Raw genomic sequence first — 119370 nt, 5'->3', positions numbered from 1 at the left:
ACTTGAGGGCCCTTCTCACCTAAATGACTTCACGCAGGTACCTGTCTAGGTGAGGCATGCAATCCAGACTTTGGAAGCCTTGTGGATGGAAATACTCTTTGCTTTAAGGTAAGAGTTCATAAATCACCAGGAATGGACTCAGTTCTATTCCCTCAATACCATCGACATCTCACAGCTCTCTTTGAGGCTGCACGCGAAAATGCGGCCAGGCTTGGAGTGAATCAGAGTGCGGGTTCTGGTAACATGCAAGGACATGGGACTTGGACTCCATCAGAAATTCTGGGTTCCAGCCCAAGCCTCTGATTTTGGCAACCTGCCCATCCCTCTAGCCTCAGTTCCCTCATCTGCAAAGTGGGGGTAATCACACGCACTTTTCCCAGGGGCAGCCATGGGGAATCAAATGAGATAACAGGGGTGAAAGCAGCCCTTTGTGAACTGCCCTTCATTGAGCAAACAAAGGTGCTATTGCCAGCAGGCCACCTTTGCCCTTGGCTGTGAACAACCAAAGGAGAAAAGCAAGATGCACCTGGGTGCTCCTGGGTACTGATAAACAGCAAAAGCCAGGGCAAGAGACATGGTGATCAATGCAGGACCGATGGGGCCCGGTCATTCCAGAGTTTCTTGCCACCCACTTGGGTGGATATCACTCAGAAGTTCACCAGCAAATCGCAGGGAAGGTCTACCTTGTTCCTTCCGTTCAAAACTCAGCCTCATTCTAGGCAACTGGCTCTGGCTCCTCTCTGCCTAAATGGCATGAACCAGGGATCGGCCTCCTTGGGCTCTCCCACTAGACCTGCCCACAAAGAAGGAACCTCTAAAATCCATGCTGGGGCAATGTCTCCTCTCTCCCAAAGTCCCACTGGGCTCCAGGGGAAATCACAACTGCCCATTTCCCCTGTCTGAAGATGTGATTTCGTACCTCTACGGACATTTTCATCCTTCTCTCCTGGAAGCAGCCTCCCCAGCCACCAGAGCACCTCAGACAGTCCCCCTGCGCAGACCCTGATGGGGAGATGGTACCCAAGCCACGTCCCACAGACCCACGCACACCCGATCCCTGACACACCCCACCTCCACTCTGACTCACGGCTGGTAACATAAATAAAACCCAACAAGTAAATAAAAGGTGAAAGTCAGAACCCAAAATAGACTCCCCACAATAAACCTCCCTCCCATCCACCCCCCACCCAGGCCAGCGAATGCCAAACACAAAGCCCTTGCCTTTTTGAGTCCCAAACCCCAGAAGGATGCCCATCACACCCTCCTTTCCCTCTTCTCTCTTCTCCTTATCAATCTTCCATGACCCCGCCCCCACGCCCCCTCCCAAGCCCCAGTCCCTAAATCTCAGCTTCCTGAGCGCTGCTGAAGCCATCAGTGCATTCTGAGGACAGGGGATGGTAGGAGAACTGGCAGCTTGATGGCAGATAATCACCAAAAACAATAGGCCACTGTCTCTCCATTCCCAGCTTGGGTCACTCACTCTGCGCCAAGAAGATCCTTTCAGAGCCGGCAAAGTTGAGGCCTGCCCTCATTTGCTCATTACTGTGAGCAGGAGTGGGAGCCACTGGGCAGAGATAACAGGAGCTGGGGACAGGCGGTAATTTAGCAAATTCTTGGGCACAACCGGCTATTGTTACAGGTAAACAGGAGCCAGGGACTGACCCAAGCAGGGAGGCCCAGAGCTGGAGGAGAGTGGGGGAGTGTGGAGAGAGATCACACTGTCCCAGCCCCCTGGCCTCCGGTCACCCCATCACAGAGTAACCCCTCCTCTGACTTTCTCCTTTTCCCTCTCCCCTAGAGCAGGGGCCTGGGCCAGCGCCCCCTGGAGGGCCCAAGACACTGGGGAGCAGTGGGACAGCAGTAAAATGTTTTAGGAGTTTGAATGCCAGAAAAGCAGCCTCTCCTCGGATCCAGCCCTCAGAAGGGTTGTTTCCAGGCAAGCTAGTCCCCTTCTCATAAATCCCTTCATGGGCAAAGCAGGTTCCTGTCTTCCACACAAAGCGGGGAGCTCACAGACCAAAAGGGGAGGGGAGGAGAGGGGGACTCGGTGATGCTTTGCTATTGGTTTGGAACGGTGGTGGTGGGGAGTCAAATACTAGAGTCCAGAGAAGCCACGGGGTGGGTCTCTGCAACCCTGACTCACCCAGTCTGGGCTAGGGGAGGGACCTAGCCCCACCCCAAGCTGCTCCGGGAGGCACCAAGATTAGTAGGTACGGGGAGGGGCTGGGGGATGTTAGCATCTCACCGCAGGCCTGGGAGTCTTCTCCTCTCCCCACCACCCCCGACTCTAGTGACAAAGTTTCGGAGCTTGGTAGTCCTTCTACTCAGAAAACTCCTTCCTTCCTTCCTTCCTTCCTTAAGAACCCCATCCAACTGTCCTCTGGGGAGAGTCCTGACCCCCTCTCCTCCGGCGGCCTCCCTCTCCCAAAGGACCCCCGACGCCCGGAGGGCCACTCACTGTTTTGGAGTCGAGCTCGTGCCGCGACTGCGCCAGCACTTTATCCACCCCCGCCTGGTCCATGAAAGTGACGAAGCCGAAACCCCTGCGCGCGGTAGTGAGGGAGAGGCAGATGGTTACAAGGCAGTGAGTGGCGGTGGAGGGGGGCGAGCCGGGAGCAGAAGGAGGGGGTGAGGGGCTCACCTGGATCTCTTGGTCAGAGGGTCCCGCATCACCAGACACTCCTTCACCTCCCCGAACTGGCCGAAGTATTCGCGCAGCCCTTCTGTAACCACACACCCGCCTTCGGACCGGCTCGGGGCCCGCGCCCTTCCCCCCTTCCCCCGTCCTTTGCCCCCGGTGACCCCGCCGCGGCCCGGCCGCCCCCGCGCCAAGCAGCCTGCGCACTCTCCACTGCCCCCCCCCACCCCGTGGCCCTCACCCAGTTCCCGTGGAGCCTTCTGGCGCCCACGGGGGCTCCAGGAAGCCGAGGGCCGAGCTGGGCTGGAGGGGGGACGGCTCCGGCCGGGTTCCCGCCGCTCCGGGAGCCGCCTCACAAAAGTTTGAGCCGCAGGTGCGAGCGGAGTTGGCGCTGCCGCCGGCGGGTCCCGGGGGCCCAGCCCACCCCCCCGATGCCCCCTGAACCCCTCATCTCCTCCCCTCCACCCGCTGGGCCGTGCGCGCTCGCCGATCGCCCTGCGCTCTCGGGGTCCCCGGGCGGGGCGCGAAAGAGGGCGCGGGGGCGCCCGGGGTCAGCAGGGCGCAGGGCCGGGCTGGGGTGTCCAGTTCCGGGGCGCCGGGGGGTCCAGGGTGCCCTGCCTGGCCGGCGGGCGCTCCCGGACTCGCTCACCCTGCGTAGTCTGCCAACTGAGTCCCCCGATGAACATCTTGCTGCGGGAGGAGGAGAGACACAAAGGGCCCGCGTGAGCGCCGGGCGCCAGGGCGCAGGGGGCGCGGGCCCGGGCCCCGGGGAGGCCCGGCCCGACCCGGATCGGCCATGTTGGCGGGGCCGGGGCGGGCGCGGGCCGGGCAGGCCGGGCCGGGCCGGGCCGGGCCGTACCAGGGGTCGTGCGGCGAGTCCGGGGAGGCGAGGCCGGGCTGGGGCGCGTCAGTCTCCATCGGGAGCCGCGGGCGGCGCGGGCAGCGGAGCGGCGGCGGCGGCGGCGGCGGCAGCGCTCGGCGCGGGGCAGATGAGGAGCGCGGCGAAGGGGGCCGGACGGACAGGCCATGCTGCCCCCTCCCCCGACCCCGCTCGGGCGGGCGGGCGGGGACGGCCGAGGGGAGGGCCCGCCGGGGGCCGACCTGCCGGCTCCTCCCCCCGCCGCCCTGCGCGCATAAAGCCCCGCGCTCGCCCGCGCGCCCGGGCGCCCGCGGAGGCGGCGGCGTCCGGACCCCGCTCCCACCGGGCTCTCGGGTCCCCGAGGGCGAGAGAGACCCCGAATCCCGAGGTGGGCCGGGACCAGGGCGCGGCCGCACCCCCCACCCACCCCAGCGCGGGGCCGGGCCGTGGGAACGCCCTCCCGGAATGAAGCGCTTCCCGGTGCCTTCAAGGTAGCTCGGTTCCAGATCGGGGACCCCCTAGTCCTCCCTCTCAGGTCCCCGCTATCAAGAATTTAAGAGCTGCCCAATCTCCCTGGGTCGGGAGGGAGATAGCCCCAGTGCCCCCCTCCATGCGCCCCGCGTTCCAACTGGTGAAGAGCCCTCCATTCCCCCAGTGGGAATGAGAAGCTGCCCTCAATTTCCTCAGAGCCTGATTCAGGGCTGCCCCTCAGCCGCCCTCAGCCCACTCCCAGTGTCCCATATCCTCTGTATCCAATCTGGGGGACCCTTCCAATGCCTCGCGTCTCGAGTGGGAAGACTCCATCAGCACCCCAGTAGAAACCGTGTCAGTTTCCTGAATCCCTTCTCGGCCCCTGCTGTACTTATTAGCTCCCCCAAATCCCTCCTGTATGGTCTATTGAGGAACCCCCCCCCCAATTTCAAGTACGGGTTTCCAGTTTAATGCCACCCGCACCCCCCAGTGTGAGGAGTCTTCACTGTTTCTCGCACTGCTGGCTCACTTGTCAGCCCTACTCAGACTTCTGTTTGGATTCGGGAAAGCCGGTTCCGGACGCTCACCCGTCCTCCCCACCGAGGCTGGGGGAGAGGTCAGTGCCGCTTAGAACCTCCCGTTTCCAGTTTAGGAGGCCGCCGGCTCAGCTGTGCACCTTCCCCTCCGAATGACCCCCCCACCTCTTTTGCAGAGTTCTAAGCCCAGCGCCTTCGGATTGGAAGACCCTCACCTCAGCTGCCTCCCCACTGCGTTTGGAGTTAACTTCTCTCATTCCGCCTCAGTTTGAGACCTACTCCCCAAGAAGGCAAACGCCTTCACTTCTCGCTTCCTCCTCCCCACGCCTCCATCTCCTGAGTCTCCGAAATCCCCTCCCATACTTTTACCCTGGGCTCCTAGGAGCCACCTCGCCCTCCCCCAAAACTCACTCCCTCCAGCCCGGGAACCCTAATATCCATTCTGATCAGCTCCAGGGCTAGAGGCCACCCTCCCTGTCCCCAGCTCATCAGACCCATCTCCTCTCCTCGATTCCCTGGCTGAGACCAGCCAAGAAAGGGTCAAAGCTGGAGGCCAAGAGAGCCACTCCCCCCACACCCCCGATCCCTGCTAGGGATCTCATTGGCACAGGAGCCCCTCCCTCCCAACTCACCTCCCACTCCTTCCCCCTTCTCTACCTTAAATCCACCCTATATAACCCAGCGACAACCTAGATGACAAACCCGTTGCTGCTCACCCTGACATTCATCCTTCAGTCATCTACCTTTTATTAATGTGCACAGCAGCTCTGTGCGGCATAACCCTGACCTCTGGAACGGTGCCCATCCCCCTCTTCTCAATATACCTTCCCTCCCCCTCCCCCAAGCCACCCCACATGTAAGAACAGTGAGAGACTCAAGTTAATGGTTTCCTTGGGGACCTTCTGGGAACACTCAGCAGGTATATCCTGCCACCCTGTGCGCATAACACTAGAAACAAACTTGCTTTTTCCTGTTTTTATTGTCCTACTTACCCCACAGCTTCTCAGCATCCCCTGGACTGGGGGTGGGGGAGGGCTCCTCACCCAGGGTATTTCTCACCACCTCACTGCAAACTGGAATATCAGGTGTGTCCTGGGAGTGACACAGATGAGGGTCAGCAGGTAGCGAATCAGGTGTTAGGGAACGGGCTATTGGTAGGTCTAAACTTCAGGTCCCTTGTGGGTAAAATGGGCCCAATGGGGAGGTGCGGGGCAGGGGTGGGGGGCAAGTGAGCATTGATTTGTGTGCTGATGATGTTGGACACGTGGCTTGGAGGATAGGTAGCAGGTAAGGGTCGTTAACTTAGAGCCAGTTAAGGCGGCATGAATGGTACATGAAGATAGGATCCATTGATTAGCATTCTCATTCAGGTTTTCAAAAGGGGCAGCATCTCATCTAGTTGTTGTCCCTACCTGGTTTGAGGCACAGTGGACTTATGAACCTGCTACCATAGGTTCATCTCAGCCTAGCTGCTTCAGTCCACTTTGTTCCCAGTAGGGGTAGCCCTCATAGGACAATGCAGCTGTAAATGCATGATCCTTGTAGTAAATTGAGGATCTCAGTGGTATTAAGGAAAAATTATCTTCAGAGCAACCGGCCCAGACTCCAGAATTAGGAGATTAGAGGATGCCATTCCAGCTCTTTCTCTCTCCTACTACACACACCAAGCATCACTCCAAGAAGGAAAGAATAATTTGCTTTATAGTGTAAAAAAAAAAAAAAATCCTTTCCAGAAACCCAAGGGACAAATGACATTATGCCCAAGCACTCTGATGCAAGTTGGTACCTTCATTCTTTCTACAAATATTTATTGAACACCTGCGACCTGCCAGACATCACCTTGAATGCCGTATTCCTAGCACTACCTTTGTGAAACTTGCTTTCTAGAGACAGAAGTTAGCTAACAAACAGGTAAATAGATAGGTAAATAAATAATATGTCAGATGTTCGTACGTGCTGTGGAGACAGGAAGGGGGATAGGGAGGTTAGGAGGCATGGAGAAGAGGTTGATAAGCAATTTTAAATCAGTAAATTTATAGGGAAGGGTGATGTTTTAGCAAAGACTTGTAGGAATGAGGTACATTAATCTACTATTGTGATCCAGAGCTCTCTTTTAAGAAGAATGTCTGCATCTCTTGAGTGCAATAATAATAGATATACATAATTTGACTTTCATTGCTCTAAAACTGTGGTTCCCAAACCCTAATGTGCATAAAAAATCACCCAGTGATTTTCAGTTGACACAGGATGCCTGGGAGATTTGAAGAATGCATTTTTTTTTTACAAGCGCCTCTATCAGATGATGCCGATAGCTGAGGTTTTCTCCAGACCACTCTTGAAGAAACATTGCTTTAAAATACACTGAAGAGTCTTCTAGAATGACAACAACAACAAAATTAAAGATTAAATTACAGTCCATGTGGTTTTGGTGTTGAGAGTATTTCACTGTGTTTTCATTCTTTGAAGGAGCAAAGACCCAAGCAAAACCATGGATTACCCAGAACATTCCATGTCTTGTCCATACAGGAGAAGGGAAATTTTATCATAAGCTGATTAGGAGCCAAATATGTATAATCGGTGTGTTTTACACACTTCCTGTCATTTTGGCTCTAATATTTCTCTGTTTCTGTTTTTGTTTTTGTTTTTCTTCTCCCAAATTTCTGGACTCAACCAGGAGGGGATGGGCCAGGGTAATGAGAGCACGTGACAGGTTGGTCACTGTTTCTGGCTGAGTCAGTCTAGGGATACACCACTAAGCCTTTCGAGCGTCCATGTTTTCTCTCAGTTGCTGCAAGATTTGGGTGATCTCATGTGTATGAAAGCACCTTGAAAATTCTAAAGCACTGTGGAAAGAGAAGGAAGCTCTGTGACTCTGTATTCCTAGGTCCAGTTAATTTGGCCCAGCTCAAATTCAGTTACCTTCAAGATGGTGTGGGACCAGCATAAGGATATACTTGCAGGGAAGCCTGGGTGGCTCAGTTGGTTAAGCACCTGCTTTCAACTCAGGTCACAATCCCAGGGTCCTGGGATAGAGTCCCGCATCCGGCTCCTTGCTCAACGGGGAGCCTGCTTCTCCTCTGCCCGCCACTCCCACTGCTTGTACTCTCTCTAACAAATAAATAAAACATTAAAAAAAAAAAAAAAGGCTATACCTACAGACCAGCAGAAAAGGGGCGACTGGGTGGCTTAGTCATTAAGCATCTGCCTTCGCTCTCAGGTCATGATCCCAGGGTCCTGGAAATTGAGCCCCACATCAGGCTCCCTGCTCGGCTGGAAGCCTGTTTCTCCTTCTCCCACTCCCCCTGCTTGTGTTCCCCCCTCGCTATGTCTCCCTCTGTCAAATAAATAAATAAAATCTTTAAAAAAAAAAAAAAAAGACCAACAGAATAGAATTGAGAGTCCAGAAATAAACCCTTATGTTCACAATCAACTGATTTTTTTAATTAAGATACCAACACAACTCGATAAAGGAAAATAGCCTTTTCAAGGAATGATGCCGGGACAATTTGATGTCCCTGTGCAAAAGAATTAAATTGTACTTCTACCTCACACCATATACAAAAATCAACTCAAAATGAATTAAAGACCTAAATGTAAGATCCAAATTTAAGTTTTAAGATTTTATTTATTTATATGAGAGAGAAAGAGTGAGAGCACAGGCAGGCAGAGGAACAGAGGGAGAGGGAGAAACAGGCTCCCAGTGAGCAGGGAGCATGATGTGCGGCTCTGTCCCAGGACCCTGGGATCATGACCTGAGCTGAGGCAGGCACCTAAGTTTCTGAGCCACCCAGGTGTCCATAAGATATAAAATTATTTAAAAAGATTGATCAGACATCATTAAAATTAAAAACTTTTGTGCTTCAAAGAACACCATGGAGAAAGTGGAAAAACAACATACAGAATAAGAAATTTTTTTGCAAGTCATATATTTGATAAGGAACTTATATAAGAATATCCAAAGAAGCCATATAACTCAAAAATGGAAAAATAAATGTCAATTAAATATGAGCAGAGGAGGGGTGCCTGGGTAGCTCAGTTGGTTAAGCATCTGCCTTCCATTCAGGTCATGGTCCCAGAGTCCTGGGATTGAGCCCTGTGTTGGGCTCCCCGATCAGTGAGGAGCCTGATTCTCCCTCTGCCTGCTGCTCCCCTTGCTTGTACTTACTCTCTCTCTCTCTGTCAAATAAATAAATAAAATCTTTTGAAACAAAATAGGCAGAGGAGAGGCACCTGGCTGGCTCAGGGGAGGAGAATGGGACTCTCATTCTCAAGATCAGGAGCCCTATGTCAGGTGTAAAGAGGACTTAAATAAATAAATAAACTTTAAAAAAACGGGCAAAGGATCTGAATAGACATCGCCCCGAAGAAGGTCTATAAGTGGCTCATAAGCTCTTGAAAAGATGCTCAACATCATTCGTCATCAGAAAATACAAATCAACAACAACAACAACAGATCAAAACTATGATGAGATACCACCACACAAACACCAGGATGGCTATAATCAAAATGATAGATGACAAGTGTTGGCAAAGATGGGGAGAAATTGGAACCTTTGTACATTGCTGGTGGAAACATAAAACAGTATAGGATATGACAGTCTAGAAAAGCAGATGCTCATTTAAACATAGACTCACCCTATAATCCAGTAATTCCACTCCTAGGTGTACACCCTCCGAGAAATGGAAATATTATCCACACAAATCTTATACATGAAAGCAGCGTTATTTTATAATAGCCAAAAAAGTGGAAACAACCCAAATATCTATCAACTCTCTGCAATGGAACATTACTCAGCCATAAAAAAGAATGTACTACTGATGGGGCGCCTGAGTGGCTCAGTGGGTTAAAGCCTCTGCCTTGGGCTCAGGTCATGAGCCCAGGGTCCTGGGATCAAGCCCCACATTGGGCTCTCTGCTCAGCAGGGAGCCTGCTTCCTCTTCTCTCTCTGCCTGCCTCTCTGCCTACTTTTGACCTCTGTCAAATAAATAAATGAAATCTTAAAAAAAAAAAAAAGAATGTACTACTGATCCACGCTTCAACACGGATGAACCTTGAACACATTATGCTAACTGAAAGAAGCCGGAAGCAAAAGTTCACAAATTGTGTGGTTCTATTTATACAAGATGTCTATAGTAGGCAAATCCACAGAAATGGGAAGGGAGCTGGTGGTTGTCTAGAGCTTGGGAGGGTCAGGGGGAGCTCTATGGGGAATGAAAATAGAAAGTGAGTTACAGTGAATGGGTATAGTTTCCTATTTGGAGCAATGAAAACATTCTAAAATTGATTATGGTGATAGTTGCACAATTTGGTGAATGTGCTAAAAAGTTGAAATACACCTTTAAATGTGTAAATTGCATTTTATGTGAATTTTATCTCAATGAAATTGTTACCCCCAATCACTTACCTATTATAAACCTTTCTCTTATCTCAGTGCTTATCCATTAAGATGAATTTACTCTGTTCTCCCACAGCACCTGGTTTTTATCATCATCATCATCATTTAGAAATTATTCAGTACTTTCTCTATGCCAGATGCCATACTAAGCACGTTTCAGGGATTTTCTCATTTCATTCTCCCATCAATTCTTCAAAGTAGGAACTGTTGTATTTTTATTTTACTGAGCAGGAAAACAAGTCTTAGAGAAGTTAAGTAATTTGTCCAAAGTCACCTAGTAGATGAGAAAAGCAGTAGTTAAGATTTGTTGAGCAACTACTATGTTCTAGGCATGGTACTAAGCACTTCAGGAAACTCCTTTGATCCTTACAATAACCCTATAAAGTAGGCCCTTATTTACAAATGCAAAAACAGAAGCTTTGACAGGTAAACTTGCCAATAAAGATCAGAATGGTGGCAAGTGGGAGAGCTGAGATTTGAACTCAAGTCTGATGTTAGAATCTCTACCAGACACTACTACATTATATTAACTACGTATTCGATGCATAACAATCCACTTACTAGAACTGGACTGTCTGTTATGCTGGAATGAGAGCTACTCAAGGGCAGCGCCCCTTTGGTAAGCCTTTTTGCAATCTCTTCCATGATCATCCCCAACCTCAAGACCATACCTTATACTGGGGGCTTAATAATTGCTTATTAATTACTTGGCTAGAACTAGTTATCATGCGAGGGTTAGAGGACGCGATGGTGAAGAAGACAGACAGCTATTCCCACTCTCACAGAGCTCACAATCAAGAGACTCATATTCACAAGAGTTGTCCATATATCTTTTTAACCAAGTCATTTTCATCGGTGCAATAATCCAACAAAGTAGGTTCTATTAATATACTTGTCTTACAGATGGAGAAACTGAGACTCAGACACTTGAAGTGACATGACCAAGGTCACGCAGCTAGCAAGTGTGGCGGGGGGCAGTCTTAAGAACCCAGCTCTACCTAACTCAAACATGATGTTACCTTCTGTCCCTATTTTTCCCTCTGACTTTTCCCCCTTGCCTAGGCAGGGAGAGAATTAAATAAACTATTCTGCTTGTGCAGCTGAGAACACCCACACTCTGTCCAGACCTGCTGACTCTCCCACTTTCTCACTGTCGCTTCCAATGACAGCCAGAGTCGGTTTGATGTGTTGGTGAAAGGGGGGGATGCTTTTGGAGTTTTATGGTTTCAGCATCTGAAGTCGCGTCTCTGCTGTAATTAACTATTTGATTTAGTCTGGTCAGTTAATAATTCCACAACTCTGGGGCTGAAAGCAAAGATGCTAAGAGCATGCCTCCTTTATTTTTTTTTAAATGTTTATTTTGGGAAACTAAACTGCAGACCTGGAGAACAGAAACCGCAGGTCTGTCAGTGGTGACTGTGGGGGGAGGGGATGCCAGCCTGTTGGCAGAGGCTTCTGATTACACTCAGGGCATAAAGGTGAGGGGCTGGCTGGAGGACGGTTCCATTTAGGAGCTCTGCCTGGGGAACAAAATGTCCTCTCCCTAGAGACTGGGTTTTCAGGATCCCAGGGATTTAGTTTTTGGAGTCCACGAGTGTATTAGGAAAAAACATTAGACAGGGAGTTAGGAGGCTGGGGCTCCTTTCTGACCTTGAAGCAGGCTCTTCCCCTCTCTAAGTCCTACCTAGTTTATTCATCAGCAAAATGGAAGGTGGCCAGATTATTTCAGAGATGGGAAATTGGTTTCAGTTTTTCTATTGATTAGTAGTGGCTAGGGCTGGGCAAAGACAGAAAGCTATGATTGATTAGCAATGTCTGCTGTGGATACAGGTAATCAGGGAATAGTGGAAGGAGCACCATATATTTGTCTTCCCTAGGCTCTTCCTACATCTTTTCCAGTTTTGGTCTATAAACTTTAGAACAAGAGGGGCAGAGATCAAGAGCTATGCAGTCATCTCCAGGGGTGAGGCAGCCAAGACAAGATCCACCAAAATGCATTATATGTTAATAAAAAAATTTAAAAATAGGGGCGCCTGGGTGGCTCAGTGGGTTAAGCCTCTGCCTTCAGCCCAGGTCATGATCTCAGAGTCCTGGGATCGAGCCCCGCATGAGGCTCTCTGCTCAGCAGAGAGCCTGCTTCTCTCTCTCTTTCTCTCTCTCTCTCTGCCTGCCTCTCTGCCTACTTGTGATCTCTCTCTGTCAAATAAATAAATAAAATCTTAAAAAAAAAAAAAACCACCAAATGACAATTTTGTTAATGGCAATAGTATATGATTCTAAATGTGGAAGAAAAGGTCTGAAAGGATTTACATCAAACCATAAACCATTAACATCAAATCATTAACAAGAGGGTGGTGTATATATGGCATGTTGCTATGTATATGGACTTTTTCTTTGAATATGGATTTATTTTAAAATATAAAACATAGTAGGGGCGCCTGAGTGGCTCAGTGGGTTAAGCCTCTGCCTTCGGCTCAGGTCATGATCTCAGGGTCCTGGGATTGAGTCCCGCATCGGGCTCTCTGCTCGGCAGGGAGCCTGCTTCCCCCTCTCTCTCTGCCTGTCTCTCTGCCTACTTGTGATCTCCCTCTCTCTGTCAAATAAAAAAGAAATAAATAAATAAAAATAAAAAACATAGTAAAAATAATTTGAAAGAGACTATTTAAAGATTTTTTCCAAGAACAGTAATAGCAGCATTATTCACAACAATCAGAATTTGGAAACAATCCAAATGTCCATCAGTAGGAGAATGAATGAACCATGATATACGCATACAATGGAATATGACCCAAAAAATTAAAAGGAACAAATGAATGGTATATGGATGAATTTCAAAAACGTGTGTTAATACATTATATGTTAATAAAATTTTTTTAAAAAATGTGTTAATCAAAAACTGCCAGTACACACAAAATACCTACTGTATGATTCCATCCACATAAAGTTCTAGAACAGGCAAACCGAGCCTATGGAGAGAAAGTCAGAACAGTGTTTATCTTTGGGGGAAAAGAAGCAGATACTGACTGGTAAGTAAGAGAGAATTTTCTGGAGGATGAAATCTTTCTATACCAGTGTTGCCTGATAGAAATAAGACACAGGGTGCCTGGGTGGTTCAGTCAGTTGAGCATTGGCTCTTGATTTCGGCTCAGGTCTCAGGGTTATAATCTCAGGGTTGTGAAATCAAGCCCAACAGGCTCTGTGCTCAGTGCAGTGTCTGCTTGAGATTCTCAATCTCCCTCTTCCTCTGCCCCACCCCACACTTGTGTTCTCACCTTAAATAGATAGCTAAATAAACAAATAAATAAAATAAATTGCAATTCACAGCTGTGAATCACATATGTAATTTAAAATTTTCTAGTAGCCTTATTTAAAAAGTAAAAGGCGGGCACCTGGGTGGCTCAGTGGGTTAAGCCTCTGCCTCCAGCTCAGGTCATGATCCCAGGGTCCTGGGATTGAGCCCCACATGGGGCTCTCTGCTCAGTGGGGAGCCTGCTTTTCCCCCTTTCTCTCTGCCTCCCTCTCTGTCTACTTGCGAGCTCTCTCTGTCAAATAAGTAAATAAAATCTTAAAAAAAAAAAAAGTAAAAGGAGGGGCGCCTGGGTGGCTCAGTGGGTTGAAGCCTCTGTCTTTGGCTCGGGTCATGATGCCAGGGTCCTAGCATTGAGCCCTGCGTCAGGCTCTCTGCTCAGCGGGGAGCCTGCTTCCTCCTCTCTCTCTCTGTCTGCCTGCTTATGATCTCTGTCTGTCAAATAAATAAATAAAATCTTTTAAATAAATAAATAATAAAAAGTAAAAGGAAACAGGTAAAATTACCTTTATAATATATTCAAAGCATTGCATTTCAGCATATAATATATAATAAATATATAATATATAATAAATATACAATAAAATTATCAATGTTATATTTTACATTCATTTTTTATAGTCTTCTATATCCAATGTATATATTGTGCTTATGGGACTTTTTAGGTCAGACCAGCTGCATTTCAAGTATCGAGTTGCCCCATGTGCTAAATGGTCACTGTAGTAGGCAGCACAGCCCTGTATCTTAATCTGAGTTGTGGTTATATATAAAAATTTATCAAATTATAATCTTGAAATTTGTGCACTTTATTTTGTGAAAATTATAGCTCGGTAAAAGGGAAATGAAACTTTACTGAAATGGCAAAATTTTAAAATTTAAAAGGGGGCTAAAGTTGGGAGCCAACCTGCTTGGCTCAGTTAGTACAGCATGCAGCCTTGATCTTGGGGTCATGAGTTTAAGCCCCAGGTTGGGTGTAGAGCTGACTTAAAATAATAATAATAATAATAATAATAATAATAATGTGCTAAAATGAGAGAGTAAGGATAGAGTAACCAGGAAAAGAAAGAATGGGTGATATCCATAAACCTGTTTCTCGTCTTAGCAGGAAAATCCACCAGCACTCAGGATCCCCAAGACTGGGTTAGAAAACCACAAAAGATCAGTTGGTGGAATCTAATGAAGAGCTTGGTCTTCATGGGTGCCTGGGTGGCTTCGTTAATTAAGCATCTGCTCTGGATTTGGGCTCAGGTCATGATCTTAGGGCTGTAAGATCCAGCTCTGCCTTGTGCTCTGCGCTGAGTGTGGAGCCTGCTTGAGATTCTTTCTCTCCCTCTTCCTCTGTCCCTCCCCATCTCTCTTACTAAAAAAAAAAAAAAGGAAAAAAAAGCTTGGTCTTCCATCTATAGTATTGTATCCTGATTTTCTAGTATGTTACATGTAACTTGCAACTAATAACAGAAGTAGGTACTGACAACTTTACTGAGCCCTTGTCAAATGCTTAGGATGGTGCTAAGAACTTTCTGGCATGATCTCATTTAAGCCTCTTCACAGCCCTACTGAGGTTGATTGCCCTTAGGAGCCTCCCATTTTACAGACCAGGAAACCAAGGCTCAACAATTTGCCCAAGGTCACTTCACTCAGAAGTGGCAAAGAGGGGATTTCGACACAGGTCTCCCTAGCTTCTGGTCTGGTATTTTTAACCATTTTCTCTACTGAAGGCTGAAAATGCTTTACTTGGTTTATAACAGATAACTAAGTAAATGAAGAAGGAAAAGAAGTAAGCAGATGCAGAAGAGGGGACTCAAGGTTATGCCTATAAATAATATCACCCTTGCTCCCGGGCCTTCAGACGTGCTCTCTTGAGGGTAAAAGAAAGAGGTAGGTTACGTAGAGCCTTGGGCATTCTTATCTGAATGCCCATGGAAGCACGTGTCACATGGGAATCCATTCATCAGGAGTGCCCCAATTTCAAAAGGTTGAGAACAGCTACCATGGAGAACATCTGATGTCCCCTTCTTGTTCTACGGATAGAGAAACTTAGAGATCAGATAGACATGTCTTGCCCAAGGTCACACAGGTAGTACTTTGGGCTCCATCTTTCCAACTTCACTTTCATTGAACAAATTAAATATGCCTTTTCCACTGGGTCACTTACTTTAGAGGTGTCTTTTTTTTTTTTTTAAGTTTTATTTGTTTAAGTAATCTCTACACCTCACGTGGGGCTTGAACTCATGACCCCAAGGTCAAGAGTCCCATGCTCCTCTGATTGAACCATCCAGGTGCCCCATTATTTTAGAAGTATCTAAACATTCTTGGGGTATCTGTCTGGCTAAGTTGGTAGAGCATGAGACTCTTGATCTTGGGGTCATGAGTTTGAGTCCCATGTTGAGTGTAAGAGTTTAGAAAAATAGATGATAGATAGATAGATAGATAGATAGATAAAAATAAACATTCCTGAATGAGTCCTAAAGGGACTAATTATATCAAACAAAATATGAGGAACTTAAGAGAGCTTTGGAGGCACAGGGGAGAGAGAGAATATAGGGGGTTGGAGGGGAAAGGGAAGGTTAGTGTGTGTGCTGGATCAGGAAGGCAGAAATAGAGGAGTGGGTAATCGCCAAAGGAGAGCCACGGGGTGCCTGTGTTGGGCGAATTGCTTATTTCCCATCTGCCCAAATATTGCGCGGCTTCTACTGTCCGTCATGGTGCTGGGTCTACACTAAGGCTCATCAGGGGGCGCCTGGGTGGCTCAGTTGGTTAAGTGTCTGCCTTCAGCTCAGGTCATGATCTTGGGATCCTGGGATCAAGCTCCGCATCAGCCTCCCTGCTCAAGGGGGAGCCTGCTTCTCCCTCTCCCTCTGCTAAAAATTTACCTTAATTGACTCATTTAGTATCCCCGCCTCCACGCCCCAGCCCAGACTGAGGTACAGAGAGCAAAGATATAAGATGGTGGAATTTGAGTACAAGCGGGTTCCAAACTATTCTTTTTTTTTTTTTTTATTGTGTTTATTTTAGAGCTAGAGCTAGAGAGAGAGCACAAGTGCGGGGAGGAACAGAGGGCCAGGGAGAAGCAGACTTTGTGCTGAGCACAGAGCTGGAGCAGGGCTTGCTCCTACGACCCGGAGATCCTGACCTGACCCAAAAATCAAGAGTTGGACACTCAACCAATGGAGCTACCCAGGCACCCCACCTTTTCTTTTTATGTAAACTCTGCCACCAATGTGGGGTTTGATCTCATGACCCAAGATCATGAGTCTCATGCTCTACCGAGTCAGCCAGAGCCCCGTAAACTGCTCTTGAATTCAGTCACTTCTACCCATCTTCTTGTTCACCATGCAAGTCTAGGCACTACCTCTTCAGCAAGGTGTCTGCAATAACATCTCCGATCATCCAGAAGCTGCTGTTGGGGCGCCTGGGTGGCTCAGTGGGTTAAGCTTCTGCCTTTGGCTCAGGTCATTGATCTTAGGGTCCTGGGATCGAGTCCCATATCAGGCTCTCTCCTCAGCCTGTTTATCTTTCTCTCTGCCTGCCTCTCTGCCTGCTTGTGATCTCTGTCTGTCCAATTAATAAATAAAATCTTAAAAAGAAGAAGAAGAAGAAGAAGAAGAAGCAGCAGCAGCTGTTGTCCTTGGTCCCAGCTCCAGTGGCTCCCCTGCACTGCTGGAATGCAATCCAAACTCTTACAGGTGCACAAAGCCCCATACAGTCTGGCTCCCACCTCTCTCTACAGTTTCAGGTCCCCCACATTCTACCTCCCTTCCACCTTCGGGTCAATTGGCCTTTCAGAGCCTGGGATCCCCAAGCTCTTTCTCAATTGGGCGTCTGTGAACAGGCTTCCTCCAGCCTGGACCACCCATCTTTCAGCTTGGAGCACTTTCTTCTGCTGAGCGCCCTGCCCTCTGCCTAGAGCACCCTGCCATTTGCCCAGCCTGCGGCCCTGGCTTAGCCTGGAGCACCTTCATCTTAGCCAGGACCCCCCCCACCCCAGCCTGATCGTGGTCCCCCCACCTCTCCACCTCTGGAACACCTCTCTCTCCCTTCCCCGCTTGGTTACTTCCTTTCCATCTTTCAGATTTGGGCATAAATGTCACTTTCTCAGAAAGAAAGAAAGAAAAAAGGCCCTTTCTCATGAGACGTGCCCTGATCACTTCTCTGATCTCTTATTCCTACGCCTTTTCCCCACTTTTTCCCTTGTAGTACCTGTCATCGTGTGCATTTGTGTGTGTGGACTGCTTGGTTAACGTCTGTGAATCCCTAGGTCCTAAGCCCCTTGAAATTAAGGACTGTTTTCCTATTCTCCATCATTTGCCTGGCACACAGTAGGCACTCTATAAATCTTCGCAGAATGAACAAATAAGGAAATACTGTGGTAGACCAGTTACCCTCCTTAAGCTTCAAGCACAGTTGTTCCTCCCTCCCTTTATCTTCCATTTGGCTTTGCGCGGTTTCACTTCCCTGCCATCCAACGTGGGTCTGGAAGCAGAGGATCCTCTGAAAGTCATAGTAGCCTGACCCTACATCACGCACCTCAGCATCCCAACACAGAAGCATGTGATTATCTCCCATCCTCACAAGAACAAGGGTGAGTTTAATACAGTAAGACATTTTGAGAGACAAAGAAACCACATTGCTGGGACGCCTGGGTGGCTCAGTTGGTTGGATGACTGCCTTCGGCTCAGGTCATGATCCTGGAGTCCTGGGATCGAGTCCCACATCGGGCTCTCAGCTCCACGGGGATTCTGCTTCTCTCTCTGACCCTCTCCTTGCTCATGCTCTGTCTCACTTTCTCTCTCTCAAATAAATAAATATTTTTAAAAAAAAAGGAAACCACATTGCCATAACTTTTATTTCAGTATATTGTTAGAATTGTTCTATTTTATTTTATTTATTTTTAAAGATTTTATTTGTTTTACAGAGATCACAAGTAGGCAGACAGAGAGGAAGGGAAGCAGGCTCCCCGCTGAGCAGAGAGCCTGATACGGGGCTCAATCCCAGGACCCTGAGATCATGACCTGAGCCGAAGGCAAAGGCTTTAACCCACTGAGCCACCCGGGCGCCCCTATAATTGTTCTATTTTATTATTAATTCTTGTTGTTTATCACTCCCTGGGCCTAATTTATAATTAAGGTTTATCATAGGTAGGTATGTATAGGAAAAGACACAGGGTACCTAGTGTTTGGTGATATCTGCCATTTCAGGCATCTTCTGGGGGTTCTTGGAATGTATCCCCTGCAGATAAGGGAGGGGGCACTGTGATAATAGTAATCACCGTTGTTTATCGAGCTCTTATTTCCAGGTAAGCACTTTCATATGCTACTGCATGAACTCAGATAAATACGATGCAGATATAATTATTATTATCTCTATGTGACAGATGAGGACACTGAGGTTCAGAGAGGTGTCACCACTTGGCCAAGATCACATTGTTTCAACCAGGCCCTCCTCTACAGGTATGACTCAGCGGCTATGGCACACTGCCTCTGCGAGAGCGGGGTCAGGCCCTTATATCCTGCTTCCCTCTCCTGTCTCTTCCTTCAGTTCCTCCGCTAAGGGGTTCCTGCCTTGAATTCTTTTTTTTTTTTTTTTTTAAGTTTTTATTTATTTATCAGGCAGAGATCACAAGTAGGCAGAGAGGCAGACAGAGAGAGAGGGAGGGAAGCAGGTTCCCTGTGGAGCAGAGAGCCGGATGTGGGGCTCGATCCCAGGACCCTGGGATCATGACCTGAGCCAAAGGCAGAGACTTTAACCCACTGAGCCACCCAGGCACCCCCTGCCTTGAATTCTTTAGCTGGCAGAAGAGGACAGAAGGTCTGTCAGAATCTGGCTCCTTGATAGAGTCAATAATGATCAAGGTTAACTGAGCAGTGACCAAGTGTGAGACCCTGCATTCCTTCATAGACCCTCGCAGAGCTTTCCCAGCCACACTATGAAGTGAGGACTATTATCTGAGGCTCAGGAAGGCAAAGCTCCTCGCCTGAGGTTAGACAACTAGGAAATAGAGCCAGGGTTCCCGCACTTGTCCTTCTGTTATCAGACTTACTGACCTAGAAGAGGGAAGACAGGTCCACTCTGGAGGGTTCCTTCCCCCCCTACACCACAGCAGTTCCGGCTGCCCCTTTAGAAGGACTGCTGACCGCACTCTGTCATCAGGACCGGCAGGTGCCAGAAAGGGTTGAGCGCCTTGGCAGAACTCAAAATAATACACCAAGAAAAGTCCGGGCCTTCTAGATGTATTTTTTTATCTATTTCATCTTTTAAAAATTCATTTCATGTATGCTTTATAACATAGTTATGATCACAGCATAATTGGACACCTTCGTATGAATTGGTAAATCTACATATATTAGCAATATGGGCTCAAAGATTGTTTCCTGTTAGGAATGTATAATCACAAAAATTTGTGGGCAAGGGTTAAAATAATTATATAGAATATCTACCTATAAAAGAATGCTGTTAGGCCCCTACCTCACACCATATTAAAAAATGAATGCAAAATGGATCAAAGGTCTAAAACTAACTAAAACTCTTAGCAGAAAACATAGGGGTAAACCTTCATGATCTTGGGTTTATCAATAGATTCTTAGTTATGTGCTCAAAGCAGAAGCAACAAAAGAAAAATTGGACCTCATCAGAATTAAACATCCTTTGATTGTGCATCAAAGGACATAATCAAGAAAGTGAAAAGACGACCTACAGAATGGGAAGAAATATTTGCAAGTTTTATATCTGATAAGGGTCTAGTATCCAGAATATATATAAAGAATTCTTATAGAATTCCTGGGTGGCTCGGTCGGCTTAGCATCTGCCTTCAGCTTAGGTCATGATCGTGGGGTGCTAGGATGGAGTGGTTCATCCCGCTCCCTGCTCAGCTGGGAGCCTGCTTCTCCCTCTGCCTGCCCTTCCTCTGCTTGTGCACTCCTCTCTCTCTCTGACAAATAAATACACAAAATCTTAAAAAAAAAAAAAAAAAAAAAACCTCTTACAACTCAGTAATAAAAAGACAACCTGGGCGCCTGGGTGGCTCAGTGGGTTAAGTAAGGCTTTGCCTTCGGTTCAGGTCCTGATCCCAGGGTCCTGGGATCGAGCCTCGCGTCGGGCTCTCTGCTCAACAGGGAGGCTGCTTCCCCCTCTCTCTCTGCCTGCCTCTCTGCCTACTTGAGATCTCTGTCTGTCAAATAAATAAATAAAATCTGTAAAAAAATAGAAAGACAACCCATTTTGATTAATTAATTAATTAATTTTAAAGTAGGCTCCGCACCCAATGTGCCACTTGAACTCAACGGACCTGAGATCAAGAGTCCCGTAGTGACTGAGCCAGCCAGGCGCCCTGGTCTCATGAGTTTGAGCCCCACACTGAGCCCCACACTGAGCCCCACACTGAGCACCACTCAAAAATAAATAAATAAATGAGCAAAAGAGTTGCTACATATTTCTCCCAAGAGGATACATAAATGGCCAAAGAGCAAGTAAAAAAGATGTCTGTAATAAACTGATGGTTGTCTGAAGGAAGAGGGGGTTGGACAAAATGGGTGAAGGGGATTAAGAGGTACAATTTTCCAGTTATAAAATTAATAATAAATTAATAAGACATGGGATGTAATGTACAACATAGGGAATATAGTTGATAATATTGTAACAGTTTTTATTTATTTATTTGACACATAGAGAGAGAGAGACAGCCAAAGAGACACAAGCAGGGGGAGCAGGAGAGGGATAAGCAGGCTTCCTGCTGAGCAGGGAGCCTGATTCAGGGTTTGATCCCAGGACCCTGGGATCATTACCTGAGCCGCAGGCAGATGCTTGAAGAATGAGCCACCCAGGCACCCCCAATTTTTTTTTAAAGATTTATGTATTGGGGGCTCATTTTAAAATGAACCTGGCTGGCTCAGTCAGTAGAGCATGGACTCTTGACCTCAGGGTTTATGCGTTCGAGCCCTACATGGGGAGGTAGATATTACACTAAAATATAAATAAAATCTTTAAAACAAACAAACAAACAAATATGCAAATAAAATCTTTAAAAAATAGAAAGAAGGAAGGAAAAGATGCTCAATATCATTAATCATAAGGGAAACACAAATCAAAGCCACAATAAGATACCGCTTCATACCCACTAAGATGGCTATAATTAAAAAAAAAAAAAAAAGACAAAATAAAACTTAAGGGGCGCCTGGGTGGCTCAGTTAAGCATCTGCCTTCGGCTTAGGTCATGATCCCAGGGTCCTGGGATGGAGCCCCGCATCAGGCTCCCTGCTCAGCGGGTAACCTGCTTCTCTCTCTCCCTCTGCTGCTTCCCCTGCTTGTGATCTCTTGTTCTCTCTGTTAAATAAATAAAATCTTTTAAAAATAAAAAAATAAACTTGAGGAAAATTACAAGAGTTGGCAAGAATGTGGAGAAGTTGAAAGCTTCTGTACATGATGGGTATGTAAAATGGCGCGGTGCTATGGAAAACACTAAGGTGGATTCTCAAAAATTTAACATGGAATTATCTCTGACCCATTTACTAGCCATATATCTGAGAGAATTGAAAACAGGTATTCAAACAAAATCTTGTACGTAAATGATTCTAGCAACACCCTTCAAGGTAGCCAAAAGTGGGAAGCTATCCAAACTCTCTTCAAGGAGTGAATGGGTAGGGGCGCCTGGGTGGCTCAGTAGGTTAAGCCTCTGCCTTCTGCTCAGGTCATGATGTCAGGGTCCTGGGATCGAGCCCCACATGGGGCTTTCTGCTCTGGGGAGCCTGCTTCCCCCTCTCTCTCTACCTGCCTCTCTGCCTACTTGTGATTTCTCTCTCTGTGTCAAATGAATAAAATTTTTTTAAAAAAGTGTGTAGGGTAAAGGAATTGTGGCATATCCATACAATGAAATATAATTCAGCCATAAAAAGGAAAGGAGCGCTGACACCTTTTACAACACAGATGAACCTCAAAAACATTTTTCTAAGTGAAAAAAGCCAGATACCAAAGGTCACATATTTTATGATTCCATTTATATGAAATATCCAGAATAGATAAATCCATAGAGACAGAAAACAGGTCAGTGGTTGTGGGGCGGTTGGGGGAGGGTGGAATGAGGGGGTTGATTCCTCCATGAGTGTGGGCTTTGACTTGGGAGTGATGAAAATGGTCTGGAAGTAGATAGAAGGAATTGTTTCACAACATTGTAAATACACTAAATGCAACGGAATTGTACACTTTATTTATTCATCTATATATTTGACACAGAGAGAGAGAGAGCATAAGCAGGGGGAACAGTAGGGAGAGCGAGAGGGAGAACCAGGCTTTCCACTAAGCTAGGAGATCGATGCCGGGCTCCATCCCAAGACCCTGGGACCATGACCTGAGTGAGCTGAAGGCAGATGCTTAACTGACTGAGCCACCAGAAGCCCCTGAGTTGTGCACTTTAAAATGATGAAGTTAACCTCAATGAAACAAAAATAATGGAAGAAATACATGATCATGATAAGAGAATATATTTTTTAAAAAACTTTTAAGAGGGGCGCCTGGGTGGCTCAGTGGGTTAAGCTGCTGCCTTCAGCTCAGGTCATGATCTCAGGGTCCTGGGATCGAGTCCCTCATCGGGCTCTCTGCTCAGCAGGGAGCCTGCTTCCCTCTCTCTCTCTCTCTGCCTGCCTCTCTGTCTACTTGTGATCTCTCTCTGTCAAATAAATAAATAAAATCTTTTAAAAAAATCTTTTAAGACTTTTTAAAATTTATTTGATAGACAGAGATCACAAATAGGCAGAGAGGCACACACAGAGAGAGAGGAAGGGAAGCAGGCTCCCCGCCGAGCAGAGAGCCCAATGCGGGGCTCAATCCCAGAACCCTGGGATCACGACCTGAGCCGGAGGCAGAGGCTTTAACCCACTGAGCAACCCAGGCGCCCCGAGAATATATTTTTTTAAACAGCACAGAATGGTACTAAATGACCTCTGTCCCGCTTCCCATTTGTACTCCCCAAAGGAAATGAACACAGATACTACAGTTTAGTATGTATTCTTCTTCAAATGTTTTCTATATACATATAGGGACATGCAGTATGTGTATGTGGGTATCTATGTGCAGATATTTCCTTTCTCTTTTACACAAATGGGATTATGTTATACTCAGCATATTGCCTTTCTTCTCTTGGCAATATATCAATGACAATTCCATATCAATACATTTTTCTTAATGGCTCCATTGTCTGAAAGTCCCCTACTCTCCCCATCTCTCCATCTTCAGAGTCCTGAATTCCACCTCCCCTCCTGCCAGACACTCCTCTGTGACTTTGACCTCCATTGTTGCTTCTTCCCACAGCATTGTGAGGAGTCGCTAATATTCAGCAGGTGCCTGGCCCCGGGGGCTTTGTGAAAATGATGGCTCTCTTCTCCCTTACTCTGTGACTCTAGGACCAGCTGAAGGTACGGAAGCATAATGCTGGAGAGGCTAGACTCCGCCTCTTACGAGCTGTGTGACCTCAGACAAGTTCCCTACCCCCTCTGCACCTCGGTTTCTTCTGGTGCATTGAAGATAGTATCCGTCCTGCAGGAAGAAGCATGGGAAGCCCTGAGCGCAGGGCCCAGCTCAGAGCTGGCTGGCATCATATGATCTTTCAGGAAGAAAAGGTGGGCTGAGCCCTGGGTCTGTGGCCACCTGCCTTTGGGTAGGGCTCTAACGCGGGGTGCTGAGGCGGGAAGGTGAGGCCAAGCTGGGCGGCCCTGGGAACCCGCGAAGGAGGCTAGGCTGAAGTGGAAACGATTAGAATGAGAACAAACCGGGTCCTGAATAGAAGCTTTTATTCCTGCCGGAGAGGGCTTTGTTCCCTAAACACGTGACACACAAAAGCCTCTACTTGAATTCGGGAACCCTAATTGGTTCTCAGGTGGGGGAGGAGAGGGGTGTCCGGATTTAGGGATTCCTTAAAGGGACGATACTATGGAGAGCTGGGCTCAGGGTTCGTTCTCATTGTCAGGGGGAGGGGATGGGATGGGGTGTGGGGGGGGCTGGACCAGTGGGGGTGGGGCAGCTGTTCAGAAGAGGAGGGGGAAGGGAGAGAGAGAAGGGGAGATGGGGAGAGAGGGAGAAGCCTGCAGAAACTCAGAGGCCCTCAGCCCCTGGCCCAGTGCCTGGAAAATAGTAGGCTAGGAGGGCAGGGAAGGGAAGGGTAGGGAAGGGAATCCACATTTCTTACTGAGTCCCATAAGCCCAGCCTTGTTAGGGCCCTTCCTCCTTCCCCCGTTTCCTCACACCCCACTCTTACTTACTCTCTCTTCTTGTGCTCCAACCACAGAGCTGCCTTTCAGTGCCTGAGACACTTAAAGCCCCACCCTGCCCCAGGGTCTTTGCTCTCGCTCCTCAGGTACCCTCTCCTGCCCTCTTCCCATCTTCCAAAGGCTATCCTAAAGTTCAAGTAGCACTTCAAGAGAAGCCTTCTTGGACCCCCATGAGTCTAGCAATCATTTCATTTTACTCTCTTCAAGGCCCTTGTCACTCACAGAAATTACTTGATTGTTGTCACATGTCAACTCTAGGAGAGCAGAATGACTGAATATGTCCATCTTGCACTCAGCTCTATCCTCAGTTCTTAGCACAAAGCTCAACACACAACACATGATCAAAAGAACTGAGAGTCACTGGCTGGCTGAATGGAAAAGGGGTAGTGGCTCCAATAATTCTCATCACCCTCCACGCCTCCCCCAAGAGCCATTGTTTTGGGGGTCAGCTGAGCTCATGCCTCCTTTTGAAACTTTCTAGCTGAGTGGGCTTGGGCAAGTCACTTTGCCTCTCTGAGTTCATTTTCCTCTTTCTTCAAACAGCGTAGAACTCACCTCGCAGAGGCGTTTCATGGGTCGAAGAGAGAATTTACGTATATGATGGGCACCCGATAAACTATAGCCACACTGGTAACAAGTAACACAGTGGGTGTTCTATGGAAGGCGGGGAAGGGTTCCCATTTTCTGAACCCTACCCATGTGACAGGCACTCCCATGAGGTATTTTACTGAATGATTATAAACAATGTTTGAAGCAAATTTTGGTTGTCCCCATTTTATGGATGAGAAAAACTGAGCCTCAGGGGTTAATATTTGCCTGAGATTACACTGGTGATAAGTGGCAGAGTTAGGATTCAAACGCAGATCTATCTTGGGGCACCTGGGTGGCTCAGCGGGTTAAAGCCTCTGCCTTCGGCTCAGGTCACGATCCCAGGGTCCTAGCATTGAGCCCTGCGTCGGGCTCTCTGCTCAGCAGGGAGCCTGCTTCCTCCTCTTTCTCTCTCTCTGCCTGCCTCTTCGCCTATTGTGATCTCTGTCTGTCAAATAAGTAAATAAAATCTTTTAAAAAAGACAAACGCAGATCTATCTCTGTGTTCTGCTTGTTCTAACCCAGGTGGCTCTCTTTGACTTCTGTTGCCAGGAGGCTGGAGGGTCAAGGGGTGGGGGGGGGGGTGTCAGGACCCTGAGGGTGGGAATGGGCAGAAGGAAGACCCTCAGAAACCTGCAAAGGTGAGGCTGTCTCAGTGCTCTCCATTAGCACCCAGCATGGGGCCTCATTATATCAGTAAGTAGAATCTTGAGTTCTGGAGCCATAGGCTCTGTGCTGGAGACTTATTTGAACACCTACTCTGTGCCAAGCGCCAGGATACAGCTGTGAACAGGATATACCCAAGAGCTGTGCACTAATGGGGCCAAGAAGGGTCAAAACAGGAAATCCCTAGTGAGGATAGTCATTTTTCCTATGGCCCAAGGTGCTGGCACCCACACTTTGCCAGAGCTGAAGGTATTGTTGGGACCTTGCCCTGCTCCAAGCCCCAGCCTGGGCCCTGGGTGTAGGGGCCCTTTAAGAAGATCGTGGCTCCCCCCCTCACTTACTACCCCCCCCCCCCCCATAATTAGCCAGCTAAAGAAAGAGCTGGCTTGAAATGGGATTGTGCAGACCCAGCTTTGGGCCCCGAGGACGCTAGATCGGGGATTGTTATGCTAATCGCCTGAGATCAGCAGTTCCCGTGCCCTTCAGATGGCAGGTAGCTGATGCCGGGCTCTGCCCAGCGGCTGTGGCTGCAGCTCTGCTAGAGGGTTGGGCTTTTCCTCCTGCTTCCTGCTTCCTCTGCCCGCCCCCCTACCCTGTCAGACTCGCCCTGCCTGTCCTCCCACCTGCCCTGTGGCTAGGAGGCTTGGCCTCTCCTGGAAATGTCCAACCCAGCTCTCTCCAGTCTCCAAAGGGAAACCAGGCCCCACAGCCACTTGCTTCAGTTTGGCTGCTGTTAGAGGACACAGAGGCAGGAAGGAGAAGGTACCAGGCACTGAGCTCTCTTTTCCAGGCACTAAGACTCATCTTTCCTTGCTCCCCGTTTCCCCAGGTCTGGAAACCACACTGGGTGGTAGCTTTGTCTCTTGCTAACTATGCCATCACGGGCAAGTGATGGCATAGTTGTCTCCCAAGCCTCGGTTTCCTCATCTGTAAAATAGATTGATAATCATAGTACCTGCCTCAAAGGATTAAAAGGAGAGTGGAATGAAGGCAGGCATCAATTCAAAGTTTGATAGGGACTCTAACGTAGCACCACTACATGCCAGCCCTGTGCTGAGCCCTTTTATATGGCATTAGCCCATTTTACCTTTCAACTGTCCTGTGAGGCAATTGGCATTACCACAGATGACCCATTTCACAGATGATGAAACTGAGGCTCAAAGGAGCTAACTCATTTCCCTAGGATCCACCCTGAGCCGGTCTGTTCTCTTAACCTTGATTCTGTAGGTCGGCATTGGCCAATGACAAGGTGAGCTTGGTTGGTATAAAAATGCTCACATAAGGGCTCCTGGGTGTCTCAGTTGATTAAGCGGCTGCCTTCGGCTCAGGTCAAGGTCCCAGGATCTTGAGATCCAGTCCTGAGTGGGGCTCCCTTCTCAGTGGGGAGCCTGCTTCTCTCTCTTCCTCTGCAGCTCCCCCTGCTTGTGCTCTCTCTTGCTTCCTCAAATAAATAAATAAAATCTTTTTAAAAATAAATAAAAATGCTCACATAAACATGTGGAATAGTTATATATTCAATGTGCAGGGGTAAAAAATGAAACTAGCATTCCAAGGCTATGAATTCACAGATAGTATTGTTTAGGTTAAATATATTTAAGTCCATACAATGACTAGTACAAGTCTGATCATAGCAGCTTTATTCAGAGTAGCCAAAACCTGGAAACAGCTGAGACATCCATCAAGGAGAGAACGGTCGAACCAACCGTGGTCCAGCCATACAATGGAACCCTCCCCAGCAGGCAGAGAAAAGGAACAAGCTGCTGATCCAAGCCACAACACAGGACAATCTCACAAACATAATCTGAGTGAAAAAAGCCAAGCTCAAGAGAGTACATCCTAAAGGACTCTATTTATATGAAGTTCCAGAACAACTAAAACTCATCGATGGTGACGGAAGTCAGAATAGTGACTGCCAACAGGGGACGGTCTGGACAGGAAGCAATATCCAAGGGAACCTTCTGGGGTGATGGGATTCATTATATCCTGATCTGGATGCAGTCACGTGGGGGTCTGCCTCGGTAAAAATGCACCCGGAGATACACTTAATATTTGTTCAAATTAATGTATGTAGACTATGCATCAGGAAATTACTGTTAATAATTTTCAAATTAAAAAAAAAAATCCATGTAAAGGAAGATCGTCTCTAACGGGTAGTTCAGCAGTTACGACACTATGGTCAAAAAGCAACAGCAAACAAACTCCAGCGACTGAAGGCAGGAGAGGTATCAGCATAAATGCTGGGCAGTGCAGTTGTAGTCGGCTTCCCCTTTCATAGACGCCGGATAACATACAGGATGCCTAAGTAAGTTTGATTTTCAGACAAATATTATTTATTTATTTGATAGTAAAGTTTATAGAATGATAGAGTACCAAGCTCCCAAAGACGGAGGGGACCCCAGAGGGTTGCCCAAAGAAATACTGTTTTAGTAAAAGTATGTCCCATGCAATATTTGGGACATACTTACACTAAAATAAATGCATTCGGTTTTGTTTTTTTAGTTTTTCATTTTTGCTCTTACTCGTTGTTTATCAGAAATTCGAATTTAACCGGGCGTCCGGTGTTAGTATTTGCTGAATCTGGCAAGCCGGCCCTCCTGGGACCCCGCCCCGTCTCGCAGCCCGGTGCCCACCGCAGGCGGGAGCGCCCAGCGCGGTGCAGTCACGCCGGGCGCAGCCTGGCAACGCGGCCACAAAGGGAGCCCGGGAGGCGGAATCTTTCCACATGCCTGATCAATGGGGGCGCGGAGACGGCGGTGCAAACAGGCCTGAGACAGCCGCACAAAGAGGAGGCCCCTCGGCCGCTCCCGCCTTCCATTGATCCGGGCCCTTTGTGGCTCGGACAACGGGGACGCGGGAGGCGCCTCCCAGGGACTTGGCCATTCTCGCTAGGGGGAGAAGGCCCCGGAGGACCCCCGCCCCGCCGGCCCACCCCAACGTTCCCCCTCCCGCGGGCTCCAGGTCTGAGGTATGGGGGTGTCCACATCCCCTCTGGAGCACTGGGCGGGGCACACGGGGCGGTGCTGGGTCAGGCCAAGGAGTGTCCTGTGTTCCAGAAAACTCTAGAGCCTGCCAGTGGGGCCAGCCACCCAGATCCGGCCTCCTGAGGACCCCCCAGTCTGCCCTGGCAGGCTTTTCTATCCCCCTGGTTACAGGCAGACCTTGCACAGTCTTTATTTTATTTTATTTTTTGTTTATTGAGCAAATATTTATTGAGCATTTGCTCTGAGCTGTTCCCACTCCCTCCTGCCCCTGTGGCCACTTAAACTGGCCAACTCATCCTCAGGCATCACCTCTCTGGGAGAGCATCCCTGACCCCTCTCCCACCTCCAGGTCCAGTAGGGAGTCCCATTCTCTCTCTGTACACCCTCCAGCTCCTGACTCTTCATTTATGATAGGAACAGCTAACAATTATTGGACATTTACAGTGCACACTGTATCAAGCATGAGATATCCTCTGTCTTCCTTCATTCTCATACAGCCCTTCAGGTTGGAGCTACTTGTCTCCCCATTTTCCAGAGGTGGAAACTGAAGCGTTCTATGTTAATAAGATGGTCAAGAAGCAGAGTGGGGGTTTGAACCCAGGCATTAGATTCCAGAGCCTGGGGTCCTCACTATCCCAAGGCCCAGTCTTGGGGCAGTATCCATCACTACGGCCCAGTAGGTGCACCTTTGATGTCTCCCCTACCCCATCAGAACATATACTGCAGCGCACTGTGCCTCTTTGCCCATTTTCTTCTGTTTTCCCCACTGGGCTGATTGCTCTGTGCCCAGCACAAGGAAGGTGCCCAAGGTCTATCTGTTGATCTGAACTAGTGGGTTTGTGAACATTTTGCTACATTCTAAAGCTGATAGTTTCTGCCCACAAATGAATTGGAAATCAGACATTCAAATAATACAAGAAAGGTTGCAGGGCTCTGAGGTCCAATGCAGTTGTTTCCCCCCTCTTCTTTTTTTTTTTTTAAATCAGATTCATTGAGATAGCATTTACATGCAGTGAAATGCACCCATTTTCAGTGTCCAGTTCAATGAGCACTGACAAATGATTACACCCATGTAACTAGTATTACTGTCAAATGTAAAACATTTCCATCTCCCCAAAAGGATCCCCTGTGCCCCTTTGCAGTCAATGCCTGCCCTCCACCCCCCCCCCGTCCCCCGCCAGCCCCCACTCCCTGTTCCCAGGCAACCACTGATCTGCTTTCTGTCACCATAGGTTAGTTTGCATTTTTCTAGAATTTCATGTAAATGAAATCATACAATGTATACTCTTTGGTGTCTGGCTTTTTTCCCTTAACATGCCGTTTGGAGGTTCATCCGTGCTGTCGAATGATCCCCACTTTAGCGTCAAATCCCTTCTCTGTTCCTGACCTCTGAGCTTCAGCCTTTTCATATATAAAATGGGGGTGAATGCTGTGAAGTTGAGGGGAGGGAACGTCTGCATGGTGCACAGGACCTGTACCTGGTGGACACACGGTACTGTGTTCTAGATTAGTGTGGCTTTTCTAGTAGACTATGAGTTCCGTGATATAGTAAGGGCGGGCCAGAGCTGCATACAGTAGGCATTCAGTAAATGCACTTGGTTAGGAGCATCTTTCTAGCTGTAAGCTCTGTGAGGACTGGAATTTTATCCACCCACTCTCCACCAATGGAAATGGTCACCATTTATTACAGAGAGTGGATCCAGAGGCTCAGAGAGGTACAGCAACTTGCCCAAGATCACACAGCTGTGTAGAGGCACAGTCAGAATTGAACACAGGCAGCCTAGTCCTGGGGTCCTTAGTGGTTTTTCGTTTTTGTTTTTTGTGGGTTTTTTTTTAAGATTTTATTTATTTATTTGACAGAGAGAGATCACAAGTAGGCAGAGAGGCAGGCAGAGAGAGACGGGGAAGCAGGCTCCCTGCTGAGCAGAGAGCCTGATGTGGGGCTCAATCCCAGGACTCTGGGATCATGACCTGAGCCGAAGGCAGAGGCTTTAACCCACTGAGCCACCCAGGCACCCTTTGTTTTGTTTTTTATTTTATTTTATTTTATTTTATTTTTTAAGTTTTTTTTTTTTTTTTTTTAAGATTTTATTTCTTTAGGGGCGCCTGGGTGGCTCAGTGGTTTGGGCTGCTGCCTTCGGCTCGGGTCATGATCTCAGGGTCCAGGGATCGAGCCCCGCATCGGGCTCCCTGCTCCGCAGGAAGCCTGCTTCCCTCTCTCTCTCTCTCTCTCTCTGCCTGCCTCTCTGCCTTCTTGTGATCTCTGTCTGTCAAATAAATAAATAAAATCTTTAAAAAAAAAAGATTTTATTTATTTATCAGAGAGAGAGAGGGGGAGAGAGCGAGCACAGGCAGACAGAATGGCAGGCAGAGGCGGAGGGAGAAGCAGGCTCCCGGCCGAGCAAGGAGCCCAATGTGGGACTCCATCCCAGGACGCTGGGATCATGACCTGAGCCGAAGGCAGCTGCTTAACCAACTGAGCCACCCAGGCATCCCTGTTTTGTTTTTTAATTGAAAATATATGGGGTCCTTGCTCTCAATCACTATACTAAACTCCCTGATCAGTGATTTTTCTTTCCTCCCACGACCTGAACCTTCTTTATCACCCTAGTCCTTTACTGACCTCCCCTCGGAGGCAGCATTTTTTTTTTTTAAAGATTTTATTTATTTATTTGCCAGAGAGAGAGAGTGAGCGAGCACAGGCAGGCTGAGTGGCAACAGAGGCAGAGGGAAAAGCAGGCTCCCTGCCAAGCAAGGAGCCCAAGGTGGGACTCGATCCCAGGACACTGGGATCATGACCTGAGCTGAAGGCAGCTGCTCAACCGACTGAGCTACCCAGGTGTCCCAGAGGCAGCATATTTTTTTGAGTTTGTATGTCTCTCAGTGGGCTGAACACTACACATATATGTTCTCATGCCGTTCCCCAACCACTCTATCAGGTAGGTTCTGTGTTTCTTCCCATTTTACATGTGAAGAAACTGAAAGACAGCTGAGAGGCTATGGTTTTGGGGTCGGGATGTCCTCCTTTTGAAGTTCAACCTGGCCATATTCTCCATGGGACTTGGGCAAATGTGCCAGGTCTTCCCCTCCTTGACCTGCCGTTTTTCTGGACACATCACTCTGACTCCTCAGTGAGATTTTCCCTTCCTGCTGATTCTAAGTGCCGACCACCCCCCACCCACACACACTGCCCCCGGCCACCTCCCCACTCCAGTATAGTCTATCCCTGGGCCTTAGCAGGCCCAGGCTGCAATTTCAAAAGGAGTTGAGTTCCTTCTGGAAAGGGGCTGGGACTGAGCCCCTCCCCTCCCTCTCTTCCCATAAATACCCCCTGTGTGCAGCGCCCAGGGGCCCGGGGGGAGCCAGGCGGCTGACCTGTAATTAGAAACTTTTCTCCCTTCCCCAGACCAGGAGGAGGCAGGACCCAAGTCTGGGCCAGCCATTTTGTTTGTCATGAATTATTCAGGAGATGGGAAGTGGAGTGGAGAGGGCCCCTCTGCTGACCAGACATCTCAGGCCCTGCCCAAAGCAGCCTAAACCACCCGCCTCTGTCCCTTTCACCCTTTCAGACTCGGAGAATAAACAAGCCATGTGCCAGGCAAATGTACAGAGTGAGTTTTCATGAGGGAGGTGTGTTCTTCAGTGGAGGGGGGTGACGGGGACTTACCCAAGGTCACAAAGCTGGGAAGAGGACAACTGAGCTGGGATTCAAACCCAGGAGGAGGAGGAGAAGGGGAGAGGCCAGGCGGGGGGCCAGGAGAGTTGGAAGGTGCTTTCCTTCCTCTCCTTGCTGTGTGTCCCTTGCTAAATCTCACAAGGGGCGGGCAAGAGGGATAATGCAGAGAGAACTAACTTCATGGGACACCAGTGGGGTGACAAGCAGGCATTACCTCGCATGCAATGTAATCCTCACAACCCTCTGAGGAAGGGGTTATGCTCATTTTATGGATTCGGAAACGGAGGCTCAGCGAGGTTAATGGAATTTTTACCATTAGTTAGTGGTTAGTGGCAGAACAGGGGATCAAACCTAACACAGCCCCTCCTTTGCACATTCTTTTTCCCTGCACTCCTGGTGGGTGGGACGACAAGGGCACCAAGGAATCCAGGCCCTTAAACCCACCATAAGCCTTGGATCGGACTTCTCTTGTTGTCGAATCTCTCCGTACCCCAGACCCGTGGCACTTAGGTTCGTGGCGCGGCTCCAGGACAAGCTCTCTGAGAATCAAGAGCGACTCCAAGAGAGCATCAGGATGCTATCTGCCCTCCCACACAGGGCCGGTCGCCTGTGCAAGGTAGCCCTTTAGAAGCCTTGGAACTTCCTCTTGGGAGGAAGCTGGCAATTCTGAGAGTTCTGAATGTGGTTCCCAGAGAAGCTAAGAGCACAGGATTGGGAAAAGGCCTGCCTGTTTCCACTCCTTACGATCCGTATGAACTTGGACGAGTTCCTAAAATCTTCTCAGCATCAGTTCACTCATTGATGAAGTTAGGTGATGATAAGGAATAAATATGAGGAGTAACTATGATAATGTGAAGAGTAAAAATGATAATGTCTGAAAGGATTTAGCATAATACCTGGCACATCATGAGTACTCAGTAAGAAATAGCTATTATTATTATTATTATTAATTATTATTATTATTCCTGTTGACAGCCTCTCCTTAGGCTTGGTTAACAGAGAGGCAGGAACTACCAGATGGTGAACATGTGTTGTCTACTGGAAAAGCACCCCAATTTCTCTGGGGAGCTCTCTCTGCCAATATCAGTCTCTGGACCTTGGATGGGACTTATTTCACCCTGGTGATTCAGCCTGACCAAAGGATTGGTTGAAAGATGGGCATGTGATCCCAGGACAGCCAATCAGAGGGAACCCTGAGATTTTAGCTGGAAGCAGGCAAACTCTTTTCCACCAGGAGTAGAAAGCAAGCCTGGAGCTTCTGAGGGCCATCTTATCATCCTGGGGAGGAGGTTGTGTGCCTGAGAACAAAACCACAGAAGAAAGCAGAGCCAAGACATGGCAATGACACTAACTGAAATCTTTGAATGCCTAGATCCAGTTTCCAGTTGTGAGCCATTAATAATAATAATTAACTATTTTGGGGGGTGCCTGGGTGGCTCAATCAGCTGAGTATCTGCCTTCAGCCCAGGTCACAATCTCCACATCTTGGGATCGAGTCCTGCATTGGGTTCCCTGCTCAAGGAGAAGTCTGCTTCTCCCTCTGCCGCTCCCCCTCCTCCTGTGTGCTTGCTCTCTCTCCCTCTCAAAAAAATAAATAAAATCTTTTTTTTTTTAATTGTTAACTGTTGGGGCACCTGGGTGGCTCAGTGGGTTTAAGCTTCTGCCTTCAGCTCGGGTCATGATCTCAGGGTCCTGGGATCGAGTCCCACATTGGGCTCTCTGCTTGGCAGGGAGCCTGCTTCCTCCTCTCTCTCTCCCTGTCTCTCTGCCTACTTGTGATCTCTCTCTGTCAAATAAATAAATAAAATCTTTTAAAAAAATTAACTGTTTTTTGTTCTCATCTGTTTCAGTTCTCTGTTGCTAACAACCACAAGTTCTAACTAAATATGTCAGTGATTCTCTCTCTCTCTCCTTACCTTCCTCTCTCTCTCTCCATATATACATATATACACACACACACATACATATATGTATATATAGACACACACACATATATATACACATATAGACATATACATACATATATATATATGATTAAAATGACAGTGTGTGTTGAAGACTCAGTTCTAATTATTACTTTTGTTTTACAAACTTAGGTCAAGAGAGAATGTCAAGTAAGACTTTAAGATTCACAACACCTAGGTACAAATTATGGGCCTTTAACTCACTAAACTTATACTGCCATGGAGTCACAGACTTAGAGTCATGGCTTGGCTTTAACCATGGTTTTCCTTTCTGCTTTCAGGAAAACATTTAATTTCCACTCTGGGCGTAGTCTATCCCAGCTTCCTTGTGGTGCGCTGTTTTGTCTGTGTGCTGGTGGTGTCAGAGCCGGTAACTATCTGTTTACAGTTTCAGACAGAAGCATTAATTGCCTTTTGAACCTCCCATTTTCCTCTAAGAGCTCCCCACTCGACTGTCTCAACTGTCTCGCTTGTATTTCCATCTGCCCAAAGAGAAATGTCTACTTTTTTTTCCCCCTAAAATCTGACCACTTGCAAATCCCTACGTATTCTCTTATGAGTAGGCAACATGAGAGAAAAACATATAGGCAGCAAAATATCTGTGTTGAACAGAGTTTCCAAGGTAAGTTGTCACAACCCAGAAACTTCTAGGCCAAACAAGAAGGCAGCTGTGTTGTGCTGGGTAGAACATTGGAACTGAGTTGAGATCCACTTTTGATATCTGGTTTGTCACTCATTGGCTGTGTGACCTGGGGCAAGTTACTTCATTTGCTAAGCCTCGGTTTCCTCATCTACAAAATGGGCATGAGGGTTGCCTAGGTGGCTCAGTCCATTAAGCACCTGCCTTCAGTTCAGGCACTTTCCTTTGCCCTTTACTTGCCTGGCGTGGGTTCAAAATCATAATAAAGGTAGCACTTATTGAAGACTTACTATGGGCTCAGTTTTATTTCAAGAGGTGTTCAGCCTTATAACAAACCCTGTGATGTAGCTACTATTATCAGGCTCCCATTCTACAGGAGAAGAAGTGAGGATCAGGGAGAGGAGGTAAGTTGCCGAAGTCACACACCAAAAGACAAAACTGGGACTCAAACCCAAAGGTTTCACTCCACAGCCTTCTCCCACTCATCGCTAGATGGCCCCAATTGAGGTAAAAGACACCAGCCACCCTCACTGGAGGCGGGGCAGGACCAAAGGCTGGGGTGGCTGCCTTTGATGCCAATCACATCATTCTGACTTCCCTGTCTCTCTTATCAACTCTACTCCACAGAGCTTGATGTTCCAACGGTCTAGACCTAACCTAATGTCGAGAGGCATGGTGGGAATAAGGAAATGGAAATTTGGCTTTGGAATCCAAATCCTGCACCGCTCCCAGCCCCCACCATGATACGCACACACTCGTGCCTCTTGTGTACCGACACAAAAGAGGAGAAACCTGGGAGATGAGTCCTGTGGGATCATGAATGGGGGACTCCTTGTGCACATAACATTCCCACACGCCTTGCTCAGTCATCCTCATGCCAGCAGAGCACGCACCCATGCAATCACAAAGGTACATGTGTGCTCTTGTGACCCCCAAAATACATGCATCCCCTCCATTCACACACTCACATCTCCACCCACCCTACCCCCTGCTGAATTCCTGTGCTCGGTCAGAACCTCATTAGAAGGGGTGCCTGGGTGGCTCAGTCGGTTAAGCGTCTGCCTTCAGCTTGGGTCATGGTCCCAGGGCCCTGGGATTGAGTCCCGCATCAGGCTCCTTGCTCAACAGGGAGACAGCTTCTCCCTCTGCCTTCTGTTCCCCCTGCTTGTGCTTGCTCTCTCTCGCTCGCTCGCTCTCTCTGTGTCAAATACATAAATAAATAATATATTTTTTAAAGATTTTATTTATGTATTTGACAGAGAGAGAGATCACAAGTAGGCAGAGAGGAGTGGGGAGGAAGCAGGCTCCCTGCCGAGCAGAGAGCCTGATGTGATGCAGGGCTTGATCCCAGGACACTGAGGTCATGACCCCAGCTGAAGGCAGAGGCTTAACCCACTGAGCTATCCAGGCGCCCCATAAATAAATAATATTAAAAAAAGATGATAAATAATATTTTTAAAAAGATAATAAATAATATTTTTTTAAAAAGAACCTCATTAGGAAGCGTAGCCTAGAGGTCAAGTGCATACACTCTAGCTCCTAACTGCTGTGTTTGAATCCTGGTTCTGCCATACACCAGCTCTGTGACTTTAGGCAGACCCTTGCTCCTTTGTGTGCCTCAACTTCCCCATCTGCGAATGGGAGTAATAAAAATTACCTACTTCCTGAGTGCGTTGCCAGGAATTCTGTGTATATTACACCCAGTGAACAGCCCCTAAATGATGCTGTGTTCTTCTCCAACAGGTCAGTTTCCTGAGAAGCAGACTCAGAGATGGAGATTAGCAGGCAGAACTTTATTAGAAGGTGTTCTTGGGTTAACCCCGGTGGGGCTGTGCAGGGCAGGAAGCAGTAGATAGAGGCTGTGATGCGGTCTCCATGGAGCCCTCAGCCGCCGCACTGGAAGAGAGGAGAAGCTGAGATGAGCCATCAGAGCTGCCCCAAGCTGCCATGACGGGCTGAGGATTTACACCTGTGTTGAGCAGTCTAAGGACATGAGCTGCCCTGACAGGGGGGCTTGACCTCAGCGTGACAGCGCCTCCCAACTATGGGCAAGCGGCAGAGAGGGACTCACCTGTGAGCCATCAGCGACCTACGCCTCCTGCCGCTAGGGACATACATGCCTCTGTCCCAAAGGGGGACCCGTGTAGTTCACAAACCACAGCCAAAGGGGTCCCCTCTGACCTCGTCTCATCACTGGGCTCCAAACGAGGACCCTGAAAACAGTGAATCAAGGAGCAGAACCTCAACTTTCCCTGAGTTGGCCCTCAAACCAAACTCTTTGCATTTGCCTCTGTATTCTGCCACACCCAGGGTCAAACCCAGGATCCCATTTTGCACATCCTTGAATAGTAATAACCAGTGTTATGAACCAGCTAAGTCCTTTAAGTGGATTGACTCGTTTAACACTTACAACAACAACACTATGAGGTTGGTATGATATTGTTATCTGCACTTCATAGATGAAGAAACCAAGACACAGAGAAGCTAGGTAGTTTGCCTGATGTCACACAGAGTTTGTATGTGGTGGAGCCAGGATTCAGAGAGTCTGGTTCCAGAATTCACTCTTTTTTTTTTTTTTTTTTTTTAAGATTTTATTTATTTACTTGACAGACAGAGATCACGAGTAGGCAGAGAGGCAGGCAGAGAGAGAGAGGAGGAAGCAGGCTCCCTGCTGAGCAGAGAGCCCCATGCGGGACTCGATCCCAGGACCCTGAGATCATGACCTGAGCCGAAGGCAGCGGCTTAACCCACTGAGCCACCCAGGCGCCCCAGAATTCACTCTTAACCAAGATGTTCCTGTGACTATTGGTTAGTGCCCCCTCATGGATGATGGATACCCATGGATGTCCCATGGATGGCAAAAGGTAGACAAATGGATGAGGAGAAGGACTGACAATTGAACAGACAAATCAATAGATATATGAATGCATGAATTAATGGATAGACAGATGGAAGGAAGGAAGGAAGGATGGATGGATGGATGAATGGATACTGTCCTGGCCTTCCTGGAATTTTCCATCCCACTAGTTGCCTCTCCATCCTTGACATCAGAGCATCTGAATCCACACAAGCAGGGAGCATAGCCCAGCCCTCAGCAAGGAAGACCCATCTAGATCTTCACCTCCTGGGGCTCTGACCTCCAGCCAAGAGATGATGGGACAATTTGACAGAAGGCAATGTCAGAGGCAATGGCGGAACCCCACACTTGCCGGCTCTGTGGCCTGGGGAGAGTCTTTCTCTCTCTTTCTCCCTCTCTTCCTCTCTCTCTCTTTCTCTCTGACACAGAGGCCTCATCTGTGAAATGCAGTGGCTGGAACTTCTAGGCTAGACTCCCTACAACTCTTTGAAGTGGGAACTTAGCCCAGGGTATTGAGTTCTTGCTTACCTGAGGGGACAGCAGACGCCAAATCACTTCTTCCACACATCAACTCCTCCACTGTCTTTTTCTGTGGTCTTCACTCCTTCTTTGGGCATTTTCCTTCTCTTCACTCATCTCTTTTCTGTTCATCTTAATACTTCATACTTCTCACCATGGAATGGCCATGGCTGAACATGCATTGGGGCTGCCCAATTTCTTCCCTGCCTGGGCATGTGGGTGCGTAACTGCTATTTCCTTTTTTTTTTTTTTTCTTTCTCTCTTTCTTTTTTTCTTTAAACGATGGACAGGCTGCACCCAGCCCTGGAGGGGAGACACACAGCTGGAGCTGTGGTTCTGAGAGACTCTAAGTTTTGTTGGAACCTAGAAGCCCCACAGAAAGATTCTCTTAAGACAAAGAATTTTGGAGTGCCTTCAGTCCCGACTCCCTGGATTAGAGCCCTGTGAGCAGACAATGGATCATAGTGGGAAAGTGTCCAGCAATCTGAGCTAGACTATTTCTCTGGGCAGCTCCCATCCCCTTTCTTGCTTCAGTTTTTCTACCTATAAAATGAGAGTTTGGTCCATCTAGAAATTCATGCAAAAGGAATCCAACTGCTTGGTTCAAATCTCAGCCATGCCGCTTACCAGCTACGTGTCCTTAGGAAGTACAGTTCTGTCTTTACGCCTCGGTTTCTTCATCTGTGAAGTGGGGATGATGAGACCACCCACCTTTTAGGGTTCTTATGAGAAGCAAATGTAAAGTGCAAAGCACAAAGTAAAGGCTCAGCAGTTGCGGGTAGTTGCTCCAGTGTTAGGAGAGAAAGCAGAAAGCCACAACAGACAGGCAGAGAAATAGAAATTCCAGGTGTTCCCACTCAATCTTGGCCAGCTGAACCCTCCCCTTCCCATCTTTTCTCCCCCTCTAGAACATCTCTGTCTGTCATATATTCAAGAAACAACTGCACAATGCTTGTTAAGAGCCTGAAAAATAGGAGTGCTTGACTGGCTCTGTCAGTAGAGCATGTCACTCTTGATCTGGGGGTTGTGAGTTTGAGCCCCACACTGGGTGTAGAGCTTACCTAAAAATAAAAAAATTTTCTAAAGCTTTTATTTATTTGTTTGAGAGAGGGAGAGAGTAAGAGAGAGCATGAGAGGGAAAAGGGTCAGAGGGAGACGGAGACTCCCCGCTGAGCTGGGAGCCTGATGCTGGACTCAGTTCTGGGACTACAGAATCACAACCTGAGCCGAAGGCAGTCGCTTAACCAACTGAGCCACCCAGGCAGCCCCTCAAAAATAAAATCTTAAAATAAAGAGAGCGAGCCTGAAAAATACACATACCCTTTAGCCTAGTAACTCTACTGCTGAGATATGAGGACATTATTTGACTTAGAGGAAAAGATGTAAGTATAAAGCATTCATCCGAGTTGTTTATAATCACAAAAACTTGGAAACAACTTAGCGATCATTAAAAGGGGAATGTTTGAGTGAAGGACTCTTTGTTTATGGCTGGGATATTTTCTAACTATTAAAAATTATATTTGTGAATCACTTATATTAACATGGAAAAGGATATAAAAATACACGAATGAATAAAAGGAAAACACAAATTTACATATATAGAGGGAATGGTGTAAAAAAAAAAAAAAGCAGAAACAAAATCAACTCCCCAAAGAAAACGCTGCAGGGAAGCATTCAAAGTTTATACGCTAAAATGTAAACAGTGGTTATTTCTAAATAGCAGGGTTTGATGGTATTTATTTTCTAACTTTTGTACAAATGCATCGTTTGTGTATATTTTCCATTAAGTATATTTTTTAAAGTTAACAAAATATATTTAGAAATAAAACTAGAAGGAAATAAACCAAAATGTTAACAGCGCTTGTCTTTGGATGGTATAGGGGATTGTATTTTCTTTAATCAATGCTGTGTTTCTTCAGTGAACTTGGTGTTTATTCAGTGAAAATCGTACTTTCTTTAATAAACATATATTAGAATTATATATAGCCAGGCTACATTTTTATTAGTTTTTTTAAGATTACAAATGTATGCTTACATTAAGAGAAAAATTCAACCAGTACACAAAAGTGTAACGTGAAAAGTAAAAGTTCTTGACCCCTCTTTACCCCTTAGTCTCCTTCCCCAAAGGGTAACTGTTACCAGTTTCACGTGTGTTCTTCCAGAAATTTTCAATTTTCTGTGCATACACTCTTAGGTATGATTATCCATTTATATATAGATCACATACACATATTATTCTGAATACATATATTATAAGTATAAATTATTCTGAAACTTGCAGTATAAATCTGAGGTTATGTTGACATGTATGATATTCTCTTATAAGGGCTACAAAACATTTTACTCTAATGTCACATGATAATTTAATTAATCCCCTACTCATGACCATAGAGGTTGATGGTGAACATGCACATTGTTGCTAGCTTATGCTTCTATAAACACTGGGACAATGAACATACTCATTTGTACTATTTACCTTTTCCCACCCCTCTGAGTATATCTGAAGAATAGCATAGATGTGAAATTGTTGGGGCCCAAGGGTTTGTGTATTTTTAAATTTCAAGATATTGCCATCCAACAACATAAATATATGTAAGACGCATGAAAAGACAAATGGGAAAAAACCCTCAATGTGTTAAGTTGTGCCAAAAGTGGGCAGTGTTAAGTATGCAAAACAAACACACAAAAATAAAACCGAAAAACCTGGAGTAGAAATAAATCATCAAAGGCCTTATACTTAAAATATTAAAAGTGACTTTCTTTGGGTGGGATCAGAGGTGGTTTTTATACTTCATTTTTCTCAGTGTTTTACACTAGTTATGAATTTCTTTTCTCATGAGAAAACCGTATCACAGATATTATGAAAAGTATCTCTTTTTTAATTACAAAAGGCAACACACAGTTGTTGTACCAAGCCAAAAAATAAAGAAATGTGTTATTAAAAATGTTAATAATGTCCTTCTCCTCATCTCCCAAATTCGTTCCCAGAAGTAAACAATATTCAGGGCCCGGTAAGAATACTTCCAGACTTCTTTTTTCTAGAGCATGCTATTTTTACACAGGAACAGAAAGAATGAATAAAAGACCTTTGGGGGAATTTTTTTTTTTTTTTTTTAAATGGAAGGCCTCCCCTTTCGCAGACCATCGCTCCCTACCTCCCACTCTGCCAAAGCTGTTTGCCCTCTTTCCACGTCCAAACGTCTTGGCGTCAAAGAAACCCACTTGGGGCCCTGCTCCCCGGAGGCACCTGCGCCTTTGCCTTGGCCGGGGTTCAGCAGAAATCAAGGCCAGGCCCAGGAAGCGCCCGACCCGGGCCCGGCGAGCAGGCGCTCCCCAGCCTGCGGAGCGAGGGGCCCAGGCCGGGCAGGCGCGGGGCTCCCAGCGCGGCCTCCCTCGGACGAGGGTGGAGTCTGCGCCCGGGCCGCGCTCCCGCCCGCTTTCTCCGGGAGTAATTAAGAGTGAAATCCTCCTCCCGGTGACCCCGGTGCTCCTGGCCCGGGCTGATTTACACATGAAAGGTCTACGCAGGGCCTGGGCTTTCTCCTTTTCACATTCACAATGAGGCGCGGCCTATAAATAAAACCTCTTTGAGAAACAAGAGGCTTCAAAAATGTCTTTGTGTGTGTGTGTGTGTGTGTGTGTGTGTGTGTGCGCGCGCGCGCGCGCGTGTGTATGTGCGTGCGCGCGCGCGTGTTTTAGAGACAGAGACAGAGACCCAGAGGGTGAGGGAGAGCTTGGGAGAACTAGACCGGGGAAGAAGGAGAGGGACATCCCAGTGACAACGGGTATTTATTGAGTGTTTACTGTGTGCCCGGCATCTTCCCATTATCCATGTGACAGAGACTTGACGGTCCCTATTTTACAGATGGTGAAACTGGGGGTCAGGGAGGGGAGGACCTGCCCCGGGTTCCGCGGTTTATCGGGCGGTAAGCTTGGACCCAGGAAGTCGGATAAGCTGCAAACGATGTTCTCTTTCTTCATCGGGATAGTGGTCCCAGCACCGTGTGTATTTGTCAAAACTCACAGGACTCTACAACTGGAAAGGGAGAATTTTACTCTACCTGCAACATACTGCAATAACCCGACTTTTAAATGATAGAATTAGGGGCGCCTCGGTGGCTCAGTGGGTTAAAGCCTCTGCCTTCGGCTCAGGTCATGATCCCAGGGTCCTGGGATTGAGCCCTGCATTAGGCTCTCTGCTCGGCGGGGAGCCAGCTTCCTCCTTTCTCTCTCTGCCTGCCTCTCTGCCTACTTGTGATCTCTGTCTGTCAAATAAATAAAATCTTTTTTAAAAAATGATAGAATTAAAAAAGAAAAAACAAAAACTAGTACAACCCCCCCCCCCCCAAAGACGCTAATAGGCTTTGAGTGGGTGTGGTCCTCTGGGTGTCTGGGGCTTCTAGCAGGGCTGTTTCTTCATTCCCCTCTGTATCTTCAGGCTCGGGGCCTGGTACTGGGGAAATGGAGATACTGGGGAAATATTTGCTTGCTTTAATGAATGAATGAGCCAAATAATTTCTTCTGGACTCATTTTTCCATTCACAAAATGAGAAATTGCTGAAACACTAAGGCTAACACCTCTCGAGCAACGCAGAGGTCACCTCCTCCAGGAAGCCTTCCGGGATTCCCCTCCCACTTCTGAACTGGATCAGGAGCCTGTTCTGGGCTCTCACAGAGCCAGGTTGTTTTCCCGTGTCTGTACTGACCCTATCGTGTAGTATTTGTCTGCTTCTGTGTGTCCTTCATTTGAATATTCAGGTTCTTCGTAGTAGGGCCCTTGTCTGTTTGGCTCATCTCTGGGCCTCCCAGTGCCTGGAACACCACTGGTGGAATATCCGATGAACTAATGATTTATTAGTTCTGGTCTGAGGTTCAAAACTGTTTCATGCTGGTGTTGGCTGAAGCTGGGGGAGGGTCCGAAGCAGCAGAAGTGGACCAGGGTACTGAACCAGGAAATGCTGGTGCAGCAGCGATTAGTTGAAAGTTTTGACTTCTAGAGAACCTAGAAACCAATCCTGCCATGACTCCTGCAGAAAATTCAAGTCTTCTCCTGCACGGGGCAGGGGGTGTGGGAGGAGAACAGCTGGACTCTGGAGGGCAGGTGGTTTGGAGGGGTGGGGGCTGGTCCTGGGACCTGCCAATCTGCCTGCATCTGTTTGGGACAGAGGTTGGGTTGGGACACATGGGGCACATGGATGTGGTCAGCTTCTAGCTCTTCTTCTTAGCTGTCCTTCAGCCTCACCAAGCCTCAGTCTCCACATCTGGGTAGTGGGGAGAGTATAATTATACCTACTTCAACAAGTTTATTAGAAAGGCAAAGGGACAGAATGAGGTCAAAGTGTTTGCTTTCGTGTAGCTGCTCAGAAACATTTAAAAACATCTCACACCATTTCTTGTTTCTCTCAAATGTTTTGACCCCTAATTAGAGCCACCCCTTGTGAACATCTAACGATAACATCAGCTCTTCCTAATGTTGAGTTCCTGCTGTGGGTCAGGCACAGTACTTTGCATTTTACATGTATTATCTCACTTAATCTTCACAATCTCTTTGTAAGGTAGTTTTGCTATCATTCTTATCCTCCAGGGAGGAAACGGCTCAGAGAGGTGCAGTGACTTGTCTGAGATCACACAGCATCCAAATGATAAGCCTGGGAGGGGAAACATCTGTTCACTTGAGGGAGCACCGGAATCTCCTGAAGGGCTTGTTCAAACACAGATTGCTGGGCCCCACCCCTGAATTTCTGATGCGGCAGGTCCGGGGTGGAGCTAGAGAATTTGCATTTCTAAAAAGTTCCCAGGTGATGTTGCTGCTTCGGTCCTGTAGCGCACTTTGAGAACCACTGCCTAATACCAGGATCTCTCCACTGTCATTATCCCACTCCGGCATGTTATGTCATGTCCAGCCTATCCTATTACAATGGGCTAGATTCAAAGAATTTGAAGTCTAGTATATTCACCCAGCACTTGGCATATGTGACTGTATATTCTTAATTAGCTTTAAAAAACAAAACAAAACGCTTTCACCCATTTTAAAGGTGCAAAAAAAAAAAAAACACTAAAAAATAGAAGAAGGAAGGGCAGAATCTGCTTTGGTCTTGCAAATTACTCAGAGAATGACTTTTCATTATAGGAGTTGGTATAGTAGAAGCTTTCTGGATTAACTAGCTCACTGGATTAAGAACTCCCTGAAGCTGACTCCCCAGATTAACCAGCAGGCATCTTGCCTCCTGCAAAACCCAGAACGATGTCATGCCCACAGCGGCTGGAGGACTCATTCCTAGTATGATCAGCCAGTAACCCCTCCTGATAACTTAGCGACGTGACTGTGAGCCTCCCAAGAGTCAGCTTGGTTAGTTCTTCTGTCAGTTACTCTTGTTACTAAATCATGTCATTGTATGTGACAAATTGATAACATGGAAGTTGGAAAAGAAAACTTGTTTCCATAAACCCAGTCGAATGCTCTGGAAAGATTCTTTAAAAGTTAGTTGGTACGTGTCATTATGCAATTGTCCAGACCTATAGAGCGCACTACCCTGAGAATGTAGCCTAATGTAAACTCTGGACTTTGGGTGATGATGTATCTGTCAATGTGGGCTCATCAGTTCCAATAAATGTATTTTTGATAGCAGGAGAGGCTATGCATGGGCTGGGATGGGGAGCGTATGAGACATCTCTGTATCTTTTGCTAATAATTGCTGTAAATTAAACCTTCTCTCCAAACCAAAATCAATAAGAGAAAAAAGATGAGAAATAAGAAAAGAAAGAAGCAAAGCCCCAGCCTGATCCACTATGGTTATACAGGATGACCAAAAAATAAAATTTTGTCATAAGACACTGATTGTAGGGGAAGTTAGTTGGGTCAGGTGTGGTGTAGACAATGAGAGACTCTAGGATGGGGTTGGAGGTGGAATTCTAAAAATCTGGACAACGAGGGCCTTCAGATCTACATGAACTCTTAAGAAGCTCAGGGGAGTGGTTCCCGTAAGAAGGATGTGGGAAAACTCCAACCAGCTGGCTCAGATCAGGCTCAAAGACAAGACTTTGGACCTACATCAAAAGACCGGCGAATGAATATATAGCAATAGATTTTTACATTAAAATAGAATATTTAGGGGTGCCTGGGTGGCTCAGTTGGTTAGGCAACTGCCTTCGGCTCGGGTCATGATCCCAGGGTCCTGGGATCAAACCCCATGTCGGGCTCCTTGCTTGGCAAGGTGCCTGTTTCTCCCTCTCCCTCTGCCTGCTGCTCTGCCTGCTTGTGTTCTCTCTCACTCTTTGTCAAATAAATAAATGAAATTTTAAAAAAAATAGAATATTTAAGGGTTGTAAGTATTATTTTTACCATTTCCTGTTTCGATGGGCTTTTTCAATAAACTTACCAACCACTCATCTGATCAGATTACATAAGAGCTCCTACTACAGAATATTTTATTTGGGGAAAAAAAAAAAGAGGAAGGGGGTTTTGCAGTTCTTAATTATTTATTGATTTCTATTTCATCTCTCTCCAGCCAGTAATATCTAATATTGGCACAGCACTTTACAGTTTATAAAACACTTACAAGGGGCGCCTGGGTGGCTCAGTGGGTTAAAGCCTCTGCCTTCGGCTTGGGTCATGACCCCAGGGTCCTGGGATTGAGCCCCGCATCGGGCTCTCTCAGCGGGGCGTTCCCCCCTCTCTCTGCCTGCTTCTCTGCCTACTTGTGATCTCTGTCTGTCAAATAAATAAATAAAATCTTAAAAAAAAATAAAACACTTACAAGTCCTATCTATCTCTCACAACTACTCTGGGCTGCAGACGTTATTACCCCCTTTCTACAGGTGGGGAAAAGGAGGTTTGGAGAAGGGAAATAAAGGCTTCAAAGTAAAACAGGGCTTTCAACCTGGGGCAAGAATTTAGACTTAATCTAAGTGCCTAACTTACCCCTAGGGCATTGCATGAACAAAGGAATCAGAATACAAGTACTGAGCTTTTAACAATTGAGGCCAAGAGGCCTCCGGGTGTGAGGTAGGGGTTAAGGAATAGAGACTGTGTCTGGTTCACCTCTGGATCCTGGCACATAGAAGGCCTTCCCGGAAATGTTCAATGCTTGGTCGAAGAAATGAAGAGTGAATAAATGAATGAACAAACAAATGAATGAAGAAACTTGGAGCAAAGCCCCTTCTCTCTCTCTGGTGTCAGTCTCTCCATCTTTAACTTAGAAGTTAGGATTCTCTTAGGAAATGTGAACAGACACAATTGTGTCCTCTATTTATGAATGTTCATAGAACACCCTTCTGGACCCTCGCTATAGATTGCCTGGGAAAGGAGAGGAATCCATGGAAACTTGAGCAGGAAGTTCTTGAATTGGAGGATCTGAGAACGCTTCTAGCTCTGATGCTAAAAGTTGTAATGATGGGGCGCCTAGGGGGCGGGGGCGGTTGAGCAGCTGACTCTTGGTTTTGGCTCAGTCATGATCTTAGGGTCCTGAGATCCAGCCCTGCATACGGCTCTGTGCTCAGCGTGGGAGTCTGCTTGTCCCTCGCTCTCCCTCTTTGCCCCTCACCCCCACCCCAGTTCATTTTCTCCTTCTCTCTCTCGTATAAATAAATAAAATATTTTTTAAGATTTTATTTATTTATTTGACAGAGATCACAAGTAGTCAGAGAGGCAGGCAGAGAGAGAGGAGGAAGCAGGCTCCCTGCCGAGCAGAGAGGCCGATATAGGGCTCCATCCCAGGACCCTGGGATCATGACCTGAGCCGAAGGTGGAGACCTTAACCCACCGAGCCACCCAGGTGCCCCAATAAATAAAATATTTTTTAAAAATAGTTGTAATGATAACAACACCCATAATGGTAGGATCCAGAAGTTTTTGGACACCACCTCTGGGCCAGGCACTGTGCTAAGAACTTTACCTCATTTCATCTCTCCAAAACTCTGTGAGGCAAGTATGATTGTTATTAATATTACCATCTCTGTTCTGCAGATGAAGACACTGAGGCTTAGAGAGCAAATAAGTTGCTCATGTTGCAAGTCAAGAAGAAGCATCCTTAGTTCCCAATTTAGCCCTGTGGACACGAGTCTCAACACTTTCCCACCCCTGTTCCAGCAGAGCATAAACCTATGACCTTCATGTGGCTGTTTCAAGGTCAAACTCAAGTTGCTGTATCTGGAGAAGGTATTATAAGGCTGGTAGCCATTCATTCATTCAAGCGTTCATTCAACCATCATGTATGAACACCTCTTATGTGCCAGGCTCAGACTGGCTCTTGGGGGTTCACGAAGATGACGGTCCCCCGCCCTCAAGCATGCAATTGTTTATTGCATGATTCCTCTGATGACCCTCACACCAGAATCACTGTGTGAGTGGTTACAAGGCAAATTCTCAGGCCCCACTCCAGTCTCTGGAATCACTCTCTGAGGTTGGAGCCTGGGAATCTGCATCTTACTAGCTCCCCCAGGCGAGTCCTAGATGCTGAGGTGTGGGAACCCTTGGGTGGAGGGCGGGGCGACCTAGATAAGCAAACAAGTGATCATTGCACAGAGAAGTTTTCTATACGGATTGTGGGGGTTGCCAGGGAAGGCTTCTTGGAGGAGGTGGTCTTTAAGATGAAATCTGAGGAGTGAGTAGGAGTGAACCAGCCAAGAGGAAGGAATTAAAGAGCAATGAAGAAGCCCTTCTCTGCCTTTAGGGAGGCCACCACAGTCAGGAAAACCTGGAGAAAAAGATAGAACCTAGCAGAATGATGAGACCAGGCGCCTGGGGGAAGAGGCAGCTGGCTTAGCCTGAGGTGATCAGAAGGACTTTGCAGAGGAAATGACTGCTTTCCAATGCTTTCTCAGATAGAAGCATCTGCTTCATCCCATTCTGGAGGAAGAAAATGGGCGTGGAAGGGAATCCGGCTGGTCAGCAGGGGGTGGGGGGCGGGGGTGGTCTCCCAGGACTTTGGAGGTTTCTCTTATCAGCCTAATGGTGGGCGGAAACCGATCATCCTTTAATTTGGATGCTGTTTTCACCTCCATTGTTAATGCTAAGCCTTTGTTTGTTTGAACTAAGGCCTTCTATCTAGAGTCATAGCACCCAGCAGCAAGCGGTGATATTTGAATAAGTCGAGGAGAATTCCTTTGTAAAGGGCTCCGGAGCACACCTGCTCCTTGGATCGCTCTATTACAGAGCAATTGCGGGATCTTGTCCCAGCTGGAATGACTCTTGTGGTCCCCACTGATAACTCATATTGAGGTGGGAGATAGGATCCTGGAGCAGGCTAGCCTGGATTCCAATCTGCCCTGGGCCACTTTCTAGTTACTTGTCCTGGGACACATGTTACTTGACTTTCCAAGACTTCAATTTCCTCCTCTGGCAGAGGAGGCTAATAATAATACCTACAATCTCCAAAGAGATTTGTTTGTTCGTTTGTGGATTTCTTTGGATTTTGTTTTGCTATGTTTTTAAAGAATAGACTGACTTTTTCTACAAAATGCTAGCAAGAGTGTTTAACACATAGCAGGACCACAGAAAATGTTGGGTGTTAGCATTCAGGCGCCAGGAACAGCACAAAGTGTTGGAGACACAACAGCAACAAACAAATTAAATGCCTTCAAAGAACTCACACTCTAGGGGTGCCTGGGTGGCTCAGTTCATTAAGCGCCTGGCTTGGGCTCAGGTTGTGATCCCAGGGTCCTAGGTTTGAGTCCCACGTCTGGCTCCTTGCTCAATGGGGAGTCTGCTTCTCCCCCCCACCCCATCCCTCTCTCCGCTCACGTTCTCTCTCTCACATAAATAAGTAAAATCTTAAAAAAAAAAAAAAAAAAAAAAAAAGAACTCACACTCTAATGGAAGAGATGAAGAACAAACCAAACTAAAAAACAAAACAAAACAAAGAGAGGTTATGATTTGTGCTACTAAAGAAAGTGATGCTTGGGACACCTCGGTGGAGACTGGGCCTCCAACTCTTGGTTCTACCTGATGTCTTGATCTCAGGATAGTGAGCTGACCCCTGTATCAGGTTCTGCACTCAGAGTGGAGTCGGACTGAGGCTTTTCCTCTCCCTCTGCCCCTTCCCCCTCAAATAAAGAAATAAATCTTTTTTAAAAAAATTGGGGCACCTGGGTGACTCAGTGGGTTGAAGCCTCTGCCTTCGGCTCAGGTCGTGATCCTGGGGTTCTGGGATCGAGCCCCACATCGGGCTCTCTGCTTGGTGGGGAGCCTGCTTCCCCCTCTTTCTCTGCCTGCCTCTCTGCCTACTTGTGATCTCTGTCAAATAAACAAATAAAATATTTCTTTTTAAAAATGATACCTGTGGGACGCCTGGGTGGCTCAGTTGGTTAAGCATCTTCCTTCAGCTCAGGTCATGATCCCAGGGTCCTGGGATGGAGTCCCATTATCAGGCTCCTTGCTCAACAGGGAGCCTGCTTCTCCCTCTACCTGCCGCTCTCCCTGCTTGTGCTCTCCCTCTCTCTCTCTCTCAGGCAAATAAATAAATAAAATCTTTAAAAAATAAAAATAAATGACATTTGCATGGCTCCTGGCTGGCCCAGTCAGAAAAGCTTGTGGCTCTTGATCTCAGTATCATGAGTCTGAGACTGGGTGTACAGATTTTTTTTTTTTTTAAGATTTTATTTATTTATTTGAGAGAGAGCAAAAACACATGCAAGCACAAACGGGGGAGTTGCAGATGTAGATGGAGAAGCAGGCTCCCCTGGGAGCAGGAAGCCTGAGGGGCTTGATTCCTGGAACACGGGATCATGACCTGAGCTGAAAGCAGACTCTTTCCCGACGGAGTCACCCAGGTATCCTGGGTGTAGAGATTATTTAATAAATAAACTTTGAAATTTTATTTAAAAAAATGATCCTTGCGATAAAGACAAGTATCACCTTTTCACCTTTGGAGAAAGTGACCAGATAAGATCTCTCCTGGAAAGGGAGGCACACCACCTGACAAGCCCGGGGAGAGGGTTCCAGGCAGAGGGCCCAGCAATGGCAAAGGCCCTGAAGTGGGAATGAGGTTGGCTTGTTCAAGAATCAGAAATTGTGACACAGGAAGTGATGAAGGCAAGATATGAACCTGGGTTCAGTTTGACCAGGAATTTCATCACGTGTTTTAATTGCACCAATTTGCAGCAGGGTTCAAGTTCATTTGATGTTCTCAAACTTGAATGGAGACCTAGAGTCTGACTGAAGTGTCAGAGTGGCCTTCATCACAGGTGAGGTTTAAATAGACCTCCTCTCCCATCAGAGCCATTTGTGCCAATGTCTGCCAACTTCAATACGGATAACGTATAATGTCAGTAACGATGCTGTGTGCCTAACCAGGGAGGAGATGGGGCATAGGAATTAAGGGGAGGAACTGACGATGGGCAGGCCAGGTTCTCTTCTCTTCCTCTCCTGCAAAGTCTACAAATAGAAACATGGTTAAAGGTGCCATTTAAATCAAAGGATAACTCTACAGGGTGGGTCCACAGGGGACTTTTACATTCTAATTTACTCCTGTCTGAAGTTTTTACAACAGGCATATTTTCTTTTGTCATTAGAAGAACAACAAGAGCAAAATAATAATAAAAATTTTCAAGGTAAAAAAAACGTTTTTTTTTTAAAGAAGAATTAGTATTTGTTAGTGTACTACCTGTCACAGGAGACACAGACATGGGGGTGTGGAGATTACCTGGGTGGAGTTTAGGCTCTAGCCCTACAGTGCTGAATGCTGTCAGATAAAAACAAAAGATATGTTATATTGCTTGATAGAGTCTCAAAGTTGTGTCAAAAAAATTTTTTTTAAAAGATTTTATTTATTTATTCGACAGAGAGAGACACAGCAAGAGAGGGAACACAAGCAGGGGGAGTGTGAGAGGGAGAAGCCGGCCTCCTGCCGAGCAAGGAGACTGATGTGGAGCTTGATCCCAAGACCCTGGGATCACCACCCCAGTCGAAGGCAGAAGTTTAGCAATTGAGCCAGCCAGGTTCCCTAGTTGTGTCAAAATTTAAAGAAGCAGAATTTGGGGGCACCTGGGTGGTTTAGTCTGTTGAGTGTCTGACTGTTGATTTCAGCTTAAGTCATGATCTCAGGGTCCTGGGATGGAGTCCCGCATAGGGTTCTCCATTCAGCTGGGAGTCTGTTTCTCCATCTGCCCTTACCCCTGCTCATGCTCTCTCTCTCTCAAATAAATAAATAAAATCTTCTTAAAAATAAAGAAGCAGAATCACCTTCTTTTAAAAAACATTGACTATGGGGCACCAGGATGGCTCAGTGGGTTAAAGCCTCTGCCTTCGGCTGGGGTCGTGATCCCAGGGTCCTGGGATCGAGCCCCACATTGGGCTCTCTGCTAGGCAGGGAGCCTGCTTCCTCCTCTCTCTCTCTCTCTCTGCCTGCCTCTCTGCCTACTTGTGATTTCTGTCTGCCAAATAAGCAAATAAAATAAAATTTAAAAAGAAACATAAAGAATTTTTAAAAATAAAAAATATTGACTAAGCAGTGTGTTTGGTGTTGGGATATAAGAGTGAGCAAAGCAGACAAGGTCCCTGCTGTCACGGAGCTCCCAAGTTACTTAGACATTAGGGAGCTGAGGAGCAGAAGGAGCACTCCTGGCAGAGGGAACAGCATGAACAAAGCCCCTGAGGTTGGAAATAAAAATAGAAACAGAAACAGAAAGAAGGCTAGCTCAGGGGATGTGTCCTTGGTGAAAATAGTGGAGAGAAGCAGTGATTGTATCCTTCAGGATGGTGGAGGTCAGAATAAGGGATTTGTCTAAGGGAACAGGAAGCCATTGAAGGGTTGTGAAGCCATTGAAGAATTGTGCTTTAGAAGGGTCACCCAAGGGAGAGAGAACAGTGGCCATAACTAAAGCAGAGATGGAGAAGATGAGAGAGACATTTTCTTCTTTTTTAGCATGGAGCTTGAACTCCATGTGGGGCTTGAACTCACAACCTTGAGATTGAGACCTGAGCTGAGATCAAGAGTCAGATGCTTGGGGTGCCTGGGTGGCTCAGTGGGTTAAAGCCTCTGCCTTCAGCTCAGGTCATGGTCCCAGGGTCCTGGGATCAAGCCCCGCGTTGGGCTCCCTGCTCAGCAGGGAGCCTACTTCTTTTCCTCTCTCTGCCTGCCTCTCTGTCTACCTGTAATCTCTGTCGAATAAATAAATAAAATATTAAAAAAAAAAAAAGAGTCAGATGCTTAACTGACTAAGCCACCCAGTTGCCCCAGGAGAGACATTTCTAAGGTAAAATCCAGTTGGTGGTTGACCAGATGCAGGGATGAAGGGGAAGAAGACAACGAGAAAGACCCATCCCTAGTTTGTTAGTGTGGGGACTGCATGGATGGTAGTGCTGTTCTCAGGCCACCTAACCACTGACAAGAGATGCCTGAAATTGATAATCTAGCAGGAGAGCCAGACAGGGAGACAACCATCCATCACACACAGGATAATGAAATGTGCAAGAAGAGAGATGGTGGTACGGCCTCTGGGGGCAAAGAGGGAGGGGAGATGGGTTCTGACTAGGGAGCCTCAAAGGGCAAAGGGATCACAACAGTTGGAACAGTTGGAGAGAAGCTGGAGACAGGAGGCTGGGAAGATGACACATGAAATAGCACTTGGAGAAGACCTACATGGTTGAGACATAAAGTGCCTAGAGGTTCTCCCAAGAGGCCATACCTCTGGCCGTCCGAAGAGTCAGTGAGGAGAACTCATACTCAGTTCTAGAAAAGGACTTGGTCCTTCCTGTGTTTTAGAAACTCAGTGGTGAGTGTGTAAGAGGTAGTCGTCTACACACAGAATATCTTGGGAAGATTCATTAGAAATCTCTAGTACAGTGACCTTCTTTGCAATAAGACTGTGGTTGGAGGACAGGGATGGGAGGTGATTTTTCTTTTATTTATTTATTTATTTATTTATTTTCTTTATTTTTATTTTTTGGTGATTTGAACTATGTAGATGTATTACCTATTTGATACTCCAATACTTAGATAATTATTAAGAAAAAAGCAGGTACTGGGCGCATCTGGCTGGCTCAGTCAGTGGGGTGTGTGACTCTTTTTTTTTTTTTTTTTTTAAAGATTTTATTTATTTATTTGACAGAGAGAGAGATCACAAATAGGCAGAGAGATGAGGAGAAGCAGGCTCCCTGCTGAGCAGAGAGCCCAATGCGGGACCCGATCCCAGGCCCCTGGGATCATGACCCGAGCCGAAGGCAGAGGCTCAACCCACTGAGCCACACAGGCGCCCCATCTTTTTTTTTTTTTTTAAGATTTTATTTATTTATTTGACAGACAGAGATCCCAAGTAGGCAGAGAGGCAGGCAGAGAGAGGAGGGCAAGCAGGCTTCCTGCTGAGCAGAGAGCCTGATCTGGGGCTTGATCCCAGGACCCTGGGGTCATGACATGAGCCGAAGGCAGAGGCTTTAACCCACTGAGCCTACCAGGTGCCCCTTAAACAGTTGTTTTTTTTTTCTTTAAAGGTTTTATTTATATATTTGATAGACAAGCGATCACAAGTAGGCAGAGAGGCAAGCAGGGAGAGAGAGGAGGAGAGGAGGCATCTGACTCTTAATCTCCAGGTCATGAGTTCAAACCCCATGCTAGATGTAGAGTGTAAAAAAAAAAAAAAAAAAGACTGGAGTCAGAGAGCTGTGCATTGCATCTTGCCTCTGTCAAAGCTTATCTCTAGTTGTGTCAATTTTTGCTTCTCCAAGGCCCAGTTTCCTCATCTGTAAAATGAGAATAATAGTACTTCTCACTTCATGGGTTGTTGGAAAAATTAAATGAGATAATATATGTAGAATGCCTGTACTGCAGTAAGGATAGGGTAGATAGATGCTATTAATATCAATAATTTAATGTTAAGTTAGATGGGCACACACCCCCTCCAAGGATAATCTCAGCTTGACACACAGGGGAGGGTCAAGGGAAGAGATTTGGAATCAAACACAGCTGAGTTCCGTCTCACTAAGTGAGGACTACCTCTCTAAGCCACAACGGCCCTCCTCTGCAAATGAAGATGCCAACACACCTTCCTCCTAAGATCAAAGAGCTACTGGGTGGGGACGGTTATTCAATGCCAAGTGCAGTGCCCTGTGAGTTATGAGTAAGGAAGGCGAAGATTTTCAGGATGATCTTTCTTTCTCTCTCTCTCTCCCGCCACCCACACCTCCACCTCCAATCCAGGGGGCCTGTCAAGTCTCTCCTGTCTGCCTCCCAGTCAGGGGTGAGTTGGAGGTGGGGACATTCTCCAGGAAGTGGAGTTTTCTCTTTTTTGTTCCAATCCAAGGAAGATGCAGGAAAAATTTCAGAGGCAAGGCATTGAGGAGGAGTCCTGAGGCCCGAGTCGGGCTCCCTCTATCCCTCTTGCAGGTTCCACCTCCCATTCTCCTTAGGGATCCTGAGGTCGGACAGCCACGTTGAAGGTCGCAGACACTACTGTTCTCCGTCCAGACTTGTGGGCGGTGCCCGCACATGCGGAGCCTGCCACCCACAGGGAGAGAGCGGTACTGCAGGCGCGGGTGCCAGAGACACCCCCAACGAGTCCTTGCGTCAATGTTTGTTCAGCGTCTTTTCTGCGCGAGGCGAAGGGGTCTCTGTCCTCATGGGGCTTATGGTCTCATGGGAAGAATAGCAGCAACTTCATAATCTGCTTTTTGGTGAAAGCCGTGTTTTGTTTTGTTTTTTTTCTTTTTGAGATTTATTTATTTTAAAGAGAGACCATGAGTTGCGGGAGCAGATGGAGAGGGAGACAGAATGTCAAGCTGACTCCACGCTGAGCTCAGAGCCAGAGGTGGAGGCTCAACCCCATGACCATGAGATCAGGATCGGAACCTATACCAAGAGTTGGGATTTTAACCGACTGCATCACCTAGGCGCCCCTGAAAAGCCCTTGTTCTTATAACACAAGTGATATACATTCATTGCAGTAAATTTCAAAAGAAAATTAATGCTGAAACATTACTTCTGTTAACATGTGAGTATAGTCTTTACAGTATTTCTTGGTACATTTTATAAAAAGTGGAAACATGCATTTCATAACATTCTGTAGCCTGCTTTGTTGTGTTTAACAGCTTTATTGAGATATATTTCACATAACATACACTAGCCTTGCTTTTAACTTAACAGTGGAAGGTTAATAAGAATGCAGTGCAAATTGCTATTTGTTGAACAAGGTGCTGAGATTTTTCACGCACATCATCACATTCAGTCCTCCCCAAAACTGTAGGACGTAGGCACTAATATCTTCCTCCTTCTGAGATGAAGAAACTGAGACATAGAAAAGGAAAGTGAGACGTACCTGGCTGGCTCAGTCAGTGGAGCATGCAATTCTTGATGAGGCTGTGAGATCGAGCCCCATGCTGGACATAGAAATAACATGCATAACAAAGGTCGGCGGAGGGGGGGGGTTGTCCAGTAAAAGTAGCAGAGCCAGGATTTTTATTCAGCCTTGTCTGAGAAGGTAATTTTTTAAAAAGTAATCTCTATATTCAACATGGGGCTCAAACTCACCACCCTGAGATCAAAAGTTGAATGCTCTCTGAACATGATTTCTTTTTTTATTTTTTTAAGAATTTATTTATTTGAGGGATGCCTGGGTGGCTCAGTTAGTTAAGCAGTTGCCTTCAGCTCCGGTCATGATCCTGGGGTCCTGGGATCAAGACCTGAACTGGTTCCTTGCTCAGCGGGAAGCCTGCTTTTCTCCCTGCCTCTGCCTGCCACTCTGCCTGCTGTGTTCTCTCTTTCTCTCTGATAAATAAATAAATAAATAAATACATACATACAATCTTTTTTTTTTAAGATTTTATTTATTTATTTGTCAGAGAGAGAGCGAGAGCGAGCACAGGCAGAGTGGAAGGCAGAGTCAGAGGGAGAAGCAGGCTCCCTGCGGAGCAAGGAGCCTGAAGTGGGACTCGATCCCAGGATGCTGGGATCATGACCTGAGCCAAAGGCAGTTGCTTAACCAACTGAGCCACCCAGGCGTCCCAATACAACCTTTTTTAAAAAAGAATTTATTTATTTGAAAGAGAGAGAGAGAGAGAGCTCACACACAAGCAGGGGGAGGGCCAGAGGGAGAGGGAGAAGCAGACTCCCTGCTGAGCTGAGAGCGGATCCCAGGACCCCAGGATCATGATCTGAGCCGAAGACAGACGCTTAACTGACTGAGCCATCCAGGTGCCCCAATAACATGAGTTCTTAACTATTTTGTTATGCCTGCTCTGTGCTGTATGGAATTCGGAAGAATCAGGGAGGAAAAGGGGAGAGGCTGTCCTGGAGCTCAGAGTGTAAACGAGGGCGTAGAATGTTCTTCATACACAGTACAGTGAGCTTAAACATCACTGAGGGACCACAACAGGGAGCCCTGATTTACTCAGGAAAGGTTGCCTGTAGGAGAGGACTGGGTGTGTGTGTGTAGACATTGATGGACAACAGGGTGGGAAGAGCACTTCTAGCCAGGAGGGGCCAGCCTCAGAGAAGCTTCAGGTGCAGACATGTGTATGAGCACAAACAGGGACCAGTAGGGGAAAATAATTGAGTCCCAAGTTCTATGGGAATAAAGAGATGGATGACACCTGTGGTCTGCTCACCAAAAACTACTCAGAGGGGTGGGGGAACCATGGAAATAAATAATAGTTACCTTCACTGTGCACATCCCACATTCCATTTAACTATCACGTTTAACTTCACAACAGATTGTCAAGATTGCCAGTTGTTGGCCTCTTTATAAATGAAGAAAGGAGTATCAGAGAAATAAGTGCCTTGCTGTAGATCCCTGAGTAGGGAGGGCTAGGGCCAAGAGAGTCAACTGAGGAGGCTCAGGGTCTGAATCTGGTGCTCTAACTGGCAAGCTACACTATTCTGCATGCCCTAACTGCCCCCAAAGAAACAGATTTTCACAGCCAGCCCCCTGCGCAAACCTTCAGGTGTATTACAGCCAGGGATCTTTGTAAATTGCAAAGCTGATCATCTCTCTCCTAGCTTAAAACCAAGCCTTCTCGGTACCCTTCAGATAAAATCTTAACTCAGTACCACCTGCAGGACCCTTTAAGTTCTTGCTCCTTCCAAGCCGTCACACCTCCAGCCTTAAGGCACTGTTTGGAATTCCAGATATAGTACCCTTATCTTTTCTCTCTGCCTGGAAAACTCTTTTTTGTCTCCCTCCCAATTCAAATTTGTCCCTGACTCATTTATATTTATTTGGGAAGGAGCCCATGACTTAGATGTCACCTCCTACAGAAAGACTTCCTGTATTGCCCCTCTATAATCCAGGCCGTTATGCTCTGCTTCCAAGACCTTATACACCTCCTCTTAATCATGGCAATAATAATAATAGTTTACAATTTTTGAGCATTCCACTTTGTGCTAACATTACTTGAGTTGTTGAAGCAGTATCACACAGTAATTAAACATGCAAGTTTAAAAATATTTTATTTATTTATTTGACAGAAATAACAAGTAGGCAGAGAGGCAGGCAGAGAGAGAGAGGAGGAAGCAGGCTCCCCGCTGAGCAGAGAGCCCGATGTGGGGCTTGATCCCAGGACCCCGCGATCATGACCTGAGCAAAGGCTTTAACCCACTGAGCCACCCAGGCACCCCTAAACATGCAAGTTTTAAGACCAGATTTTCTGGATTTGAATCCTGGCTCAGTCACTTTCACACTCAGCTGTGAAATTTAGGCAAATGGCTTAATCTCCCATTGTACCTCAGTTGCCTCTTCTGTAAAATGGGGATAAGAATAGCACCTATCTTATAGGACTGTTGTAGCTGTGAAGGGCCCAGGACATGCTAAGTGGGTTTTTTAAAAAATATATTTTTAAAGATTTATTTATTTCACACACACACACACACACACACACACACACACACAGCACAAGCAGGGGGAATTGGAGAGAGAGAAGCAGACTCCCTGCTGAGCAAGGAGCCCAATGTGGGACTTGATCCCAGGACCTGAGCCGAGGGCAGACACTTGACCGACGGAGCCACCCAGGCACCCTGACGGTAAGTGCTTAATGAATGTTAGCTAATAACTTTTATTCTGTTAAGTCCTTGTAATGACTCTAATTCACAGGTGGAAAATCTAAGAGGTAACTTGACTTCCCCTTGATTACATAGGTAAGGAACAGACCTGTACTTGAACTTGACACCAAGGTGCATGCTATACTGCACTGCCTCCCATTGTAGAACCCGTCACACAGGTTGTAATAACTGTTTATTTGTCAATCTCTCCCTCTAGACTGGGTGTTCCATTGAGGATCATTTCTGCCACCCCAATCCAGGGACACAGTTGATTCCCTAATTAAAGGAGCTAATGATGCTGAACAGCTCAGATAAGTTATTCAGAGGTCGGAGGTGCTGGTCGTAACACCCTGGCTTCCCCTGCAGTATGCTTTGAAAAAGGTTTCAGTGTCTGTTCCTAGGATTAGTCTGTTAGCAGACAAATATTTATTAGTCCAGGAGTTGAAGGTGCTCTTATTGGGAAAAGGCACATTAGGAATAGCAAGCAGTACCTAGATAAGCTTTCCCCTAAGCAAGCCCTGTCCTTGGCAGGAAGCCTCCCCCAGTCTTAACAACCATGCCTCCCCTCATCAGCTGCCCCTAGTATTGCGATGTCCACCTGCCAGCTCCCTGTTTCAAGGAAATAGAGCACCAGAGACCTTAGTGGCTTCAGCATGAGCATAAACATCGCCAGCTGCCAGAGAGGATGACGTCAAATCCAGGCCTGGCTGGCCGTGGCCTTGGGGAGGCTCTCTGCACAGAGAGGCTTGGTGCTGGGGGTCACTGTGAGAGGCAGCACAAGCTGGCGACTGCCACCTCAGTACCCTGAGGACACATTTGATGGTTCTGTCCATTCTCAAGGACCCCACGACTTGAAATATTTTTCTTTCCAAAACCCACTGATGTCAGAAATCAGATAGCTATTCCTTTTCTTTTCAGAGCCTCAGATCAGCATGAACTTGACAAGGTGACCTCTTAGGCTTGGTATCATTCTACCTAAAGCAAATCCTGTATGGCTTTGAGGTTAAAAGAACTGGCTTGAGTCCCAGACTGTCTGGGTCTAAAGCACCTGTGTAAAGATTCTGACTGTGGTCAATTTCCTACACTTCCCAGAGTCTCAGTTTTCTTATATGAAAATTGGGTAGAATAGTATCTGATTCACAGGATCTTGGTTGGGATTAATGTATATTCAGTGAATGCCTATTGTGTGCCAAGTGTGGGGTTCATACCAGTGAACAAAACAGTCCGTGCCCCCTGGTGTTTGGTGAAGGAAAGCAGACAATAAACCAATAAATATTTAATACAACAGATGGTGGTAAGTGCTATGAAGATAGATAAGGCACAGTAAGGAGGATAGAGTGTCAGGGTAGGGAGGAGTTATTTCACTTCTGGGTGGTCTGGGAAGGACTTTCTGAACAGAGGACTTCTGAGCGACTCCTGAGGGAAATGAGGATGCAATTCATGGGGCCATCCGGGAGAAAACTCTTCCAGCTAGAGAAATGAGCAAGTGCAACAGTCCTGAGGCAGGAACATGGGTGGAACGTCCAAGGAAAGTCAAGAAGGCCAATGTAGCTGGAGTGAAATGGGCAAGGGGGCAGGAAGAAAGGATGATGTGAGAGAGGTGACTGGGGGCACCTCCTAGGTAACTAGGGACTCTCCTAGGGTGACTAGGGTCTGAGTGGACAACTCAGTACCCTACTCTAAGAACTTTGATATTTACTCTGAATGAGATAGGAACCATAGGAGGATTTTGAGCCAAAATAGATGATATGACAGATTTTATTTATTTATTTACTTAAGATTTACTTATTTATTTATTTGACACAGAGAGAGACAATGAGAGAGGGGATACAAGTAGGGGGAGTGGGAGAGGGAGAAGCAGGTTTCCTGTCAAGCAGGGATCCCGATGCGGGACTTGATCCCAGGACCCTGGGACCATGACCTGAGCTGAAGGCAGACACTCAATGACTGAGCCACCCAGGTGCCCCAATCTGACAGATTTTAAAGGATCCTTCTGACTGGCATGTAGAAAATGGACTGGAGGGGAACCAGGTAGCAGGAAGACCAGTCAGAAGGCTGTTATTGTTGTCCAGGAGAGAGATGAGAACACCTTTGATCAAAATGGTAGCACCAGGCAGTAGGAAATGGTCAGATTCTGGATGTGCCTGAAGGAAGAGCTGGCAGGATTTGGCTGATGGATTGGATATAAAGTGTATGTGTATGTGTGTTTGTGTGTGTGTGTACATGAGAGAGAGAGAGAGTGAGTGTTGAGTCAAAGATGACTCCAAAGTGTTTAACTTGAGGAATGAAATAGTCACTTAGTGAGGTGGGGAAGACAGTTTGTATGAAGTGCTCACCATGGATGTGGGCACAAAATAAATGCCCAATAAATATTAGATATTCTTGGTGTTTTTGATTTTGGTGTCCTGAGCTATCCAAACTCAGTCACCTGAGGTTCTGGGAATGATGAACATACCCGACAAAAATACCATAAGCATCATGCTTAATATGTTTGTTGTGAGCCAAGCACATGATAGAATATTTACTTAGCAGTACCACCCTACAACGTGTATAAAAGGCCTATGAGAAAATGAGTATCTGTAGAGTTTTTAATATATTTCAGACATTCTTCATTGATTCCTTTCCCCACCACTAGAATGTGAGTTACATGAGAGACATCTTACACCTACTGTGTACTACCACACATGCCTGGAACATAGCAGCCACCTTGGTTAATATTTATGGAATGAAATCTCATGATTATAGATGGAGGCTGAGTAACATCCGAAGGTGGAGCTGGGTTCTGATAAATATTTATTTGATAGAGGGATGAATAAATGGGTATTACATTCTCATTTTGGAGAAGAGGAACCAGGTGGTGGCAGACCAAAGAACTGAACCCAGGATATCCTGATCCTTGAGTGTGGACCCTTTATATGGCCACACTGTGGAGCTTCATAATGTGGCCCTTTGGCTGTATTTGAGGACGCCTAGGAATTTGATGATCCTGATGATCCTGACAGCATACTATGTAAAAAAGCCCTGGCTACTAAGAGAAAGAGCAAGCTAATGCGAGATCAGATTGTGATGCTCTAGTAACATGATCCTAAATTTTTTTTAAAGATTTTATTTATTTATTTGACAGACAGAGATCACAAGTAGGCAGAGAGGCAGGCAGAGAGAGAGAGAGGAGGAAGCAGGCTCTCCACGGAGCAGACAGCCCAATGCGGGGCTCGATCTCAGGACCCTGGGATCATGACCTGAGCTGAAGGCAGAGGCTTTAACCCACTGAGCCACCCAGGCGCCCCACATGATCCTAAATTTTTGTCTTCATGAAACTGCATAGATTGGGTTGCGCAGGGTGTAGAGGATGGAAACAGAATGTGAATCCAGTCTTCCCACACCAGTGTCCTATTTGTTCTCCTACTTGGATTTTTAACGTGGGGTACAAGGACTCTTGAGGGGGGTGTCTCTGGATGTACTTTATGGTACATTCTTCCTACAACATTGTGTGCTTAGGAGCAGGTGCAATTTTTGGGGAAGGGGTTCATAGCTTTTCATTACATTCTCAAAGAGGCCTATGATCCAAAAGTTTCCTTACATTTTCTCCTATGAATTTTTTTTAAAGATTTTATTTATTTATTTGACAGAGAGAGATCACAGGTAGGCAGAGAGGCTGGCAGAGAGAGAGAGAGAGAGGGAAGCAGGCTCCCCGCTGAGCAGAGAGCCCGATGCGGGACTCGATCCCAGGACTCTGAGATCATGACCTGAGCCGAAGGCAGCAGCTTAACCCACTGAGCCACCCAGGCGCCCCCTCTCTTATGAATTTTTTTGGGGGCTTCAAAAAACCCTCAAATTTATTCTCTCATAGTTCTGGAGGCTAGAAGTCCAAAATCAAGGTGTTAGCAGGACCATGTTCCCTCTGAATGGCCTCTCGGGAAAACCCATACCGTGTCTCTTCTAGCTTGTCTTGTGGCCACATCACTCCAATCTCTACCTCAGTCATAACATTGCCTTCTCCTCTATTATTATTATTATTTTAATTTTAAAAATTTTTAAAGATTTTATTTATTTGAGAGACAGCACAAGCAAGGGGGAGGGGTTGAAGGAGAAGGAGAAGCAGACTCCCTGCTGAGCTGGGAGCCAGATGCAGAACTCAATCCCAGGAAACTGGGATCATGACCTGAGCCAGAGGCAGACGCTTAAACGACTAAGCCACCCAAGTGCCCCCATATTTTATTATTAAAACTATTTTTAGATGAGAAGAAAGACAAAAGAACTGGGGGAAGAGGACTGAAGAGACAAAACATGCTAATTTTTGTTTCCAGAATTTCAAGAGAAGGCTAACGTGACGAAAAAAGCCGAAAGTTAAAGATGTTGAGGCAGGATTAATATCCAGATCTTCTGGTACCAATTCCAGGGCTCCTTCTGGTTCCCGTTGTTTTCATTAATTCATTCATTCATTCACTCACTCATTCATTTGTACCGAGTACCTGCTCCGTGCTAGGTACAATTTCAGACTCTGGGAATGGTGCTGTGGAACACTCCAGCATCAAAGAGTTTATATTCTAGTAGGGGAGGCAGACATAATAATGATGACGATTATTACGTCAAGTGCAAAGAAAAACAGCGTCACAGAACGGGGAGGAACAGGAATGGCATTTTAGATGGGGTGTTCTGAGCTCAGAACTTCCAGTTAGTTGCTGTCCGCGGACTCCAACCGAGACAGCACTTCCGAAGGCCAGCTTGCCCCGCCCCAATAAACCTCTCTTTCGCGCTTAGCCTCGCCTAGCCGCACCGGGGTGGGGACTGTGCGGAGAGGGGCGTGCACACGGTGGGTGGAGAGCGCATGCTCCCTCGAGATGCGTGGCTCTGGGGATTTTAACTAGAACTCCGACCGTCTGGAGGAGAGTACGCACGCTCCTCGCCTTAAGGCGAGTGGGAAGGATCCGCCCAGTAGGAGTTTGGTTTTGAGGTTGTGGTCCCGCCCCCAGCCCAATTTCTACTTCCGCTTCCGGCGCTGAGGCTGTCCAGCTTGAAAATGGCGGCGGCGGCGTCTCCTCTGTTGCGGTTGTCTGGGCTGCTAGGTCGGTCCGGGGCACAGCTGGGGCGGCCCATGTCCAGTGGCGCCCACGGCGAGGAGGGCTCAGGTACTGGAGCTGCGGTTCGCGGGGCGGGCCTCAGTCCCACTCGAGCGAGGCGGGGCAGGACTGTGACCTTGGCTTGAGGTCTTGGGGGAGGCGGGGTGAGACCCGGACGGGGTCCCCATCAGGCCTGAGCGGTTGTGCCTCCTTTGCAGCACGCATGTGGAAGGCTCTCACCTACTTCGTAGCGCTCCCCGGCGTGGCTGTGAGCATGCTGAATGTCTTCCTGAAGTCGCAACATGGAGAGCATGAGAGACCCGAGTTCGTCGCCTACCCTCATCTCCGCATCAGGTCCAAGGTAGGCCTTTGTAGCCTCTTCCAGCATCAATTCCCGTTTTATTACAAATGCCTAGTCTAAGTTCTTCATTCTCTAAAATCGTGCGAAATTTTTCATTTAATTTTTACAAATTTTTATTTTCTCCGGTTTTACGGAAATGTAACAGACTTGGGGGGAGTCACATCATCTTTTTCAAGGTCATACAGTAAGTGCCCTTCAGATTTTTTTTTTTTTTTTTCCTGACCCATCCGCCCTCTGCCTTCTCATACTCTTCTGAAAAGGTTGTCCCTTGTATGAGACTTAGAGATTTGGGAATCTCCCTTAGAGCGGCAAAATCTGAAGGTGATTCACCCTTCTATGACCTGGGCATCTGACAGGTACTAGCTGCATGATGAAGAGACTAAAAGCTTCTCCTATTCCTACCTCTGCTAGTTATTTCACAACTGTTTTATCCTTTGCTATTGGTGTAGATGTAATCATTTGTTTTTCATTGCTTTTTGTAAGTATTCTTAACAAGATGCCCTGCTGGCTCTTTAATAACTATAACATCATTTAGCCAAGATAGGACTGGCCTTAACAGAAACTTAAGCTAGATTCTTAGATTCAGAAAGAATTTTTGAGTCTGAGCCCCACTCCCACCCTTGTACAAAGATGCAGAAGCCACTTAATCATAGTTTTTAACCTCAGTACTATTGACATTTGGGTCTGCATAATTCTTGTTGTGGCAAGGGGCTATCCTATGAGTCCTAGGATATTTAACAGCATCCTTGACCTTTACCCACTGGATGCCCTCTCCCAGATGTCTCTAAATATTGCCCCATGTCCTTGGAGGGGCAAAATCATCCAGGTTTGGAAACCACTGCCCTAGAGCAATGTTTTTTCAAAGGCAGCATACAAAAAATTGAGGGTAGGTTGCAGTTTCCAATCCAGAGGTTTGTTTTAGATCTGGAACGAAGCCCAAATCTACATTTAAATAAGCATCTTCTCTTGTTTACCTCTACCATACAGATAGGATGATGTGAAGATTACACTTCCACAAACACTGCAGTGCCAGAGAGAGGCTTATGAATAATGAACTTGAGTTTGCCTTTCCTGTTGTCTACTTTAAAAGCTCTCCTGAAAGTTAAAAGAGCTCCCATAAATTATGGGAAGGTTGAAATACCCCAATAGTTAAAGGACTAATTATCATTTTTGTTTTTGACAGAGATCACAAGTAGGCAGAGAAGCAGGCAGAGAGAGAGGAGGAGTATCATTTTGTTTTTATGTATAGTCTGTCACTTACCGATATCTGAAGCAGTTCATGGCAGTGCTGTTCTGAATTCTTTTCTGGAATTGCCTAATTGACATCTTCACTCCACAGCCCTTTCCCTGGGGAGATGGTAATCATACTCTATTCCATAACTCTCACGTGAATCCACTTCCAACCGGCTATGAAGATGAATAGAACCTGGACCACCACCCAGTGGGGACCACAGCACTGGTTTGGACCATGGCTCTGCACACGGACCAGAAAAGTCTATGGGACCATAAGCTCACCTTCCTTAATGTATCAAATGATGACCAGTATACTGATCTTCCATCCCTTTGCTTGTGGCAGGAGATGGCTTAAATAAATAACTTAGATTGGTCAATGATCTGAGAGTTGCATTTTTTGGTGTTTTTCCTCCGAAATCAGCATTATTTTTGTTTCTGTAATGAAGGTTTACGGCTCCTGTGTACAGGCCTCTGGATCACAGTGTTTGTAACAGTCTTGTCCTTGGTTTCTTATACGTGGGGTAGGGAAAGCAAAGCAACTATAAGTGGAACTAATTTAAGTATCAAGATTGGGTCCTGACAGACTTTGGGTGGCAAAGATACTGAGTGGCCAGTAGAATGAGGGGCAGTTTACATCTCAAAGAGGTATCTTTTGATTCTCCAGAGGAAGTGCTTAGTCTTTGTCCTGACTTTCTCTTATTCCATTCCACCAGCATTTGCTGAAGAATATTCCCTGTAGTCAGATAATTGTCTCCACAAGTATCAAGTTCTCATCTTGGGGTCATCTCTTAGCACCTTGAAGACTGGAAGGGTCAGAAACTTTTGGAGAAATAAAGGCAGTATGGGGAGTCCTGGGTGGTTCAGTCGATGAAAGGTCTGCTTTCGGCTCAGGTCATGATACCAGAGTCCAGCATCAGTCTCCCTGCTCAGCTGGGAGTGCTTCTCCCTCTGCCTGCTCTTCTCCCTGCTTGTGTGTTCTCTCTCTCTGACAAATAAAATCTTGAAAAAATAAAATAAAGGCAGTTTTACACATTTTTGCATATAGCATTAGCTTTATTTGTTTCTAGAATTAAAACCTCTCCATAGCATTAAGAATTAGGGAGAAATAATAATAACAGTAACAAAGTCACCCTTATAGAGCATTTTAACTTCTCAAAATTTAAAGTCCTTGAAGTAGCTGAGATAGATGAAGTCACTATAAAGTCAAAATAGAATGAAGAACAATTGGGCGCCTGGGTGGCTTAGTTGGTTAAGTGTCTGACTTTTGATTGTGGCTGAGGTCATGATTGCAAGGTGGGGAGATTGAGACCTGCATCAGGCCCCATGCTGTGTGGAGCCTCCCTAGATTCTCTGTCTTCTCTCCCTCTTTATTATTCCCTCAGTAGCAGTTACAATGAAAGAACATGGTTGGCTTGGCTCAACCAGACAGTTTTGTAATAAGATTCAAGAAGCTACCAGGTTTTGGCATTGCATAGTACTTAAAGTATACTGGTACTGCAAAGGTGAGGCATATGGAAACACAGGGTGTGAAAGCCTTTTACAGTAAGGGAGAAAAGGATCCCTGCTATCTTTTCCATTTTGTGATCTAACCACAGCCTGTGCTTGTGCTTCCAAGTCTCCATAGAACCGTTTTACTTTGCTGAGTCTGAGTTCGGGACTTGACTTTGGCTTGCTGCCTGGCCTCCTTCAGCTGGACTTCAAGTAACTTTTATAATTCTTCTATCATAGACCATAACCAGTCAAAACATAAATGCAGAATGTATTGAAATGACATTCAGGACTAGTCGTGTTAAATATGAAGCAGTCACATAAACTGGAGCGAGGCTAATACAATTTCTACTTTCTGTAAGTTGTTTCATACTATATTGGGTATATATAATTGAACCAGATTACTCAAGACCTGCAATTTTGGTGACTACTTGACATTTCAAAGTGTGTTAAGTGCTTACCTGATCCTGACATTTTGTGTGCAGGTACAGAAGCATATTAAGTTGTGTAACTTATTGTGGAAATAAATTTTAGAAATCAGTGAGGTTTCTCATTGTTTTAGCACACTATTGACCTTAGATAAATTTTCACTTTTGCTTCACCTTTAAATTATAAAACAAAACTTTCTCCAGTGTATATATGGGATATGTGAGGTTGCAGTATAATACTTCTTCTGTAAAGTGCACTGAGTTCTCCAGGGGCAAATAATGAAACTAAGTATTACAATTTATTCCATCTTCATGATTACAGACATTATAGGGCAGGGTGGGTACACAAAGCAAATAGGACAAATTTCTCCCATTTAACGAGATGCAGCATTTTGGCAGTTTTATGATAATACAGGATGGCTTAATTAATTGACTTGGGCTAAAAGCTGGCAAAAGCAAATCTTGGCAATTTAAGATCTTCCTTCATTGTTATTCCAACAATCTTCATTCCTAAACTACACTATGAGTTCCGAAATGGTGTGTACTGTAACATTCTTCAAGCTTTCACATCTTAATCAGAAATCCGACATCTCTTCTTAAGGCAGGGAACTCTTAAAGCTGTCTTCCTTTTGACTAACTCAGTCCACGAGCAGTCTTAAAAGTTATTATAAAAGTAAAACCGTGCTCCCAAGCATTGATTAAAACCGTTGTGCTGGGATCCCTTTTCAGAGCCTTAGCTCCCTGAGAGGAAAGAGAGATCCTAACAAATTGCTTCCATGAATAATAACCCTAGTCCAATGTACCTAATGTCCTTCCCAGCAAAACTCAAGAAGTCAGGCAACCCTGATCATCCTGACAAGTTTATCAGTATTTACATGAAAAAAGGATATTTAAAGCTGATCCCAGACCAAGTATCGCAACCATAGTCCCAAGCAATCATTCAGTTTAAGCACATGGAGTTCATGTACGATGCCAGAGCAAGTGAGAAATCTCAAAGCAAAGAGTGATGGTTCATCATCTTTTACAAGTGAGGAAATCAATGAGGAAAGAAGACTACTGCCTCCTAAACTCCTCATCAAATCCGTGGCTATTTTCACAACCTTAATTGACGAAATCCAGTGTCCTCAATTTCCTGATTGGAGGAGTCTATTTTCAAGGGGACTGTCAAGGTCAAGAAGAGCTTTCAGGCTTTTCTTTGCTATGGCCCATAAATTCCAGTCCTTCAATGGGAATCTCCTTCTCCTTTATTGCTTTCTGATGGAGGAGAAAACACATGACACAGGTCTGTAAGAAGCTTGAGGACCAAATTTTGTAAATATGATGGTGCAAAAGTAAATCACATGGGACCAAGAGACCAAGAGAACACCCAACCATGATTAAAGACCTGTACTTTTTTTTTAACCTGAGTGCGATTATGGAGAAATTAGATGTAAGACCAGAGAGCGACTGGAAAGGAGTTGTGAGGAACCATCAACGTTTCAGATGTGGAATTTAAAAAGTATCTCCACTCCGTTATGACAGACAACAAAATTCAAATCTGAGTTCCAGGACAGCGGCTATGTGACTTTGGGCAAGCCTCACTTTCCTGTCTATAAATGGGATAAAGATAGCAACTTGCGGGGCACCTGGGTGGCTCAGTGGGTTAAGCCGCTGCCTTCGGCTTGGGTCATGATCTCGGGGTCCTGGGATCGAGCCCCGTATGGGGTTCTCTGCTCAGCAGGGAGCCTGCTTCCCTCTCCCTCTCTCTCTCTCTGCCTGCCTCTCCGTCTACTTGTGATCTCTCTCTGTCATTAAAAAAAAAAAAAAAAAAGAAAAAAAAAGATAGCAACTTGCAACTACCCTGAGGATCATTTAAGTTGACTAACTGGAATGTTGTGCCCACTGAGGTTCTTAAAATCCAAAGCAGTTTCACATTCACTGAACTAGAATGAAAATTTCCTAGCGGATTGAGAGATTTAACAGGCCAAAGAAGGAATTACAACAACAACAAAATGAGATCCTCATGTCTAACAGGCCAGATTCTAACACCCCTCTTCAACCCCCAACACTAATAGTGAAATAGCGCACCACCGCAAAAATCAATGAAACGATTCTGGTGAACATGAACTAATAACTTCCTATTTGGGGAACATTCCATGTATAAAATACGAACAACTATGCGCACTTTGCGAGTTTAGGACGAGCACCAAATGAACCAAAGAATATTCCTGTGCTCTGTAATGTAACACACATTGTAAAAATATTTAACTTTGTCATTCAGAGAGATACCGGGCGGCCTTGGTGGTGATAATGGGGAGAGAGCTCCTGCTACTGTCCTTACTGAAGCTTTTCTTCACCGTTTCCATCCCAGCCTCCGCGAATTACTACCCGTGTGGCCGGGGACACCGCAGAGATAACCAGGGGGGTAGACACGAAAGGGCTCTGGCCACCTAAGGGCTCACCTGAACACACTGCTGATAGCGCTTGAAGAGGTCGGTGCACGGGTCTCCGGAGCCGTCCCCCTTGAGGAACTTCTCGGCAAACCAGCGATTGAAGCACTGGTCGTACTCGCGCTTCATGTCGGTGCAGGCCTCCCCTACGCTATTCATGGCGGCGGCGTCAGTAGCGGCGCGCTCTGATGTCGTCACTCTTGAGTGCGTCGCTCGGCTTTACGTGGAGACGCTCTACGGCGGCTGAAGAGAGAAATGTGGCCCCTGGCGACGAGGCTGGGCCTTCGGTCCTGGTTGGGCTGGCGCCGGGGCTTCACCTCCAAGGCGGATCCTCAGGTAAAGGCCGGGGGCGTCAAGCGGGTGGCGGAGCAGGCCCCACCCGTGACCCCTGTTCTCCGCCTCATTCCTCCAGGGTAGTGGCCGGGTTACGGCCGAGGTGATCGAACACCTGGAGCGTCTAGCGCTTGTGGACTTCGGCAGCCAAGAGGCCGTGGCACGGTTGGAGAAAGCCATCGCCTTTGCCGACCGGCTCCGCGCGGTGGACACCGACGGGGTGGAGCCCATGGAATCAGTACTGGAGGACAGGTAAACACTCGCGGCTGCGCACCCTGAAGCCTTGCCTGTGGCGCCTTCGCAGACATTTGAGGTGGCGATCATTAGTGTGTCCTTTCACAGAAGGGAAAAGAGCTTTAGCGAGATGGAAGAACTTGTCCACGGTCACCCCGTTAAGTTTTATGGTTTCCTTTGTTCATTATGGGTCCTATCACTGGCGTGTAAAGTCCTCGAGGCCTTCCAGTGTAGCTAGGAACCATGACCGAACTGCTAATCATTGCCTTTGAGGCCCTACTTCTCAGACTCCTTGCCTACGGTAGCTCGGGCGTACTGCTCTTTTTATTGCATCTACATTAGCTTTCTTACTATTTCTCCAACATGGCAAATTTGTTTCTTGTCTAGAATCTTTGCATTTGCTATTCCCCTTTCCTTGGGCAGCCTATTTCCTTGGCAGGTCGTAGTTATCTCCTCGGTAAGGCCTCTCCAAATATCCTCTCCCTTAACAATCACCGAACCCCTGATCCTGTTGGATTTTCTCCAATTTATTGATTATCTTATTTTTGTTGATCTGTCTCTTGTTAATAGAATGTGAGCTCCTGTTTGACTTGCTTACTTGTTAGATTCCTGTCCCAAAATATGGCCTTGTACATATCCTCTGACCTAGTGGTTCCTGTGGAAACATCTGTAAAAATGCAGCAAGATGTGTATGCACCAGTGTTCAGGGTTTCCAGACCTGTTTATAGTACAAAACAAAAAACAACAAAAAGTTCCCAACAGGGGGCACCTGGCCAGCTCTGTCTGCAGAGCATGCTCTGATTTCCAGGTCATGAGTTTGAGCCCCAGTTGGGGGTAGAGTTTACTTAATTTAAAACATTTTTTGAACCCTGAGCAACAAAAAACAGAAACAGCCTAAGTGCCTTCACGGCTAAATACATCATCATGGAATGGAATAATGACAGTTGTTTAAAAATAATGCAACGGGGTGGGGGGGCGTGCCTGGGTGGCTCAGTGGGTTAAAGCCTCTGCCTTCGGCTCAGGTCATGATCCCAGGGTCCTGGAATCGAGCCCCACCTTGGGCTCTCTGCTCCGCAGGGAGCCTGCTTTTCCCTCTCTCTGCCTCCTTCTCTGCCTACTTGTGATCTCTGTCAAATAAATAAATAAAATCTTAAAAAAGATAATGCAATAATGCAACTATACTGATATGAAAAGATGTATTTAGTGAAAAAGGTAAAGTTCAGAACATTGTGTGTGGGATTATCAGTACTTTAATGTGTCCTCTATTTGACATATTCTGGTATATCCATTAACTTTTGTTTTGTTCTCTCAGAGCATGCAAGGAACTGTAATAATAGTTTTAAAGAAAGTGGAAATGCAGAGGAAAATTCTAACTTTTCATCTTATAGTGAGGGCCAAAACACAAATGCCTAAAGGAGCAGAGTAATAACACAAGAAGTGATATAGTATAGTGTAATAGGGAGGGACAGGTCTTTGACAAAGCATTTTGTGAATATTATACTAAAAGGATGCAGTCTCTCCACACTTCTACCAAATTTTGCTATATCTTAATACATTTTTAAAGAAAATGCTCTTTTCTGAAAAGCAGACTTGTTTGCTGGTTGGGACTGCAGTTTCTTGGGTGAATGGGTATGTAGCTCATAAAGACAGAGGCAGTCTACAACTCTGTCCTACCCTTTTCTTGATGGGATTTTTTAAAAAAGATTTATTTATTTTAGAGTGCAGTGTGGTGTGTGGGGGAAGGATCAGAGAGGGAGGGAAATCAGTAGGCTCCTCGCTGAGCAGGGAACCTGATTCTCTGCTTGATCCCAGGACCCTGCGATCATGATCTGAGCTGAAACCAAGAGCAGACACCCAACTGAGCCACCCAGGCTCCCCCTTGATGGGGTTTTTTTTTTTTAAGATTTTATTTATTTATTTGACAGACAGAGATCACAAGTAGGCAGAGAGGCAGGCAGAGAGAGAGGAGGAAGCCGAAGGCAGAGGCTTTATCCCACTGAGCCACCCAGGCGCCCCTGTTGAATGTTCTTTAAAGATTTTGAGAGACAGAAGCAGTCCAGAGCAAGAGGGAGCAACTGTCTCAAGCAGACTCCGCACTGAGCATAGAGCCCAGTGGGGGCCTGTATCTCATGACACTCAGATTACTACCTGAGCTGAAACCAAAAGTCAGAAAATTAGCCAACTGTGCTACCGAGGTCCCCCGTTGTCTGTTCTTTATTAGTATCTTTGGGAAAGGAGGACATAGAAGCACAAAGAGGAGACAGAACTTCCCAGACCATGTAGAGGGAAACTATAAAGAAATGCAACTATTACTCAAGGAAGAGTTTGTGAAAAAGATGGAGAGAGATTTGTATCTGGTAGCTGGAATAGTGACTTCATATTCAGTGATCTGCAGTCTTGCCATCAACCTGGAAACCAGTTTGAGTTAATTATTCCATTTTAGAGATGTAGCACTTATAGGACTTTTTTGTTTTTAAAGATTTTATTTTTATTTATTTGACAGAGAGAGACAGCAAGAGAGGGAACACAAGCAGGGGGAGTGGAGAGGGAGAAGCAGGCTTCTCGCTGAGCAGGGAGCCTGATGTGGGGCTCGATCCCAGGACCTGTTTTTTTGAACATATTGCCTAATGTCTGAAATGGAACCCAATTAAGACAAGTGTTCAACTGTTCTAGGCCACACTAGGTGTAAAAGCACTGACTGGCTATAAGAAATCTCTTGGCATATTAATACCTAACCTTTGGTTTTAGTTAAAAAGCATTTCGTGTCCTTATGTGCCAGGCGCTAAGATTTTATATGCGTTGTCTCAATTATCACATACAACTCTGGAAGGTAAACCCTAGTATCTCCTTTATAGATGAAGAAACTGAGGCACAGAAAGCTAGTGTAATATGCCCCAGGGTTTCGCAGTGTAGTAAGAGAATCCAGAACTTGAAATTCAGAGCTTCAGCTCTCAAATACTATTCTAGATATGCCATCTAAAAAGTCAACCCCTAGGTGCCTGGGTGGCTCAGTGGGTTAAGCCTCTGTCTTCAGCTCAGGTCATGATCTCAGGGTCCTGGGATGGAGTCCCACATTGGGCTGTCTGCTCAGCAGGGAGCCCACTTCCCCTCTCTCTCTGCCTGCCTCTCTGCCTACTGGTGATCTCTGTGTGTCAAATAAATAAATAAAAATCTTTTTTAAAAAAATAAAAAGTTAACCCCTAGAACTTTTATTTTCTTTCTCCCATCTCGAGAGACTGACTCAGATGATGACATCTCTGACTGCAGCCAAATACTTCAGTGCTTCAGATGTCCCTCAGGATCTTATCTGAACCAAAAATTCTTAGCCAAATTGATTAACTCTCATTCCATTCTAAATCAAACTAGAAATTAATTAGGAAGGAGGGAAAAGGATTGTAGATGATGGAAACAATTGTGCCCAGAAAAAAATGACTCCTGGCAGCCTGACACCAGCAGCAGAGCACTCCTGTCTGGTCAGTCCAATGGCCAATAAAGGCATTTCTTCTCCAGTGCTGCTGTAGTGCTTTCCATTAAATTACTTTTTATTAGCATTTCCCACAGTTACTGGTTAAAGTGCTTTGTCTGTGAGCCTTTCTCAACCAGAATTTCATCTGAACCAGAACACGTAAGATTCAAGTGATTCTTTTTTAGTGCTGCCCAGGATAGTATATAATTAATTTTAGCCCACAGTTGATTTTTTATCAAAATGGGTGTCCTATAGTATTTGGGCTACAGTTCTCTTGTAGAACCCTGAGAAAGAGAAGTGAGATAGACATTTAGTCAATCAGTAATTGATAGGCACCTGGTCCTGTTTGGGAGTTTTATGCATGATTATGAGATCAAGAAAAGTTAAGCAGGACATCTTTGTGGCTCAGTTGGTTAAATGTCTGCCTTGGATCATGTCATGACCCCACGGTCCTGGGATCAAGTCCTGCATTGGGCTCTCTGCGCAGCTGGGAGCCTGCTTCTCCCTCTCTCTCTGCCTGCCATTTCCCCTGCTTGTGCTCTTTCTCCGACAAATAGATAAATCTTTAAAAAAAAAAAAAAGGGAAAGAAAAAGTTAAGGAACTTGCCAAATGAACAATTGATGTGCCACCCTCACAGAGACCCTGAGTTCAGCAGCCTATGATTATGAAAATAGGAAGGTGTTGATTTCTTCTGGAAACAACTCCATCATAAACAGTAATTAGGTGAAAATGTGTGGTATTTTAAGGAGTGAATTTTTTCTGGAAACATTAAACAGGAAACCGACTGTCCAATGAGTGAATAAATCAATTGCTATTACATCTACTGTGGAGAAGCAATAGCTTCTAACCACCTATTGGTGGTAGTAGAGTCTCACTTCATCAAACTCCAAGTGCCCAGGAACAGTTAGCAGCCTCCGCTAGGGGCTAGGCAGGTAACTAGGGGCTAGGCAGGTAACGCGTGATCCCAGCAGGTTAAGGGCAGAGGTATACTCTGAATGAGGCCTGGGGACTGAGGTGTGCCCAGGTACGCTCACCCTGAGAGGAAGAGGGGCTGATCAGCACACCCACCTCTTACTGCATTGAGAACACAGACCCAATTATCAGATCTTTAACATTTCATCTTCCCAGCAGTTCTGTGAAGCATTCCACAAATAAGAGAACAGGTACATGGAGAGGATAAGTAGCTTGTACATGTGCTGTGTATGGTCTTAAGATTTGAATTTATTGGGACGCCTGGATGGCTCAGTTGGTTAAGCAGCTACCTTCAGCTCAGGTCATGATCCCAGCGTCGTGGGATTGAGTCCCACATCAGGCTCCTTGCTTGGCAGGGAGCCTGCTTCTCCCTCTGCCTCTGCCTGCCACTCTGTCTGCCTGTGCTCGCTCTCGCTCCTCTCTGACAAATAAATAAATAAATAAAATCTTTAAATAAATAAATAAAATCTTTAAGCCTCTATATGGTTAGGGGAAAAAAATTAAATGCAACCTTTGCTTTTTTGGCAAGAAAGTTAAGGTCTGGAAAGATCCATACTTGTCCAAGGCCACAGAGTCTATCTTGGAATAGACTGCAGCTCTCTACAGTCCGTATCATGAGTGCTTATTGTGTCTGGCCCTAGGGTGGGTGCCACAGAAGAAACAGAAAAAAGTCCTTTCCTAAGAGAATCTTAACCATGACAACTTCACCCTCTGCAGCCATTGCCTGGATGTTCATCCTTGCCCTTTTGTCCCATTAGGTTTAGCCCTCAGTCTATGTCTGGCTCAAAGCAGAAAGAGCTTGGCTACTCTATATCAGTGACTGAGGAGACTGCTCATTTTTCAGCTCAAATATCTGAAAGCAGGCTCAGCCTTTTTTTTTTTGCACTTTTAAGCCTTGAAACAGCAGTGAAGCCCCACTGATATGTTCAACTCCTGTTTGGTTTCACTGGTTTGCCATCTGGACACTTTAATGAAGCCAGTAGGCCCAGAGAACAGTGAAATATTCTTCAGCTGTGCAAGGGCAGGCACCCCCATGACCATGAAGGTGGCTGCAGTGAAAAACAGCTCATCTTTGGGGTGTAAGAACTGTGCTGATTCCAGTCCTGTCACTTGGGACCTAATATCTAAGTCACTTATAGCCACTCTTGAGCAAGTTTCTTCACCTGCCTGGAAGTCCACTTCTATGCAGCAGTTTCTTACCCGTCCTTTAGCAGTGACATCACCTATTCTGATTACCTGTTCCTTACCCAGGCTGGTTTAGGTGCCCCCTTTCTACTCCCTTGGCAAGCTTTGCTTACCTATTAGACTTAAAACCTTGTAATTGCCTTACCAGTATCCACCAAATGCAGCTTACCCATAGTAATGATACAGGAATATTTATTGAATGTATCAGTTCTGAGGAATGATTACCACTTACCTCACTGAGTGGTTGAGAATCTATAAATTGCCAATAGTTATTTGGTCAACTACTAACCATGCGCTCCTCCATCTTTGAGTAGTGACCATACCTTAAGAATATGCTGCTGTTTCCTCCCATTCTCAACCCTCTTCACCCATGCCATAGAAGCCTATTTTCTCTGAGAAGGTAACCTTGAGCTTCTGGTTTTGTAGATGTCTGTACTTGAGATCTGACAGTGTGGTAGAAGGCAACTGTGCCGAAGAACTACTACAAAATGCCCATCAAGTTGTGGAGGAGTATTTTGTGGCCCCCCCAGGTATGTGTTCCCCAAAGTGGGTTAACAGATTGTCCCTCAGTGAACTAAGAATATAGAGGGAGCTGTGAGGTCCAAATTTGCTACATGAAAGTACTTTAAGAAGTATAGAGTGGGAATTAGGTGAAGGTGGTCAAAAGGTACAAACTTCAACATACAGTGGAATGATTATACTTAATAATACTGTATTCTGTACTTGAAAGTTGCTAAGAGAGTAGATCTTAAAAGTTCTTATCACAAGCACAAAACTAATGTGAGATGATAGGTATTAAATACTCTTGTTCTGGTAATCATCTTGATATATATAATATATATATGTATTATATCTATATATAAAATCATTGTGTTGTAGAACTTAGATAATGTTGTGTGTCGATTCTATCCCAATAAAAGTGGAATGAAAAACCCCACATAAATTAACAGTGGGGAAAAAAAAAAGTTAGGTGGCAGTAGAGCGTAGGGGTCACATTCACCCCTAAGGGCCAGTCTGTAATAGGAATGAGCAAAATGGGGACTGGGGCGGGGAGGTGTGTGTACATGGTATCAAATCTGAAGCTCAAGCTCTGCATAAAGGCGCAACTGCTTCTCATTCCGTGCCAGACAGTACCAGGAGCCCATTTTCCCTGAGAACCTGGACATACGGCATTTTCATGTATGTGTGTATGTTAGTTCCCAAATTTTAAGTATGGGAACTAATTCCAAGATTTTTTAAAAAAATAAAATACCAAAAAAAAAATAAAATAAAATAAAATAAAATAAAATAAAATAAAATAAAATACCATGTAAATGAAACATACCTGCAAGCCATATGCATCCTGTGAGCCATCAGTTTGCAACCTTGTTGTTGAAATTTGCATCTTTAAAATTTACTGTGACTATTTTAAATGAAAACTTAAAAATGACTCTGGGCTAATACTAAAATCCAGAATCTTGGTTGGGTTGAACTTTTTAATCTGCTCAGCAGACAGATGGGTCTTCAGAACTGCCGCACCTTTCTGAATGTTTGGGAATGGGACGAACTTAAGTGCTCAGGTAGATAGTTTTCCAAGTGCGGGTTACAGGTTCAGGAGATCATCTCAGAGAACCATTCTAACTAGCCTCAGAGACAAACATCAGTCCCCCAGCTCAGGGGTTCTCTCTTTAATCAAGACCAGCCAATTAAAGGAAAGCTTTGCTTGAAGCAAGAATGAGAAAGCAAGCTTAGAAAATTGTGGACTCAGCTCTTAATCATACCTTTGATTCACTAAACCACCTCAAATTAACTGAAGAGAAAAAAAGATTTTATAATCTCTCTCAGAATCTGATAGTTGTCACTATTTTAGCAGACCTCTCCATTCATCATATATGCTGCTCCAAAAAGAATTCTGTGTCAGACTTCTTGAGACAAAGTGAATTCACAATCACTAGTCTTTCCTTCCACTCCCATATGCATGTAACTGGCAACTGTCTCTGCTCCTTACTGAAAAGCATGCACTTACTAGGCTTCAAGTTACAACTGTTGTTCTTTCAGACCCTCAGAAAAACAGAACAGAAACTACACTTATCTGCATTGCTTATTCTTCATGACAAACCAAGTGATAAGTTAGCTCAGTACAACCAGTTTGGAAGCAGATTCAGCTTTAACATTCTTTCTTGTTACTGTTTTCAAACAGGTAATATCTCTTTGCCAAAGCAGGATGAACAAGAGCCTTTTTCAGACAACTGAGTAGCAATTCTGGGAAGGGGTACCCTGTGAACACGTGGAAGCCCAAAGACAGTATTTTGTTATGAACACTAATGGCCCCACTTCAGTCACCTGAAAAAAACTGATGGTTAAGTATTTTTTAATAGCTAACTCTCTGAAGACAGAATTGGGAAATAATCTACCCAAAACAAGGCAATGAATTCCTGCTGCTACTAGAAGTAAGAGATATTGTTACTTTCTGAGGAAATGGATCAAGTATTTATTCACAGGCTGTTCAGTATATAAAGATGTTATCCTCCTTTATCTCCTCCAGAAAGACTGTCTACCAAAGGGCACTTGAGTGAATTTTTCTATTGATGTAACTATTAGACCATGCATCTGATCACTCTGTGATAACCTGTGTTGTACTTTTTAGTTGCTGTTTCTATCAGCCCAAGAAACCTCGTATCTTTACCAAACTCCATTTTGTTCCTGGGTACCCACTTCGTTCCCAGCAGAAGGCTTTCTCCTAAGGTCTGAAGAGTACTCAAAAGTAGACTCTACAGCTTGTGAACGCTTAACTTGCAGTCATCCACTATCCCACAAAGTGATTACATGCAAAAGGGATGCTAGCCACAGCTAGTTTTTCTGAAAAGAACCTATGACAAAAATAGCTAACAGTGCTGTACTGTACACTAAAAATTTGCCAACAGGGTAGATCTTATATGAAATGCTCTTACCACAAGTAAATCTTAAAGAAGTAGAGAAGAGACTTTGGGAGGTGATGGATATGTTTACAGTCTTGATGGTGGTGATGCTTTCATGGATAAACACTTAACCCCTAATTCAGTGAGTTGTATACATTAAGTACAACTTTTTACATATCTATCTTACTTCAATAAAGTGGCTTTTTAAAAAACAGCCCCAGGCCTGAAACAAAGTAACTTACCCACCCCCACCATGATTACTGAATCCAAGATAGTGGAGGTTTTTGGTTTGTTTTGTGTTTTAAGAAAGCTCAGATACCAAGAATAAATGAAACAGATTTAGGGGCAAAAGTGACAGAACCAAAATTTAAAGATTTTTTTCCTTCCCCTCCAAACTGCCACAGTTGGTTTTGTTTAAGAATCTTGAGTCATCTTTATGCTGCTGCCAAGTTTAAAAAGTCTGTTTTATTCTTTTCATTCCTTTGCCCTATCTTAAACACTCCCTTCTTTAAGGCAGCTTCATTTATAAGTTTGGCCTTGAATTGTAAGGTAATCCTGAAGAAACTTGGAATTGAAATTCTCAAACCACCAACATAGCAACTACCTTTGTCCCCAAATAAAGTTACCCACTTCTCCTTACCAGTTGGGTATAAGCTGCTGCTACAACTCAATGACTTTCTTTTTAATCAGTGAGCCTGTTGGTGAAATCTATTAACTTAATCAAGGACAACCACACATGTCAATTACTAAACGTTTAAAATATATTTCTAAACAGAATGGGCCGACTCAGTCACAGTAACTGCTGATCTCCATAGTAGAGCAACCCACAAAGACACAGCACTGATTTTTTTCCCATAATCAGGGGTGAAAAATATACAACTTATTTCTGAACCAAAACCACAATTTCTGCAGTTTAAAATGCTTCACTGCCAATATGGCCCTGGTAGAAATTATGTATTTTATTTCCTTAAAAAAAAAATTAAAAAAATTTCCTAAGACACTAAATCATCAATCTGGAATGTAGATTCTGAGCACAAAGCAGCTCAGTTCACCTAAAAAATAAAGAAAAATTTCCCATCACCTGTCTCAGTAGGGCCTGAAAGGAGAGAAGTAGTGTGGGGAACCCCTGCTTTGGTATGGAGAGTCACGGCCCCTTGAGCCAGACCGAGACCGTGAGTAGCCATAGCTGGTGCTTCTCTCTGGATAAACTCGGATGTAGGAAGTTTCACCCTGAAATTTAAACAAAAAGAATACAGGAAAAAATAAGACCCAGAAGAATACAGCACACTAATACCTAACATGGCTGCCTAACAATAGTTAAGTACTGAACACTTACTGTTTGTCTGGCATGATGTTATCTCATTAAACCCTCACAATAATGCTATGAGGTAGGTATGCTTAATAGCTCATTTCAAGAATGAGGAAAACAACGTTCTTATCTGTTCCAGGGTGACACAAATAATAAACAGCAGCTTCACATGTGGTAAATGCTCAAATACTAGCTACTACTGTTAATACAACTGAATTACTGCCACTGACCCCTAAATCTAAGAACTAGAAAGGATCTCAGAGGTCATACAATTCAGTCCCCTGCCACCTCATATATGCATCTTTGGATAGATGCCTATGGCAGAAGCTAACCTGAATTCAACACCTCTCATGTGCCAGGACCTGGGTTAGATGCAGTTATCCTCATAAGTTAGCTTCCTGGCAACTCTTATGAGAAAGTGTTATTATTGTTCCTGTTTTGCATAGCGAGAAACCAAGGTTCAGAGCATAGCTCAGCTAAGAAATTACTAAGTGAGGGGTGCCTGAGTGGCTCAGTGGGTTAAGCCTCTGCCTTCAGCTCGGGTCTTGGTCTCAGGGTCCTGGGATTGAGCTCTGCACCGGGATTCTCTGCTCAGCAGGGAGCCTGCTTCCCCCTCTCTCTGCCTGCCTATCTGCCTACTTGTAATCTCTCTCTCTGTCAAATAAGTAAGTAAAATCTTAAACAAAAACAAAAACCAAGAGAAATTATTAAGTGGCAGAGGAGTCATGTCCAGGCTAGCGTATGCCCTTTCCCCTCAGCCAACACTCTCAGAGAATCTAAAAATGCTAAGATGAAAGAAGCTGGATGCAGAATTCCCTAGGTAAAGTCAGTAATTGGATTTATCATTACTGAGGCCCTGTTTTGCAGTATAACTGAGGACCAGATACTGTTTTGTTTTGTTTTTTTAATAAGATTTTATTTATTTATTTATTTGAGAGAGAGAATGAGTGTGCATGGGGGGGGGGGTGGGTCAGAGGAAGAAGCAGACTCCCTGCGCCACAGGCAGTCACTTAACTAACTGAGCCACCCAGGTGCCCCCAGGTCCTGTTTTGTTTCTGCTCCAAATTCAGTCTGAGCAAAAGCACTGTTAAGCCATGCATTTTCCAAGTCATAAAATCGGGGAACTATATGAATCCTTAGAAAAAGAAATGGACCCAGACATATCTAAACTCCACAGTTAAGACAAGATAACCAGAAAAAGCAATGTCCACTTGGGTCTGCTGTCTTATCTCAGCGATATCAAAGGGATAGTCAACATATGAATCAAACTGAGAGATCCAAAGCAGCAGCAGCCTTCCTGAAAGACCAAGAACTAAGTCCTGAGAACTAAGGTTATTACAAGAAAATGCCAAGGTGACAATCTGCATGCATTACTCTTCAGAAGGGAAAAATAAGGTGAGAACCTTAGAAGAGCTGAGATGATGAAGTTGGCTTGCAGAGCACAGACTAGACCCAGAGGGACAACCATAATAATTAGGTTCACAGAGGTACACTGCAGATTAAGCCAGTTGTGAAAGGGATGGTATGACAGAATAGTTCACCACATGATGACAGACTGCACCAGTATTCTCTCCAGATTAAAAATACTATGACTGCAAACTTCTTTGTTATGACCCCGAAGGGTTTGGGCATGATGAATTAATTCCCTGGCTTTAACCACTTTAGATCTTTAATGGTACTATGAGGTTATCAAATGGCAAGTGCATGGCCTGCTGCTACTTCTGCTAGGTCATCTTCAGGTGGAGTGGCTTAGGAGCAAGCTCAAAAAAGTTGGGAACCAACAAAAAAAAAAGTTGAAAACCCACCTCATGAGAGCGGAATTTGGTGTCATCCAGTTTACGCAGGGCGTATTCCATGTCTTCTTTTCTGAGATACTCAACCATCCCCATTCCATCCTTCTGCACATCTGCATAACAGACGTCCCCAGCTTCTCGCATATGATCCTTCAGGTCCTGCCAGCTACCTGATGGTGGAAGTCCTATGCATGGACAACAGAAGAGAAAAGGCCATATCCTTCAGCCACGTTAACTGACCTGTTAAGAGCCAGCAGTACCTAGGGTCCCTTTTTTGTCCATCGCTACTTTCAAATTCAAATTCAATGACAAGTCATAAAGGGCATAAAACCAGCAGTAAGTACTAAAGTATGTGTGGTAAATCACCATTAAAAGTTGGTTCTATGCTAATCTTCCAGAGACCAAGCCCTTCCAACAGAGTAAGAAGTCCACCCCATACAGTTTAGTATCTCTGAGAATTCACAGCCTTTCTTTCGTTATCCTCCATATTTAAGAACAATTCCCAAGACTTTGAGTTCTCATTTTCTCCATTATGAAACTTATCAGTACCAATTATCTCTTGCTTGACTTGGTTCTCAGGACATGGGAATTTTGAAAGTATCCAATGAAATAATAACCAAGGCATAGCTGAAGGTGACAACACAACAAAAATCTCAAGTTTGTTTTCCTGAAGGTGTGAATGACTAACAAACTAAACAAGGTACCTTTCAAAAGATCACCAACATTCTTCTATACAGGGGGGGAAAGGTAAGACTCAGACGCTATAACTAGTCGGGAATTATACAACCCTACCTGATATCATGAAAGGGAAATGTGCTCCTGCTCTCAAAGGCTGTGTTTACCGCTCACAGCTCAGGACTGCAGCCATTTCCTAATAGTTTTCTAAGCAGGATTTCAGAGCAGCATGGAGAGAAAAAAAAATATGTATGACATCCTGAAGGAGGGAATAGTTCTGGGGTTAAAAAATTACAAAGGGACACAAGATAGGCAGATACTGAGAGGATTGCTCTTAAGTCTGCTGTAACTGTGTGACATTTACATATAAGAAAAGTGCCAGGTTTCTCAATACATTCACTCCACCATGGTCCTAAAATGCCCCTGCAGTGTGCAGAAGGCCCAAGTCTTTACCAGGGCTTTAGTATTTTGAAAAGAAGAATACGCCCCTGAACTTGGCATTTCATCACTTGTCAACACTAGACATTTCATTCTACGTTCTGCAATACGACCCCTAAAATTCCAAGTTCTTTTGTTTTCTTTTTTATATAATTCCAAAGCCACCACCAAAATCTGGCCTTTTTCAGCATCCAAAGCTGGGCAGTAGTTCAAATCTAGTTCCTGGAATGTCCAGCAAGTCTGATACCCAGTACATTACAAAAGAAAGCATCTCTACAGAATTCTAGCTCACAGGGTTTTGCTACTATCTTCCCTTTCAACACCAGAAAACTTCTTTATAAGAAGTAAGCTGATGTTCTACCAAGACTACACTACCAATGCAGTTTCATTTGCAAGCTACCTGCCTCAGCGGCAAGAGGCAGGGCTTCAGACTGTGCAAAGGCTATTGAAAAGAAAGCCCCATGTGTCCCATGCACTGAAGAGTAAAAGCTAACATTTCTTGGAGGCCAGATTGTGTGCTAAGAATTTTACATGCATCATCTCATTCAGTTTTAAAGGAACATACCTGAAACAAGAACTCGGAAATCAGATCTTCTTGTAGGAGGTCCATTCCTCCCACCACGGGGCCACCCACCCCGACTGCCGTAAGTCCTAGGGAACTCCACACGAAGCCGACACTGGCCATAATCATAACCATTCCTTCCATAAATTGCATCTTCAGCATCTCTGCAAAGAAAAGTTAGGAGTTAGTGCTGCTCAGGAGGCTGACTTACTTCCCAGTGAGGGGTTTGAGTAACAAGTATAAAAGGGAAATGAACCAGAAAAACAAAACAATCTTGATGCGATACTGCATTCGTGTGAAGACCTTTCATAATATTAAAATTAAACTTTACAACTGTCACGGAGTTTTCTAAGTATGGAATGATAATAATGGGGCAAACAGATGAATTATAAGACGACTAATTCGGATCAGCTTGACAGATTTCAGTAGATTTCTCTAACCCTGTGAGCAGTTTCTCAGAATGCCCACCACACACTAGTCCTTTATTCTTCAACAAGGCCTAGTAAAATCAAGTCTATAGAAAGAAAAATTCATTTAAAAAGAAATGAGGCTCAAAAGACAGATGCTTTGTGCTTTGTAAGAAATATATAACTCTCATGTGTACCTTTTCAGTGTGGTTTGGAAAATTAAGTTGTAAAGACCAAAGCTGGGTACAGCTTTGCCAAAAGAGGTAAATATTCAATGAAGTTACTTTCAGTCTTCCCTAGGTCTCTAGGGGATCCAAGTTGGTTCTCCAGTATTGGACTAGAGAAAGAATGGCCTCAGAGTTTGGATGGACAAGCAAAACCAAAGTTACACTAATGAAGAAGTTATCATTCAGTTGTCACAGGCACGTAATTGCTCAAGATTCTAGTCACAAGGTTAAAAGCAATGATGACCATGACTAGTGCTGTATTTACAACAAAGTGAAGGAGAGGCAGAACTGCTAAGGTTGAAGAGCAGATTCTGAATACCGACTGACAAGTTCAAATCATTCTTCTGCTACTTGTTAGTATCTCTCTTTGGATAAATGCCTATATCAAGTTTTCACCTCTCTTAAATGTAATATGCCTATCTCACAGGGTTATTGTAAGAATTAAATAAGATACTATGTGTGCAGTGCTTTGCTAGAAACTTGGCATCTAGTGATATCAAAAGACAGCTTTTCTATTATGGAAGGAAGGAGAAAAGAGATGACAATGTAGCATATCATACAGTAAGTCTGTGTTTTAAAGAACAGCGTTAACAGCATAGGGGGTTCAAATGCTGATCACTTACTAGCATTCTCTTTTATCAGCAACTCTAAATCCTCCGTGTTTTTTAACATTGTAAAATGTGCCTAACACTACCTCTTTTATAGGTTATTGAAAATGCTGAAGTGGTATTTGATACATGGTAACTGTTCAAAAAACACACAAAGTGTTTCAGAGGTGCAACCTTCTCCAGTTTAGGCGTAAAAATACCTACTTCCGTTTTCTGAGGCAAATGGCAAGGCGCTTAAGAATGAGCTCTGTCAGTCATCAAAGCCTCAGGGTGCTTCCTACCTCCCTGTCCTCAGATACCCTCCTTGCCCTATACCACCACACCAGGGATGCAAGACACCCTATGGACAGTCCTTGTAGTGAAGCCTGCCAGGTGCAGAATAGATGAAAGCACTGCCTGGGTCACTGCTGGGAAGCTGAGCGGGCTCTTATTTACCCCAAGTGCAGTGACCAGTCCATGCGGTGGCTCCTAAGAACCATCAGTTTTGAAAGTTCCCCGGTCTTTTTTGGCCATGAGGCCGACAAAGTTTGCAAAATCACAAAGACCCCTTTGAGTCTGTTTAGGGATCAAGAACTTCCCAATGCTTGGGGTCCTAAGCATCCAGCAGTGCCTCCCTCATCAGAGAAGTGGAGTGAAGTCAGAGTCCTCCCCTCAGACTATTTTAGTTTTTCCCAAATCCCTGGAGCTTTTGTAAGGACTAGACCATGGCCCGCCGGGGCGCGCGAGATTGGAGATCTATTCCATCACAGACACCCCTTTACGACCTCCAAAGACGACCACATCCCCGCAGTCTGTTCCCCCGTAACGGCGAGTTCTGGCTGGGGGGAGGGGTGGGCAGGGAGGGCGACTGGCCACTTCTGTTCACGAAGTCCTCTCCCGGCTAGTTCCGGGCCGCTTCCCCTGAAGGGTGCCTCTCCAGCGGTGAGGGAGAGATTGGTCGTGTGTACCATCCCCGACGCCGGTCTGGGCGCGCCGGGGCCCTCCAAACGCCCAGCTTTTGTGTTTTTAAGTAAAGTAAAAAAAAAAAATAATAATCCTAGAGGAAGTGACGACGAAGCAAAGGACGGCCGGAGCCTGCTGTGAGAGGAGGCCTCATCCTCCACCCGGGGGCGCCGTGAGGGGTCTGCGCGGAAGGGGGAGGGGAGGTCCCGGAGGGGAGGGGGAGGAAAGGCGGCAGGGGCCCGAGGCCTCAGGCGGGCGGGTGGAGCGGGGCCTCACCGGGGGTCCTCGAAGCGCACGAAGGCGAAGGGCACGAGGCCGTGCCGGTTCTTGAGCTCGATCTCGCGGATGCGGCCGTACTTGTAGAACAGGTCCTCCAGGTCCTTCTCGCGCACGTCGGTCGGAAGGTTCCCCACGTAGATGCGCCCGTCTCCCTCGCCGCCGCGCTCGTCCGCCCAGCCCGACATCCGCACCGCCCGACGCCGCGGGCCCGCCGCAGCCCACGTCGCCGCCGCCGCCGCCGCCTCAGCCGGGGTTCCCCCGCAGCGTCCCCGCGGGCTCGGAGGCGCTCAGCCGCACTGCATTGTGGGAACGGCGGAGCGGAAGCGGAGGGGTCGGAGGAAGCAAAAGAAATCGTCTTAAAGGGGACGCGGCTGCGATAACTGCGCTTGCGCGCAGGCCGGCGCCCCCTGTAGGTGCTGGCGGGCCCGGGAGCAAAGTGAGGGAGAGCTTGGAGTCTGGCGAATTGGGTTCGATTTTCCGAATTCTCTGAAGGCAGCTCCCTCGCCGGATTCATGGACAAGTGGCCGGGACAGGGGCAAGTGCCTGGGCCTCAGTTTTCTGCCTCTGTAGCGCTACCTCACAGGCTTTTGTGAGCACTCCTTGAGGTGACGCGGGTCGCGGCCCGTGTGGGGCCCGCGGGCAGTCACTCTTTGTGCGGGGCGCCGGAGGGAGGGAGCCAGGCCCGGGCCGCAGGCTGACCCTGCTGCGGCCTGAAGGAGTCCCGGACGGTGGCCTGGGTGGGGCCTTCGCGGCCTTCAAACTCAGGTCAGTAGCCCGCTGGGCGATCCTGCCCCCATTTTACAATCGCTTGGAACTGAGGGTCTCAAATGGACTAAAGATGAGTGTGAGGGGCTGGAGATGGCCTCCAGAACTTGGCCTTGACATTCGGGGAGGCTAGCAGGGTGTGAAAGAGTCTCAGCTATCTCAGCTGTCGCTACAGAGTAACTCCCACTATTTGTGCTTTTAATCCTCCCCGAAGATGGTGGGATTCCGATGTTGACAGGTGAGAAAACTGAGGTCTCCTGGTGGAGTCGGGATTCGAACCCGAAGCCGAGCTCCCAGCCTGTGGGGCGAGCCTCTCAGGAGCTCGGGTAGACTGCCATTTTGGCACTTTTTCACATTTACCACCCATAGTTCAGGGCACTGAACTTGGGGACTTTACAAAAATAGACATCTAAAAAGAACTTGTGTATTAAAAATGAAATCTCTGAACTGATGCATGGGCAGGTGCGCAAAAGCAAATGCAGCCGAATGTTAACTGTAGAATCTAGACGGCGGGTGCGTTCAGTGTGTTCAGTGTACCATTCTTTTCTTTTCTTTTCTTTATTTTTTTTTTTTAAGATTTTATTTATTTATTTGACAGCGAGAAATCACAAGTAGGCAGAGAGGCAGGCAGAGAAAGAAAGGGAAGCAGACTCCCTGCTGAGCAGAGAGCCCGATGTGGAGCTCGATCCCAGGACCCTGAGACCATGACCCCAGCCGAAGGCGGAGGCTTTAACCCACTGAGCCACCCCGGCGCCCCTCAGTGTGCCATTCTTTCAACCGTTTTGTATATCTGGAAATCTTTATAATAAATGTTGGGGGGCAGGTATGGAAGCTTTTTTTTCTAAAATTTTATTTATTTTTTAAAAATATTTATTTATTTATTTATTTTTAAATATTTTATTTATTTATTTATTTGACAGAGAAATCACAAGTAGGCAGAGAGGCAGGCAGAGAGAAAGGGGGAAGCAGGCTCCCCACTGAGCAGAGAGTCCAATGTGGGGATCTATCCCAGGACCCTGAGATCATGACCTGAGCCTAAGGCAGAGGCTTTAACCCACTGAGCCACCCAGGCACTCCTGAAACTCTTTAAAAACATACTCTAGGGTCACCTGGCTGGCTCAGTCGTGGGTGACTCTTAGATCTCCCGGTTGTGAGTTTGGGCCCCACGTTGAGTGTTTAAAAAAAAAAAAAACAAGAACTCCATTAATACTAGCAATAGCAAGAGAATAAAACCACACATTTAATCTGAAGGTACAGTAGTTGATTTGTAGTTACACCACCTCTGAGGTTGTCGTTGTTTTCTTTTCTTTTCTTTTTTTTTTTTTTTGAGTAGACTCAAGCCCAGCGTGGAATCCAAGGTGGGGCTTGAACTCAGGACCCTGGGGTCAAGACCTAAGCTGAGATCAAGTCTCAGACTCAACCGACTGAGCCACTCAGATGGCCCTGCCTCTGAGCCTTTTAAAATAAAAACAGAAATTAGGCACCCATGCATAACTACTGAGTGTATATCCTTTTTGGAAGGTAGAGCGATGGTATACATCAGGTCCTGATAATATACATACATACAGCTTTTGGTCCAGTAATTTCAATTGTAGAATTTTATCATTAGGAAATAAGAAATCCTCACAATAAATTATGTATGTTCATTGCATTCTGTGCAATTATAAAAAAAAATTGAACCCCTGATAAGAGTGGTTCAACATAATTTTGAATGTTATGATTATTAAATGGTATTTTGGAGGATATTAAGGTCATGCTAATTTAGTTATAATTAAAATTATTTTTTAAAGATTTTTCTTTCAGGGGCGCCTTGGTGGCTCAGTGGGTTAAGCTGCTGCCTTCGGCTCAGGTCATGATCTGGGGGTACTGGGATCCAGTCCCACATTGGCTCTCTGCTCAGCAGGGGGCCTGCTTCCTCCTCTCTCTCTGCCTGCCTCTCTGCCTACTTGTGATCTCTCTCTGTCAAATAAATAAATAAAATCTTTAAAAAATAAATAAATAAAGATTTTTTTTCTTTTTTTTTTTTTAAGATTTTATTTATTTATTTGTCAGAGAGAGAGGAGCAAGAGCGAGCACAGGCAGACAGAGTGGCAGACAGAGAAGAGGGAGAAGCAGGCTCCCCGCCAAGCAAGGAGCCTGATGTGAGACTCGATTCTAGGACGTTGCGATTATAAGCTGAGCTGAAGGCAGCTGTTTAACCAACTGAGCCACCCAGGCATCCCAGATTTTTCTTTCTTTATTCGACAGACAAAAGATCACAAGTAGGCCAAGAGGCAGGCAGAGAGAGGCGGGGAGGCAGCTCGCCGATGAGCAGAGAGCCCGATGCAGGGCTCGATGTGGGGTTTGACCCTGAGATCAGGCTTTAACCCACTGAACCACCCAGGCATCCCTAAAATGAATTTAAAATGTATGGGGCACCTGGGTGGCTCAGTGGGTTAAGCCTCTGCCTTCGGCTCGGGTCGTGATCTCAGGGTCCTGGGATCGAGTCCCGCATCGGGCTCTCTGCTGGGCAGGGGGCCTGCTTCCTCCTCTCTCTCTCTCTCTTTCTCTGCCTACCTCTCTGCCTACTTGTGATCTCTTTCTGTCAAATAAAATAAATCTTTAAAAAAAAAAATAAATAAAATAAAATAAAATGTTATTTAAGGGACGCCTGGGTGGCTCAGTTGGTTAAGCAGCTGCCTTCGGCTCAGGTCATGATCCCAGGGTCCTGGGATTGAGTCCCACATCAGGCTCCTTGCTTGGCGGGGAGCCTGCTTCTCCCTCTTCTCTGTCTGCCACTCTGTCTGCCTGTGCTCGCTCTTGCTCCTCTCTCTCTGACAAATAAATAAATAAAATCTTAAAAAAAAAATAAAATAAATAAAATAAAATGTTATTTAAGGACCACCTGGATGCCTTCAGTTGGTTGAGCTGCTGACTCAATCTTGGCTCAGGTCTTGATCTCACAGTTGTGTTTGGGCCCATGTTGGATTCTGCGATGGGTGTGGAGTCTGCTTAAAAAGATATATTGTTTAATAAGTACATTATAGGGGCACCTGGGTGGCTCAGTGGGTTAAGCCTCTGCCTTCTCATGCTCAGGTCATGGTCTCAGGGTCCTGGGATTGAGTCCCACATCGGGCCCTCTGCTCAGGGAGGCTGCTTCCCTTCCTCTCTCTCCGCCTGCCTCTCTGCCTACTTGTGATCTCTGTCTGTCAAATAAATAAATCTTTTAAAAAATAAGTACATTATACACATATAAGTATATGTTCTCAAGGAATCTATTAAATTGGTTGACACCAGTTGTCTCCAAAGAATGCAGTTGTGGGAACTTTCACTTTAGAACTCATATAGTTCTGTAAAGTTGAAAATAGTTACTGCAACTGTATGCAGTTTTTTTATATTCTGAAAAAAAAAAAATTTAAGCAGTACTATCCAGTTCTATTCAAGGGAACACACACACACATTGGAGGTTCCTTAAAAAAAAAATACACACACACATACACACACACACACACATTCATTCCTTGTAACAGAAGCATAGAACAAAATACCTTTCCAAATGTTTGTGGAGATATCTCTTGTTGGAAGTGATTTCTATATTTTTATTTATGCTGTTCTGTATTTATCAAATTGTCTGTAATTAGCATGTACTACTTTTATAATTGGAATAAAGCACAATAAATTATTTCTAAAATAAAACAGAACCATCTGTTGTATTCTGGATGATGTAAAGCTTCTAGTTGTTCTTTGTTAGCCTTCAGAAATCAAGCAGGAAAGAGTCCTGGCCAAATATGATCTTGAATCAAAGTACAAAGACTTTTAGGAGCTTACGTATCCTAAAGGCATCCAGAAGCCCAGATGCCTCCCCATTTTTGGGGTGTGTTTAGGTGTGTTAATACCACTATCTGACTCCTACCACTTATACATAATTGTTGCCTGGAAAGATCAGCCTCCCCACCCCCACAAAAAATGCTTGTTGGAGATAATTTGGTCATCTCCTAGGGTGAGAAGTAGTCAACCAAGTAGCCTACTAGGACTCAAGGTGGAAGACTGCTTATGAACAGTAACGATGCAGCTTATGTTGTGCTCTCACAGCATGCAATCACCAGAGGCGTTCATAGACATGAAAATGTTGTGCCCTGATGTGGAGAGAGGGTCAAGTGTAGAATTGGAAGGAACACAGCTAAATTGCTAGGGGGCATTCATGGCCATCCATGGAACCCTAAAGGTGGATTTTTGTTTGTTTTCCTTTGAACCCAGGTACTAACCTTTGCAGGTCAGAACACAAATAAGGCCAGAATTATGGCTTAATGCTTAAGGGGCTCATGGGTTCCATTCGCTACTAAGACTCTAGGCAGGAACATGCTTTTGAGCTTTTGCTTATCTGTTTAGCATTATGGCTAAATTTTAGGCCATGTAAGAGACCCATGGCATGTAGTAATACAATTTTGTTCTCAAAGTGTGTATTCAAGCTGCTATTCAAACAGCTATAGAGGGCACATTTATGATACGGGTAAATCTCTGAGAGAACACCTAATACAATCTTAAGAGACTATAAGGAACGCTTCCAGGAGGAGATGTTGCGGTTGAGCCCTGAAAGACCAGTAGGAGTTAATCATAGAGAAAAAGAGGAGTATGACAGATCCCACATAGAAGACAGCACACCAGACCAGGGGCGATCCTTACTGCCCTACAGTATGGCTGGGGCAGAAGGTTCAAGTGGGGGAGATGGAGGAGGAGCTGGGTCTGGGGCTTGCAAAGCCTAGTAGACCACATTATGGAGTGTGGACTCCACTGAGAGCAGTGAGTAACCACGAAGGAAGGACTCTAAAGCGTTATGTTGGGATGAGATAGTTTCAGAAGGAAGTGGCAGCTGAAAGGATTAGAGATACGGAGTAAGAGATAGGGAGGAGACCGAAAGCTAATTAGACTAGAGTGCAGCTGCGGAAGCAAGGAATGAGGGACGGGTGTGGCAATACCTGCCTTAATGAGGCGGAGGTGGTGGGTGGCAGGGGGAGACAAAGGGGCTGTGTAGGAAGAATTTCTGTGTATTGCCCTGTAAGCCCCTCCCTGGGACTTTGTAGAGTCCTTTATTTAAAACTACATTATTCATTTGTGATTTTGCAATGAATTCTTACTGTTCTGGAAAGATATGATAGTTTAGTCAGATGGGCCTAAAAGTGCATATAGGTAAGAACAGGGGTTAGAGGTGCCTGGAAGGCTCAGTTGGTTAAATGTCTGCCTTTGGATTGGGTCATGATCCTGGGTCCTGAAATCAAGTCCTATGTCGGGCTCTGTGCTCAGCGAGGAGTCTGCTTCTCCCTCTTCCTCTGCCTGCCACTCCCCCTGCTTGTGCACGCGCTCTCTCTCTTTGTCAAATAAATAAATAAATAAATAAATAAATCGAACAGCGATAGCTCCAAATGGCCTGTTGACTAGTAGGTTACATGGGGAAGTAATATGGGGGCCAACGCAGGGAGACCCCAGGTGGTAGACACTGCACTCTTCCAATCAAGAGATGCCAGTGGCCTGACGTAAGGTAATAGAGATTGAAACTTAAGGAGGTGAGTTATCCCAAGGAGACGACATCATAGGACATGGGGATAGACTGGGTGTGGGGGCTGAGTGAGGAGGAGCCCAGGTTGATTTCCAAGTTCTTGGCTTACGGAACTGGTTATGCATGGGTAGCATTCTGAGGTGGGGAGGAAAGCAGAAGAAAGTAATCTACAGGGAATGGACAATGATGATGAGTTCAGTTGTATGTGGAGAACATAAGGAAGGATAAGAAGTGTGAGCTGTCACATCTAGTGCCTTCACTAATTTCAGTTGCATGACTTGATGATGGTGGATGGGCATCAGAGTTCTCAGATACATGGGCTAGGACTGCCCTTTCTACAGGGATAAGCTTTCACCTAAAATACATGGGAGCTCCAGAACATTGATCATTCCTAATATGAAGATAAGAATGGCACTGTTGGGCTTATCTTCAGATTGAAAAGAAGCCTTTAACCTTGGCAGAGTGTTAAGAGTTAATGTATTTCCCACGGCAGGCAAGCCATTCACTAAGGAGTAGGGCAGTGCCCAATAAAAAGTAATAGTAAAACAATTATCACTGGGGATAAAACATTCTATGAACTGGCCCATCCGGTTTTCTCCCTTTCCCTATGACATCAGTTCCCTCTGGCATCCCAGCAAAATGTTCTCTTCTGGGTCAGGCTCAGTCATGAGTTTCTCCCAGACTCTGGTCCTTGGGAGCAGTGGACCGAAGAGGAAGTGATGTGGGAGGTAAACCACTGGTGGGAAAATGAGTCATCTCAGAGAAACTGGTCCAGGGTGCCAAGGAGAGATGTGGGGTTGGATCACTGGGGAGTGTGTGCCTGGTCACATCACCCTGGGAGCTTTCTCTTTGTAACTCTTTGCACTGTATTCGTGTGATGGAATAAAATAAAACATATTCTGCAGAGCTACATAACAGAGAACTTTGCTGTGCAGGGGAGGAAGGGGAGAAGCGGCAGCAGACTAGGTTTGGAGGGGGTTTGGATGCAGAGAGCTTTCAGGAAGCAAGTGCCATGTGTGGGAGGATGAGAAGAGGAAAAAGATAGAGATAATTGAAGAAGATTTACAGTGTGTTGTGAATGTTAATCCTCTTTGGTGTCTCCTTCAGAGACTGCAGAAAATCCTTAACATTGTTTTTCAGTTATTTTTGGATAATAAGCTGATATTGTTGTTGTTGGTATTGGGATGGGTTTTTTTTTTTGGTTTGTTTGTTTTTTAAAGATTTATTTATTTATTTGACAGACAGAGATCACAAGCAGGCAGAGAGGCAGACAGAGAGAGAGGAGGAAGCAGGCTCCCTGCTGAGCAGAGAGCCCGATGTGGAGCTCGATCCCAGGACCCTGGGATCATGACCTGAGTCGAAAGCAGAGGCTTTAACCCACTGAGCCACCCAGGCGCCCCGGTTTTTGTTTTTTTTTTTTTTAAGATTATTTATTTATTTATTTGGCAGAGAGAGATCACAAGTAGATGGAGAGGCAGGCAGAGAGAGAGAGAGAGAGAGAGAGAGAGAAGCAGGCTCCCTGCTGAGCAGAGAGCCCGATGCGGGACTCGATCCCAGGACCCTGAGATCATGACCTGAGCCGAAGGCAGCGGCCCAACCCACTGAGCCACCCAGGCGCCCCTGTTTTGTTTTTTTTTTTAAGATTTTATTTATTTATTTGACAGAGCACAAGCAGGGGGAGGAATACAGGGAGATGGTGAAGCAGGATCCCTGCTGAGGGAGGAGCCTGATGTGAGGACCCTGGGATCATGACCTGAGCAGAAGGCAGATGCTTAACTGACTGAGCCACCCAGGTGCCCCTGCCATTGTTGTTTTTAAGATTTTATTTATTTATTTGAGAGAGAGATAGAGTGGCAGAGAGAGTGGGAGAAGTAGGCTCCCTGCTCAGCAGGGAGCACGGTGTGGGGCTGGATCCCGGGACCTTAGGATCATTATCTGAGCTGAAGGCAGACACTTAATGGCTGAGCTTCCCAGGGATCCCTAAGCTGATGTTTTTTTGAATGTGGCCAGAAGGTGGGCACCTCCTCTTTTACGTGAGGAGGTAAAATTAAAGCAGTGACCTTACTGAATTTGTAGTAGCTTTGTTGCTTTATTTTTTGTCAACTTGCTATATATATATTTTTTAAAGATTTTATTTATTTAGGGGCATCTGTGGGTTATTTAGGTGGCTCAGTGGGTTAAGCCTCTGCCTTCGGCTCAGGTCATGGTCTCAGGGTACTGGGATCAAGCCCTGCATCGGGCTCTCTTCTTGGCAGGGAGCCTGCTTCCCCCTCTCTCTCTGCCTGCCTCTGCCTACTGTGGTATCTCTCTCTCTCTCTCTCTGTAAAATAAATAATAAATAAAATCTTTTTAAAAATTTAAAAAAATATATTTTATTTATTTAACAGAGATCACAAGTAGGCAGAGAGGCAGGCAGGGTGGGGGGAGAAGGCTCCCCGCTGAGCAGAGAGCCCGACTCGGGGCTCAATCCCAGGACCCTGAGATCATGACCTGAGCCGAAGGCAGAGGCTTAACCCACTGAGCCACCCAGGCTCCCCAACTTGCTATATGCTGAGATGGAGTCCTCACATTGCTTGTCATATAAGGGCTTCTTTTTCTTGGATTCTGGGGCCTTAGGGACGAGTGAATAACCCCCACCCCAACTCTGCAAAATTGTGAAGGTTCTAAAGTTGGATGCAAAGTATTGCATGTGAAGAGAAAAGTCTTTATTCTAGGGAGAATATATATGTAGTGCTGTCCAATAGAACTTCTTGTGATGCTGGAAACATTCTGTGGCTGAGTTCTAGGTGATAGTCATTAGCACCATGTGAGTGTCGAGCTCTCAAAATGTGACTACTGCAACTGAGATACTGAACTTTTAATTGTATTTAATTGTAATTACTTCATATTACTTTATTACTTTATAAAGATTTAGTTCCTTAGAGAGAGAGAAGCACGAAGAGTTGGGGAAGGGGCAGAGGGAGAGAGAGAATCTCAAGCAGACTCCATGATGAGCGTGGGGCCCCACGACACAGGGCCACGACATGGGGCTTGATCTCACAGCCCATGAGATGATGACCTGAGCCGAAATCGAGAGTCAGATGCTTAACTGACTGAGCACCCCCCCCAACCCCCTACCCCACCGAGCCCGGTTAATATTATTTTAAATAGCCAGATGTGGCCAGTGGCTACCATATAGGGCAATGCTGTTCATCATTCACAATGATCTGTAAAACATCCCCCCAGAAAAGATTAAGCAGCACATAGAACAACCACTTCCCTTTACAGCCATGTTATGTTGGCACATAGTAGGTGCTATGAAATAAAAATAAAAAATTTAAATTTTAAAGATCTAATTGGCTTTATTTTTTTTAAGTTTGTTTATTTATTTATTTATTTATTTATTTCTAGTAATCTCTACACCATTGTGGGTTGAACTCTCGACCCTGAAGTCAAGAGTCACATGCACCTCTGACTGAGCCAGTCAGTCAGACAATCTCTCTAATTGGCTTTATTAATTGATTTTTGAATCAGGCAGCATCCAGTCTAGCAAGCAAATAAGAGATCAAAAGGCTACAGAAAAGGAAAGGTTTTTAAAGGTAGAGAGGGAATGGATAAAAGCAAATGATTAGCAAAGAATCCATTGTTTTAGGCAAAGTCACCCTCCCGAGGGGAACTGAAGGGGCTTATCAGTAAATTTCCTAGTGTTAACCAGAAAATTCCCCTGTTGACTGGTTAAATATTACATTTCGGGGGCGGGGGGGGGGGGTTGTTGAAACTGCAGTTGGGTTAGAAGTCCTGCTTTACCGACTTGGGGTCTTAACCTCAGTGACACCATTTTGAGCCTGTGGGTTTTTTTGTTCTTCCTTTTTTTTAAAAGATTTTATTTATTTATTTGACAGACAGAGATCACAAGTAGGCAGAGGCAGGCGGGGGTTGGGGAGAGCAGGCTCCCTGTAGTTTTCTTTTTAACAGTGCTTAATGGGGCACCTGGGTGGCTCAGTGGGTTAAAGCCTCTGCCTTCAACTCAGGTCATGATCTCAGGGTCCTGGGATCGAGTCCCGCATCGGGCTCTCTGTTTGGCAGGGAGCCTGCATCCCCCCTCTCTCTCTGCCTGCCTCTCTGCCTACTTGTGATCTCTATCTGTCAAATAAAAGTAAGAAAAAAAAAACTTAACAAACAAACAAAAAAACAGTGCTTAATCACCTGTTGACTTTATTAACTAGTACTTAAAAAAGAGTTATTCTAGCTCCAGAAAAGGTTGACTGAGGTACAAAATGGCAGATGGGCTCCTTGAGTTCACCATGTTTTATTTTCTCAGCTCCAAATTCCTTACCCTCAACCCAGAACTATTCCTTAAACATGTCCCCACCCTATCACATACCTTTGAAACTCATTTTATGGCAGAGTAAACCAGAAACACAAGCAAAGGGTTGAAGCAGTGTGAATTGATTGATGACAGTGCTAATTATGTGTGTATATATATATATATATATATACACACACACACATATATAGCTGCATTAAAAAAATATATATTTTATGCAGCAAGAAGATGCACTTATTTATTAGAATCCTAATGTTTTTGGATCGAATCAGTTTTGTACTAAGCAGATTTTTAATGAACTCTGTCAATATAATTTGGTAACAGCACCTGAAAAATAAAAACATTTCTTAAAGGCAAAAAAAAAAGTACATATAAATATTAAATATCCGGAGATTTTTTAAGTTAAAAAAAAGAAAATGAGGGGCGCCTGGGTGGCTCAGTGGGTTAAAGCCTCTGCCTTCGGCTCAGGTCATGATCCCGGGGTCCTGGGATCGAGCCCCGCATCGGGCTCTCTGCTCAGCAGAGAGCTTGCTTCCTCCTCTCTCTCTGCCTGCCTCTCTGCCTACTTGTGACCTCTGTCTGTCAAATAAATAAATAAATCTTTAAAAAAAAAAAAAAAAAAGAAAATGAACGCAGAGCCAAGAAGTTTCTAAGCCACACGTTGCTCAGTGCTAACACATGCACAGTAGCTGAACTCCCTTCTGTCTGGCAGAGGCAGGCTCTCCCCCTCAGTCAGCCCAGTGCAGGGTTTCTGTGAATGTCACACTGACAAACATTCCCTGGAGCAAGGCAGCTGGAGACCAGTTTCTTTTGTTATTTCATCCTTTCCCTTGGGTTGCCCTCTGTCTTGTGACAGACTCCTTGAAGGTATCTGCAGGAAGCCAGGTTTTTGTCCCTTAGAGAATGCTTCTTCCCCAGCTGTAAGAGACCACGGTAGTGTATGTGGCATCTGGGACTCTAGTGGCTTCCCCCCTCCTTGTGCACTTCACATTTGTTCATTCATTCAACAGATATGTATTGAGCCACAGAACCGCCTGGCTCTGTGGTGGGCGCCAGGGACAAAACAGTGAACAAGACCCAAAGTCAGCCCTCACGCTATTCACAGAGAACTAAAAAAGAAGTGTATCAAAGTGGGATATGTGCTACAAGAAATAATGGGGTGCGTCTGCGGCTCTTCACCCAGGCTGGAGTGGGTATTCAGGAAAGGCTTCCTGGAGGGGGTGGCTTGTGAGACCTGAAGAACCAGCTGGTGTTCGCTAGGTCCTGAGGAGAGAAGGAAGACCTTGTGCAAAGAAAGCTGGGAGGGCCAAAAAGAGCTTGGCGCTCTGGGGAAAGCTCGGTAGCTCAGCACAAGATGGTCTGAGTTGGGGGTGAGGGGTGTTCTTTCTCCCTCTAGAACCACAGGTGACTTACAGTGAGAAGCCCTAATGTATATCAGAGCCCAGGTGGGTTAGGGTATATACATGTAAGACCTGAGTATTTCAGGGGCTCAGTAGAAATCAGCGTGAGTTGCCTTTACCATACAAATGTTTACTGTGTATCATCCCTGAATAGGATGATTGTAAAGGGGAGTAGGCTGGGGGGAGGGGAAGGCCTGAGGGGACTATAGTCTCACAGTCTCTAAGGGGACTATGAATAGAAAAAGGGTGCTTGTTTGGGAACCAGGAGAGCAAAACTGGACCAAATAAAAATCCAAAGATCCCTCCTGGCCCTTGGGAAGAAGGGCCACAGAAGGAGCTGTATTGGAAAAGCTAGGATGTTTATTAATAATGACTGTGATTCCCTAATAATAACTGGAAGCAACCTCCAGGTCCATCCGGTGGGGACCTGTCACAGGGAAAATGTGGAGGCCTGAACACTATGCAGATGTGACAAAAACCAAGTCCATATTCACAGGTATGAAAAGATCTCCAAGATACAGAACATCTGTTGGGTGCTCTGGGCTAAAAACTAGGGACTCAGCAGTGGAGGAGAGACAAAGTGCCTCCTGGAGAGAGCCCCATCTCCACACCCTTATCTTGGCTCTTCATCATGTGCCTCCCCCAGCTTCTCCTCATCTCTCACTACTCCTCAGCCAGCTTCTCTGTGTCTGAAAGCCTGTGCTTGATCCTCACAGGGGCTGCTCCTTCTTGGAACATTGATTTCTCCACCTCTGCCTCCCCAGTCTTTTGCTTGACCAAACTCTCCGTGGCCGCCAGATCCCTGACTTGGTGAGTTTTGGTATTCAGTGGTAGCAAGAACTGTATGAGCCCAGTCTAGAACTTTCCTCCTAATTTGTACCTCTGAAAGGCTTAGTTGTGTTGATTATTTGCAGACTTTTTTGTGGGGAGGAGGGCAGAGAGAGGGAAAGAAAGAGTATTAAGCAGACTGCCCAATGAACGCAGAGCTCCATGCTGGGAGCCTGATGGTAACCTGAGCAAAAGTCATGAGTCAGATGCCTAACGAACTGAGCCACTTAGGCGACCCAGGAGAGAGAGAATCTTAAGCAGGCTCCATGCCCCGCGCAAAGCCCGACCTGGGGCTCAGCCTCACAAACCTGAGATCATGACCTGAGCTGAAATCAAGAGTGGGATGCTTAGCCAACTGAGCCACCGAGGCACCCCATAATTTATCTAAGCATAATCTAACATCTTTCTGTCAAGTTCTGTACAACATCTTGTTAGTATCTTAATTAGAATGGTGTTAAATCTATAAATTTACATGTGGAAAATTTTTTCATTCTTGCTATATTTGGCTTTCCCATCCAGAACCTTGATGTTACTTTCCATTTATTCACATCTTTCCTTTTCTTCTGTTTGTAGCTTATAATTTTTATATCTATTGAAGTCTGTGTATCCAGCACTGTCCTAATACCCAGTGACTACCTCTGGTGTTTTTTGGTTTTTGTTTTTTGGACATTTAATGTGTCATTTTTCCATCTCAATTCTCCAATTCTCCAACACCAACTCTGTGTTCAATAATTCAATTCCTTTTCTTTCTTTCTTTCTTCCTTCCTTTCTTTCTTTCTTTCTTTCTTTTTTTTTAAGATTTTATTTCTTGGAGTGCCTGGGTGGCTCAGTGGGTTAAAGCCTCTGCCTTCAGCTCAGGTCATGACCCCAGGGTCCTGGGATTGAGTCCCGCATGGAGCTCTCTGCTTGGCAGGAAACCTGCTTCCCCTCCTCTCTCTGCCTGCCTCTCTGCCTACTTGCGATCTCTGTCTGTCAAATAAATAAATAAAATCTTTTTTAAAAAAGTTTTTATTTCTTTATTTGAGAGGGAGAGAGAGAGCATGAGCCGGGTCAGGGGGACAATGAGAGGGGGAGAGGGACAAGCAGACTCCCTGCTGAGTGCAGAGCCCAATCCCAGGGCCCTGAGATAATGACCTGAGCCAAAGTCAGACACTTATCCAACTGACCCACCCAAACACCCCAATTCAATTTAATTCTGACACTACCCAGAGTTCATACTGAACCCCACGGGTTAAAGGCTCAGTCCTGCAAGACTCATCCCTACTTTAGGCAAGGGCCAAAATGGGATTCCCAGTATACCCAGTTTTTTCCTGGCTGACTACAAATTTGGGGCTTCCTGCAGACTGAATGTTTATGCACCCTCAAAATTCATATGTTGCAACATATGTGTGATAGGATGGGGAGGTAGGGCTTTGGGGAAGTATTCGGCCGTAAGGATAGAACTTTTAAGAATAGGACTAGGGCCCTTATAATAAAAGAGACCTCAGAAAGTCCCTTGCTCCTTCTAGCATGTGAGGACACAGGAAGAAGGTAGCTGGCTATAACGCAGGAAGAGGGCTCTCACCAGAACCCAACCAGGTCAGCACCCTGATCTTGGATTTCCAGCCTCCAAAACCGTGGAAATGAATTTTGGTTGTTTCTAAGCCCCTCAGTCTATGGCATTCTGTTATAGCAGCCCCAGTGGACTAAAATAGGAGTCCTGGGCATAGAGGTGGTGTTTAGAGCCGTGAAAATAGAGACTATGAGAAGTGGCCCAAAGAGTGAGGCCTGGGACACTCCCTTCTTCAGAGGTCAGGGAGAAAATGTGGACACGCAGCTGAAGCCGAGGAGGAGCAACCAGGGAGAGAGGAGAACTCTGAGAGTCTCAGGGATCCTGGAACCCAAGCAAAGAATGAGTTTCAGAAGAGAAGAAAGTGAATTGTGATGAGTTCATCCATGGAAGTGCTGAGAACTGGTCACTGGATTTAGCATGTGGCAGTCACTGGTCACCTTGATAAGCTGTTTTGGTGCAGTGAATGGAGGAGACAATTGGCAATGGGCTGTGTCTCAGTCTGTTCTGGCTGCTGTAACAAAATACCACTGACTGGGTGGATTTTTTTTTTTTTTTTTTTTTAAGATTTTGTTTATTGGGGCGCCTGGGTGGCTCAGTGGGTTAAGCCGCTGCCTTCGGCTTGGGTCATGATCCTCAGGGTCCTGGGATCGAGTCGCACATCGGACTCTCTGCTCAGCAGGGAGCCTGCTTCCCTTCCTCTCTCTCTCTGCCTGCCTCTCTGCCTACTTGTGATCTCTCTCTCTGTCAAATAAATAAATAAATCTTAAAAAAAAAAAAGATTTTGTTTATTTATTCGACAGAGATGACAAGTAGGCAGAGAGAGAGAGGAAGGAAAGCAGGCTCCCCGCTGAGCAGAGACCACCCCCCACCCCCCCACCCCCGCCCCATGCGGGGCTCTATCCCAGGACCCTGAGATATGACCTGAGCGGAAGGCAGAGGGTTTAACCCACTGAGCCACCCTGGCGCCCCCTGGGCGGCTTTTAAACAACCAAAAATTCGTTTCTCATGGTTCTGAATCAGAGACATTGAGATAGTTCCCCTCCCCCCACCCCCACTCCCGCCCTTGTCCATGGTTTCACTTCCCCCGGTTCCAGCTTCAGTCTGGAAGCAGAGCATCCTCCTGACTATCCTCAGAAAGTCAAGAGTAGCCCTAATGCTATGTCACAATGCCTGCCATTCACCTTGCTTCGTCTCATCGTACAGGCATTTTATCATCTCAGAGCATCACAAGAAGGGGAAGGTCAGCACAATAAGATATTTTGGGAGAGAGAGATCATATTCACACAACTTCTCTGACAGTTCTATAATTGTTCTACACTTATACTTGTTCCATTTTATTGTTAGTTATTACTAATGGTTAATTATTAATTGTTAGTATAGCTATTGTTGTCCATTTCTTACTGTGCCTGATTCATAAATTAAATGTTATCACAGGTATGTCTGTACAGGAAAAACATGTATACGGAGAATTCTGTGTATCTGTGGGTTCAGGCATCCCAGGGCGTCTTGGAACGTATGATGGGGGGGCTATCCACAGATGAGGGGGGGCTAACTGCATAGACAGCTCTTTGGAGGAGAGCTGAATGGGTTGGTAACTAGAGGAGAATGTAGAGGTAAGGAAGGCATTTGTTGAAGGTGGAGAGTGTTGCAGGATGTTTGTACACTGATGGGAATAATCCAGGAGATGCGGGAAATTAATGATGCAGGATTTGACACACTGGCTATCAGAGAAGCAAGAGGAGATGGACTCAGGGCCAAGAAGATGGCCTTAGATAGGAGCACTTGTGGTTCATGCCTGGGACGTGGAGGGGAGGCAGTGTGTGCTTACAGATGTGTGTGGGCAGATAGCGATGGTAGGGGGGATGTCAGGAAGATTATCAAAAGAATGAAGCAGATGTATATGTCGTGACATGGAAAACTCAGAATCATCCTGTTTTGGTAAAAAGAAAGAAGAAAGACTATTCTACGCATTTTTTAAAAATCTAATTTTAACAGTTGTTATCTTTGAGTTGTGAGATTACCGGGAACGTTCTTTTCCAGATTCTAAATTGCTGCAGTGTTTGACTTTTATACAATGAGTACCTATTACTTCTGAAAGTAGAATAAAACAAAGATTATTTTTAACTTTGAAGGATGTTCATCAGAACAAAGTGTTGTTACAATACTGAAAAACTGGAAACAACCCAAGTGTCCAATAATAAGGGATTGTTTCAAAAAGTGATGGATGGAAATAGTTATGGATGGACTATTAAGAAGCTATTGAAAGATTATGTTGGGGTACCTGGGTGTCTCAGTTGGTGAAGCATCTGCCTTCAGCTCAGGTCGTGATCCCCGGGTCCTGGAATCGAGCCCAGAGTTGGGCTCCCTGCTCAGCAGGGAGTCTTCTTCTCCCTCTGCCTCTGCCTCTCTCCCCGCCTATACTCTCTCTCTCTCTTGATCTCTCTCTCAGATAAATAAATAAAATCTTTTTTTCTTTTTTAAAGAAAAATAATGTTGTAGAAGGCTTTTAAGGATGTGGAAAAGCATATAACGAAAATGATATTTACAGGGGCACCTGGATGGCTCAGGCAGGTAAGTGTCTGCCTTTGGCTCAGGTCAAGATCCTGGGGTCCTGGGATCAAGCCCATATTGGGCTCCCTGCTCAGCAGGGAGTCTGCTTCTCACTCTCCTTCTGCCACACCCTCTACCCTGCTCATGCTGTCCTTCTTTCTCTTAAATAAATAAAATCTTTTTTTAAAAATGATATTTACAGTGTGGTAGGTATCCTACCTACCTACAATACATATGTGTATATATATTGAAAAAATGATTTCTAAAAAAGATTTATTTATTTATTTGGCAGACAGAGGTTACAAGTCGGCAGAGAGGCAGGCAGAGAGAGAGAGGAGGAAGCAGGCTCCCTGCTGAGCAGAGAGCCGGATGCAGGGCTGGATCCTAGGACCCTGGAATCATGACCTGAGCGGAAGGCAGAGGCTTTAACCCACTGAGCCACCCAGGTGCCCCAGAAAAAGTGATTTTTAGGGCAAAATATTAACAGTGTTCCTCTTTATACAGTTAATCATTACAATTTAATTCTTTGTGTCCTGCATCTTTTACTTTGCACATTTATTATTTTTATAATCTTTAATAAAAAATGGATGTCAGGAAAGAAAACTGGTTCTCTAAATATTGCACACCTGTGAAATCGAGACAGAACAGTTGAAATTGGCTGCACTAATTAATTATTTTACTTTATAGTCCAATGGTAAAGGGCCCATAAATCCAGGAATCTAATTTATGTGAGCTCAGATAGAAAATAATCATAGAGAAGAGAGTCACAGAGGCTCTGGCCAGAACAACCTGGCACTTGTGCTTAATGAAATACAGATCTCCAGCTTTCAATGGGTTTATTCCAATAAACCCATCATAAGCTGAAAATATCCTAAGTAGGAAATGCATTTAGTATACCTAACTTACTGAAAAGCATAGCTTAGCCTGGCCTACCTTAAAAGTACTCAGAACATGGGCGCCTGGGTGGCTCAGTGGGTTAAGCCGCTGCCTTCGGCTCAGGTCATGATCTCAGGGTCCTGGGATCGAGTCCCGCATCGGGCTCTCTGCTCAGCAGGGAGCCTGCTTCCTTCTCTCTCTCTCTCTGCCTGCCTCTCAGTGTACTTGTAATTTCTCTCTGTCAAATAAATAAAATCTTTAAAAAAAAAAAAAAAAAAGTACTCAGAACAGTTACATTAGCTTATAGATGATCAAAATCATCCAACACAAACCATATTTTATAATAAAATGTTGACTAGCTCATGTAATTTATTGAACACTGTACTGAAAGTGAGAAGCAGAATGGCTGTAAGTGTATCTGTCTTCTACCCTTGCGACTGCATGGCTGGTGGGAAGCTGTGGGCGAGAGTGTAGAGTACCGCACATCGCCAGCCTAGGAAAAGATCCAAAATCAAAATTCAAAGTATGGTTTGTGTATCACTTTTGCACCGTTGTAAAGTCAAAAAATCTTAAGTCTAACCATCCTAAGCCAGAGACTTTCTGTAGTATCTCTGGAGTGGCTCCTAGAAAAAGAAGACTTTTATATGCGGCCTTAAACTCTGGCTTTGAGATCCCCAGATGCCAAGTTTGGGGGCACCAGGGGTTCTACTCCTCTAAGAGAGGACATCCCTCCTGCCCTGGAGAGAACTGGGGCTCTGCAAACAGATGCCTAAAATGGGTCAAGCAAGACCCATTTTTGCCCTGAGGCAAAGGGGCAACAGTCAAATACTTCTTCTGTGATGACTTGGCTACCACATTGGCTCCCTCCCCTGATCTACCCTTCTTAGTGACCCTATGATCACATGAAATGCAACCTATAGCCTTTTGGGGCCAGTGATGTGGTCTTAGCTAGGCTCACAAGACCCTGAAGGTCTGGCTGTTGCCCAATCCCGCACCCCCAGCTTCATCTCTCCAGTTCCCCCAGATCACTTCTATGTAGCCAAGTTGGCCTTCCTCAGTTGTCAGCCTCCTTCGAGCCTTCAGATCTTTGTCCTGTGCTATTCCTTTCACCCGAGAAACTTCTGCATGTCCCCTTCTGCAAGTACAGCTTCCTTTAGATTGCTACTCAAATGTGACTTCGCAGGAGAGCCTTCCTGCCTCCCAGACTAGGGCACAGGCCTCATTAACAGCTCTCCTACTACCCTACTTTCTCTGTCATTGCATTGGTCACAACTGTAATCACAGCAACATATGCATCTTGTTCAATGCCCACCTCTTCCACATACAAAATGTAAATACCATTAGTATGAAGCCTTATCTGACTTATTTCCTTTCATGACCCCAGTGCCTAAACAGGGGCCTTGTACAAGTAGGTGCTCAGTAAGTATCTGTTGGAAAAAAATAAGTGACTAAGAGGCATGGCAGGAACTCCCGATGTTTATCCTCTAAGTAGCCAAAGCATTTAGACAGGAAAAATTAAATAAGTAATGGAGTGTCTCTTGGGCAGGTGCCTAAGGATATACATCTCTGTACCTAGCACCTACCTTGGGGCCTGGCCCATGTTAAAAGCTCAGAGAATGTTGTTAGCTGAATAAGCATTACCTCTTCCATCTTCACGCACTCCTCCCTCTATGATGACCTCATTCAGTCTCATAGCTTTAAATGTCACTTATAAACTGATGACTCCCCAAATTATAGCACTGGTCTGGACCTCTTCCCAGAACTCATATATCCAACTACTTATTTGACACCTCCACTTGAAATAAGCATCTTTATTTTTCTTTCTTTCTTTTTTTTTTTTTAGATTTTTATTTATTTATTTGACAGACAGAGATCACAAGTAGGCAGAGAGGCAGGCAGAGAGAGAGAGGAGGAAGCAGGCTCCCCGCCGAGCAGAGAGCCATGCAGGGCTCAATCCCAGGACTCTGGGACCATGACCAGAGAGGCTTTAACCCACCGCCACCCAGGCGCCCTGGAATAAGCATCTTAAACTTAACATGGCCAAAGCAACTTTTTGTTTCTGTTTTGGTCAGCCTTCCCCAACCCAATCTATTCTTCTCATTGTTCAGGATGCAAGTTTTGGAGTCATGTTTGACTCTATACCCTCACACCTTGCATTCAATTAATCAGCAAATCTGCCAGCTCTGCCCTCAGAATATATCTAAAATCCAGCCAGCTCTATTCCTACCTCTGCCTGGCCTCTCTGCCTCCACGGACTTCTCCACACCCCATCCTCCACCCGGTCATCAAATCTTGGCTCAAATGGCGCCTTCTTGAAGAGTCCTTCCCAGAAACCTCTATTAAAATCAAGACTCCTCATCCTATCACCTTTGGTTCTCTTGTTCTACTTTATTTTTATTCATTTCACTTATCAGGGCATGACATTTTTTTTTAAAGATTTTATTTATTTATTTATTTGACAGACAGAGATCACAAGGAGGCAGAGAGACAGGCAGCGAGAAAGGGGGATGCAGACTCCCTGCTGAGCAGAGAGCCCAATGCGGGGCTCGATCCCAGGACCCTGAGATCATGACCTGAGCTGAAGGCAGAGGCTTTAACCCACTGAGCCACCCAGGAGCCCCAGGGCATGACATATTTTTGCTTATTTATTGTCTTTATTCTCCTATTAGAATGTAGGTTCCGTGAAGATGGGACATTGCCCATTTTGTTCTTTTGTACATTCCTTTAAAAGATTTTTTTTATTAGGGAGAGAGAGAAACAGTATGCGTTTGTGTGAGTGAGGGGAGCAGCGGAGAGAGAGGGAGAATCCCAGCAGGCCCCACGCCCAGTGTGGAAGAGGATGCAGGGGCTCCATCTCATGACCCTGATATCATGACCTGAGCGAAATCAAGGGATGCTTAACCAACTGAGCCATCCAGGCAACCCTCTTAGACATTCCTAGTAGGGTTTTGGTCACCAATTACTCTATATGGGGCAGGGGGTTTCCCTCACACCAACAAGCATTGTCTGGACACCACCTGGGTTTCCTACAATTCACCTCAATTCTGACACTCTCTGCCTGGAGATAGCATTAGAATCCACAGGTTAAGGGCTCTCTGCCTGGAGATAGCATTAGAATCCACAGGTTAAGGGCCCAGTCCTGCAAGACTGCCCCACCCATTCCACTGCAGAAACCAGTCACAAGCCCAGGTTGTTGCCTGTACGACTGCTGCTGCTGCTGCTGCTGCTGCTGCTGTGTGTGTGTGTGTGTGTGTGTGTGTGTGTGTGTGTTACATATACTTCTGACCAACTGGCTATAAATCAGAGGTTTCCATGACCCTCTCCTTGGGTTTGATTAATTTGATAGAAGAACTCACAGAACTCAGAGAAACACTTTATTTACTGGATTACCAGTTTATTATGAAGGGATATAACTCAGGAAGATACGTGTAAGACAAAGTATGGAAAGAGAGCTCAGAGCTCCCGGCAGGCCACTCTCCCTGCATCTCCACATGTTCACCAACCCAGAAGCTTTCCAAACCCTGTCCTTTTGGGTCTTTATGGAGGCCTCAAAACATAGGGATGATTGACTAAGTCATTGGCATTAGTTGTTAGTTATTGAACTCAACCTCCAGCCCCTCACCCCCCAACTTGGAGGTCAAGGGTGGGGCTGAATGTTACAACCTTCTAATGGTTGGCTCCACTAGCAATCAGCTCCTTCCCTGGGTACTTTCCAAAAGTCACTTCATTAACATAAACCTTATTAACATTAACATAAACAGTAGAGAAAGACTTGTTATGATAACAAGACCTCCAATTCACCCATTTCACCTGATTCAGGAACTGAAACTAGAGACCAAATATTATGACAAAAGATGCACCATAGACACACAAACTATTTACAAATAAAATGATAATAGCTGAGATGTGTTTGCCTCTGTTTCTGAAAAATAAATAAAATTTTTAAAAAAAAATTTATTTTTAAAAAATAAAATAAAATAAAATAAAAAGGTGGAGGGGAAGGGCGGGAAGGCACCTTGGTGGCTCAGTTGGTTGCCTTTGGCTCAGGTCATGATCCCAGGGTCCTAGGTCCGAGTCCTGCCTGGGGCTTCAGTGGAGAGCCTGCTTCTTCCTACTCCTCTGCCTGCTGCTCCCCCTGCTTGTGTGTGCGCGCGCTCTCTCTGTCAAATAAATAAATAAAATACTAAAATATAAGGAAAAAACAGATGCTGCCATTTCTCTTAACTGCTCAGGAAATTCCAAGGTTTTGGGAACTCTGAGCCAGGAACCTGAATGGTGATCAAATATAGATTTCTCATTAAAGTCACAATATCACAATCCTCCGCACCCAGCACACTGACTGACACCTAGTTCTCTCTCAAAAATCTCCCAAAAGTCCCTAAAATCTTAAAAAAAAAAATAAAATAAAATAGGACACCTGGGTGGCTTAGTGGGTTAGGCCTCTGCCTTCAGCTCAGGTCATGATCTCAGGGTCCTGGGATAGAGCCCTGCATCGGGCTCTCTGCTTAGCAGGGAACCTGCTTCCTCCTCTCTCTCTCTCTCTGCCTGCCTCTCTGCCTACTTGTGATCTCTGTCAAATAAATAAAATCTTTCTTTTTTAAATCTCTCAGCAGTCATGAGTAAATTTCTGAATGAACTCTTGAGTTCTGGAGAGTCAAGTTTTCTCCCCGTCAGTGAAAAAGAATGCAGATGCCAGAAATCAGATACCCATGGCTCGTCCCTTTGGGCCCTAGAATAATCGAGATTTAACTGGGGGCCATTTGTGCATATAATTGAAGAGTGACACTGAGATCACTAGTGAGTCAGACGGGGGCTGTTAGCTCCCAGAGCAAGTGCAAGTCCAGATTCTTAGCACACACTGGGGGGAACCTGTTCTGTAATTGCAGGACGTCCCATCCCTTCATCTGTAGTACGCCTGCCTGCCTTGTGGTCTTTCACTGGGGCTGTGAGTTTGGGACTCATGACATTTGGACTCAAGTCTTGATTGTTTACAGAGTCATTCTCAACTGGGGCCATTTCACCCTCCAGGGGACATTTGGTGCTGTCTGCAGACATTGTTGGTTGATAATTGGGCATGAAATGTGATTGGCTCTAGTAGGTAGAGGGTGTGGATGCTGAGAACATCTTCCAAAGCACAGGATGGTTTCCCTCCTAGCAAAAAACTTTCTGGTCCAAAATGTTAGTGCCAAGGTGGAAAAATCCTGGTTTAGGGTAATATTAATAATAATTGGAAGCTGGCATCATTGACTTTTGCCACGTGCCAAGTCTTGCACTATATACTTTACACGCACCATCTCAATCTCCAAATTGTCCCTGAGAAACAAGGACTACGGCAGTCCCCATTTTACAAATAAGAAAACTGAGGCTCAGAGAGGTGGACCCCACACCTTAGGTGGGGAAGAGTCAGGATGCGTAACTGAGCCTCCATGGCCTCAGAGTCTGTGCTTTTAGCCTCTGCTCTGGGTGGCTCTGACCACTCACTGGAAGCTGTTGGGGGGCTGATTAGGCCTCTCTGGATGTGTCTGAATTCATCTGCTGCCCCCTATGGACAGGAGGCTGAGCAGTGAGGCTTCAGAGGGGTCTGTCCACTAGGGCAAGACTTGACTATTGGCCAGAGAGGAGATTTTTCTTCCCTGAGTTGTCCCAGCCTATCTGTCCTCACTCTCCCTGCACTGCAGCACAGCACTTGGCTCTAAACCTCAGTCGCCCTGCCAGCCCCAGGCAAGTGCCAGCCCTTCTCCATGAGGAAGCTTCTGGATTCAGACCTAGGCCTTATGCACTCTCCCATGGAGCCCATCCTTTCTAGGCAAGAGTCCTTGAATCAATTCTGGGAGCTGCGGGGTCACATCATCTCACATGTCCTTTCAGGTAAGGGAGGGCTAGGGCTGCTAGGTTGATGACAGAACTGGTCCAAGAAAGGGCTTGAGGTCCCAGAAAACCTTGAAAAGTGATTGCTGGACATGGCTGGGAACAGTATAATCCTGGACCAGTGGCGAGTGGAGATGGAGCAGGTGGTCTTCTCTAGCCTGTTTGTTGGAGGGTAGAGCTGTGAGCCCTCGAGCCTGCATATGGACATTCCCAAAGGGCTTTCTGAAGGCCCTGGGAAAGTGTGGTGGCTAAAATACAAGGTAGTTTCTCCAGGGAAGATCAAGAGAGTCAAGAGCCAGTCTAGGGTCAAGTGTGAGAGGAAGCAATGTTGAATTAGTTTGAAATATCCATCCTTCCATCCTTCCTTCCTTCTTTCAACCCACCCATCCATCCATCCATCCATCCAACATATATGTAGCAGGCTTCTGCCAGGAGCCAGGGATACCTACAGTCTCCAGGAACATGCATCATCTCTCTCTGTCTGGGGAGGTGGACAGCTCAGAGGTTCCGCCTACTGCATGTGACTGCAGAGTCAGACCCAGCTCTGTCATTTCTGAGCAGTGTGACTTTAGGCAAGGGACTTCACTTCATTGAACCTTATTTTCCTTTTCTGTGAAATGAAGAGATCGGCAGTTCTTGATATCCACCCCTTAGAGTTGTGAGAAGTCAATGAGACAGTGTGTCCCAAATGCCTGGCATATAGTAAGTTCTCAATACATAACAGCAATAGTCACCATTTTGGGGGACCTTGGTTAGGTCTTTAGATGCATTATTTAATGTAACCGTTCCCACCACCTTATAATGAAGGTATTATTTCCATTTAAAAATCAGGAACTGGGCGCCTGGGTGGTTCAGTGGGTTAAAGCCTCTGCCTTCGGCTCAGGTCATGATCCCAGGATCCTGGGATCGAGCCCCACATCAGGCTCTCTGCTCTGCAGGGAGCCCGCTTCCTCCTCTCTCTCTCTCTGCCTGCCTCTCTGCCTACTTGTGATCTCTATCAAATAAATAAATAAAATCTTTTAAAAACATATATTATATATATATATTTGCCTTTCTAAAAATTTTTATTTTTTTTAAATATTTTATTTATTTATTTGAGAGAGAGAGAGATAAAGAGAGAAAGCATGAGAGAAGAGAGGACAGTGGGAGACTCCCTGCCGAGCAGGGAGAACGATGTGGGACTCCATCCTGGGACTCCAGGATCATGACCTGAGCTGAAGGCAGTCGCTTAACCAACTGAGCTACCCAGGCACCCTATTTTTTTATTTTTTAGGATTTTATTTATTTATTTGATAGAGAGAGAGGGAACACAAGCAGGGGGAGTGGGAGAAGGAGAAGCAGCCCGGTGAACAGAGAGCCCGATGCAGGGCTCTATCCCAGGACCCTGGGATCATGACGTGAGCCACTCAGGGGCCCCTACATTTGCTTTTTAAAAATACACTTATTTTAGGGGCCCCTGGGTGGCTCAGTCAGTTAAGCATCTGCCTTTAGCTCAGGTCATGATCCCAGGATTCTGGGATGGAGCCCTGCATCCACTGGGCCCCTTTCTCTGCAGGGAGCCTGCTTCTCCCTCTCCCTCTGCCTGCCACTCCCCCTGCTTGTGCACTCTCTCTCTGTGTCAAATAAATAAGTAAATAAATAAATAAATATCGTTTTTAAAATTTTTAAAATAAAACAAAAAATAAAGGGACTTTAATTAAAGAAAAATATTGAATAAATAGTAGTAGGAGGTAGGATGCAGGTATGGCAAAAATTATGAAGATGATTTGGGAAACTTCTCTGGAGTTTCTACTTGGTGGAGTCATAGTGGGTTTACTTTAGTGCCATCTGAACTCCCAGAAGACCTTGGAAATGAGCTATTCTTGGGCTTTGTAAATCTGATCAGATGGTTCTCATCAAGAAAGAATGAGGTTGAGTCTCTACTTTCTCCCTTTCCCAGAGAATCCCGTAGTACCTATGATGAGTTGTCCCCCCTCTGCTGCCAGTCAGAACTACACCAGGTATTGTCTGTGTGCCGCTCTAAGTGTAGGCATTTTGGTGCTATATCCATCCATTTATTCTGCATTCGTTCCACAAACATTATGTGCCAATTAGTGAGCATAGAACACACTCCATTCACTCCTAGAAAGTATAAAATCCCAGCACCCAAGGATGAGCCAGTCTGTCTGATGTGACAGAGTACCAGATGTGGAGTCAGACCAGGTTTTATAACTAACTCTGTGTAACCACATGCAGGTCCTTTTCCTTCTGTAGCGTCTTTTTTCTGACACTACTTCCATCACTGTTTGTTTGTTTGTTTGTTTTTCCTCTATCTCCCCCCAACACCAAGCACTTATTTTTCCATACAGATTTTTCAATTCTCCAACATCAACTGGGTATCCAACAATTCAATTCAATTCTGACACTGACTCTCAGGGTTAGCACAAGCTCCACTGGCTAAGGCTCAGTCCCATAAGACTGCCTCCACTTTGGGGGTACCTGGGTGGCACAGTTAGTTGAGCGGCTGACTCTTGGTTTTGGCTCATGTCATGATCTCAGGGTCCTGAGTTCAAGCCCCACATCTGGCTCCGTACCCAGTGGGGAGTCTGCTTGGAACACTCTTGCCCTCTGCTCCTCCCCCCAGCTTCTGTCAAAATAAGTAAATAAATAAATCCTTTAAAAAAAAGAAGACTGCCCCCACTTCAGGTGTCCCTGCAAATGGGGTTCCCAGGCTGCCTTCACTTTGCCCAGCAGACTAAAAATTTGGGGGGTTCCCATGAGGACCTCCTCAGCTTTGATAATTCTGTAGAACAACTCACAGAACTCAAGAACATACTCTACTTACTATTACAGATTTATTATAAAGGACAACTGAGGAACAGCCAAATTGGAGAGATGCATATTGGGAGAGGTTGCAGAGTTTACATGCCCTCTCCAGGGGTGCCATGGTTCATGGTTCATGGCTGGGGAGTTTTTATGGAGATCTCATTACACAGGCATTGTCACTGGAGGTTGGATTTCTTCTCCAACCCCTCTCTGCTCACTAAAGGTGAGGAGATAGGGAGGGTCAAGGTCGGGGACGTGGCTGAGGAAGGGAGTTGGAAAGTTTTAAACCTCTAATCACAAGGTCGCTTTCTTTGGGGACTAGCTTTCTAGATATCTCAAGTTATCCAGCCCCATTCCCACAAAACGTCACCTCACTGGCATAAACTCAGGTACCAGTAGTTAATGAAAGCTCATTATGAATAACAAAAGCAGATTCCAGAAAACACTCCAAGCGTATTTAGAGCTCTGTGTCAAGAATTCTAGACAAAGACCAAATATATATATATATTATTATATTAAAACTTCTCTGAATCTGTCTTCTGGTTGCAAAAAGAGAGTATTCAGCTGAATGAGAGGACCATATGCTGTATCTAGACTGCACCATATTTTTTTTTTGATTGCACTGTATTTCGAAAAATCAATTTATGACCAGCATTTAAAAATTATATTTCTCTGAAAAATAACCCAGATCTCCCATCCTCTTGAAAAATTAGATTCAGGGGCCCCTGGGTGGTTCGGTTGGTTAAGCGCCTGCCTTTGGCTCTGTCACAATCCAGGATCCTGAGATCTAGCCCTGTGTTGGGCTCCCTGCTGAGTCTGGTTCTCCCTCTCCCTCTGGCCCCACCTACTGCTTGTGCTCTCCCGTTCTCTCTTTCTCTCTCTCAAATCAATTAAAAAGAAAGAGAGATGGGGCGCCTGGGTGGCTCAGTGGGTTAAGCCTCTGCCTTCAGCTCAGGTCGTGATCTCAGGTTGCTGGGATCAAGCCCCCACATCAGGCTCTCTACTCAGCAGGGAGCCTGCTTCCCCCTCTCTCTGCCTGCCTCTCTGCCTACTTGTGATCTTCCTCTGTCAAATAAATAAATAAAATCTTAAAAAAAAAAAAAAGAAAAGAAAAGAGAGAGAAAGAGAATAGATTTTTAGGATTATCCAGACCTGGAATCATTTATTAAGAATGTAAACTTGAGGGGCACCTGGGTGGCTCAGTCGGTTAAGGGTCTGTCCTCGGCTCAGGTCATGATCCCAGGGTCCTGGGATCAAGCCCTGCATCAGGCTCCCCGCTCAGCAGGGATCTTGCTTCTGTCTCTCCCTCTGCCAATCCCTCTGCTGCTCCCTCTGCCACCCCCTCTGTTGCCCCCCACTCCACTGCTGCCACTTGTGCTTTCTCACTCTCTCTCTTAAGTAAATAAAAAATAAATAAAATCTTAAACAAAAAACAATGTGACCTTGAGAAAGTCAACATCCTAACCTGTAAAATGGCGATAGAAGACCTGATAATTTTTTTTTTTTTAAAGATTTTATTTATTTATTTGACAGAGAGAAATCACAAGTAGATGGAGAGGCAGGCAGAGAGAGAAAGAGAGGGAAGCAGGCTCTCTGGCAGGCTCCCTGCCGAGCAGAGAGCCCGATGCGGGACTCGATCCCAGGACCCTGAGATCATGACCTGAGCCAAAGGCAGCGGCTTAACCCACTGAGTCACCCAGACGCCCAGACCTGGTAATTTTAATTCAATGCATATTTAATGCAATACATAGAGTCAATGCAGACACTGAATTAGATGCTGAAGGTGCAAGACAAGGACAGAGAGACAATAACCAAGCAAATAAATACAATTCTTCTGAAGGAATAAATGAAGCAGGTACAATAGAGGAAATATAAGTGTTGTAGAAAGTCACTAACGGGTGATGGTTAGTGGCAAGTAGAGATAGGAGCTCAGGGAAGGTGGCGTTTGAGCTGAAATCTAAATGAGCAGACAGCTAGGCCAAAAGGGAAACCAGAGGAAAGGGATCCCAGGCCCAGCTGTTGTGAGGAATAACTGAGTGAAAGCACTTGGTGCTAAACAACCACTCAGTAAACAGCTGCTGTTCTTATTATGGCACATGCTTTACTCTCAGGTCCTTCTATTCAAATGAGGAGAAGCTGGACAAGCCATAGACCAGAAGGATAAATATATATGAAAAAAAAACCATGAAAAATAAATATAGGGGCATCTGAGTGGCACAGTCAGTTGTGTGTCCGACTCTTGGTTTTGGCTCAGGTCCTGTCTCAGGGTTGCGAGACTGAGATTCCCTCTCCCTATTCCTCTCCCTTCCCACCCCCACCCCTCCTGCTCCTGAGCCTCTCTTTCTCTCTCATTCTTTTTTTCAAAAAGTAAATGTAAACATATTCATAAAAAGGCCCCCAAGAAAAATTCAGGCTCTGACCTCATAAGAATCTTCATAAGAAGATTCCACAGCTCTGAATCATAACCCAAGTCAGGTGGAAGCACTAACCCAGCCTTGCCCCTGTTGCCAACCCAACTTCTTCCTCCATACAGAACTATTTTAACTCCTGTAACCCATAATCCCTCCAGGGGAAACCTGGAACTGGGAAAAGCCTCTTAATTTTATTTAACTGATATGCATATGTTGTACCTGAACCTCTTCTCATTATTCCCATCTGTTTCTCTTTGGAATTGTGTGCCTGTCTTGTCCAGATGCTATAAGGGGTTCTGGGATAACAAGTGTAATGGTCAAGAAGGAAAAGGCAGAAATGTAAATGGAAAGCTTCTGTTTGCATGATGAATCTGAACTTGTTTATGGAAGTACAAAAACACATCATAGGCATGTAAGGATTGGTCAAAATCTTGCTGTGACTCTTGAGACAGTTCCATAAGCTGATAGTTTTTGATAAGATGCATTGAGCCCTTACTACAATCCCACACCTTGTGCTGAAGAACGTCAAGAGCATCAGTGCTTTTAATATTTTCAACATGCCAAGAAGTGGTTTTCTTTTATATTTAGTTCTCCTTCGTGGATAAGAAAACTGAGATTCAAACAGCTAGTAAATGACAGTGCTGGGATTTAAATCCTGATCTGACCCTGCTCCCCAAACTCCCAAGACCTAGCTTTTTTTTTAACCACTTAGTGGTTAGTCCCCCAAAGCCAGAGGAAAATACCTCTGAGGGACACCCTAGAAGGGTACTTCCGCCCCGAGAGTTAAATCCCTAACCCAGAAACTCCCACACAGGAAAGACTGCCTCATTGAGCAAGAAGCCCCACCCTGGACACACACACCTTGGGATCAGCACTCCCAAATCCACCCAGATGTAATCCTCGCCCCTTAAAGAAGTCTTCGCTGCCCAGCCAGGATAAGGAAACCTCTCCCATTCCTGAAGACCTTTCCCCCACCCCCCAAATTTCAGAGAGGACCAGGTTCATAATTTGAGGGGCCCAATGCAAAATGAAAATGTGGGTTCCCGTGCTTAAAAAAAAAAAAAAAAAAAAAAAAAGAATTTCAAGAATGGGAGATTAGAGCATTAAACCAAGCCATGGGACCCGTCTTCTGAGACTGCCCTGCTTACTCGCCCATAAAGCCAGCGCTGCTTCAGAGATGCCGTTTAAGTTAAAGGACTGGCTACCTCAGCCAGAATCCTTAAAATCTTTGGACATGGGGTGGATATGGCAGGTACGTAGCACACACAACTTCCCGAGATATTCGAGAACACACCCTGGGGCAGACAACCTTCGGAAATCTGAAGCCACTTCTCTTGGCTTGGGCACAAAGTCCCCTCGCACCCCTCTAGTCTTCTGGGTGGTCCTCGCAACCCTGCCCCAGCTCCACCTTCGGGGTGTGTGGGCCTCACCGCGTGCGGCCCATTGCCGGGGCAACCGACGCCGCGACAGATGCATTGTGGTCTGCAACAAAATGCTGGAGAAAGATCCTGAGGGAACCATTGATTGCATGGACCAATGGGAGAGTCCCGGGGGCTGCGTCAAGCCAATGGGGACGGTCCTTGGGGGCGGGGCCGGCGGGAGCAGGGCGGGGCCTAGGCACTAGGCGGCGGCGGCTGGTGTGGGGCTCCTTAGATGCGCCACGGCTTCGGTAGCGACCGTAGCTCCTGCCGGGTGTGAGTGTCGCCAGCCCCTCCCCCAGGAGACCGTTGCAGTTGGTCGCCCCCTGCTTCTCGGTGAGAGACTGCGGGGACTCCGGGGGGCTTCGCTGCCTAGTTACATCTCCCGCCGGACTTCTCCCGCTGTTCGGTCCGCGCGGCCCGCGCTTTCTGAGAAGTGGGGTGGGGGGCGGGAGGAGCGGGCTGGGGGAGCTGGCACCTCGCAGGCGCAGCCTACACCCCAACTTCTCCCCCCTTGCCTGGGCCTCGCCCTCCAGGTAACCATGTGTGACCGAAAGGCCGTGATCAAAAACGCCGACATGTCGGAGGAGATGCAACAGGACTCGGTGGAGTGTGCAACTCAGGCGTTGGAGAAATATAACATAGAGAAGGACATTGCGGCCCATATTAAAAAGGTGAGGACGGGGCCTACGGGCGGGGGGCTCGGGCCGCTTGCGCGCAGCTGGGGCGAGTCACAACTTAGTCCTTCTTCCCGATCCCGCGCTCCCAGAACGCGTGGCAGACATCGTTGGAGGTACGCAGGGCACCTCGGGTGTAGAGGTTTCCAGAAAGGACGCAGATGAATTTTGCGCTCCTGATGAGAAGACCAGACGCTCCGCGCCCGAAGTTTTTTTATTACCCAGCTCCGCAGGGGGAAAGCGCCACCTAGCAACGGTTTCTAGGATCAGGGAGCAGCGGTTCCCCCTCTTCTGCTTGATCCTGTGCGGAGGATCCATCTGGGTGTTCTGAGGGGGGAGGGGGAGCTGCGTGGGTGTTTCCAGCCCGGCCGGAGGGAGCTCTTGCCAGCCTTCCAGTGGGGAGTTAGTCGGCAGTTGAAGGAAAGTGGGTGGTAGTGGTGGTTAGGGGGCTGGGGTGAGGGCTTGGTAAATGGCAGTCTGTAGAAAGCTGGCAGGACTGCCAATTTCTCCGAGCTGTGTTTTCTGCAAGGGAAGGAAGCTGGCAGCCTAATCCGTGGGAGGGTTCCCAGTTGAGAATGGGGAGATGAAAGACTTCAGATGGAACAGAAATACCTTTTTTGACAAACGCAGCAGTGGGTTCCTCTAGCTTGTAGGAATGTTATTCCAGTAGATGCAGATGTAAAAGATGTTCATGCTGCATACGGTGAGAGCCGAATTTTGTGTAACTCCTCACCAAGACTTGTAAGAATTGTACGGAGAAAGATTGGCCTTGGCCCCTGCCCTACAGTCACCTACTGAGGATGTTCTAGTTCTCAGAGCCCCTTTGGCTGAGGAAAATAGGGAAAGCTGTTCCTGCAATTTGCTATCTTTGTATACCAGGTGATAGATTAGCACCATCACGATAGATGTGGAAGAGAGCGGTATTGAAATTAAGGATAAAATCTGACTAAGTGACTGTCAGATTCTGCTTCTAGCGTTCTTTTCGTAGGACCAGTGGATTGCAGAGTATCTTGTGCCCTTCCACAGTGGTTGAGATGTGAATTGAGGCTTTGCCCTTCGGACATCTTTTGTTTTCAGTGATACTGGAGTGCAGTTAGGGAATGGGGTATTTGGGGCTAAATATTTACCATTTTGGATGTTGTGGTGCATGACTTAACAGGAGAATAATTTCGTTTGTTTTGTTTACACGTAACATGATAAACTAGAACTGTTATCACCTGCTCTCTATTAAGGAGTCTGTCCTAGGAGCTATGAAGGTGAAATTACCATGATAACAAAGTGCCCCTGTCTTTGAGGCTGCCCTTTCTGCCTTTTAGTTCCCCAGCCCCCATTCTCAGCTTAGCTCAGACTGCAAGTATGTATGCATTAATGCACTATGTAGGCGACTTGGAGCTGGGGAACATTCTTTCATGTTAAGAATTTGCAGATGCTAACGTTCCTCCTTTTTGCCCCTACAGGCTCTGCTTATCTAGGAGGCAGATTCTGACCTCTGGTTTAGCACTGAAATTCTAGTGTTCTTTTTCTTTCCCCCTCTCCCCCCACCCCCACCAGGAGTTTGACAAGAAGTACAACCCCACCTGGCACTGCATCGTGGGGAGGAACTTCGGTAGTTACGTGACACATGAAACCAAACACTTCATCTACTTCTACCTGGGCCAAGTGGCCATTCTTCTGTTCAAATCTGGTTAAACGCATGGACTGTGTCACACACCCAGTGATCCATCCAAAACCAAGGACTGCAGCCTAAATTCCAAATACCAGAGACTGAAATCTTCAGCCTTGCCTAGGGGAACACCTCGATCTTTGAACCTTTATTGTGTTGTTTTGTGCAGGGTATTCTCTGTACAAATTTGTTGTGGTTATAAAACAATTAGCAAAACAGCTTACATTTGTATTTATTTTCTATTCCATACCTCTGCCCCATGTTTTTTCTCCTCAAAATCCATTCCTTTCAAATAAATCTGTTGGAGAAGTGTGTGTTAGTTACGATTTGTTCAAATCTAGGGTTGAAAATGGCCTATTACTTGATAGGTTATTGGGGGTCAGGCCTTGAAGTGAGTTTCTGTGGGATGTAATAGACTAGCCTATTCATAGTGCTCTTGAGTCTTTGATCTGTCCCATCCTGCAGCTGTCGTGCATGGAAGACTACTGCTCAGAAGTGCATGTTGAGAAATGCATGGTGGAGAAACTTTTCGGTTAAATCTCGGTACTAATCTGAAAAATAACTATCCTTAAGTGCTCATTTTGTTAAAAGATGCTGTTCTGGACTTGGGGCCTCAGGTGGTGGTGATGAATGTGTAGAACTTTATCAAAGTTCTCTTTGGTTGTAAAATAGGCCAATAACAAAGTTGCACTAATGAGAAATTGCTGGGCTAGTCTAGGCCATCTGCCCCTGCCCCCTTTTCCTGCCCTGTCCCAAAAGGACACTCAAAGATTAAAAGTGGTTTTAAAAGGGAAAATGAAAGTTTTTGAGCAGCAGCCCTCCATGTGATTCCAATAAAGTCTTTGCAGGAATTTAAACGTGTAAGCCTGCTGTGCTTTGCTTTAACTAGCTGTGCTTAGAAACCCCATTAACAATTAAATGTGAATTGAAGCTTTCATTAAAAGACCCAATTTAAAGCTGTGGACAAGTAACCTTCATTAAAGGTTTCCTGCTATCAATTTTAAGAAGACTTAAAGGCTTTTCTATGACGAAAAGCAAATACAGCAGACTAAATAACGCCAGAGGCTGGAACAA

At 45.8% G+C, this 119370-nt stretch overlaps 6 protein-coding genes and 1 long non-coding RNA gene across 16 annotated transcripts in view; 4 read left to right on the top strand and 3 right to left on the bottom strand.

Annotated features, from left to right (window-relative positions):
* Window positions 1–3699, bottom strand: part of MSI1 (musashi RNA binding protein 1) — a 22751-nt gene extending 19052 nt beyond the window's left edge. For 4 of the 8 annotated variants that reach the window (XM_032310877.1, XM_032310879.1, XM_032310880.1 and 1 more), the window contains exons 1-4: window positions 3498–3699; window positions 3288–3328; window positions 2642–2723; window positions 2459–2543 (exon numbers count right to left, since the gene is read on the bottom strand). In XM_032310877.1, coding sequence (XP_032166768.1) covers window positions 2459–2543; window positions 2642–2723; window positions 3288–3328; window positions 3498–3556 — 267 coding nt within the window. In that variant the 5' untranslated portion in view covers window positions 3557–3699. Of the gene's footprint in view, window positions 1–919; window positions 1251–2458; window positions 2544–2641; window positions 2724–3287; window positions 3329–3497 lie in introns of those variants that run through there. The other 4 variants (XM_032310878.1, XM_032310876.1, XM_032310875.1 and 1 more) reach the window with 4 other exon arrangements.
* Window positions 3700–3813: 114 nt separating this feature from the next.
* LOC116572440 lies at window positions 3814–6914 on the top strand. 2 transcript variants are annotated; one of them, XR_004278326.1, is made up of 4 exons: window positions 3814–3988; window positions 4681–5423; window positions 6238–6415; window positions 6792–6914. It is a non-coding gene; the product is annotated as an uncharacterized LOC116572440 (long non-coding RNA). The 2 variants fall into 2 exon arrangements; XR_004278325.1 differs by having other exon boundaries at window positions 6238–6914.
* Window positions 6915–63293: 56379 nt separating this feature from the next.
* Window positions 63294–65351, top strand: LOC116571335 (cytochrome c oxidase subunit 6A1, mitochondrial). The gene is made up of 3 exons (XM_032309137.1): window positions 63294–63446; window positions 63596–63738; window positions 65078–65351. The coding sequence occupies exons 1-3, from the start codon at window positions 63338–63340 to the stop codon at window positions 65159–65161; spliced, it is 336 nt and encodes a 111-aa protein (XP_032165028.1). The 5' UTR covers window positions 63294–63337; the 3' UTR covers window positions 65162–65351.
* A 643-nt stretch (window positions 65352–65994) lies between these two features.
* TRIAP1 (TP53 regulated inhibitor of apoptosis 1) lies at window positions 65995–69562 on the bottom strand. Its single transcript, XM_032309140.1, has 2 exons — window positions 69329–69562; window positions 65995–68141 (listed from the first exon to the last, which is right to left on the bottom strand). The coding sequence occupies exons 1-2, from the start codon at window positions 69473–69475 to the stop codon at window positions 68058–68060; spliced, it is 231 nt and encodes a 76-aa protein (XP_032165031.1). The 5' UTR covers window positions 69476–69562; the 3' UTR covers window positions 65995–68057.
* On the top strand, window positions 69553–78618 carry GATC (glutamyl-tRNA amidotransferase subunit C). Its single transcript, XM_032309136.1, has 4 exons — window positions 69553–69652; window positions 69729–69901; window positions 75934–76037; window positions 77687–78618. The coding sequence occupies exons 1-4, from the start codon at window positions 69572–69574 to the stop codon at window positions 77737–77739; spliced, it is 411 nt and encodes a 136-aa protein (XP_032165027.1). The 5' UTR covers window positions 69553–69571; the 3' UTR covers window positions 77740–78618.
* Window positions 78619–79143: 525 nt separating this feature from the next.
* SRSF9 (serine and arginine rich splicing factor 9) lies at window positions 79144–85972 on the bottom strand. Its single transcript, XM_032309135.1, has 4 exons — window positions 85642–85972; window positions 83185–83345; window positions 81519–81691; window positions 79144–79634 (listed from the first exon to the last, which is right to left on the bottom strand). The coding sequence occupies exons 1-4, from the start codon at window positions 85827–85829 to the stop codon at window positions 79491–79493; spliced, it is 666 nt and encodes a 221-aa protein (XP_032165026.1). The 5' UTR covers window positions 85830–85972; the 3' UTR covers window positions 79144–79490.
* Window positions 85973–86084: 112 nt separating this feature from the next.
* On the top strand, window positions 86085–119153 carry DYNLL1 (dynein light chain LC8-type 1). Of its 2 annotated transcripts, XM_032309139.1 has the most exons (4): window positions 86085–86409; window positions 98365–98458; window positions 116493–116630; window positions 118185–119153. In XM_032309139.1, exons 3-4 carry the CDS (start codon window positions 116499–116501, stop codon window positions 118320–118322), a joined length of 270 nt encoding a protein of 89 aa, XP_032165030.1. In that variant the 5' UTR covers window positions 86085–86409; window positions 98365–98458; window positions 116493–116498; the 3' UTR covers window positions 118323–119153. The 2 variants fall into 2 exon arrangements, with proteins under 2 accessions (XP_032165030.1, XP_032165029.1); XM_032309138.1 differs by lacking the exons at window positions 86085–86409; window positions 98365–98458 and adding an exon at window positions 116157–116292.
* Window positions 119154–119370: the final 217 nt, after the last annotated feature.

This window comes from Mustela erminea, chromosome 13 (genome assembly GCF_009829155.1).
Source record: "Mustela erminea isolate mMusErm1 chromosome 13, mMusErm1.Pri, whole genome shotgun sequence".
In the NCBI taxonomy this organism is placed as follows: Eukaryota; Metazoa; Chordata; class Mammalia; order Carnivora; family Mustelidae; genus Mustela; species Mustela erminea.
Note: the sequence above shows the minus strand (reverse complement) of the source record. Positions and strands in the feature narration are given on the sequence as shown.

Coding starts and splice junctions, on each gene's coding strand:
- LOC116571335 (XM_032309137.1), top strand. CDS start 63,338: ATGGCGGCGGCGGCGTCTCCTCTGTTGCGGTTGTCTGGGCTGCTAGGT. Junction 63,447..63,595: donor CCACGGCGAGGAGGGCTCAG/GTACTGGAGCTG, acceptor CCTCCTTTGCAG/CACGCATGTGGAAGGCTCTC. Junction 63,739..65,077: donor ATCTCCGCATCAGGTCCAAG/GTAGGCCTTTGT, acceptor TTCACTCCACAG/CCCTTTCCCTGGGGAGATGG.
- TRIAP1 (XM_032309140.1), bottom strand. CDS start 69,475: ATGAATAGCGTAGGGGAGGCCTGCACCGACATGAAGCGCGAGTACGAC. Junction 68,142..69,328: donor GCTATCAGCAGTGTGTTCAG/GTGAGCCCTTAG, acceptor CTCCTCCATCAG/AAAGCAATAAAGGAGAAGGA.
- GATC (XM_032309136.1), top strand. CDS start 69,572: ATGTGGCCCCTGGCGACGAGGCTGGGCCTTCGGTCCTGGTTGGGCTGG. Junction 69,902..75,933: donor GAATCAGTACTGGAGGACAG/GTAAACACTCGC, acceptor CTGGTTTTGTAG/ATGTCTGTACTTGAGATCTG. Junction 76,038..77,686: donor GTATTTTGTGGCCCCCCCAG/GTATGTGTTCCC, acceptor GTTTTCAAACAG/GTAATATCTCTTTGCCAAAG.
- DYNLL1 (XM_032309139.1), top strand. CDS start 116,499: ATGTGTGACCGAAAGGCCGTGATCAAAAACGCCGACATGTCGGAGGAG. Junction 116,631..118,184: donor TTGCGGCCCATATTAAAAAG/GTGAGGACGGGG, acceptor CACCCCCACCAG/GAGTTTGACAAGAAGTACAA.
- SRSF9 (XM_032309135.1), bottom strand. CDS start 85,829: ATGTCGGGCTGGGCGGACGAGCGCGGCGGCGAGGGAGACGGGCGCATC. Junction 83,346..85,641: donor GTGCGCTTCGAGGACCCCCG/GTGAGGCCCCGC, acceptor TTTTCTTTGCAG/AGATGCTGAAGATGCAATTT. Junction 81,692..83,184: donor TTTCCGAGTTCTTGTTTCAG/GTATGTTCCTTT, acceptor GTCCATGCATAG/GACTTCCACCATCAGGTAGC.